Consider the following 144,179-nt stretch of genomic DNA (forward strand, 5'->3'; position numbering starts at 1 on the left):
TGTGTTGCAAGTGACTCAAACATGCTTACTGATATAGAAGACTTGTCTTGTGTTGAGAATAATAAGATGGGACCACAAAGAAAAATACACACAAAGATCGATGGGATAAGTGATGCAATGACAAGAATTGATGATATTAGTGACAATGATCATGATGTTACCACTCGAACACAAGGCAAAAGGGCCAGAGAATCTGAGACTTGTCATGTTGTTTGTAATATTGTTGCTAGCATGCCAGAGAATATAGATGGGAGAATCTTGAGTTACAAAGGAGAAATAGTTCAACCACAAAATTCAAGAGGCATTGGCAACAAATTGACATCAATGAACATGTCTAGCAGATTGCCATTTCCAAGACATTGTAAGGTATCAAATAATTCTCAAGCCCACATAGCATTTGATTATAAAGATGAAGATTCAAGGGAAAGGGATTCGAGGTTTTATGGTCTTACAACTAGAAAACGCAAGACACTATTTACAAAAAGAAAGTATGTAAGTGTGAAGAGGCGAAGAATCATGGCATCAATTCCAGAACCAAAGAGACATGTAATGCTATCCGAGGAGAATATGGAAAGCATGCTTATGCGAGTTTGTTGCAAGAGACTTTGCATTAGAAAAGTTGGAAACATCATCGGACGAGCTTCCACTCGTCCCTTCCATCTACACTTATAAAATCACAACATAAGTTGCAAGAAGAGATATTAAGAGTTATAAAGTAGCATCTATGAGCTTCCCTTCATGTTAGAACAAAAAGTGACTTAAAGCATCGCAATATAGCGACGTTTTTAATTAAAAATGTCACTATATAGTGATAGAAAAGCATCACTATATAGCGACGCTATGGGTTGAAACCCGAAACTCGCATCGCACGATGCTTTCTTTAGCAATCTCTCTAATCTTTCAAGTAACCAAGGCAATCTCTCCTCCCACCTATTTTTGATGACCTCCCACCTATTTCTGACAACCTCCCACTCTATTCTCCACTCCTCACCATTCTCCAAGCTCTTGTACTCCCTCTCTACCCTTTTCCCTCTTTGGTTTCTTGAAAGGAAGCTCTTCAAGAGGTGAGTTTGTTTCAACAATGTAGGTTATTTGTTTGTCAGCTTTAGTTAAGGTGAAGGAAAAAGTGGTTCATACAATTCATGGAAATACCTACAAGCTTAAATGCCATGGAAGCACTATAAATGCAACCGCAAGATTAAAGCAAGTTCTCGAAGACCATGCATTACCGTAGCCTCATCTTCAACAAACAATGCTAGATGGACGTGTCGAATGCCAACATCTTGCTTTGGGAATGACAAAGAAGGTCGTCCTAGAAACTATCAATAAAACTTTACAAGATAGAGATGAGAGCATGATTTCATGATCAACCTTGTACAAAATTTGGCGTAGAGATTTTTGCCATGTCAAGACACCATCAAAGCAAAGGATGTCAAAATGTAAGACATGTGATGAATTAAAAAATGCCATTGAACATAGTAAATGTGAGCAGTAGTGAGGAAGATATATTAAATGGCGATCAATCCATTTGCATCATGTGCAAGATGCTCGAAAGTTGTATGCTTCTTGGAGAGAGGAAGCTATTTCACATGTCTATAAGTCCATGTGCATCACCATTGATGGCATGGACCAGAATACAACCACCTTGCCATGATATAGATGTATCCCACCGGCATTGGAGGGAAAACATGGACTAAAAACACACTTGTGTGGAGTATTAGTACATGGATACCGAATCTTTTGTGATGTATGGATTGATAGCTTGCATGACCATGATAGTAACCAAGTTGTTACATCAATCATGAAAGCAATAAGAAAGGTCAGAAATGCTCATGGATGTTTACCTAACACATTGCGAATACAAGAAGCTGATAATTGTTCGAGAGCGAACAAGAATAGATATATATTTGCTTTACGCTCTACGCTGGTTGGTTTGAAAATATTTGAAGAAGTGGAAGTTGCCTTTCTTCTTGTCGACCGTACACATGAAGACATAGATCAAATCTTCAGTGTTATCTCTGGTGAGTTGAAGGCAATGGATGTTTTGACAATGGAGATATGCTATTTCAAATTGGGAAAAAATTTGGAGGTTCTTGCAAGGAAGAATTAAAAGTGGCTATCTTAGAGAGGATGGTAGATTGGAGAGCATTCATAGAGCCACATTTACAAACAGGAGATGATGCCCTAATAGGACACACAAATCCACACTACTTTCGGTTTCACATGCATAAAAATATTCTAATGATGCAATGGAAGCACTACTCAGTAGATGGAGATCATTTATGGAGTGAGTCATATGCTTTATTACAACGAATAATTCCATTGAAGGAAACTAGATTTGTTCTTGCAAAAAACAAATTAGTTGACATAGATGAAATGAAAGGCTTGAAAGCCTTCATTAAACATCTTCAAAGTATGATGCAAAAATATCCTAAGCAATCAACTAAGAATTTGGAGACAATTAAATCAACTGAAGCACTTATCCAATCTTTAGAAAGACAAGAAAACTTAATGAGCATTGAATATTGTGAATCCTTTTGGTCGGAACAAGCTAGGTCACCAAGTTTTCCTTTGGATATAAATATGTTAGTAGATATGGAGGAAGCAGAGGAATGCCTTTTACCTCGAAAATATTGTGGCAGGAAGTTTATACCATCTAAGAGATTGACGAGGGTCTATTTGTTGTAGTTTGGGCATCTGATCCAGGTTCAAAGTTGGATGACCAAGGTGGCCCAATTTGGGTTGCAAAGGTTGCTAAGATAGAAAGGGATGATAAGGGAACTCCTATAACATTTACAGCTTTATGGTATGAACCAAAGGCATTGAAAAATATCCCAAGAAGATATACAATAAAACAACTCTATGAGGGATGCTTGCAAAAGAAACGTGAATGGGTTCCAAATAATGAGGGATTAACAGAGGTGGAAATCAGTAGCATTATTCATTGCTGGAAATCGAGGACACAAAGTTTTAAAAAGAAGCATGGATACAATGTTGAAAAATGTATCACAATCCCTGATCCAAGTCGTGTCCATATTAAACATCATTTGGCAAGACTTGACCCATCAAGCACAAATATAGTACATGAATCTGATGACTCTGAACGAGATTCAGATGCATAAGATAATGTTTTGTATGCTTTTTTCCATACAATTGGTGTATCTATACACCACCAATAAGATAATTTATTGTATGGTTTGTTTTTCAAAAAAAGGGTGTATCTATACACCACTTATATATTGAATTCAACAAACTCTTTTTTTTCAAAAACATGGTGTATCTATACACCACTTATATGTTGAATTCAATAAACTCTTTTCATATGGTGTCATATTTTCACTTCGTAGTGTTAAAATTGAACTAAAGTTAGGAGACTACTATTATTATTATTATAGTTATTGGATGGGGGCACCATGCATGAGTTTGGGAATTATAGCTTCACTGAGCCATTTTTTTAAAAATTGGAGGTCACATACTTGACTTTTTAGCTTAGTAAGGCCATATTTGTATATAAGTGACACATTTAGTGCTCTAAAAAACCCAATTTTTGAGCTCACTAAGTGAAGTTGAGTGGAGAAGATATGCTCTAGAAAAAAATCCAAACCAGGAGAGAAAGTCCAAAAATTTTGAATAGTGTGTTGTGTGCCTTTGATGTATTTCAGCACCTGCATCCCTACCCTCCAATGGTTCTCCCGGGGCTTATTGGAAAACCTGCTTAGTACACCAGTTGCAAAATTGATGTCCGACCGTGTGTTGCATAGGTAAATCAAGCTGCCCACAAGTCTTCTAGAAGTACTTGGTGGTGATGAATCCTCGTTTGAGAGCTTCATGTCAACCTCCATAGGGGTACCAACTATCTTGCACTCAGCCATGCCAAATGCCTTCTCTCCAGCATACTTTAGCTATGAAATGAAGATCTGTTTCGGCTCCTACCAAACTTCAATCCCCAAACAGAAATGCATCAGTCCGAGGTCTATCATTTCAAACTCTCTTCCTAGTAAATGCTTCGTCTATGATATCTTCTCTTCATGGTTCCGTGTTATGACAAGGTCGTCCACATAAAGGACCACGATCATACACCTGCCTCCTTCTCTGAAGTTATATAAATTTGCATCAGATGGGCTCCTCCTGAACCCGTTTTTCAAAAAGTAGGCATCAATTCACTGGTACCATGCTCGTGGGGCCTGTTTCAGCCTGTAAAGTGCCTTCTTCAGTTTGCAGACTTTACCTTCTGAACTGGGGATCTCAAAACCTGGTGGTTGTTCCACGTATATCTCCTCCTTGAGATCTCCATTCAAAAAGGTGGATCTCACATCCATTTAAAACACGGGCCAACTTTCCTAGGCAGCTAAAGCCAAAACACTACGAATTGTGGTTAGTTGAGCTGTGGGAGAAAAAGTATCTTGATAATCAAAACCATGTACCTGTGCAAATCCTTTTGCCACAAGCTGAGCCTTGTACTTATCCAACGTGTCGTATGACTTATACTTGGTCTTGTACACCCACTTGGTTCCAATTACCTTGTGTTTTGGTGGTTGATCCACAAGGTCCCAAGTGTTGTTCTTCATTATGGAGCCATACTCCGACTGCATAGCCTCCATCCACCTATCATCGCCCTATGCCTCTTCAAGACACTTGGGTTCATCAGCACGAATCACTTCTGTCATCAAAGCATAGTTGACCGAGTGTTCCTACGCCCTTCTTTGCTCCTCTAATCTCTTGGAACGGCGGTGTTCGGATGGTTCCTCCTCAATGGCTGGAGGTTCTCTACCATCCAAAGGCTACTTTACCCACTTCGGGAATGGTCGTTGCCATTGTGGTTCTGCAGGCTCTTCTTCATCTTCTTTCTCTTGAATCCTCCCAAGCACCATTGGGGGAGTTCGGTCTGTTATTGGTGGCGGTATTGGATGGATATCCTGGTCCTGGTTGTCTAGGAAGGAAGCATCCTCCATTTAATGCGGCTGTTCTGAGAAGACCACATCGCGATGTACAATTACCTTCTTGGTAATAGGGTTATAGAGATGGTAACCCTTCGCCTCTTCACTGTAGCCCAAGAAAATACACTTCCGGTGCTTCGGTTCCCATTTGGTCCTGGTAGCATCAGGGACATGCACAAAACAGTCACATCCAAAAACTCTGAAATGTGCAGCTAAAGGTTTCTTACCAGAAAAGTGGAGTAATCCCTTCCCTTTCATCATACTCCGGCCCATTTTGCAAATGACGTGCATCTTGCATTCTTCTACTCCATTTTGCTGTGATGTATGTGGCGAGGGTTTCTACCTCTTGATTCCATGACTTTTGCAGTAACTTTTGATTTCAGTTAATGTCGGCCCATTTTGCAAATGACGTGCATCTTGCATTCTTCTACTCCATTTTGCTGTGATGTATGTGGCGAGGGTTTCTACCTCTTGATTCCATGACTTTTGCAGTAACTTTTGAATTCAGTTGATGTGAACTCTCCACCTCTGTCTGATCTCAATTTCTTCACCTTCTTCCCCATTTCTTTCTCGACCATTACATGCCATTCCTTGAACCTACTGAAAGCCTCGTCTTTAGTCTTCAGGAAGTATATCCATATCCTTCTATTGTAGTCATCGATCAGTGTCATGAATTAGTAGGAACCACCCAAAGCTTCCATCTCCATCTTTCTGCAGAGGTCCATGTGAACGAGCTGTAGAGGAGCCTTTGCCCTGCTGGTCTCTTTAGGAAAGGGATGCCGATGCTGCTTGCCCATGATATAAGCTTCACATACATCGGGCAGATCTAAAATTTCTGGTAGGTCTGCAATCATTCCACTTTTATGCATTTCCTTCAAAGAAATAAGGTTTAGATGGCCAAACCTCTCATGCCACAGCTTAGTGTTCTTCACATCTGCTCCAGCACTGAAAGTTGAGAGTTCATAAATGTTGTTGCACCGTGTACCTTTACCAATGACCTTTCCTTGAAGATCCAGGATCTGTGCACCATTCTTATCGAATTGAACTTTGAGGTCCCAATCTGTGATCGCAGAAATGGACAACAAGTTCCTCTTGATATCTGGCACATAAAGAACATCGGACAACTGTTTTACAACTCCATCTTACTTGAGAGCAATCGTACCTTTTCCTTTTGCTGGACATTTTGCATCATTGCGAGTGCTACTAGGATGTCATTCCCTATCCACTATAAAGAGGTATACCAATCCTTCCGACTAGTCATGTGGTGCGATGCACCACTGTCAATGATCCAAGGTTCATCCACAGGTACATGAACTTCCTCCATGCAAATCTCCTCAATTGCGATGAACAGCTCTATTGGTACTACTTGCGCTCTGTTGCTAGACTCTTTCTTTACTCCGTTCTTCTCATCTGCAATCTTCTTTCGGCACTCATTCTACTTATGCCGTGCCTTGTTGCAATAGAAGCACCTGATCGTCTTCTTTCTCTTTTTATCATCAGAAGAAGATGGGTTACTAGAGTCCTTACCCTTATCTTTCTTTGATCCGGTCCAAAAAGCCAAATTTTCTCCAATCCTCATCTTTTGATGCATCTCCTCCTCCAGAAGCATCACGCTGAAATCCTCAAAGTTGAGGGGCGGATTTCTATTTTGCATATTCAGCACCATAACAAGACCGTCGTACTTTGGTGGGAGAATCCGTATGCACCTTCGTGCTAGATTCTCGCTGTGATGGTGATGCCAATCGCAGTCATCTAATCACGCAGATTCTTCACCCTGGTGATGAACTTCTCTGCCGCTTCAGACTTAACAACTTCTCATTCGCGAGTTGAGTCTCCAGATTTTGAATCCGCATCAGATTCCTGGTCTCGTACTGATTTTTCAAGACTGTCCATGCCTCCTCCGCTGTGGTGACATGTTGAATTAATGCCATGATGGAATCACTAACACTGCAAACAATAGAACACAACGCATTTGCATTTCTTCTTGTCCACGTGAGAATCTCATCCGCAATTGGTACTATCTCTTGTCCTGCATTGGCTAGATCCGGTCTTGCAATCAGCCTCATGTCCACCCCAGTAGCAGTGTCCCAAAGCTCGTATGCACTTAGGATGGTCTTTATCTTGAACTTCTAGAGTGGATAGTTAGAGCTGTCCAACTTTCCGCTTTCATCGAACGGTGGGATTCGCAATCTTGCGGGCTGTGGGCCATCTCTCACAATCTGCTCGCAAACAGAAACACACTACCAAATCTTCTTGCTAGAGTCCAAGCTCTGATACCATGCAAGAAAATAATACAATGTCTGTGCACAACAGATAACAGGATCTCTACACAAGAGAGAAAACAAGATAGTATGGAGAATCAAAAATTTGATTACTATACAACTGATATAATAGATGGCACTACCTCCCAATCATGCACTCCCATGAAAGAAGCTTCGATGGCATGCTAGAAACAGTAGAAGACGGAGGCTGGATGCTAAGGAATCAGGGTTGCTATAGCCAGTGATGAAATGGGCTTCACGAGCTTGCTCTTATATAGCCACCAGTCGTAGTCGGTTAGGCTCAATTGGGTGATCGACTCAGTCTGCCCAAAATGGTCGATTGGGGGTCGGTCTTAAAACAGGCCACCAACCATACAATAGATCCGGTGTGCAAAATAGAGCAACTACCCTACAGTCTCCATTCGGCCTAGAGCCATTCGAGATCATCTGAGGCTCCAAACGGGCCCCGCAACCCGAAAGTGGGCTGCCCGAGAAATGCTCTGTCTACCCTCAGTGCGGTCAATCAAGGGATGCCTTCCTGCAGTTGTATGTAGCCTAGTTGGCAGTGTGCCAACTCTATCTGAAGCCGTCTAGCAATCAAGCCAAACAATGCCCCCGATCTGGTGTCCAAACCAGGACCTACCAGATAACCGAGCTACTCAAATGCCTTCTCCTCATATGGGGGGCTTACAAGTAGAGTTAGCTAGGGTTCCTGCATAGTTACGTGGAGCTGATATCTAACACTTACATATGCTCGAAGCATATATTCAATGATCTAATTGACCCTTTCAGTTTGACCATCACTTTGTGGATGATCCGCGGTGATCATATTCAATGAAGTTTCCAACCTCTTAAACACAGCCCCAAAAATGGCTGTTAAATTTGCTATCCCAGTCACTAACAATATCGGTTGTTAGCCCATACAATCTATAGATATGCTCCACAAATAGCCTGGCTAATTCTAGAGTTTTAACATCTTCACTGACAGGAATAAAATGATCCATCTTGGTTAACCGATCCACAATTACCCACACAAAGTTATGCCCCCTCTGTGTCCTAGGTAATCCTACTATGAAATCTATAGAGATGCTTTTCCATTTGCCAGATGGAATCTCCAATGGGTGTAGGAGGCCTCCTACCTTAAGGCATTCAGCCTTATTGACCTAGCATTTTTGGCACTTCAATACATAATCTTGGACGTCCTTACCTATTCTAGGCTAAAAGAATTGTCTTTTCAAAAGCACATATGTCTCCTGAATTCCCAGGTGTCTAGCACTCGGACTATCATGACATTCAAAAAGGATTTGATGCCTAATGTCATTATCATCTGGGACACATACTCTACCCTTGTAGAGTAGGTAGCCATCTTCAATAGCATATTTTTTCCACTTGAGTCCTTTATCACCAACCTGTGGTGTGTCACCATTTCCATGCGACTCCTTAGTGAAAGACTCTCGATTAGTTGGATCCCTATTTTTAATTGCTTTCCATATTTCAGAGAAGTGAGGATCAAACTCACATTTCCCCTTTAAGGACTCTAGGAAATCATTCTGAAATTGAGTAAAACCCAATTCATTAACAATTGGCATTTGACTAAGAGAATCTGCTACCACATTGAACTTCCCTTTCCTATATGTCAATTGTATATCAAACTCTTGCATTATCTTAGGCCATATAGCTTTTCTACCTTTAAGCTCTAGCTGATTACAAATCCACTTAATGCTCTCTTGATCAAAGATGATCTCAAATTTTGCACCATATAATTAGTGCCTCCACTTTTTTAAAGCATAGACTATAGCATATAGTTCCTTCTCATATGCCGAGTAATTTTGTTGGGCACGATCTAACTTTTTGCTTTCAAAAGCCACTGGTCGTCCTTTTTGTATAAGTACCACCCCAACAACAAAATCATTGGCATCTGTCTCAACCACGAATGGTTCATTGGGATCCACTATTTTTCAAAACTTCTCTTTTGAGGTTCATCCCATATGAAGGTGCTTCCCTTCCCCTTAAGCTGGTCCATCATCAAAACAACAATCCTAGTGTAATCTTAGATGAATCTCCTATAAAATCCTGATAAACCTAAGAATATCTGTAATGCTTTTAGGTTTGTAGGATGTGGCCATTCCAATATTGCCCTTACTTTATCAGGGTCCATACGAACCCCTTCTTGGGATATTATATGTCCCAAGTATTTCACTTTCTTTTGCAAAGAATTCACATTTGAATTCTTTAGCAAAGAGTGAATTATCCCTACGCAGCTGGAACACTTTCCACAAATGTTCCAAATGCTTTTTTTTTGTTTTACTATAAATAAGGATATTGTCTAGAAATACTAAAATTTCCCTAAATATGGCCTTAAGATAGTATTCATAAGTGTCATGAAAGTTGCTGGAGCATTTGTTATGATTAAAACATTAAATCATTAAAGAAGATTAATACTTTTTAACATTATCAAAAACAGAAGACATAAAATCACCAATAAAAGTAAGTTCACAAAGATATACCTTGCATTCTTCTTGGTGTAGTAGTCATTCCAATTCCATCAAACAAATAAGAGGAGACTTAGGCACATCATGTTCTCCTTGAATCTGGAAGACTCTATCCTCTTTTTTAAACATAATGGAGTTATTAAGATAACTCCTCTATAAGCTACGCCCAAGACTATACAGCCATTCTCAACCAAGTACTACATTTGTTCGGTCGAGATGCATGATTTAGAAATCCAAGGCATCCTGATAGCCTTGAATATCCACCTCTACACCATATATCATGGTGTCCCAAGCTTTTTTATCAATGCCCTTCGCCAAAGAGACCACATATTTATGGGCACTAGGGCTCTCATGCAATTTTAATTTCTTAACTAACGAGTAGTTCAAGAAATTATGTGTTGCACTATCATCGACCATCACTCTTACTCTTTGCCCCTTAATTTTTCCATGCATCCTCATTAAATCATGAGTACCAAAGGTGGGCTGCCACGTTGCCGATGATAGACAGCACATGTGGGTGCTATCCTCATGATAGACCTCTACCTCAGTGTACTTTTCAGTACTATTAAGCGGCAACACTTGCACCGTATGCACTTGTCTTTGTGGAGGTCTATTGGGGGCTTTAGCTCCCACTGGTTTATTTTTAGGGCAGTTCCAAGAAGCATGGTCTTTGCCCAAACATTTGAAGCAAAGATTTTCTTGCATGGACCTTTCATAATCCTCTTTCTTCAGGAGAGGATAATTTTGTGTTTGAGGTTTTTTAGGTGGTGCCTGAGGAAACTCCTTCTTAAAGTGCCCCTTCCTTTTCAAATTGGAAAATTTATTGAACTTTGGAACAAAACCTATTTGCTCTGAAGTTCCAACTCTGGATTTCCTCATCATATCATCATATATTTGGGCATACTTAATGGCTTCCTCAAAGGTCTTTGGAGAATTTCTTTTCACCTCAACCTTATAAGTGTCTTTGAGACCTCTCATGAAACCCCTTATCTTTTGGAATTCATCAATTCCCTTCAGCTTAAGGACTGCCTCCCTATAGTTTGCTATGTACTGAACTAGAGTGTTTTTACCCATAGTGCAATTGTCCCAAGCCGCCCATGCTCTTTCTAATTCATTTTCTGGTAAAAACTCTTTTAGGAAGGCTTGTTCAAACTCAGTCCAATACCTAGGAATTCTATCACTCTCCCTAAGGCTCATCCACCATTTATAGGCTTTATTTCCAAGGGAAAGACTTGCTTCCATGACTTGATTTTCAGGTTTTGTATTCCTAAGTCGGTGGAAGTCTTGCCATTTTTGCAAGAACGTATTAATCGCATCTTTATTACACTCCTTTTCTTCCCCATTAAAAATTGGCGGTTTTAAGTCCTTAAGGATGTTTGAGGTTCCTCTAAGTCGAGAGGTAGACCTCTTAACTTGATTAGGAGGAATTGATGACTTTTCAGTAATAGATACCGATTGAGAATCGACTGTCTTAGTTATAGCTTCAGCTAGGGTTTTTAATGTTTCACTGATAACCCATAACCGTGTTTCTATATTTTGCATTCGAGTTTCAAGTTTAGTGAATTACGTATATGGAATTCCATAATCACCGTAATCAGTATCCTCCATTTCCACATTATCCTCTTGCATTTCAGTTTGTACCTCCTCATGTGTTTCCTCTCCAACTATTGCTTTTCCCTTTCTAGCCTTTTCCTCAGCCTCCCTAATCACACCATCCTGTGGTCATTATAAAGATGTATATTTTCCAAAAATTATAAAGGAAAGGGCTATATTGTAGAAACACGTGGGATAGAATAGATGCATCTTGGAAGAGGAGTGAGAGCACAAGATGTAACCAAAAATGTTGTTCTCTATTGATTGTGAGAGAGGTGACTCTCTCTTATAGAAATGGGGAGAAGGTGTCCTAGATCAAAGGCACCTTCCCTACATCAGTGGCAATCAGCCCCTACATTAGTGGGACTGGACTAAATCAAAGGAACCTCCCATGTGGGGGCCTTTGGCTTACATCATCACTTAGGTCACACACTAGACACATCATAGCACTAGATGTGTCTCTATAACACACACACACGTACACATGTGACTCCCCTAGATGCACACATGCACCATAGAGCAAGCCCTTGATCACACATATCCCAACATACCCCCCCTCAAGGGTTTGCCTTTTGCAATGTCAAGGATAGATCTAGTCTTATAATTTCTCATGCCATCTCATGGTGGTCAAGGATAAATCTATGGCTAGGATCTCATGCTAGCAAGGGTTCCAAGGGTGTGAGGTTCACAAAAATGGGATAGACAAAACACATATCACATGGTCTACATCATATGGTGACTAGAGGTGATTTACAAAAGACAAAACATATGACATTCTTTTTGGAGTACTACTCCAGGTAGAGAACCTCAAAATTTGACCAAGTGATGATAAACAAAAATTCAAAAGACAAAGTGCTCAAAAAGCATAGTCTTTATCTTCTACTACCACCCCAACCCTAAACTCCTCCCACCTCCATTCTTATAAAAACCCTCTCCACCCCCTCACACTCTCTCTCTCTCTCTCCTTAGGGCATTCCGTGTCTATTGAGTCATTTAATAGCCTGAGTATAACTCTTGAAATTCGTTCAAAAAGCTCCAATTTGGAGCCTGGACCTTTGAATATCCTTTCTAAAATATATGTATTTTTTCAATGTTTCATAGTCTTCTTGAAAAAAGCGTTTTTTATAAGGAAAAAGGAGTTTGTGGAGCTTAAGGCGAATTGTAAAGCTCGAAATCTTTTGCACATATTTCTAATCTCACAGTAGTCCCTTCATCAAGTACTTTGCTTAGCTCCTAAGCTCCCTTACATGATTGTCAACTACTTCAAATGGATAAAGTACTCCTTAATAATTGCTACATTTACAAGCCTACGCGGCTTCCACAACCACTAATGGCTGGTCATCTAGTATGTACCCGTACACAGCTCTCATACGTTGTCTCTAGCATGGCAGAATGAAGTCCATCCTTTAGGGCGGTACCATAGAGGACAGTCTCACAGTGCCGACCATCCTTTGTGCCACACACAGGATCTACTGGTGCCTTTGTTGCACCTGTACTTTGATGCATGTATGAGGACTGGGACAGGAACTGGATTCCCTACATTGATGCTGCTGCCTTCCAGTACCCCCTAGCCAGTGTGAAGAGCTCAACCAGTGAGCAGTTGGCAGATAGGGTGCTGACAGACGGAGAGGTTTAGGCCTCTCCCAAAGCCACTGAAGACTTCATTGAGAGGAGCAGTTTGTGGGGGCCTCAGTTCCAGCACTAGTGGGCAGCACCCCGTTGTCCACATAGTCGCTTTTGATGTATAGAAGATCTTGGGTCCTCTCGTTGGCCATTCTTATTTAGGTATTGGTTTAGGTATTGGTTGCCATAACTTGTTGTTTATTCCAGGACTGGGTGTGGTTTACATTTTCTATGCATGTATGCACATCTGGAGTAGAGTTCTCAAGTGTTGTGATCCCATGGATAATTCATTTTTGCTGCATGTTCTAAATGTCCCACAAGCTACAAACTTAAGCTAGAAATACATGTTCAGGTATTTTCCAACATAGCCCATACAAGCCCACTAGGGATGATATACCGACATGAAAGAAATCACAGCCCAAAACGTGTCCATGCAAGATTGAAGCCTTGCCTACAATACCGAGGCTCGACACTTCTAAGCTAGAAACCGTTAAAAGAGTAACCAGTCGTTGGATTTCATAAAAATACCTTATATTTCTAAAGAGTAAACATTGTTCTGCCCATGAATGCAACAATCAAAAGAATTAAAATTGCTGGCCTGCCATCCTGAGCTTCAACTTAGCTAGAGGTAGCTGCTCCTGAGCCAAACTAGGGAGCTAAAGACTTACATAATTCATACAATGCCTTTGCTCATGACCATACCAGATCCTTTGTCGTTCATCTCATTCAGATTGTCCCAAGGTGCTTGCACCATCTGGAAGGACCAGTATGTGATGATATATCCAACAAGGATCTAGATGCAACTCACTCTCGAGCAAGGAAGACACAGCAGCATTCCAAGATCACGAGGATATTTGTGCCAAACTAATAACGATTTGAGAGTGAGTCTCAACACAATGGCGCTTTACTTCTTCGACTTTCTTCTTCTTGAGGTCCCCAACTTCAGAGAAGTCTTGCCACATTCATCAGCGGTCCATGGTAAAATCCAAAGGTGGCAGGTCCTTCCAAATGCCTGATGTTGGCATTTGGCCTACACCAAAGGCTTTGATCTATAAGTCTCAAAGTAATTAAATAAAATCAGTATCAGCACACAGTGCATTTTGTCACAGGACCATCAAACTCTTTCCAAAGCTTTCAAGCTACAAGGAAACTTTTGACCTTCATGTTCCACTAGTACAATCCAATTTGCAATGCCTCTTCAAAAGTAGGAGACGAGCTTTACAAAATGGAATCAGCCAATGTTGAGTCCACATTTCAAAAGCTGACTCATAGGGATGATATGCAAAGAACAGACTGAATGGACAGTCAAGTGAGTATGGGTTTGTATAGTGCAACAAGTAACTTGACACTCCTACCACAACTACACTGACATTCAATCAAGAAATTAGACTCTACCCATTATTGTGATCACAGGAACAGTCTCAAAAAGTTGGAGGCTTGTCTACACTAAAATCCAATAGCAATCCAATTCAACAAACAAGCAGAACAAAGATGGGAAAATATGGAGCTTCCCTACTCTGCATGAGCTCTCAAAACCGACTAGATCAGTAAAAGCAAGCGGAAATGTTGAAATTTGTTGTAGACACCTCATACAAGCAATGGATGCTTACTCCAAGCTTCCTAGAACCCAAGAACTTGCAAGTGTCTTGCTAAATCAGAGTCACTGAAGATAGACATGGCTCAAAGAGTGACTGGATGCTTGCTCCAACCTTCCACTACCACAGAAGCCAAGAACTTGTAAGAGTCATCCCACGGATCCTCCACTCTTCATGCAAGATAAACATGGCTCAAAGATTGGTAGGATCTTGTAAGTGCACCATCGCTGGACCTTCTCCAAAGAACAACAATCAGAACAAGGTGAAAATCTCACTAGGCATGCCAAAGGCCATGGGACAACCTCACCCTTAGATTAGGAAAACCTTTAAATCCCCTCTCACGTTATTCCATGATAGCATTAAGGACAACCTCACCCTTGCACAATCCCCATAGAGAGAGAAAGGAAAACAAACGCTTAGGCATTGCCTTTGGCATGCCAAAAAAGTGATGAAAATAAATGCCAAATGTACTTCATATACCCAAGAGGGAATGCCTCACAATCTGCCAGTAGCTGCCCAACATGATGGTGGCCGAATAGGGTGGCTGGATTAGTTGACTAGACAACCCAACACATCAGACTGCTGCTGGGCCGACCTAAGCAGGACAGTTTACCAGGCCAACCAGGCCAATGCCTGTTCACTTGACTGACCAGGCAAAGTCATTGTTGGGTCAAAATAGGCTTCCAAATGGTATATGGCCAGTAGATTCCTGCCCTAACCTACTCTAGCTATTAACCAATCCTGCCTCATAGGTAAATTGTAATGTAGAGACCACAACAACCCTTACTATGGAAACTTCATGCCCCAGGTCAGCCTCTCAAGTAGAGGGAAGAAGGTTTTTGTGGTCATTCTGCTTGACCTTAAGAAGGCATATGACAGCATGGACTGAAGTTTCTCTACGACTCGCGGTCACAGGACGAACAAATTTGTTAGGTTCTGCTCTACTATAGGAAATCCAGAATGTAACAAATAGGGTACATGTGTGTCATTAAACATTAAGTAGGGAAAAGACACAACGAGAGAGCTAGATAGATAGATAGATATTAACGTCTCTAAAAGGCCAAACCGCCTGTGAGACTAAAACAGTTGACACATCTGCTAGTGTTGTCTCATCAAAGAGAACAACAAAATAAATAAGCTGAAGGCTGAGAGCTACTAAAGGTACTTACAGTCAGAGGGACTGCAAGTGACCCAAAACTAATGAAATACCAAGTAAGTATTTACTAAAAGTACCAATTGATCAGCATAGGCAGAAAGCTAATCAATAAAAAGGTTGCACTCTTCTTATGTCAAAAATCCCAATCATGGGCAGCTCTAGGATCTCATAACTCGGTGCCACACGTTTCCAGTGTTTGGCAATGATGGCACGGATCCGATGAAGATATGGGTGCCGGGCACGGGGTCTTGGGGGCCTGGGCCTCCGTGACTTGGATATGGCGATGGCTCGGTCCAAAATCACACCACTAGAGTGTGGCAATCTGCCTGTGTGTGATAAGGTGGTGGTGGCGCCAGGGGTTTCTGATGGCGGGGAGGGCATAAAACTAGTTGAGGTGCTGGCAGTGAAGAAGTCTCTGAGTGTACTTTGCTTGGGTGGGGCTGGTCTCGGCTGTCTGTCTCCCAACAAAGTCTCTCTATGTCGCTTGAGCTCTGATAAAAACAAACCCAAGCATTTTTTATCTTCGTACTCCATCACCCTACGGAGTGGGCCAAATCCCTTTCTGAATAGACAGTGGTATCTTCCTCGGATTTCATAATATACCGTGCATCTACATACGTAATGCTCCTCTATCTCCTCCTGCTGCTGGCATAACTGACATACCCGATCCTGAGGGGCTGTGTGGGTGTATCTCCCTGTCTCTATTCTCAACTGATGTGATGAGGTTCGAATTTGGCCAATAATACTACGTAGCCCGTGTGTGTGTCCATGTATGCTAGCCTGGCTATAAGTTCATCTGAGATAAATGAAGAAAATGGCTCTGGTAGTGTGCCATCTTCTTCCCTAAGGGCTCATGTGGTCTAGTCCAGGTTCTCTCAGTCTCCAACTTGACAATATCAGCTCTAATGATCTTGTTTCAGTCATGGCGAGACAGGTCTAACTTGGGACAATCCAAACTGTATTGAAAGGGTGGGAGTGCATCCATTGTCAACTCATGCTCTACAAACCATCTCTGTAGCTGAGCATACCAGCACCATGTTCGACCCTCCTCTGCTAGCTGCTTGGATGATATCATAGCCAACCAAGCATATCTGGAGCCAGGCAGCTAGCAGAGGAGGGAGAGAGACAGAGAGAGAGAGATTCCATATCTTCCACATTTATGCAAAAATGTTTATAATTTATTGTACAAATCTTGCTCTTGATTCTAAAAATGAGAGCATCATTCGCCAAGGTTGCAGCATTGGCTTGGCTAGCCAGGCAGCCAAAACCTTAGACACAGACCTATTAGCTGCCATTCAGGATCCAGCAACTTATATTACCCTTCTGCAACTTCAACTAACAAATAATAAAAGACAATGGTTAATTCATATACACAGAGTGCCTCTCAGAAGAGGACTGGCTGCTGGGTAAACTTTGCCTTTATGAACCAATTGACCGCTCCTTCCCAATTAGGGCTCCCTCCAATCTGCATTCAAAGAATGTACAATTATGGGAGAGCCATACCAACCCTGCATGCATGAAGCCAACTTAGTTGGGTGTACTCTCTCTATCTCTCTCTAACAGAGACAGCAGCAAGAGACGACAGAGCCGCAAGAGGCTGAGGTTGAACACGCACAGGGATATGTCACAGATTTCTATGCATTTGAGTCAGCTCCAGGACATAGTGAGGTGGAGAAGGAGCTAGCTGACATGAGGGCAGTGTGGACCAGAGGGGCGAAACAACATGACGCTGCCGAGCCAGAGACACAAAGACCACACAACATAGAGAGTGATGAAAGCACACACGATGAAGGTCTGCTCTATCTCAGCTCTCCTCAGAGGAGACCGCCAGAGATGAGGTGTCACGCTTGACATAGCCTATTGGATACAGAGGTCGCGAGACAACGTCCTCCGCCACAGGAAGAGACGACAAACGCAGATCTGGGACACCTTTGCAGCCTGCTGGAGAGCCATCACAGCACCGGGTTTTGGATTTTGAATCTCAGTTTTCAGTTTTTGAGTTTTGAGTTTTGAGTTTGAGCTCTCGAGCACTTTAGCTTAGCATAGCACTCAGCAAGGGCCCTAGCATGCCCTTTGCTTGAAAGTTCAGCCCACACAGGCTTGTATGAGTTTCTTCTCTTGATATACTTTGTCCCATAGGCCCGTGAGGCCTTCCAAGGACGTTAATCTCTCTCTCTCTCTCTCTCTCTCTCTCCCCCCCCCCCCCCCCCGCATGTTGGCATGCACACACACACGCCATGTTACTGGAAATTTTGAAGGAAGAATCCATTCACATATGCTTAGCAACACATTACATCCTGAAATGGACAGGTGAAGTCATGATAATACGTGAAATCAATGTTATTGAGCAGCAGTAACTCCATAGGCAAGGATCCCAAGTGGACTGAGGACATGAAGGTGAAGGATGGTATAGTGGAAAAGATCTTCCCAGGGCAGCAAAGATACCGCTAAGGGTAGCACAACCTCCAGCTGAATGAAGAAGCATGTTTTGATAGGACAGATAAGTGCATCTGCAAAACAGCTCTAGCAAAGAGTATGGTTCCTTGTATACCAGAAGTCGCTATTCCTGATACACCTGGTTGAGAATCGGATCGATATGCACTAACATTAAGAAATGGATGTTCCAAAAGTTAGCAACTGAAGGGCGCAAACGATCTTCCCTCATCTGACAAGAACTCGGGAATACCAGGAACCTCCCTACTATTGGCGATTTTAAACATAGCTGCTATCTGCTCAGCATAAGGAGCCTTATTAGCCAACTGAAAACTTGAAAAAGGGTAATGAAAGGCTAGATGTGAAAGAAATAAAAGAAGAACAGGTAACAATTTGCATCTAGATGGAAATCAATGCCGAACTGTTGAGAACACAACTGAGCTGTCCATGGTCAGACGATTGTCAAAAGATAGAAAAGACAAAGAACCTCACCCCTTCAAACTGACTCCATGGCGGTTTACCAGTGGCCATTTTAATCACTGTACAACCAAGACTCCAGATGTCCACAGCAAAATCGTAGCCGTTTGAGTTTCTAATAACCTATAATACAGCAACTTTTCCACCTTCAACAGAGCTGCTTCAAATATTACAGAGTTTACTCACACAAAAAGTCTTGTTCTGAGCATAAATGATAACTGAAGTAAAAGATTTACACCAAATACCTCTGGGGCCATCCAGTAGGGACTCCCCTTGAATGAAAGAGGGGACCACTGAGCAGAAATCTGGAAAATGCATTTGGCAGAGGCGTTCAGTGTCCATTAGTGAGCACTGAGTGATAATGAACTAGCTTTCTCTTCAAAGCTATAACAATTAGTCATTTCATAATCCACTTCGCATGACAGTCAAAATTTTAAATACAGTTGCAAATGAACAACAATCAACTCCAAAAACAAAAGTAACATTTCAATCAACAAGGACCTACACGTGGTAAACATAGCCAACAAAAAGATGGTCACACTTAAATCAAAATCAAGCTTACGCTTCCTGTGACTTGCACTCTTAAAGTACATATAGATTCAGTTAAATCATAAAATGGATAAACAAATAAATGTTGCCCCTGCAGTCAAAATTCAGAATCACAGGCGCAGACCTAGACTAAGGCATCTGCAAAACCTAGAAGTACCAAGAAGTACTATGCTAAAAGTATTGGAATGCTTCCAATATGTAACCAGCTGAGGTATTATATTTTAATATTATTCTAACCGACTCTGGCAAAGTCCCAACCCATACTGAGAGACGATCGCAGGAAGACATCGAGAGAAAAAGGTTAGGTAAATGCACAAGAACACACGCAATTTCCCACCAATAATGTGCATGCTATCTTCTGCCCTGCAACTACAATCCTTCAAAATCAGTTTCCAAAGAGCTCGACACAACGACAAAGTACATAACAAATTACTGGAACTTTCAACTATTGAAAACAATTATATAACATTGTACAAATTCAGATTTTTGTTGTTCTAAAGTCCTAGATTCAACAATGAAAATAAAAGAGAAACCAAAAGAGAAAAAACTGAGCTAACCAAAAAAAAAGAATTTGAAAAACAAAAGATAGACATACCTAGCAACCAAAGCAAAGCTTATGTCGTCATCGTGCCCAATCATAAGCAGCTATACTGGGTTTCTAAAGACCTGCAGAGTCTCTTGGGCAAGCCCAGTGCTTACTAAAATGCATCAAAAAAACAAAAGGGAAAGAGAGATATAACAATAAATAAAGAATAAAGAAAGAAAACCATTATATGCTTGACCACCATCCAAAGCCATACATACCTTTGATTGATGCTTCATTTGCACCGGCACATTCTCACTCAATCCTAGGCACATTTTCTAGCACAAAATTCCCCAAATTACTAACACATCTCTAACCCTTGTAACACTCACAATGCAACTTCCGGACCAAAGGAGGATGCACTGAACCCAACACTTGGGAAGTGTGCATGAAACTATGATCCAGGCGGCATTAACAACAACCCTCGCCACCAAATCCACCTCCTCCGATTAATCAAAACCCTCATTCTCATCCAATCTGCAACATGATAGATTGTCATCGTGGTGATGATGACCTTGACTTGGACAATGATTGGCAACAACTTCAACAACCATGGAAGAAGACGCCCGAGAAAGCTTGAACTTTCAAAGTTAAATGGCCAGGATGATCCAGAGAGGTTCCTTCAACTCTTTGATGCCGCATGTAGAGTAGTAAAGTAGGAGGTGATCAATCTAATGAGACCCAAGCCGCGTGGTTCCCAATGGCATTGGAACAAATTAAGACTAAGCCTAATGTTCCAATAGGCATGATGGGGTTGATCAACAAACTAAATGTCATCATGCGGCAACAAAAAGAGGCATCCAAGTAATCAACTCCTATCCAAGCAAAAAAGCTACTCCAAAAGAAAGCACAAGCACCAATTCTTTTGCCAAGCAAAGAAGCATCGAGTACTTCAACCTTCGATTCAAATCCACTTGTCGAAAATGCTCCGTATTCTGATGGTGAATTGGAGATGACTTGACTTCGAGCACATCAACAATGGGTGGAGAAGGAACAAGCCCAATTTGAAGCTGCTAAGCAAGCGCAAGGTCCAATCCTTGACTTGGCTCCACCAAGTCTCGACACCATAATCGAGCCTCTATTCTATCAACCATGGCCACACCACAATACTCCGCAACACCAACTAGAAGATGCAACCCTCTCAAGCATCTTGAGCTACCCTATCTTTATCCCCATTAGAGTTCTCTTATAGAATTGTCCCAACCTTTGGGATAGTTTCAAGGGATGGGTTGAATCAGCAAATCTCCCCCGACCTATGGAAGAAACATAGACATCCCAGTACGATTGGGTGAGTGAGATGACATAAGCAATATCACCATTTTTGACCCATAAAGTATAGAAATACGACGCAGCAGAGTGATCATTTAACAACAACAATAGTATAATAACCAAAGAATAGACACAATAGAGCAGAATAAAAATTTCATATCATAAGATCCAACTGATGGTGTTGTCCACCCGTGCGCTCTCCAGTAGAGCTTCGATGGCGATCTAGATAGATTTTGGATGGAGACGCGAACTTGAGGTAGGAGTATCGGCATTCGATTTTCAGGTTTAAGAAGTGGCCTCCTTATATAGCCCTTCATAGTAGACTGATTCCACCACACTGGTGGGTTGGCGGTGGCACATGCATATTGACTTAGCACATTGCATGACTAAGTGTGAGGACTATGGCACATGTTTGCTTGAATTTTGCCACTAAGCAAAGACCATTGACCACTAACCATCGACCATGCGTGTGTAAGCAAATTCACATGTGAATTCTCACGCACATGCAACGGAGGGCATATTATCATAGGCCAGGGCCTACCGGTAGACCCCGGACCCCACCATTGGGGGCATTGAGCCCAAACCCCCAAGATCGGGGGCGTTGTCCTCAAACCCCCAAGGAGTACGTTGTTCCTTCTACCATCTCCTAACCATCAAACAGTCACCATGAGACCTCATCTAGTGCCAAAACTAGAATCCTACCAATGTCCAATGCTCACACCATGGCTTCTCCTCATAATGGGGGCCTAACAAAAGGGCACTATGGAACATTAGTGGTTACATACGAGAGGTGGGCATTGCACAGATACCAGCATAAAGCACATGATGAGGTCCAAGACATTGTGGATGGCGATGCATGTGTGAATATTCTATGAAAGGTCCTCTATGGTGCACAAACCGCATGTGAGAATGAAGAGCGATCCTAACACTACACCCAAAAAATGCCTCAAGGTTCTAAAAGTATTGATGGTGATACTTCCCAGTGATGATACCATGCATTAAACCAATTAGAGGTGGATATTTGTGAAGTACCAGATTACTTCAAGAACTATATAGATGGTAGTGCCCCCATAGCAATGCCAAGGCCACTACGGGAGTAAGAAGTACAAGAAAGTGATATATGAGGGACCAGTCAAAACTAGAACAATCAACCTCACCCTCGAAGGAGAGGAAGAAAATTAGTATTCATTGGGAAACAACTCACCCAAGAAGAAGAAACAAAACTCAGGGCACTCTGAATGGAATACCGGGACTACCTAGCATGGTCATACAAAGATATGAAAGGAGTTTCACCAGAAGTGGCCATACACACCATACCTATTAGGGAAGGTGCCCGCCCTAAGGTATGTGGATCATATTCAAAAAATATTAAATATGGCACCATGGTGTATGATGAGCTAGAGAAGCTCTTAGATGCAAGATTCATCTATGAGATAGAGCACACCAATTGGGTTTCCCCTATCATGATTGTGCCTAAATGTAACAAGAAGTTGTGGATATGTGTAAAATTAAAGAATGTGAATGCTACCACCATCAACGATCACTATCCCTTGCCCTAATAGATACAATAATAGAAAAGGTGGCAGGGTCAAAAATCTAAAGCTTCTTAGATGGATTTAGTGGCTACAATCAAGTGCAAATGGATCCTAAAGATCAATCTAAAATAGCATTTGCAAAACAGAATGGGGAAATTTTCCTACAAAGTTATGCCGTTGGATTATGCAATGCCCCTACCACATTCCAAAGAGTCATGTTTACTACCTTCAAGTATTTGCTCCTTTTTTAAAATTTTTTAAAGTGTTTGCTCAATAAGTTCCTACAGGTCTTCTTGGATGACTTGTGCATCCATTCCAACAAGCAAGGCCACCTACAGTGCCTTGAATTAGTTCTCCTCAAATGCATGGAATATGGCATCTCCCTAAATGTGAGTTCATGGTCACCCATAGGATTTTTTTGAGACATGTTGTCTCTCAACATGGAATTGCAACCGACGTGGACAAAATCAAAATCATCATGGAATAACCAGCTCTATAGAATTGAAAAGGAGTAGAGGTATTTATGGGTCATGTTCGCTACTAGATAAGATTCATCATGCGATATGCCATGATAGCTGCCCTCTATACAAGTTTTTGGTGGAATTATTTTGGATGGACGAGTGTGACCAAGCCTTTGAGCTTCTGAAGAGGGGCCTAATCACAACACTGATCCTCATAGCTCGCAATTGGGATATTTATTTTCATGTCCACATTGATGGCTCCAAGTCTGCAATTGGAAGTGTACTATGCCAACTTGGGGATCACAACAAGGATTACCCAATTTACTTTGCCAATTGCCAACTCAATGGTGATGAGATCAACTACACAACCACCGAAAGAGAAGCACTAGAAATGGTTTATAGTGTCAAGAAATTTTGATACAATTCATTGGCAAATGATTTTGTATTCTACACTAACCATCAAGCACTGCTATATCGTGTGAATCATCTGTGTACAATAGGAAGAATAACCAGTGGCTTCTATTGCTTCAAGAATTCAATTTCAAAATAGTGGTCTACAAAGATGCTCAACACTTGTCCAGATGACTTGCCTGATGCAACATTGTTCCAAATTGAGGATGTACCAGACTGGTGTACTAACATCATTGGATATTTAATGATGGGAGTATAGCCACCAGAGTTGCAACTAGTGGAAGCCCATAAACTCATAATCAAAGTTGCCCCATATGAACTCCACAAAGCACATGAAGGCATTGTAGGAGGACAATTTGCTGGAGAACCCACAGCTCAAAAATTTCTTTTAGCTCGCTATTGGTGGCCCACATTGTGGAATGATGCCTATGAGTTTGTAAAAAATGTGATGTATGCCAAAGAACTGCAAAACCCCAATGGAAAGACTACAATCCCCTAACCATAGTCATGGTGCAACAACCCTTTGAAAAATGGGGAATTGACTTTGTAGGACCCATACATCTTGCTACTAAAGGAACGCAAGCCTGGCACATCATTGGGGCAACATGTCATTTCACTAAATGGGCTGAGGCAAAAGCAGTATGCAAAGCTAATGCCAAAAGTACTACCAAGTTCCTTTATGAAAATGTGATCACATGCTACGATTGCCCCTTGGAAATAGTCTCTGACTAAGGAACACACTTTGTTAATGAAGTGATCCAGGAACTTTTCTTAGGAATCATGGTTGTACACCAGAAAAGCACTCACTACTATCCTCAAGGGAATGGGCAAGAAAAATCTAACAATAAAACCCTATGCATTATTCTCACAAAGGTAGCAGAACCCAAATTCTTTGACTAGGCAAAAAAGCTCAACTCTGCCTTATGGGCCCACAAAATCACTTTTAAGGTTAGCATAAGTTCTATGCCATTCAAAGTACTATATGGTTTGGAGGTAGTAGTCCCATTAAAATTCATTATCCCCAGTCTACGAGCCGCAGTACCGGAGCACCTTGAATCCCTAGACACATGACTACTCCAACTTGAGAAACATACTAAAATGAGATTAAGAGCCTACCATGCAATGCTAGTAGAAAAAAGATGAAGGCATGGTTGGATAGGATTCTCAACGATGTGGATATTAATGAAGGTAACCTTGTTTTGCTCTACGATGCCAAAGTCCACAAGGGCAAATTAAAGTATCAAGGTCAAGGACCTTATAAAGTCAAGAAGATCAACCCCATTGCACTATTCTCCTATAAAGTTTGGATGGAGTGCCATTCAAATTAATAATCAATGGTAGAAGACTCAAGCACTGCTACGACAACTTGCAACTCATCCATGATACCTCGCAAGCCAACACTGACAAAATAAATGATTTGGGAACCCTATATCTCCCTTAGTTAGGACTAGATTGTTACATGCACACTCACTGGCAAATGTTCATGTACACACATATAGGTAGACCAATTGACTTCAACCTAGTTACCCTATGGAATTCCAACAAAATAAGTATATAGTTACTTCCTATGTAGTTATTAGGTCATGTGCACTCACACGATTTTGCATAGGCACATAGTAAATTGCATCAATAAAAAAAACTATATCAAGCACTTACATTCCTCACTAATCTACACTTACATTTCCATACTTGCATCCTAACTAATCTACAAGTTTAGTGACCAAGGGCACACCCTATCCAAAATGGATGTAGGACCGGAAGTAATGCCAAAGCTAAAGAAGATTTGGCGAAAGAGTCCACAGGCTCAGCACAACAAGACCCCTACCAAAGTTCTTAGTTGTCTACCTCTTCTCAATCAAAGCAACCATAGGAAATGGTGGTTCAGAGTGATAGCTCTGAGGAGGATTTAGTGCATGAAATGGAAGAAAAAGAGGTACTAATGCAGTTGCAGTCACCATCTGCCTGCACGACCATTGATGAGGCCGAGTCCTTAGAGTTTGTGTGGGCACCTCCATTGACGTATGCAATTTCCAATGATGCAAAAGCTTTCCTAGAGAAAAGGGGACTTGGATTTTTGTTTGAGCACCCACAATCCTTGAAAGAAACTCCTATAATGACCACATACATCCAAGCATTTCTCCACTCTTATCACTCCAGGGATCCACAAGCACCATCACTGTAAATCAGAGTCCAAATCAGAGTCCACTCAATATTATACTCGATAGTAGAGTGATCCAAAGGACATTCTCACCCCCAACTATAGGTACAAAATATCCCTCATGCCAAATTTCATGAAAATTAGCCTCTCCTCACTAAGGGCACCAAGTTCCATAGGAATGGAGTACTAATTCGCACAATCATTGACCCTAGACTCAAGGAAGCAGCTAAATTTCTATCCATAATCTTGGGAGCCAAGTGTGGCAAGAATCTCTCCCTTCCATTCCACACATTTGTTTTGCTCAGTAAGAGGTAGCTAAAACAAGACTAGATCCAAAATTTGGTCATCTTCTTCACAAAGAAACTCGATGGTTCATTTGGCCGAAAATGTGAAATTTCCCACTTCTTGGTAATAATCATCAGTAAAGAGGTGCAAGAAAAGGAAATGACTCTACCCTTGCTACCAAAGGATCTGGACATCCTCCTGTCACGTGTGTGGGATCCATCACAATCATCTCCTCATGACACATTGCCCAATGAGGATGCCCCAAAAGAACTACCTATGATGGAGGTAAAAAATGAGGAATTTCCCCAAGAGATGCTATAGCTCGGTGCACACTTGCAACCAATAGATCTCCATCAATAGCAGTAGAGCAAGAGAAAGAGGCTACATCGATAAAAGTCCCACCCAACAACAACATGCTAGTAAATGATCCACAAGAGGTTCTACTGCAAGATCAACAATACGACTACTGCACTCAAGTATCAAACCTACCAACAGAGCAACCCCACACCAATAATACATGGTCATAGGAGGCACCAGTTGTATCAACAATTTTTCCAATCCTCATCACTATCCTCCATCCTCCATCATCAAGCCAACCAAATGCTTCGAATGTCAGAATTATTAACTATCTTGTCCAAGGAGGCCCATGCCCAAGAATCAGAATGGCAAATTTGTTTTGAGTAAAAGATAGACTATCTACTCGAGCTATTGAGTAGAGAAATCTATGTCTAGCACCAACATTAATATAAATTTTTAAAACTTCAAGGGCACTGATGACAAAGAACCATATAGTCATTTGCAAAGTTTCTTCCAAGTTTGCCACATCAATGGTGCCACAACAAACGACGAATACATGGACTATTTCTCATGTACCTTAATAAAAAATTCTCAGAGATGGTTCAACTAATTCCCAATTGGATACTTTCTTGATTGTCATACAATGTTTGACGCATCATTCTGGGAAGGTTTAGGCAAGAGATCAATGAAGAAGATGTTTGAATAAAGCTAAGTGAGCTGAAGAAAAACAAAGGAGAGTCTGTCCAAGAATTTATACTAAGGATGTGTGCTCTTATCAATCGGTTGAGCACTTTCTCAGATGATAAGTCTATGCAAGCCTAGTTGATCATAGGCTGCACTCAAGTAGATTTGCACAAGCCAGAGATAGTCAATCTGACTAAGAATTATGAAGAATTACTAGATCGAGATGTTGCTTTGGAGAAGAGTGAAGGATTAAAGAGCAAGACAAAGAAGAAAGATGCTGACAGAGACACCGAGGAGATGCCAGCAAAGAAACATAAGCTCAAAGCCGAGATGAAGAAGGCCTTGAAAGAACTAGACATTCAAGGGAAACCAAGCAACAATGAGAAGTGGTATAATAAGTGTTCTAGGGGTGTACATTTAGAAGAATAATGCAAAACTAAGTATTGCAATACTTATGCCGATGTTGTCACTCTATAGGTGGAATCTATCATATAGTCAGTTTTATTGTGATTGCTATGGAGCAGCATGCCTATCCAACACTATTGGGATGACCTTGGCTTAAAAGTGCAAAAGTACTCCATGATTGGGGTTCTAAAGAGATGACCATTAAAACAAATATTGTAATGCCTTATATTCTTGTAGAATTTTTAAAATCTTTGGTGGTACTTCTAATGGCAACAATGACACATGACCAACTTACAGTAACTCTTCCCCAAAACTTGATGCATAATTATTCTTGTCTCTTTCTTTCATAGTTGAGCATTGCCAAAAATACATATCTAATTCATAGATCCAAGTTAGTGAAGAGTAGGAACTATCAAGACCAATGGTGGATATAGAGATGGGCGCCCTATATGACCTCTTAATAGAAATCAATGTAGAATAAAAAGGCTTCCCTCGCACCTTAAACCACATGACAATGCATTATCATGCTCTTGAATGTCTAGAAGACCTACTTGTAGCCACTTAAATCCTTGTACTTACTACTAGACTATCTATTGTGTTTCTTTTCCCAATAACATATTGATGCACATTAGGTGCACCATCAGTGCAAAAAGTATATTCTCTTCATCCTACATGGTAAGAATCCTTGCTTGCATGCAACTGCACTTTCACACTTCTAACTATAGTATATAGAACGTTCCATTCTCCATACTCGAATATCTCAAAAAATTACAAGTTCTTTTAAGTTTCCATTTCTAGTTTATTCCATAGTCATTCATGTGTGGAGGTTGCTTCATTATACACTATCTCAAGTTTCAGTTTCAAGTGAAAAGTTTTTTTTTTTTAAGTTTATTTTGAGTGTATGGACAAGCTTCACTCCAATCCTTAAAGGTGTAGCTGAGACTTAACATAATCGTGTGTTTGGAAGAGAGGGCAAAGAGACGGGGAGAGACTAAGAGAATCCCATAGTGCAATAACCTCGACAAGGAAGACTAATAGTTTCCTTCTATGAGATGAGAGAGAGAGAGAGAGTTTCATAGCACAATAACAATGATAAGAAAACTAATTTATTTAAATGGGAATGTGACAAAGGGACACACACACACACACACACACACACACACACACACACACACACACACACACACACACACACACACACACACACACACACACACACATGCATGCACACACGTATGCACAATGTCATAGTGCAATAAAAATGACAAGAAAAACTCATCATGCAAACATATTTACTTTGTATTTTTAAGACCACTTACCCATAAGCATGGGGTGATTGCAATGTAAACTCTTTATTTCAATGGGAATGTGATAGAGAGAGAGAGAGAGAGAGAGAGAGAGAGAGAGAATATGCTCACCATTTTTGCACATGCTTGCCAAAAATATGCACCCCCTAAAGAGGACTTAGCACATGATGGCAAGAACACTAAGCAGTCTCCCAAGGTGTAGGGAGAGTTCATCTTGGTAGACGCTTCCCCCTTCCACCTTATTTTGTTGAGGATGTGCTTGGAAAAGTGTCTGACTATGGCAACGTAGACCATTGTCTATGGGCTAATCTTGCTTCGATTGTAGGCATCGGAGGGCTATCTGCAATTTCCTCTAGCGTAGTCTACTGAAGCTTCATCAATCCCTTACTTTCCTCCAATCCTCATCCTGATGTGTGGCAGCAACAACTTGGGAAATGGGAGGATTGATTTGTGGGTGAAAATACATAAGCTAAGATAGGGCAACCCAGTTGCAAGCATGGGTGCATATCCAGCTACATAGTTGGCAGAGGTTGTATAATGTCGGATTTTGCACTAGGTGTTGAATGGCTAGGCAAGACTTAATCCAAGATCTATCATTGGAAGATTGCCATGCACTGTGTGTCGGTGACTTGTACGTGTTGCATATCAATGACTTGTCACTGTAGGGCATTGTGGACACATTTCAGTTTATGTGTTGATGCAAAGGTCTTCCATTTCACTGTGTAGCTTATGTACACTCATCCTTGGTGAGATACATGCACTTCTGCATTTGTAGGGATCCAAGATGGCCATAGGCATAGCTGAAGCTGCTCTAGTCAAAGGTGGCATGGTTGCCAATGTTTAAGGGGAGAGTGGAGACTCCTATGGAAGGTTGGCCACATTGCCACATGCCTTGGGCTAGCCCTTTGTTGGGTAATCCTACTTCTTGAGGTTGGCTATCTTAATGTACAACTCTTCCTTGACCTACTTCCATTCTTTTGCCTCCTCTTTGTAGTGGAGGTCGGCCACCTTCATTTGCTCATGATCAAGGTCATAGTTGGCCTGCAACACAAGGATTTGCTCCTTGTAAACCTCTAATTTGAGGCATTTTTTTATGGTGGATCTCTAAGCTAAGTTGGCCACAAGTCTCAAATGCCATACCAGAACAAAGATTAATGATAGTTGACAAGAAAAGGGCATTACGTTCTACACTAAGCATGAGGATGGTAGAGGTGCTACTGCTTTGGATGTACTTTCTCACTATAAGGAAGGCGCCTATTTCTAATAGTTATATAGATAGAGAAGGTAGGTGGGTTGTAGTTAGAAGTAAAATTAATAATGGATCTCTCAAAGTATCTTTAGTATATCCCCCTATTAGAACATAGTCAAGAAGGACTACTTGGGAATCTCTAAATGGTCTAGGATTCAATACTATCTTGCTTGGGGACTTTAATATGGTTGGATCAATTGAGGACAGATGGTTAAAAAGGGTCCCTACTTGAGTGGCACTGAGCTCCACTCTTGGGAAAATGTCAGCCCGTCATGCCCACTTTGCAAGTTGACGCAAGACATGCATGATGACACTTCAAGGTCATGCACAAATGGCAAGCGGTGCTGTTGGGCAACACAGAAGGCTTGCCTCCATGCTGGCAGCATGCTAGCCCTTCATCAGAGCAGCTGTGTGCCTAGCTACTTGGGGACGGAGAAACCAGTTGGCTTTCGGAAAGGGAGGCACCTAGTCCGGATCTGGCACAATCCTGGTCGCTGACGCGGCTGTACAACTCCAAGACATGGCATCGGCCGTCCTACTCTTAGAGCATAGTATTTTGTGTGAAGGGGATGAACAAGTGAAGTGGGACTCAAATAATCTCATTATAGGTTGAAGTGCCATTTCTCTTTTAATCCCTTAGAAAATGGGAAAGCATGCTACATACTTCGGCTTTTAGCGATCAAACATAGTGCAAGCAATTTTGAGTGTTCGAATCTTTGGATTGTATTCCTGATCGCCTTGCTCCCCTTTTAGCGAGTAAACAACGCTGAAAACGATCCTGCCCTCGAAACTTTTCGACAATTCTCCCCACTGCCGGCTCCTTGTTTGTTGGTTTGTTCTTGCTGTTTGTTTTCCACAGCTCCACTCGAACCGCAAATATTACGTCTCTCTAGTCTCTGTCACTTCTTAAAAGAATCATCTCTCCACGCCGCTAAAACCAACAAGAAGTTCCACGAGACAGCATCTGTTCTTCACGAAGGCCACGTTTGTCGTTGCGACGTCGCTTAATTGTGGTACAGGAAGTGCCAATTCGCGACACTACACAACGTGTGCCACGCAATTCCCGAATGCAAATGACTGAATTGTGATTGGTTGTAGCGAAACGTCATGGAAGAATTACTAGCTTGGATGTCTATGTCATGCTTTCAAAGGAATTGCATCCATGATTCCATTGGTTGATGCTCAATTTACTATGTTCATTCCCACTTATCTTGCGAGACCTCTCTCTCTCTCTCAGTCCCTACCTCCATGCCCACATCTTTTGTGATGCATCTTCGAAAATTCCTCCACTAACCTTTTGGGCAGCCACCACGAGTACACCCTGCCACAGCATTCTACTTGATGCCCGTATTCTTACATTTGGAGTGTCTTGCATGCAATTTTGTGGTCGACAAGCCTATTGAATGTACATTCATTTTGTTGTGTGGGTGTGTGCACCCAAGTGTGTTACCCATTCCTTGTACCACATCCAATAACCAAGAACCACGAAAGCTTTCCTGGAGGTTCACTAGTGTAAGATGACTAAGGCCTCTTTCTGTAAACCCCTATGTGACCACTTTATGGGGTAACAATTATTTCCCCTCTATAAATTTTTATGAAATTATAAATTCCATTTCTGTAAATGTAAATTTTCAGGAGGAACTTTAAAAATATCATTGTGTAAGAGGCAAATACACTTCAAGAATTTAGGCAATGTTATCAGAGCTTCATAGGAAAATTGAGTTTAGTAGACGCAACTTGGCCCTTGTTAAAATTTTATTATCACTTGCATAAGCCACAATACCCATGTTACTTTTCATGCTTTTGCAAGTGGTAGACAAACCCTCCCTCCCCTCCTTTTTCGTGAATTTAATGCACATACTGCTATAAGAAGATAGAAATTAAAAAAAAGGAAAGATGTAGGATGAGGCTTACACACAAGCACTATAGAAGGGCCATAGAATGCACTCCCCTCAAAAAATACTAGAAGTAATGTGCTTTTCAATTTTAGAGTTGGAGGCCGAATGTTGATAGTTATTGTAAACCTAGATACACAAAATAAATTGACTAGTATGCATAAGTAGCCTATGAGTAATTCAAGAAGATCAATAGTGTCTCATTTGTTTGTATTTAAGGTAATGCAAGAAGACCGATATTGCTTCATTTATTTGAGTTTAAGATAATTGATAGATAGTTTAAGTTCTTTTTATTATAATTTCTAGTCTTAAACTTTGAGCATAATTTATACCGTATGTATCTTTAGCATTTTCATTGATATGGAGCATCGACAGGAGGCACAACATGGTGTCTATGAGCACCCAATCCCCTTGGAAGTATCAACATTTTACTTTTACTAATGAGTTGAAAAGGCCAAATGTTGGCCCTTTTTTAAAGCCTAGGGGTACATCTTGCTTCGTTTCATTGGATTGTTGAGGTTTTGCTATCAGTGAGCACCTATGCAGGCACGCCAAACTCCAGATGTCTTGCAAATAGTCTAGAATGTTTGAAACACTTTACACCACATCATCTAGCCCAATTTCGTTTTGTTGTTCTAGTTCATCAAGTTGAATTTGTTATACTAGGACCATTGTTGCAGCTAGATTTGGGGCTTGAGGGTGCTAAGGAGAGGTAGGATTTCTCAACAACTAGGGGGATTTGTCCTTATGGGATGGGATTCATCCTAAAGGATTGCATGGCTTATGCAAATGTAAGTTAGTTGTCCACCATAATCAATGCATATCAATATTGTTTGATATCAATATTGTTATGCATATCATGCATATCAATATTGTTCAATATCAAAGTTGGGTTACCTTATGTTATAAAGACTTATACTGACATTATGTGCATGCACATTGTATATTGGGCACCACAAATTTGGTGGTTGAATCCTTTGAAAATTGAGTCTAGATCTTAGTACTAGACACTCATTTGCCATAGGGTTGGCCATACATGCATTTTCCCTTCTTGGATAAGTTGGCACAATGCATTATCCCTTCTTGGTGGATAAGTTGGCATTGATGGTTGGGACATACATAGCTTCTACTTGATGGCCTATATCATCTCTTCCTTTACCTTTGCTAACGTGGATTCTTCTCTATGCTTGCTTGTTTGGTACTTGTGGTAATCATTTCTCCTTTCTTTGATTGTCTCCATGCTGAGTGACTTTGCAATCATCATTGCCAATGTCAAATTCAATCGTGGCATTTTTTATGCCTACTAGTGCTTCATGGCCATCGCTATGGTGCTTGTAACTACTTGTCTTCTTTATATCTTTCTATAGAGTTTCTACATGGGCTTCTCCAATCTAGATTTGAGTCAATTTAATAGATGTTTATCATCAAGACAAGTGTAATGTTTGCCTATTAGCTACTTCATCCTATGTTCTTACTTTCTCCTCTCTACCTTGCTTGATCTCCCCAAGTTATAGAGTAGGGTGATCTTGCCGCATTTATTTTTTAATCATTTTGTTGAATTGATCAAAAAGTAGGTTCTAGGTGGTCTTTCTTCTACTAGTAAGTCCAGATACATACCACTTGGAAGCTTCGTCAACTAGGGCCATGCGAAACCCTATTGCCTTATTTCCTTCGATTGCTCTCCCCTACCTTGGCAAGCTATGTCAAAAACCTATAGAAATATTTCCATATCACCTCTTCCATTATATTTTATTATTCTAGTTTGCCAACTGCCTTCCTCTTTTGTTGTGATTGTTGTTGTTACCATGATGTGGTGATCTTAATAAGATTTCCATCCTATTATCCTCATAAACTTCATGTTCATGTCATCTTCATTCAGTTGTGATTTTCTCACAAAGCATCTATCTTTGGAAATCTTTTGCAATATCTCAATGATGTCTCAACTTCCCTTTGGTTGATTTCATAAGGTTCTATTAATTTGTGGACATTATAAATGGTTAGCATTCACTACTATGATCTTAGAGTTTCTATGAGTGATTGAATAAGTTAGGATAGTAGGGAGGTGGTGAAGTTCAAGAGGAAATGGGAAGGAAAGTATAGGGAAGTCCTAGTCAAAAGTGGCACGCGCGCGCGCACACACACACACACACATGCGTGCGTGCATGCACACACACCCACGCACATGCGCACACTTTTGAAGGTGAAACACACACACACATAGGCGTGCACGCACATGCATGCACACACACACACTCACTCACACATGCATGCACACACACACACAACATGCACACATGCACACAGACACTTTTTTTACGTGAAACACACACAAAAAAAAACGTGCGTGCACACACGCACATGCAAACACACACTTTTTTTTGTGCAACACACACACGTGCATGCATGCACACTCACTCACACACACACGTACACACACACATGCACACACACACACACACACACACACACACACACACACACACACACACACACACACACACACACACATGCATATGCACATTATAATGCCCTAAATCGCAGGCATTATAGAAAGTAGATAATGTGCATACTCACACACAAGAGATACAGAGTATGCAGAAAAAGAAGTATGAAAACACAGTGTATCTAAAGCCGTGAAATGCATAGTGATCAAGAGACACTTGGGCCCAAAGGATATATAACGTATGTAGTTATAACCACTGACTAAAGGGTTGCAACCCTTGGGATCTGTGCTAACCCTGCAGATTGTTAATGCCTTAACATATGGCACTCATGGTGGGCTGTGCAAATCCACTCCAACAACTACACCTGCTAGAAGTCAGATTAGTGCAGTGCAAATAGTGCATGACAATCATTTTTGGCTAAGCCAAGCAGAGAAGCCATGCAAGTAGGCATCCGTTGAATCCATAGACCATAGTTGATCCATCTCAAATAAAAAAGTGCATTCATTTAATCTGGAGCCAAACAAGAAAGTATGTTCATTTGATGACTGCATCAGGATTGACACTCTCTGTTGCTTAGACCCCCACTGCAACCAACAAAACGTGGTTGTACTGTTTCTGCTCGTTGGCTTCTCAGAAACACCATTGGTCTCGCTTAGTTCCACACCAATAGAAACTTGCACCCCTGCTTGTCGAGCGCATCATCACTAGCATCGCTCCCTTAGGCTCGGCTCTTCCATATCCATCAACCACACTACATCTAGTTCCTTTGCGTTGGTTCCACCTGCATTGGAACCCATCCACTGCTCACGCGAAAGCTGCTCCCAAATGACCGCTCCAAGTGGCAGATTGAGGTCCTGCCTCTCTTGAAACAATGCTAGGTGCTCAAACTCCTACTGCCAGAGAGAGGGTGCATCTAGAATTGTGGGAAAAGGTGTATGTCACTCCGCATATTGCACATCCAAAAAATGATCAGTCACCTTCCACCACGGTGGTCGGGGTGGAAGGCTCAGGGAGAAAGAGTGTGCGGTGCACTCTAGCCAAAAGCATAGTCCAGCGCATTTTCTCCTTAAGGTGCATGACTTGGGTTGTCCTTGTTCTGAGTGCACGAGCTCCTAACTCCACAAGGGCATTGTAGCAGGCTTCCCATGACTATGCATTATCCTCTGCTATCGCCTTGCCTTTGTCATGAGTGCAGCTACTGCTTGTTGTGGTTCCCTACTGCGATCTGATAGCAGTAAGCGTTGAACCTATGAAAAGGCCCCAAAGGAATTACACTGGCTACATCTGCATGTGGTCCCAGTCTGAAGGCTGTCCCAGCCGTTGACATAGATCGCACTGCAACACGAATCGACGGGCATCCTTTTGTAGTGTTGGCCACCACAACCCTGCTTGCAGCACCTTGTTAGCTATAATAGCTCCTGCAAAGTGACCACCTACCACTCTACAATGCGCCTCAATGAGGACCGCTGCTTGCTCTTGCGGAAGTATACACTGGAGCAGAACATCTATCACGTGCTTGCGGTAGAGTTGACCAACCACCACCTCAAATTCATGGCTTCTGAGTGCTAACCTCTTCCATTGATTCCTATTTGAGATAGTCTAGCATCTATTCGGACATCATGAAGTGCATCATCTCATCATACCACGACCATGGCAGTAAGAGCATCCATCTGGCTAGTCCCCTGTCAAGATTTGTTGGGTTGACCAAGTCTAGCAACACTGAATAATGTACATGAAAAGTGAAATGTCGCCCCAATAAGTAGTGGTGGAACTTTTTCATAGAGAATACCATCCCCATGTCTTGACATTAAGTTACCGAGTAGTTTCGATCTGATGGTGAGAATCTGCGACTTGCATAGTATACTGTTCAAAGCCACCCTACCTCATCTTGCTGCATCAGAATGCTTCTGATTGCTCGATCCGAGGCATCTATGAACACATGAAAGGTCTTCTCCCAATATGAAGGGATCAAGATGTGTGCCCTAGAAAGTTGCACCTTCAATTGCCTATATGCCTTCTCACATTCTACAGACATACAAATGTTTTGGGCTCCATATGTGCCAGCACATTTGGGGGTATCGCCATGTGAGCCAAGAAACGAAGTTGATGACCATGCCATCGTATCTGTCCCAAAAACCATAGGCATTCTTTTGGGTTTGCTGGTGCTGGCGCCTGCATGATTGCTGCCACATTATCCAGGTCCACTTCTATTCCTTAAGTGCTAATCGCATGCCCTTGCAAGTGGCCAGTCCGGACCGCAAATGTACACTTCATTGGATTCTGCTGAACAACACTTCTCTGTAGCATTGAAATCATAGCCGCAAGTGATCCAAGTGATTTGCTTTGGTTCTGAACACGCTGAGTCATCAACCAAGATTCTCATGAAATCTGTTCCCCTAAAAATCTCTTGCATAGCGTGCTGGAACGTCGATGATGCATTTCGCAATCCAAACCACATGACTGTGCACACATATACCCCCCAAGCAGTAATGAAAGCGGCTGGTCTTCTGGTGCCATTCAAATCTGATTGTATCCATTGTACTCATCCAAAAATGAATAGACCTCGTGCCCTGCCACTTTGTCTAGAATGGAATCCATATATGGGAGTGGAAATGGGTCTAGCACTGTAGCTGCATTTACTTTGTAGTAATCCACACAAATTCGCAGCTTCTTGTTTTTCTTAGGCACAATCACAATTGAAGAAATCCACTCTAGATCCTTTATTGGTGAAATGAAACCCACCTACAATAGCCTCTCTAGTTTTGTCTTGACCTGCTTAGCCACATGCGGATTCATGCGTGGTAACGGTGCATTTTGGTGGGCATGGTGTCCTTCTTCAGGTTAACCCAGTGTTGGTAAAACTTTGGGTCTAGTCCCTGCACATTAGAATAGTCCCACGCGAACACGTCTGCAAACTTGGTCAGCAGTGACACCAGTTCCTTCCTGAATTCCTCTTCTAGAAGGGTGTTGATCTTCCATCAGCGCCTAGGAACATCGTCTCTAGGGCATCTTCTTGCATCTGTGTTACCCATGTCATTCTCTCCTCCAATTCACTCTCTTTTTCCACGACATCTTTCATATCTAGATCCACAAACAATAGGTCCTCCACAGGTTGCAGCTGCGGTTGCGATGATACCACCGGTCCATGTTTTGGCTAGCAGTATTGTGCTAAAATTTCCATGACATCAACTATAAATAGTGGCACCAAGTCCATCTTGTTGCTTAGAAGCTCGTCCTCTACGTCCTCCTCGAGGCCATCCTCCATGTTCACTGTTTTGGCCATGATTGGTTGCACTACTCCCTCGAGTGCATTGACCACTCCCATTGGCATGTAGACATTGTGTCTACCTCATTGCACTAATAGCGTAGTGAGGGCCCATTCTATTTCACCTTTGCCTACTGTAACCAGGGTTGTCCCAAGAGGAAACTGTACTCTAGCCACGGTGCCTCCATGCTGAGTAGGATGAAAGAAGCAATGAAGTTGATTCCGGCAACCTCCATGCACACATCTCACAGCAGCCCAAAGGACATACTCTCTGCTGATTAGCTTTTCATACAAAAAATGGCGCCAGATCCAAGCCATTCTAGCCTAATTCTTTGCATGTCTGCAAGGTAATGATGTTCACCCCAGATCCACCATCAACCAGTACCTGTGAAAAGATTTGTCCATTGGTGCTCACCGGAGATAACTAGTATCCGCATGTCAATGAGGGCTACGACCAAAAGTAGAACTGATGTGGCATGAAAGACATGGGTACCGGTGACACTCCGATCAGTGCTGCAAGAGTCTTTTATGAAATTGCAGCATCAACTACAGCAATTGTACCAATAAGAACTGAATGGGTGCCTTGAGAAGGTCTTCCACACCGTCTTCGTTCATTTAGATCAAAACACTGACTGCATGGTTGCCTTCATCGTTCCTCTAGAGCTCGGTTTCAGAATCACCTTGGGACTTTTGGTGCGGCCTAGATTGAGTGGCATGATTCATGCATGACCATCGGATACGGCACCTCTTCAAACTAGACTTTGCAAACTTTTCCTGCTCTCAGGGTAGCTGCGAGCTTATCTTCTATTAGGGCCACTTCTTGGACCCACTCGAGCACCTGCTGATGCAATGCCTCTTGCACAAGTGACTGAAGTAACACGCGCTTCTTCTTGACTTTGGTTCGCATCACTCTACTTGATCGAGTTACCCCATTTACCTCTGGTGCAAAGGCTGGGCCGTCCTCCACGATTTGTACCATTGATGTGCTAGGCATCTTCCCTGCCATCTTTTGATGATCTTGCTTCTGGCGATCCCATTCTTGAGCTTCAAGGCACTCATTATGTCAGTGACCTTCACCTAGGCAAAAGAAGCCATCTTTGCTTATGGACCACTTCATCCCCCGCCACCTCATCCACAATCGCGACCTCCACCATCGCCTTGAGGTTGTTCCTGAACTTTCATGGTACTAGCTTGCTACACATATGCTGCTGTAGGCTCCATAACTGGTGGTTGTGGCCATTGATATTGTCCCAGTGCATGTGGGCTATGTCCATTGTAGTTGCATTGCTCCGTTATGTGTGTATTAGCCTGCTAGATTGCACACCACTACTGATTCATTGTGCACTGCCTCGGATTCCTATAGTGTACACACCAAAGATCCACATTCGGACTCCGTGCTGAGTGACTTGTGGGCATTGTGGAGTTCCCCTTCCCTCCTTTTGAGGTCTTTTTGGGCTTCTTAACCTCCTTCGCCTCTGGCTCATTCACTGCTTTCTTCCGATGAGCTTTCTGTCGAACTATCATCGTTCAAATCTTCATCACTATCCCTTTGTTTTTTCCTTGAGGATAGCTTCTTGGATTTGCCCTTACTCTAAATGATCGTTTGTGCTTTGCCATTTCCCCTAGCAGGGCTTCACTCGCTCAGATTTCCTGACTGATCAGGTCGTTCAAGGGTAACGTGGCCTTGTCCACCATCACCACTATTTTGCTGAAGTGGTTCACACATTTACAATTGGCATCATTTTGATACTTATCATATAGATCCAATTTTATTTACTTATTATTAGTTGGTGGGGAGTAAGTTCCACGTGGTGGTCTTACTCCCCACCATGTGGTCTTACCCTCTGGGTTAGGGGTGGGACACACACACACACACACACCTTTTTTGTTCTTTGTAAAAATTGAGTTGCTTTATATTAGCATGTTAAGTGAGCCATATTCATTGACCATAGGAGGCATTTCATCGATGGTTTGTGGGCTATTCTTCACTCCGCAAGCAACAATGGCAGTTGGGGGAGCAGTGTTGCAAGCCCCGATTACCCAAGTCACTCATTCCAACCAATCCAGTCGCAATGGCGGTGGCTAATGTGAAGTATACAAAATTCTAAGAGAAGACTCATGATGATATGGATGCACACATTCACCAGTTTGATAAAATTTGCACTCTTGACATGCCTAGTGTGGTGGATCTAGTGCAGAAGGGGGCACTCTTTGAGTCCATTTGGAGGCTAAAGCATCACGTTGGTTGGTGGAGTATGTCTCGGACCATTTCCAAAATTATGGTGAAATCAATGTCACTTTTCTATGGTGTAAGGAGAAAATGATTCCGCAGATGCTAGAGGGGCTGAGGATCTTGAGACAAGGTGATCAGGGAATGGAAGACTCTGCAGCTTAGTACCGCCAACTTTTGCAAAGGGTTCTAGTGACTCAACGATCGACAGTGGAGGTGTTGAACAATTAAAAGTTAGTACAAAATGAGGCAGATTGCAAAATGACTAGGGATTTCCATGCTAAAGAATTATCCAATGGATGTGAATTAACTATATGGCACTAGCCTGATTAAAAGCTAGTTGGGAAATCAAAGTGTGTGTTTAGATTAAAAAGTCCCATCAATAATTGAACCATACAGTTAATTCCATCAATTGGATAAAAAGTAAAAAAAGAGAACCATATATTAAAGATCTGCGATGTTTAAGTTGAAAGATGCAACAACTAGAGTTTACAAAAATTTTGACCAAAATTAAGAATTTTTAATAATATTAAGTTTGATAAACATATTATTGAAACAAAAAAGTCAAATCTTAGGCAATCCAAGTTTCGAGGTGAGGGTTCACTTACCTGCCACCATCCAAACAAACTAGGTGTTAGAACATCATAGTTACATTTGGGAAGACAGGTGATGCCTATTTTCCTAGGCTTGTTATTGCTTTACCTCGAAATATAGACAACCATATGGATTCTTAGATAATTAAGAAAAGTTTAGCTCACAAGTGCTCGCATGTTGTGGGGATCTTGAAGAAATACCGATGGAGCCTCCACTCCAAGCTACTCCTTGTGAGAATAATGCAAAGCACGAGCCATTCGATGATGTCACTCAAGTGGCTCCTGGATTGTTGCAATGTGTTTACATGAGAGAAAGAGGGAAAGTGGAGATGAGAGAAGAGAGGGAGAAGGGGAGGAGAATTAATGGGGATGGAGGGCAAAAACATGGAAATAAGAGAACATCCAAAAACACTCTTGAAGAGAAGAGGGAGCTTGTATTCCAAACTTTTGCATACAACAATGAAGACCAAAGTCAACCAGTTAGCCTTTTATACATGTCACCTTTTGAAGGGAGGGCCAACCCTAATCTCTTTATACCACTCTCTCTTCTCATTCTTGTACCATCCTCTTGGGCCCATCTAGCTCCAAGACACAATCTTGGCTCTATGGACTTGCCATTGTCTATCAAATCACATCACTAGCCAGTGGTGGCATATTGTTAACCAATTGGTTAACTCTGTGTGTGTGTGTGTGGCCGACCCTTAACCCAGAGGGTAAGACCACATGGTGGGGAGTAAGTCCGCCATGTGGAGCTTACTCCCCACCTACTAATAATAAGTAAATAAAGTGGATCTATATGATAAGTGTCAATATGAAAAAATGGTGCCAGTTGTAAATGCATGAATCACTTCTACAAAATAGATATAAAATTTAGTAAAAAATGAGGCAGATCACAAAATGACTACAGATTAGATCCATGCCAAATAATTATACAATGGATGTGAATTAACTGTATGGCACTAGCTCGATCAAAGTCTAGTTGGGAAATCAAAGTGTGTGTTAAGATTCAAAATTTCTATCAATAATTGAGCCATACAATTAATTCCATCAATTGGATAAAAGAGAAACATATAAGAAAAAAAAGATTTAAGGTAGACTAAGTTGAGAAATGCAACAACTAGAGTTTGTAAAAATTTCAACCAAAATTAAGAATTTTAATAATATTAAGTTTGACAAACACAATATTGAAAAAAAATGTCAAATCCTCAGGCAATCCAGGTTTTGAGGTCGGGTCCACTTATTTGCCACCATCCAAACAAACTAGGTATTGGAACATCATAGTTACGTTTGGGTAGACAAGTAGTGACTATTTCCTCCCTATTTATTGCTTTACCTAGGAATATAGACAACCAAATGGATTCTTAGATAATTAGAAAAAGTTTAAGTCATAAGTGAAGTTTACGTCCCATGTGGAGTAAGGAGTGAATGAGTGCATGGGTTGAGAAGGGATTAGAAGAGGTGTGGGGTGGTTAAAAATAGCGTAAAGAGGAGATTTCATGAGGGGTACATGAAAGAATAATTCTTATTGGAAAAGTATACATGTGTGTGTATGTGTGATGTGTAAAGAAATAAGTGTCTATGTATGTGAGATATATTTACTAATCAATGTGTGTGTGTGTGTGTGCGCATGCGCATGCGCATGCACACATGTGTACATATCTACATGCATACATATACATACATACATATTATATACATACATACATACGTACGTACATACATACATACATACATACACTCTACACACACACACACACACACACACACACACACACACACACACATAGCTTTGACAAGTTTGCATGAATTTTAGTTATAATTTTATACTATGGAAGTCTAAAGTTATTTGTTTTTATACCTAGTTTCAAATTTTGGTGAATGTACCAAGATTTCATTCCATTAAAGAAGAGTTTGGTGTGTTAACAAAATTAATGCAAAAAATTCATACATGAGCCAATGGTTAGGGAGATGCCCATTGTTTGAGGTGTCAGTATGAATTTGATTAATTATTCTCATGGAGGAAGTGAAGCATGCACAAAAGAGAGTAGACCTTTGTTGCACCTTGATGCATGGAATTTGTGCATGCATGTGCATGTGCATCTATGTGTGCATGCACATTGGGTGTGGTTGCATGCATGTGTTGTTGTGGGGGTAATGTTATAACCTATTTAGCACTTACAAGGGTCTTTTCTTTTGACAACTTCTTGTTCTATACAGTCAATATATTTATAGTGGGCCTAGAAGTCCTTGTCAAAAGAAAGTTTCCCTTGTGAGCCCTCTATAAGTATTAAGAGGAAAAAAGATAGAATCACATAATGTAATTCATGACAAAATACAAACTCTAGAATCACAATATGTAGCACTCTAGAGTCATACCAAGAGACTTCCCTTAAATATAAGCATTAGGCCCAGGGACACCCTTCAACCCATGAATTTTATAGTTATCATTACATTTGCCTCAATTCAATGATTCAATGTAACCACATAGGAAACCTTAATCCAAATATTTTCTTGCGAAGTAGATGACTGTCACATTTGAAAAGAGAATCCCTACACACTATTCTCATTTACCTCATGCCAAAGTCTCATATCTATGTAAGGAAACATTTTTGAGCCCCTATGATAATCAAACCCCCCTGTCCATGAGAATTAAACATGGCCAATGAGTTATGCATGGACCTAAAGCCTACAAGCATGTACAAAGCCAAGCATGGTGGTGGATGTAAAACTATACCAACAAGGCTACTTGGTTCAATATTGCTTCTTTCTTAAAGGGAAGTAGTTATGAATTCTATACAAACATGGATCATTCTACCAATTGCATAGTTTCCTCTGAGTATGCACCATCAACAGGTACACCATAAAGGAAGACTTTAGTAACTATTTCACATGCCCACTAAGCAAGATATCTAGGTAGTGGTTTCATTAATTTTTATTTTTTAGATTGGGAAAATTTGGAGGCCTTCCTAGGTCTTTCCTACTAGGAAGAAAACAAGGAGAATGTCAAGACCAAGATTAAATCCTCAAGAAGTAGGAGAAGAACGAATTTATTCAATACCTTGTATTTAATATGCCAACCTTGATGAATCAAATGAATAGCCCTCTAATGAGAGAAGAAAATGAAAATTGGCAACTCAACATAATGATGGTAAACCTCAAGTCCATAGAGATTCCAACTAGAACCTACAATGAGTTGCTCAACCAAGCAATTGTCTTGGGAAAAATCAACATGGCCAAACCATAAGCCAAGAAGAAAAATGAGAAGAGCAACAACAAAGAAGAACATAGCTCATCTCCAAAAAGAAATAACAATGCCTTGGCGGAACAATGAAGAAATCTCTATAGGAGCTAGGCACCCAAAGAGCCAAATCCAATAAAAAGTAATGTAATAAATGCTTCTCTGGAAAAATGCGTCAATAAGAGCTTGAAGGCCAATCAAAGGTTGAGGAGTAGCTACAATGAAAAGAACGAGGATGCAACTAGAATCATTGCAAAGACCCAATTGAGTGAAATCAAGCCCCCAAAATAAATTCCCAAGACTGAGAAAAAGCTAGAGTCAAATGTTTCTTCTACAATGGGGAAGGACAAATGAAGAGTGAGTCTAATCAATAGAGAGAACATTTCAAGCTTATTTTCAAATATTGTGAAATGTGCAAGGTCAACCCCAATGTGCAATGTTGCATTGTGCAGATTAGGTTTCTGAGGTGATGCTAGCACAAGTCCATGTGGTGACATGCTTGTAAGAAAATGAGGGCATAGTCTTGAGCCATGGGTACCAATTGGAAGGAAAAAATTGAGGCAGTAGTGTAAATCACCAAGGAATTGAAGGATTTTGTTAGCTATTAAGGATGTATTGATGAGGGGAAAAAGAGAATGTAGGGGGAGAAAAAAGAGAAAGGGAGGTTTTAGATAGAGAATGAAGGGGGTGGTGAAGAGGGTGAGGGAAGAGGGTGAAAAGAAACTGAGAGAGTATGTGAGGAGTGGGGGATGAAAGGCAAAAAGGAGAGGGGGGGAATTGAATGAGGGAGAGGGGTTTATAGATAGAAGGGGAGGAAAGTAAGAACACTAAATGAAAATAAACAAAGGGCTTCATACATGCACATGGAAAATAACATCCCAGCTTGGTTCTCTGAGAATTGGAGTAGCCATTTCTTAGTTTTCCAAATCATTGAAAACTTTAGCATGATCCAGAAGAATACAACTCGAACACAAAACACACTCTTAGTAGGATTCAAAGAGATACCCACTTATTTGCATCTCAGACTATATACATTTTGATTTTTTTGTCATCAGAATATTGGCGTGCTTTAAAATGCAAAATTATCAAACAATAGTCCCTTTTGGAAGAAATCTATATGAAAGAGTTGTAGACTTTCTAGTAGGGTATAATCTTGATACATTGTACATTACATGGTTCAATTGTTTAGATGGTGAGATGATCGTCTAAAGATCACGGTGGAAAAGCACTTTCAATTGTATTTTTGTTTGGAAAATGCATATTTGAGGTTTAAAATGGTGGATTTCAACACAAAGGGATGAACACCAAAGTTGTAAGGAATCAAGAGACAGTTAAAAGTTATCTTATTGATTATTTTCAAATTATGCATGTTTGTGGAGATATGGGGCTCCCAAAATAGTTGTTTTTCGACTATAGAAAACAAAGAAAACGATTTTTCTAAATCAAGGTGATGCTAGAAAGTAGGGCTAGCTCTCAATAAGGATAGAATCCTTTGAAGAATAGTTCTTTACACAAGATTTTCAAAGAAGCTTCATGTGTGTGGAATTTCAGGCGAATCGAAAGAGAGACAGATATCGAGATATCGAGTTCAAGGTTCTAGGTGTAGATTTTGAGATCGAGATAGCGAATGAGATTGGGAATGAGACTTATTTTCTACCTCCATCTATGATTGAGATTGAGGTTATGATTAAGATACTAGAGGTAGAGCATAGGGGTGGAGGTGGTTCATCTCTCTCTCATCTCTCTTCCTGTAGAGGAAGCCTTTATTTTTGTAAAGGATTGATTTTAAAATGAAGAAAGTCCACTCGTTCCAATTTCAAATTTGGTATTTATATGAAATCGTGACTTTTGTAATTGGGTGCCTCACACACTTTGATGGCTCTAAGCTCTATGAAGGAGTATACCTATTCTAGATGTGCTCCCATCTACAAGGCTTATGCAAGATAAACCTTACAACTTTGTTTGATACCCTTTCTTTTTTCTTCGTCACAGACTCCTTCCATTCCTCACCTTGACTTGTTTATGCAAAGCATACTGCTATGAACATATTGTGTGCACACTACATAACATCAATGGAGGCAGAAGTGGAAGACACATTCAAGATCCAAATAAGGTGATTGTATTTCAGAGATAGTTTAATAAAATGGAATTTCACCCACATCAGAGGGAGAGCCTCTCCTGAGACTAAAGCTACTACAAAATCATGCCCCTATCTCTTTGGTTCTCTTAGTCTTGATTCCTCCTAGTTCCACCTAGGTTTCATGTCTTCTCGGCCTTCACTAATATTTCTCTTGTGTGGCAATTACTTCTTGCCTTCCTACTTGCCTTCGATCTTGGATCTTCTGTCATCGCTCAAGTTGAGGTCCTTTGATTGATTGCCACACACTTTGTCTTCAAGGGTCAACAAAGCACATTTTAAATTGACTAAAAAGGTTAATTTAAAAGGTTGAAACCCCTTTTTTGTATCCACATGTTAATTTTAAAGGTTAAAATGCCTAAAAAGGTTAATTTTAAAGCTTGAAACCCCTTTTTCTTACCCCACATGTTATTGCAAGGTAAATCTATGCTAGTTCCTTCCTGAATGGGTTTGGCTTTTTTCTTATACTACTCGTTATTGTAAACAGTAGCTATTTTCTGAATTAATTTCCCTTTTCTTACCAACTTACATACTTTCTTATACATACTTTCTTGTAGTTTTCATCTCTTTCTCAAGGGTGTGAGGTCTTATGGTTTTGCTAGTGTGTATTCTTGCAATCTCAAGCAAAGGAGTGATCTAATGTCATGAGTGACCATGAAAGAATCTGAACTTGCCTTTAACCTCTTGTAATAGCCAACAAGACCTTGATGCCTACTCTCCTACAAGATACTATAGAGTGGTTTTTTCAATGAAGTGCGATGGCATGAAATATCCATTCTTTTTTAGCTTGCTTCCTCAATAGCTCTCAAGTCTCTTTCTAATATCCTTTCCTTCTCAATAGCTCTTGACCTTGTTCTAGTACCCTTTTTCTTCCTATCAATATGTGAAACAAACTTTCCTTTTCTTTAATTGCTTAGACTTGTATAACACAAGGGTGTTTTATTTCCCTCCTCCATCAAAGCTATGATTTGAGTTTTTTCAAGATTACAGAAAGCACTATGAAAATGTGCATTTGCATGTGAGATATTGCTCTAATAAGGGGATCCTATAGAGGTAGATAGAAGTTTCTTAGTGAGGAAGACTTGGAGGATTTTAAAAAGCTAAGTAGCATATCAAAGAAAGGTAGCATATTAAAGACCCATTGTTCAAAACGCTCTCCTTCTCTTCGAGAGAGAATCTGATATATTACATGTTAACGACATGGGAACTACCCTATGGAGTTTCTCCCACTTTGAAGCTTTTACTTTGACATGTTTTGATTTTCAACTTTGCAAAAAGAAGATGCTCCCTTGAGTGGATACACTTTAAGATAAAATTGCCTAATGCAAGCGCTTATTCCTAGGTTCTCTTGACCCTTTCTTTACTCTTCCTTTCCTTTCCAATTTGTCCATAATGTCCAATCACAACTTTGAGAGAGGCCTTTTAATTAACAACATTGTAAGGAAAACGTGTGCCATACCAGACATTTATGGAAGCTTAAACAAAGAACTACAAAATTTTGTTCTCTATCCCCATCTAACCTATGCTCATGGGTACATTGGTAAAAATACCTCATAAAGGCAAATTTTGCTTCACTCGAATTTTGAAAAAAAGTAAAATACATATATCCCTTCTTTTTGGCAATTCACCTAAAAGGAATACAATCATTATCCTTTAATGAAAGTACATATGAATACCCTTCCACTATTATACTTTTAGAAGTAAAGGTTTTTGTGTAGCTCTCATATAGTTCATAACTTGGCTTTGTCCGCTACTCTTGCAAATATACCCCTTTTGACAAGAAACCTACACAATTATACTAAAGCCTCCAAGTACAAGAACTTGAACTATTTTTTAAAGTTTTTATTTTTTAAAAACTTGGGACATTTTGTGGGAACTGATTGGACATTTTTTTATTCTAACTAATTCAAATGTTTTTCCTTATCACCAGATCCATCCATGATCGCACCCACCTTCCATTAGGTAATTGAGATTGAATTTCAAATTTATACTTAATCAAAACCCTATAAAGCCATTGACTCTCAAGCCATGTCTTGAAGCCTCTTGTTGCATAATTTTTGGCTATTTCTACTTTTTCATGATTTTTTTTGCCTATTTCCATTTATTAAGTGAGAGATCTTACAATTAACCTTAAGTCAACATTGACAGATCTTATGATTGACCTTAAGTCAAGATTGAGAGATCTTATGATAAACCTTATGTCAACATTAAAAGCTCTCTCTCTAATTTCAACCTATGGCCGCATGGTTATACACTTGGAGAGATACTTTCACAAAAGTTGACTATCACAAGTGAACAACATTTCTTTGAGCTTATGTGTTTAAGCTTGTTTTCATGTCAAGCATCTGGTACAAACGTCACTGAAGATCATAGTGCTAGACAGACACCTAGGGAACAAGTCTTATGGGGGGATAGAGTTTGGCAGTTGAGAGAGAGAGAGAGAGAGAGAGAGAGAGAGAGAGAGAGAGAGAGAGAGAGAAGGGGGGACAATACCTTTACTACCCCTCACATCCCTTTTATATTTGAAAGAATAAAACTAGCACAAGGGTTTGGAGGACTTTGTGTTATGGGTTTTGGGTGGTCATCATGAGCATCCAAGGAAGAGTGCTTTGTAAACTTCCTCTAGAAAGGGGGTTGGGGGAGGTTACACTTGCCTGTGCTTTAGGTGACTGAGGGCCCAATAAGTTGGCAAGGACTGATGAGGAGAGTCTGTACGTGTAAATCTCCGATACAAGGGGATGAGGGAGGCACCTTTGCTTAAGGTTGGTGTTGGCTTGGTGTAGGGTCTCTGTGAGGCGTAAGTTGAGTGGGAAAAAGAGCGGTGAAGGCTTGGGAGACGTAAAGAGGAGAAAAATGGCCTTTTGGGGAGAATAAAGGGAAAATAAAAAAGGGAACCAATGGGGGAAGGGCAAGTGGAAAAAAGAATCTGAATAGGATATTCTGTTGGAAGGGTGTCCTTACACGCGGACTTGAAAAATTTTGCATCTTCTTCTTCTTCATGCACGCAGCTCGGAGTTGCTGCTGGCTATGGCGGATTGAAGCTCTCCTCCTGCTGGCTATGGCGTATTGAGCATCTCTTTCCTCCCTTCTTCTTCCTCTCTTTTCCCCTCTCCCCTTCCCTTTCCCCTCCTCCCCCCAATGGCCTTGCTCCATCGCCTCTCCTCCCCCTTCCGTCGCGCCTGGCAGTCCACCCTTGGCCGCCTCTTCCGCCGCAGTCAGGGTACTCATCCACTCCCTCTCTCGATGGAAAATTTTGAGCTTTTCATTCCCCGGCTCGTCGCTCTGTTTTTCCACCTTCCATCCTCCTCCATCGGCCCTCGCAAATTGGGGCTTCATAGCCTCAGAGCAGATCGGTTTCCTCTCCGATTGCAGCAGCATTGCCTGGATTGAGCATCCTTGCTTGTTTTTTTAGCTCAACTATTCAGATTGGACATGCTCAAGCAACATGGCTATCCGCACAGAGTTGTTCCGTTTTATTTAAGAACGCCTGGTTGATTTCCATCCTTCTACTTTTCCAATTTTCGTATATTGAAGAGTAATTCACTGAAGATAGAAAGGATTATGGAATCGAAGAAGCACTGTTTTGCGCGATCCCGTTACCCGTTAAGTGGTCATAGATCACACACAAGGGTGTTTCAAGCTAGCTCTTAAACTTCTTTGTTTTTTGCACTCGCGATGCATGTCCCTTGATATCTGGTTTTATAATTGGCATTACTTACCTTTTTGGAACAGGTCGAGGCTTTGGAAAGTTATACCACGATGTGCAGTCTTGTGGCTACGAGGATGTTCATGTGATGTGGTCGATGATTCATAAATCTAAGCCCGTGGGTTCTACAAATTCGGGCCGTTCCCTTCTCGTGTGAGTGGAGCAAGGGTATCAGCGCTCCAATCCTCAGAATGTGAGTACAAGCAATCGTGCAGCTCACCCTCGTCGAGCAAGTGGGACGCTGCACTAGTTAGAGATCCTATCTACGGTATTGTGGGTGAGTAAAGCCAGCATTGCTTGGCCTTCTTGTATGTCAATATTGGTTTGTGATACATATCGACGTCTTACGATGTGCCGGAGGCAACCCGATTAGGCTTTGAGATCTATAGTTTCCCTCTGGAAGAGTGTTAAACAATACATTGTAACTTATAAGCTTTGCGCAACACAGTAGCAATCTTTGTAGCAGAACAGTGTTTAAAATTGAATCCTGACTTGGCATTCTTCAATCTCTGAACCCAGCTTTACTGCTTCTGCCCTGCAGAAAACAAGTTTCTCCACTCCTGTTGACATGTTGAGTACGATCCTAATGTGCATACATGTCTGGAATGCTCGGCTTGCAAATGCCATCTTGTATGTAAATATTGGTTTGTGATACATATCGACGTCTTACGATATGCCGTAGGCGACCCGACTAGGCTTTGAGATGCATAGTTTCCCTTTGAAAGAGCGTGACGTTACCTTTAGCAATACACTTAAGCTTTGCGCAACGCAATAGTTATCTTTGTAGCGGAACACTGTCTTTTGAATCCTGATTGGGCATTCTTCACTCTCTTAAACCAGCTTCTGCCCTGCTGCCCTGCAGAAAACAAGTTTCTCCACTCATATTGAGATGTTGAGTTTGGTGCCTTCCCACACAAAGCTTCTAAACACAATTAATTCTCTAGAAACAAACCATTAAAATAAAAAAGACAATAATTATTTAAAATAAAGCCCACACAAGTAAAACAAATGATAATGGCTTTCCAAAGAGTAGGTGAGTGCATATCTCACTAGAGGCAAACCATGAGCTTTGAGATCTAGAGTATTCCTTCTAAGACAAGAAAGAGAGATTGCTTTGAGCAGTAAGTTTTAGGCAACACAATGTCCACCACCTTCTAAGAGAACAAAGAGAGATTGCTTTGGTGATAAGTTTTAGGCAACACAATGTCCACCACTGTGAAAACTTAGTTTTAAAATCTCTTGTACCAACTTTAATGTCTGCTAATAAATTGCTTGATTGAATATTAATGGCTCTCAGCTACTTCTTCCATTGTTTGCTAATCTATGCTTCCCATCAACCTATCGTGATATCTTAACAAATTTTTCCATACATAGACCAACTTAGTGTGTTTTTTTCCATGCAAATTTCTCAATTTTTCCATACATAGACCAACTTAGTGTGTTTTTTTCCATGCAAATTTCTCAATGCTTGGAATTGAGGTTGTCTTAAATTGATTTGCCATTTTGAAAACTTAGCTTTAAAATCACTTTGCTTATCAAAGAATAAATTTCTTGATTTTCCCCTAATTCAGCTATTAGTTTGTTGACCTATGCTTCCCATGTACCTATCCTGAAATCTCAAAAAATATTTCATCCACTAGTTTGTTGATCTATGCTTCCCATCTACCTATTGTAAATGGGATTAAAAGTTAAGGAGGGGCAAGAAATCTAACCTAATTGAAAAGGACTTTTATTTCTCAATGGAGAAATTCTATTAATTTCTCAACAAAATTTCCATACAAATTTCTCAATGCTTGGAATTGAGGTTGTGTCTTAAACTAATTTGCCATCATGAAAACTTAGCTTTAAAATCACTTATACGAACGTTGATGTGTTTTGCTTATCAAATAATATATTTCTTAATTAGGTATGGATTCCCATTTAATTCCTCTATTAGTTTGTTGATCTATGCTTCCCATCTACCTATTGTGAATTAGACTAAGAGTTAAGTAGGGGCAAGAAACTAACCTAATTGAAAATGACTTTTATTTCTCAATGGAGAATTTCTATTAATTTCTTAGGCAAGCATGTGGAGATAGCCCAATTAAGCAAAGACTAAGAGGGCATTCCCACATGAGTTGTGAAGTATGATCCTTTCACGACTGATAAACTCAAGACAACAGGGGACATAAGCTCGCCATCACTGTCCAATCTTGTAGTGGTTGTCACACTACTCTGGAACTCCCCTCAAAACTTCCCATTTGATGAAAATGTCCGAAACATTAGCCTCCCCTATTTCTATGCTCTCAAAATCTATGAATTTTACAATGTTAGTAGGGAGCTTCTCCAGCTTGTATAGCAAGTCGCTTTTTTTTCCAACAGCCTATTTTTTGGCCCTCTAGAATTTTTGGATGGAGAACCTTCGTGGGAATTCCCTTGAAGAGGGAAAGGGGACTACCCCCTATCCATGGGGCCCTGTCATCTTCTGGCCTTTACAACCCCTCTCCTACTCCCATTTTTACTAATTAGAGTGACCCTCCTCTTTACACCTCCCTTTTATTTTACCACCGCTCCCCTACTCCCTTATCCAATCATTAATACAAGATTGAATTCTTTTCACTTTGGGGACCTATTATTGGCATCAGATCTGGTACAATTTGCGATAGGGCGACTTAACTAGAGTTTCAAAGGAACGTGAGTGTGATGGATCATTGATCCTCATTTAATCCTCTTGAATCCACAAATCAATAGCTCCACACACAAGAGTCATTGCAACCTCCACCCCTATTACTTGTCCACAATTGGATAAGAATGCGCATCTTGTGGTGTGACACATCAAATCCATAGAAGGGTTGCTTGTGCCAAGTCCGACTCAGAATACAAACAAGGAGCATTTTAGCAACTACATTCAAGGTTAGTATTGGCTCCATAAAAGTCCCAGTCGTGCCAAGTCTGGTGCTTAAGCTACATTTGAGGAGTGGTTTTAAAATGACGTGATCCTATAATCCAAGTCAAGGGGTAGGTCCAAGCCACCCAATCATACAGGAGTCATACATGCACCCCGACATAAAAAATCAAAGGTGTCATTCCGTTCTAGCCCTTCTTAGACCCAGCTCATACTGTAGTTTAGGCTTACCCAAACTACCCCTTGAAACACCTTGTCTTGTTGCACCACGATACCACAAGCTTCCACGACCACATTATCCAGCTCTCCTTGTAGGCCCTTGAAATGTTATGAAAAAGTCATCGAAAGCCCCTCTACGTCAGGACTCTTAGCTCCGAGCCCAACCCAAGTACCTCTGATAGTCTTGCCTCAAGAATAAGAAGCAATGAGGAAAAAAAGGACACCATAACTTGCACAATCCGAGAGCGGTACTATTATAACCTTACAAGAACCAAGTAATTGTCGAGTGCTGTAAATTGCATGATCCAGATTAAGGGGTAAGCATGCAGATAATTCAGTTTCTTTGGAATACAGCATAGCATAGACTTACATTGTATCAGAGCCTTAGGTCCTTTATCACTCATTCTTGCTCGAGAACGATCTTTGCAATGTGAAAGGGTGAAAAGGGGTAAGCATGCATATATTTCAATTTCTTTGGAATACAGCATAGCGTAGATTTACATTGCATCAGAGCCTTAGGTACACTATCACTCATTCCTACTCGAGAATGATCTCTGCAAGGTGAAAAGGGTGGAATCATCAAGGTTATGACAATGATAGTTGAGGTTAGCAACATAGGTGCTGTAGCTTCAAGCAACAACAAAGATCTAGTTTTAAAGGCTCAAACCTCCATCTAGATGTGGTGCCCGTGCCTCGAGACCATGCATAAGACACAGTGAATGCTTCATAAGGTGTCATACCCTATATCGGTTAGATAGGAAGCCGATTAAGCAAATAGTTTGTAGTGGCTATTGCTTCTGCCCAATACTGATTCGGAAGATGCTTCTCACTAAGCATTGCTCTAGCACTGTCTGCTAAAGTACCATTCTTCCTTTCAGCTCTTGCATTCTCATGCTAGTTAATTTTCTATTACTAGAGGTAGTCATTCAGATAATGTGTGTAGAATTGACTATGGGCCATCCCCACAAGTGTCTAGAAAAAGTCCAAAACAATGATTTCTTTTGGTTTTTTCATGAGCCGCTACTTGGAAGGAGGGTTCATCGGGCAAATGATATTTTTGGCTTGCAACCAAGATGTCAAAATTTTCTCCACATGAGCCTTTTGATTGTAAATCATAGGTTTCATTTTGCAGACCATGCCACTCGCATAAACAAGGTCTTAGGAATGGGGGCTTGAGGGAAGCTAGTGAAATCTATGCATCTGTGGGCCCATTTTGACACGTAAATCAAAACGGCATGCTTGTCTACACATTCAAGAGAGCCCGAGTGCACCAAGATTAATATAGTGAAAATAAATGGGTAACTCAATTGCAGGCTCTTTATTTGAGTCGATAGAAAGGTTAGAATGCCACCATGCCATGAATGTTTTTATCGAAGGTATACTTATATATTAATATAAAATCCTAGTGAATTTAATTTTGCATTTTGAAGTGAAAGATGTAAATCTAGCGAAACTTTTAAAAATTTCACATTAAAGTTTCAAATCTTGGCAAATGTTTCAGACACTTTACAAACTTTCAAGGCCAATATAAAAGTTTCGCTTCTCAACAAAACTAACATGAAAAAATGTTCACTTCGATTATAAAACAAAGTAGTCTTACCTATTCTTTAGGAACATAGATGTAGTTGGGGTCCTATTCTATGCTTTGCCAATGCCATATATGCTTTTTGAAAATGGCTTTCCAAAGAGTAGGTGAGTGCATATCTAATTTGCATACATGCATGGATTGCTTGGCTTGCCAATGCCGTAAATATTGGTTTGTGATACATCGCGATGTCTTACGATATGTCAAAAGCAGCCCAATTATGCTTTGAGATCCATAGTTTCCCTTTGGAAGAGCGTGATGTTATCTTTGCAATACACTTAAGCTTTACGCAACACAATAGTTATCTTGGTAGATGAAGAGTGTCTTTTGAATCTTGATTGGGAATTCTTCAATCTCTTAAACTAGCTTCCGCATTATAGAATACAAGCTTCTCCACTCATATTGAGCTATTGAGTATAGTTCATACCTACACAAAGCTCTAAAACACAATTAATTATCCAAAAAGAATCCATTAAAATAAAGACTAAGAAGGCCTTATTAATCACATAAGTAAAATAAATGATGGTGGCTTTCCAAAGAGAAGGTGAGTTTAAATCTACAACACATTAGAGGAAAACCAATCTGGCTTTGAGATCTAGAGTTTCCCTTTTGAAAAAAAAAGAGACATTTCTTTGAGTAGTAAGTTTTAGGCAACACGATGTCCTCTCCTACAATTTTAATGCTTGGAATTGAGGCTATTTCTTAAATGGGTCCGCCACTATGGAAACTTAGTTTTATACTAACTTTAATGTGTTTTTCTATCAAAGAATAAATTGCTTGATAGAATATTAATGGCTCTCACTTGATTCTTCCATTAGTTTGTTGATCTAGTGGCTTCCCATCTACTTGTTGTATAATCTCAACAAATTTTCCCATACATAGACCAACTTAGTGTGTTTTCCATACATTTTCCTATTGTGAAATCTCAAAAAAAAATCCATAAAATCTTTTTAGAATTGAGGTTATTTCTCAATGATTTGCCCTTGTGAAAACTTAGCTTTAAAATCACTTGTACCAATTTTGACATGTCTGCCTTCAAAGAATAAATTTCTTGATTAGATATTGATTTCCCACTAATTTCTCACCTAGTTACGCCATTAGTTTGTTGATCTATGCATCCCCATCTACCTATTGTGAAATCTCAACAAAGTTTTCATCCATTCATTTGTTTATCTATGCTTCCCATCTACCTATTGTGAATTGGACTAAAAGTTGAATTGTCAAGGCAAGAAACCTAAACCTTATTGAAAAGGCCTTTAGTTCTCAATGGAAAAATTCTATTAATTTCTTAGGCGAAAAAGTGAAGATAGCCCAATTAAGAAAAGATACAACTAAAGTTTCTTACAAAGGTGAGATTAAAACTCAAGACATCCTTTAGGGTATTTCTACTAAGTTAAATGAGATGTGAAATTTTCTATATAAAAGAGTTTTAAATTCTTAACCTCATAACTAAGAGGGCATTCCCATGTATAAGCTACAAAGTAGGATCCTTTCATGGCGGGGTTGACAAAACTCAAGGCAATAGGGAACATAAGCTCACTGCCGTCATCTAATCTTGCAACAGTGACTATCACACTAGTCTGGATCTCCCTTCAAAACTTCCCATTCAATGAAATAGTCCAAAATATCAGCCTTCCCAATTTTTGTAATTAACATCAACGAATTTTGCAATGTTAGTAAGGAGCTTCTGCATCCCTAGAGCAAGCCAAATTTTTTTCCAGTAGCCTATGTTTCGGTTGTCCAAAAAATTTGAATAGAGAATGGTCCTTTGTGGGAATGTGCTTGAAGAGGGAAAGGGGCCTACCCCCTTCCCCTATCCGCAAGGCACTCTTATCTTTTGGTGTTTATAACCCCTCTCCTACTCCCATTTCTACTAATTAGAATGACTCTCTTCTTTACACCCCCCCTTTTATTTTACCGCCAACCCCCTACTCCCTTTTCCCCTCATTTATACAATTTTGAGAGCTATAATGGCATCAAATTTGGACCAATTTGCTATAGTGAGACTTAACTAGAGTTTTTGAGGAATGTGAGTCTGATGGATCATTCACGATCCTCATTCAAACCTCTCGAATTTGCAAATCAATAGCTCCACACAAGATTCATTGCAACCTCCCCCCTTATTACTTATCCACATTTGGATAAGAATGCCTATCATGTGGTGCGACACATCGACTCGATAGAAGGATTGCTTGTGCCAAGTCTGACTTAGACTACACACAAGGAATGGTTTTGTGACTACATTTAAGAGCTGTTTTGGCTCCATAAAAGGGCTAGTTGTGCCAAAAGTTTGGTGCTTAGGCTACATTCGAGGAGTGTTTTTTACAGTTAATCGATCTCTACTCTTGAATGACTCTTAATTCATAGCATATATTACTCAATTTTTTCCATTTTTAAAGCATTTCAACTTTTTTTCAATACACAAAATAATTCATGTATGAACTAATATTAATTCATGCTTTTAAAAACGTCAGGTTTTTAGTGACATATAACTCCATTTATAACAATTCCAAAAAAAACTAATTTTAAGTATACTAGATAAAATTTCAAGTATTGTTAGTCTTATAATAATATTGTAGTGTATTTCAAATATTTCTACTATTATAGTGCTCTTCTTGATATCATAATTAATACTTCTCAAATTGCAAATTTACATAAATCTATGTTATAAATTCACTTTAAAAATTAAGTGAAAATGGAAAATATTATTAAAAATTTCTAGTAAATAGCACTAGATTCATTTATAAATATTCTAGCTCAATACAGCTACCTGCTTGGATCTAGTTTTGCAAATATGTTTTGAAATTTTCTAGAGGATTATTTAGCTATCCTATTTTATTAGATTCATTAAATCTACCTTCGATCTGTTATAAGCAAAATTTTGTTGCTACTCCACACCCACAATGATCTCATTTGATAGCAAAGTGATAGAGCGAGAGAGAGGAGTACAGACAAGATTACTAGCCCCCTCTTAAATTGCACTGTGTAAGTAGAGGGTACATGTACAAGACCTTTTTGTGGATTTTGTTTGGTGCATATGATAGCATCCAAAACTAAAAAATAAAGTTGAAAAGAATGTCGTATGTGCATGTGTGACCATAGTGACTACATATCAAAAGCATGCACAGTGAGGACAACTTATGATCCTGTACATATAGTGCATTTTCCACTCTTAAGTTATGGGTTATCCTTCACCTTTGGAAGGAAACATTTAGAAACTAAAGTCCACTTGGATCAAATACTAGTCAATCAAAAGATGGTTACATCAAGAACTGCATGTATGGCTGCATGCTAAACATGTCAAGGCTTAACATATCATGTGTAGTCATGGACTATGCAGCTTTTATGTACAAGAGGCATCCAGTTGTGACGCTAGTAGATGTAGCTAGGGATATGTGATCCGTTAGGTTGTGACATACAAGAATGTCACCAACCCAAAAGAATTGGTAGCAATGGTGGAGGTATGCTGCAACAGAACTATGATCCCTATCAAATGACGTGGGGTCAAAGAAGACTGCATAGTGGGTGTGGACAGAGTGATCCAAGGGCTGAAAATTTGGGGCCGAAGGTGCAGGGTAGGTATGATACTCTGCTCTATTGATGATGAGGCTTGTATAAATGATGAGGTATAAGAGCTTGTCCAACCTATATGCTCAACTGTCATGAGCTAAAGATGATCTATTGTCTACATGGCTAAATATCCATCGGCATGGGATGTAGCATCTGTCATAGGATCAAGTTGAAGCTAACAGTATAGAGGCCTAGAAGCCTAAAATACAACTGAGAAAGCATAAGACATCTGTGAGGCATATGCAATGCCGAATGCTAATGTCGGGATCGAATCTATAATCCTGGATCCCCAACCACTAATCGCATCAAGTATGGACTATATACGACAACCATAAGTGCATGCTGAAACACTGAGGTTCCTTAGGTTACTGGCTGAATCTGATGATGTCCACTGCACTACGACATGACTACATAGATGCATAAATATCCTCATGGTAAGGAATGATCTATTGATTGAAAGAGGTGGTGATAATTGGACCCAAGGGTGGTGATGACTGAACCGATGTTGGAATGTTCTGAAGACTGATATGCTGATCTATATTGCTCATGGAAACTATGTCCAAGGATGTGATATGCTCCATATTAGTGGTGAAAGCATTAGTGTGATGGATGATGGAGTGGAATCACTTGAAGAATTGAATGCATTGGGGCATGTATCTCTGCATGCGGCTGGAGATGTGAGTCCCTCATGCTGAGGACTTACTAGCTGCTGAAAGCATGCATGATTATAACTGAACTCCTGCTCTGTATCTACATTTGATGTGATAGTAGATGGAGTCATATCCATGTATGAATATCATGAATGTGCATCATAAGAATCAGACTGTGTTGATGTAGATGAGATTGCCTCATGCTGAGGGTTGACCATCAAATATGCCTCATGCTGAGGGCCAACTGTTGAATATACATGATTAGAAAGTATGGGCTAATCCAAGCTAACATGTGAAGCATATGTATCTAATCTCTCAAGACCAATGAGGCTCGAGTCAATGTCATAAATTGGTACATATCCTGTGGTGATGAAAGGTCGAAGTAAGTTCTCTTTCCACTCACCAATCTTGTCCGAAGTCATGACTGGCGTATCATCAAATGTGTGATGTGGATAAGTCCATGCTGCCATCTAGTGCTTTGTGTGAGAGGCTTACCAGTGTACCTACAAGAGTGTCTACCCATGAGAACATGTCTATGCCAATGATCAAGCCTATAAAATAAGATAACAACTATGTGTCAAGAGTAGCCAAGAGGCTGTACAAGGCTGATGGATATGTGTGCAAGAACCAATGGCAAAAATAGTTAATGAATATGGTTGTACATGGGTGGCTATTGAGAATGGTGTGTGTAAATTGTACCATATGGGTTATGGGACAAACCCTAACCCTAAGGGGTCCATGTATATATTCGTTATATCCTTGGAATACAGTTAGTATACTGTTAGTATCTTGTGTGCACTCCTCTCTCTCTCTCTCTCTCTCTCTCTCTCTCTCTCTCTCCCTCTCTCTCTCTCTCTCTCTCTCTCATTTTCATGAACATGGTATCAGAGCCAATGGTTCTCATAACAAGGCTTCTGTTAAGGTGACCATACCTCTTGTGCCACAATGTACTAAAAAAGATGAACATGGTATAGGGGCCTCCACAATTGTACTTTCAAAAAGATGTATGTGAGGCTTGTTGCATGGGTAAGCAACACAGACAACCCTTCCAACATCTTTGACTCGAAGTACCAATGTTTTGCAGATCATTCATTCAGATCTATGGGCTTCGACTACTATACTGTCTCTTGGCAAGGCTTTGTACTTCATGACCTTCATCGATGATTACTCATGGAAGACTTGGATCTACTTCCTAAAATAGGAGTCTGATGCATTCAACACCTTCAAGACTTGGATCTACTTCCTAAAATAGAACTCTGATGCATTCAACACTTTCAAAGACTTCAAAGCCTTGGTAGAGAAGGAGACTAACAAGTACCTAAAGGTCCTCCGTTGTGACAATGGAGCTAAATACAAGTCCACAGAGTTCAATGCCTAAATTTTCAGAAATCATGGCATCACACATCAGCTCACATGCAGGTATACCCCTCAACAAAATGGGGTTGGTGAACAAAAGAATAGGGTGATTGTAGAGTCATCTAGCTCGATGAGAAGAATGTTCCAAGATAGTATTGGGCTAAGACATGTGACACAGCTATGTACGTGATGAATAAGATTCCCATTGCTTCATTGCCCGACATAACACCAAAAGAGGCATTCATAGGAACTAAGACCTCTATTGGTCACTTGAGAGTATTTGGCTCTCTTTCCTATGCTCATGTTCCTGATGTAGTTAGGACTAAACTTGATGTCAAATCAATCAAGTTTTTTAACCTTGGATATGCTGTAGAGTCGAAGGGATACAGATTCTATAATCCAGTCAAGCAGAAGTTGATTATATCCAGGGATGTTATCATAATTTGATAGTTTGACTATAGTTTCTACTCTGCCTTAGCCAGCAATGCCAGTTATACATCATATTTCTTTTCCTGTAGAGTCAAATAGTATGCAGTCCACAGTGACTAATCAGAGTAAAGGCAAAGAAAAGATTCTTGACATAGTGGATACAACAACTACCACTATCATCACCGAGATTCCTGAAAGTTACAATTCCAGATCTGTGCTCATGATTGCAAGACACCTGAGAGGTGGACCTACAAGAGCAACTATGCATTCATGTCCAAAGTGATGGAATTTGATGAGATAACCTCCTTCAAAGATGCAGTGCAAGTCCTTGAGTGGCAACATGCAATGGATGAAGAGTACAATGCTCTTCTAAAAAACTAGACCTGGACCTTCAGATCTTCCTACACAAAAGAAACCCATAGGATACAAATGGGCTTACAAACTCAAAGTCAAACTCAACTCAAATGGAGAGGTTGATAGATACAACATGTGAAGCAATTTGGTTCAGAAGGCTTCTTTAAGAGATTGAGATACTTTCTGGAGACTCTACTATCTCTATTCAGATAATATGAGCAACATTCAAATGACAAAGAACCTAGTGTTTCATGCCAGAACAAAACACATTGAAGTGCATTATCACTTCATTTGTGAGAAAGTTCTTAATGAAGAAATCAACTTGATACATTGTTCACCAACACATGAACAAGTCGCAAATATCTTCACCAAGCCACTTTAGGCTTGATAAGTTTGCACACTTTTGACATCATCTTGGTCTTTCCAATTGCAACTTAAGAGGGGGAAGTAAAGGTTAAGTTCTACACCTTTGTACATACTTTTTCCGCTGTGTTCTTTTTGCACTCTTTTGCATCTTTTTTTATCTTTATTTCTGTTGGCTATGCAGCATTCAAAAAATCCAAAAATTGAGTTTTATAAAACACCCTCTTGTTATGTAGTGCAATTTAAGAGGGGGTGTTGAGAATGGTGGGTAAATTGCACCATAAGGGTTATGGGACAAACCCTAACCCTAACCCTAAGGGGTCCATGTATATGTTCCTATTTTCCTTGGAATACAGGTAGTGTACAGTTAGTATCTTGTGTGCACTCCTCTCTCTCCCTCTCTCATTTCCGTCAATAGTGGCTTCTATGCATGTAAGAAGAATGCAACAATCCTAATTCTGAGAAGCAAAACTCTACCAAGTGTTAAACTAAAATGTTGAACTGCCAAATGCCAAGAGTACTAGACCAGTGTCAAATGTGTGAATGTGTATATTGATGATAGAATCGAATGGACTGATGCCGTTGGGAACTAATCAAGTAATATGGCAATGGATTACTTGGCTTGGTGGAGTTGAATCTCCTCTAGGAGGGTGCTACTCTATAGCTAGACTACACGTCAAAGTGTAAAGTGCAACAAATGAGTTTTTATTTGTTCATTTTATGTGCTAGATGGCTGCAATGGATCAAGAGGTGGTTTGGATGATGAGGATTCAATGATTCTGACCTGTGGAAAAGTCAAAAGTCATATATGAGGTGCTCATCACGTAGATCATGATGTGGCAATCATGATGAGGTGCTCATCATGTAGATCATGATCTGGCAATCATTTTTGCTTTTCGGAGCGCATCCAAACTCCACTAGGATCAAAAGATACGGCGCTCGAAAAAAGGCCAAATTTTGATCACAAGAGGGCCAAAAAATGATGATGGAGGCACTAATGATGTGGCAGTGGGTGGTCACATGTAGTGTGCCTATGAGCTTGTGAAGAGGTTAATGTGCCTGTGTGGCATTATGCAACGTGACATGCTGAGATGGAGTGGTGAGGTTGTAGTGAGCTGGCAATGCCATGTGGGCTATTGATGTGGCTAACCAAGAATGACATGGTAGTGCTGCACAATCACAGTGTTGATGTGGCAATAGGATGGTGACATGGTAGGGTTGTCATATGGCACAAATTTGGTGATTACCCAAACCTAGGGTCAGCTGGACTTAGCCTAGGTACTGCTACGTGGTAGATAAGGCAGGCTCTGCTGACAAGGTGGAGGTGCCATGTGGTTGAATGAAAATTAGCCCTGACTAAACCTCTTAACTCAAGGTAGGTGGAAATTGACCCTAGTTCAAGTCTACCTGGCACATGTCAATTTCCAAGGTCAGAGAGCGTTGGAGGAAGAAAGAAGACTTAGTGGAGATGCGCTCAGGATGGATTTACGATGGGCAATTCGATGTTGTGTTGCTGTGAGTTGGTGTGATGGCATTGGAGTTATCGATTGGCATTGTTGCTACAACTCTGTAGAAGATCGGCATTGAAGTTACACGGTCCTTGTAGGTAGTCGAGGAATAGCTGATGGCATTTCCTGTGAGCTTGGAGGTGCTCCACGTCCATTGGAGGTTTCAACACTAGAGGTGTTGGTCGCTTGGACATTGTGGAGATGGCTTAGCTTACTATGTAAAGGCACTGTAGGGTCATGAGCATCGAGAGCGTGGCTTGCTGTGCACCTTACTATGGCTTGCTGGAGGGAGAGCTTCTATACTCAAGTCGTCTAGGCTTGTCAATGTCCATTGAAGGCAGAAGGATTTGTAGGAGCCTTGGCCTCGCTAGCTGCCTTAGCCGCTGGGAGGATGTGTAGCTACTGATTGGTGTTCCCGTAGAAGGTGGGTTGCAGAGGCATTGGACTCGTGAGGGCTTATGGGGGTTAAAGGCCACTCTACCTTAACCCCAATTATGTACAATACTTAAAACACATATATATATGGATGACATAAAAGGTTAGGGTGTTCTACACTCACCAAAACTTGTGTAGCTCTTCCTCTCTCTCACCCTATTCCATTCTGCTTCCGTTGAGAGCACTCTCAACTGGTATCAAAACCCAGGTGGTCTATCTGACTCTTGTGGGTGGTCTAGTTGAGCCCGTGAGGTCATTCTATATCCATACAATTGTGTAAGTGGAATTTGCAGCTTTGCGAAAGCCTCTAGGTGCTTGTTCAAGCTATCCAAGTGGTATGTGAACCTTGTGGGAGCCTATTGATGGTTTTGGAAGTCTATGGAATGTTTTTTTCAAGCTTTGAGTGGTTTTTGAAGAAAAAAAATGAAAATTTGTGTCGTTTTGGAGCTTGTGACGTTTTTTGAGCCTAAGGGAACTGATTTCTCTCGGAATCATCTCGTGGGTGCTGTCATTCCCTGGCTTTGGACTCTGTTGCTCATTTCATGAGCTCTGTGAAAGACTTGAGCAAAGAAGCAGCCCATTTTTGTTTTCATGACTTGTGAGCTCGAGTTTAAGTTCCACTATCAAAGCAATTCCAGACCTCCATTCAACTTCCAACTAGCCCAGGAGAAGGAGCAGAAGTAGTAATAAGTTACTGAATCAAACATTTCATCTTCTTTGATCCTCTTATACATTTCAATGCTCATCTACTAGACCGATTCATAGAGAGCATCATTTCTGGTTTCGTTAGTTCTGGTGACTCGGAAATAGGCCAAAACTGCTACCTGCAAAGTCTTGCATTCATGGAGATATAGAACTCTGTGTTGCCATTTCATCTCTCTATTCTATATTTTCTCCAAAGTTCTACACAGGTGCCATGTGGCATTTTGGCTAAAGTCTAAGTTACCTAAGGTCTTGATTGCTAGTAAACTGCAAGGGTTGACTCTCGATTTCACATCTGTTAGTTGGGACTTTGGAGTTTTGGTAGAAGAGAGATATTTGTAGATTTCCTTGCTAAGTTTGATTATGCAATGATACCCATGTTTTGAGGAATCTCAGGCTCTCACTAGTAATCATTGCCATAGGGTCGTGATCTTTTAGATATACCTTATGCAGATCACTCTAGTTGTAGTTTGAGCCATGTGCACTCATTTGTGATTTGCAGTGGGTTGCAACAAATTCTTTACATGACATTTAAATGCATTGCGATCCTTGGATGCACTGATAGGCCTAGATTGCCTTGTGGATGCTTTATTGATGGACATTTAGCACATAGATGCTATTGTATGCTGAAGGATAGATTTGACATATTGCAGTGGATGCACAGATTGCGCTATGATCTCTTGGATGAGATTTTGTTGATGCATATGCTCATGGACAACATTTATGCTTGAGGCATTTTGGCATGTTTTGGCATTGGGATTGCCATTGTTTTGCCATTGTAGTTGGCATTTTGTTTTGGGCCAGATTTTCTCATATGGATGCATAGTATATGCACATGAGTTAGATGCATTTTGATGCTTTGATCCTTGAGTTTTGGTGACACTATCCTTCATTAAGACAGATATATTCGGGTGCACTTGGTATTTGTTATTATTTCTCTTGTGCAGGTACTAGCATTTGGGATTTTATTTCATTTGCATCATGGCATCCTCTTCCATGTCTGAAAAGGAGTTTTTAAGCTTTAAAAAGTTTGATGGGACAAAATTCTATCTGTGGAAAGAACAGATAAGGGATGTGCTTATTCAAAAGAAGTAGATTAAACCCTTGGCAAGGATTGGAGCTAAGCCTGAAGAGGGGAAGTCAAAACATCGAGCAACTGCATTCGAGCGAGCCCAGAGTTCGAGCGATGCTTGTGATGAACTTTTTATGAACCTATAGTAGCAATAGTTTTTTACTAGAAATGGTTGAATCTACATGACTGGCAACATATAAAGATAAAACCTACTATTGGGGATAAGTGATAAGTCCATACAAGTTAGCAATGATTCACTAAATAACAAATGAAAACTTATTGGCAACATACAAAGAGAAAACCTATTATTTGATAAATAATAAATCCATGCAAGTTAGAAAGCATTCAATAGATACAAAAGGGAAAATGTTGCAGTGTCTACACTTCGAGGTAGTCACTCAAAATTATGTAAGGTAGCATGTGAGTTGAATGGGTTTCTTTGTTTTGTGGACTTACATACAAACAAAAATACTCCCATCCATGATATAGAGGCTCCTCCAATAGAAATCCTTCACAAAAAACTATTTGTAGCAGGGATGTTTTTATTGAAGCTATGCTTATATATTAATATAAAATCTTGGCAAAACTTTTCAAGCTCCTTTTTTTTTGTTTCACAATATCAATCGATTTTAGTACCTTTTAATATATTTTCTTTTAAACTTTGAAGAAAAAATGTAAATCCTGTTGGTGAAACTTTACTTTTTTTTACATAAAAGTTTCAAATCCTGGCGAATGTTTCCAATATTTATTTTTATTAGGGCATATATACTTTCAATGCCAATATAAAATTTTAGATTCATAACGAAACTAACTTCAAAAAATCATCCATGATTTGTAGCTCATCGATTTTCATACTACCCATATGATATGATCCATTTTGTACACAAAATGATAACATGAATAAAATGTTTAAACTATGGAGCTAATAAATTATTGATCACCTTATGACCATGATGCTAACAAAATATGGATCACCTTCATATGTCCATGACCATGTATATACTTGTGGGAGAGAACCAAGGACCCGAACTCTATATGAGAAAAATTTAAGAAAATATAAGAGTTTGATAAGGTTTAGCTCTGATGAAACAAAGAATTTAGACACTCTAACATGATAAATGGATTCACTCATATCATTTCAATCATTTTGACTACAAACATGACCATATGTGGAGTTTGATTGACCAGGTTATGGCCCAAATAAAATTGGCAGAAGGAGCCTCCCAAGAGGCCGCAATATCGTGGCCTCTTGGGAGGCTCCTCCTCCCATTATCTTTCGCCTTGAAAATGGAAATTTCACAAGAAAAACACATACTCTAACCCCTTTCTTCGACCCCTCCTTCTTCCTTGACCCTTGCAAAAACATTTTTCAAAAATTGTTGTTTGTATGTTAGGCAATTCATTCCTCACAATATCATGGGTAGTACAATAATTGTAAAAGTAAGTAATGCATGCTACTTTTTGAACATAAATCATCACACTAGAATGTCAATTTTATGAAAGTCCTCGCTCGAACTGTCACCTCACTCGAATGCAGTCGCTCGAATTCTGGTAATCCTTGCCTGAAGATATGTCTGAGGATGATTGGAATGAGTTGGATGCATTAGCAAAGTCTACTGCTAGACTTCATCTTGTAGAGTCAGTTTATTTCACAATAGTAAATGAGCAGACTATGGAAGATTTGTGGAAGAAATTATGTGCCACTTATGAGAAGGAAACTGCTTCTAATAAATTTTACCTCATGAAGAGGTTGCTTGAGGTGCAAATGAAGGAAGGGATCTCCATTTCTTCTCACTTGAATGAATTCAATATTATTTTCAACCAACTTTAAGTTCAAAATATGAATTTTGATGCAGAGACTAAGGAAATATTTCTCTTGTGTTCATTGCCATCCTCATGGGATACCTTCCGACAGCTGTCAGTAACTCTGCACCTAGTGGAGTATTGAAGTTTTATGATGTTGTGGGTAGCTTGTTGGCCGATGAAATTAGACAGAAGTCTATGTATGGCAACAAGAAGGATGCAGCTTAAATGTGCAAAGTGGCATATCACAGTTCAGGGGGAAGTCCCAAGAAAGAGGGAAGTCTCGTAGCAAATCCGTGGGCATAGAACATTGAGTGTTACCATTGTGGCAAGAAGGGCCACATGAAAAAGTATTGCTACAAGATGAAAAGAGAGAAAAAGAGATAAGAAAAGGAATGCAAATTGGGGTGCAAATAAGAATGAAGAGAGTCCCAGGTAGGACAAAGGAAGAATGAATATTGAGGAGATTAATGCAATCACACTGATAATAGTGACAATGACATTCTCTTCATGTCTAGTCCACTTGCAGACTTGCTTACGACTTCAGATGATGCATATTCCCACCATTGGATTTTTGATGTGGTGCTTCATTCCATGTTACTCCTCATAGGAAATGGTTCTCCACTTATGATAGTGGAAGGACAAGTTGTGTGCATCTTGGAAATAACTATGCATGTGACATAGTGGGAGTAGGTGACATAAAGTTTACTTTTGCGAATGGGCCTGCATTTGTTTTGAAAAATGTGAGACATGTGCCTAAGATGACCAAGAGTCTTATTTTAATGAGTCAGCTAGATGACATTGGTTTTCATACCACTTTTGGCTTTTAGAGTTGGAAACTTCAGAAGGGATCTATGGTTTTGGCAAGGGGTGCCAAGTGTGGGACATTGTATCCCTTATATGTATCAGGGGTGTCTCATCATGTTGTTGCAATAACCGAGCAACCAAGTACTTCTTTGTGGCATTGCAGGTTGGGGCACATGAGCTAGAATGGAATGAAACTCTTATGTACCGCATTTAAGTTTTTTTGATTTTGAATTTTGTGGGCACTGTCTTTATGGGAAGCATACTAAATCAGCCCATAAAAGAAGGGGAAAGAAAGAGCTTGAAAAGCCTGATCTAGTGGATTCAAATGTATGTGGTCTCATGCCTACATGGTCATTATGTGGGGTTGTTTGAATGCTATGTGATAATCATTGATGATGCAACTAGGAAAGTGTGGGCTTATGCTATATCTCGGAAGAGCAATATGTTCAAGGTATCTCAAAAATGGCTGGCTTTGGCTAAAAATCAGTCAGGTAGAATGCCTAAATGACTATGGACTGACAATGGTGGAGACTATCTCTCTCACGACTTTCAGCATTTCTGTAATACACATGGGATCAAGAGGGAGTTCACGTCCCCTCATACTCAAGAGCAAAATCCAGTTGCAGAACATATGAACCACACCATTCAAGAAAGGTTGCAATGTATGCTTTCCAATGCAAGTCTTTCTGGTGGTTTTTGGCCTGAGGCAATGAAGACTACAGTGATGAATAGATCAACTACTAAGAGTTTGGATGGTGGTAATCCTGAAGAGGCATGGAGTGGCAAGAAGCCTTCTTGCTCTCATTTGCACATATTTGGGTGTGAGGCATATGCACATGTGCTAAAAGAGCTTTGGAAGAAGCTAGATCCTAAGTCTAAGAAATGCATCTTTTTGGGTTATGGTGAAAGTGGATAGATGGCTATCATCTTTGGGATCCAAAAGCAAAGAAGATCATACGAAGGCATGATGTGGTCTTCAATGAAAAGAAGATGCATAAGACACACATGAGGGATGTGGAAATGAAGAGAATCACTTTCCAAGATGTGAATCCACCTGAATATGTTGAAGATAGCAAGATGTCCATGCACCAAATGTGCAAGAAATGGTGCCACCAGGTACTCCCATAGATACACAATCAAGGGCAAATGATGGATCATCTATTGGTGGAAATGATGAGCCAAATGTGGCTAATATGCATGTGGGATAGCAAGCTGAAATACCATTGAGAAGATCATCTAGAGTGTCTAGACCACCTGAGAGATTTGTTCCAGGGGCAGACTATGTGATGCTTATTGATTGTAGGGAGCCTTCTTACCTACACAAAGGCTATTACATGTGAGGATCAGCGCAATTGGGAGTGTGCTATGCAATCAGAGATGAATTCACTTATGAAAAATAAGACTTGGGACTCTTTGCCACATGGAAAGAAAGCATTGCCATGTAAATGGGTCTATAAGATGAAGGCTAAAGATGATGATGTGCCTAAGTACAAGGCCTATTTGGTTACTAAAGGGTTCAAGCAAGAGAAGGGTGTGGAATTCGATGAGATCTTCTCTCCGGTTGTGAAGATAGCCACACTTAGATGTGTACTTGGACTTGTGGTAGAAGAGGATAAGGAGCTTATGCAGATGGATGTCAAGACAACTTTCTTGCATGGGGATTTGCATGAGGAAATTTACATGGTACAGCCGGAAGGCTTTGAAGAAAAGGGCAAAGAGCATTTGGTTTGCAAGCTAAAAAAGAGTCTCTATGGCCTTAAGAAGCACATAGAGAATGGTATCAGAATTTTGATGCTTTCATTCGGTCCCAGGGTTTTAGAAGAAGTGAGATTGATCACTAGCTCTACACTAAAAGGGCTAAGGCTAATAGCCTGATACTCCTAACACTTTATGTGGACAATATTGGGACATGCAGGTCATATTCTTGGTATGTGCATAATGCGTGATCGGAGTACGAAACTCTGGCTTTCACAAAAGGAGTCTGTTAAAAAAGTATTGCAACATTTCAATATGGAGGGGGGGAAGGCATTAAGTACTCCATTTCCTCCATATGTGAAACTGAGTTAGGCAGATAGTCCAAAATTAGACGAGGAGAGGGCCATGATGGCCAAGGTTCCTTACGCATGAGTGGTTGGGAGTTGCTATGATAGCTACTAGACTAGACATTTCATTTTCAGTGGGAGGTATTAGCCAGTACATGGCTAATCCAGGAAAGAGGCATTGGGAGGTAGTTAAGTGCATCATAAGGTACATGAAGGGTACCAAGGAGATGTGTATCTTCTTTGGAAGAGGAGAGATGCGTGTACTTGGGTACACAGATTCAGACTATGCAGGGCATGTGGATAGCAGGAGATCTACTTCTAGTTATGTGTTCACCTTTGCAGGTGGTGCAGTGTCGTGGATGTCTCGCATCATTCCATTCATTTTGCACCATTAAACATGACGAGATAATGGTGTTCTTTCCTTGGAACATGGTATACTAGAATGCAACAAAGAGGGATAGGTTTATGAAAGTGTTTCTCGAGGTAGTCATGTATAGATTGGAGAATGCAACCAATCCTCTGATGCAAATCATCAGGGCCAAGTGGTGGATCCTATGTATGTGGAAGCTATGTTGTATCTCCTATCGAAAGCTGTGAGTAGTGCCCAATGACTTTGCTACCCAAAGTGGAGTCCCATGCTCGGATATTCATTGCTCACACGAAAGTCTTCCGAGGTATTCTCAAATTATGATTTGCAAAGGAGGTATTCTCAAATTATGAAATGTCTTACCCTTCCTATTGGGCATTGGTCTCATAAGCAGCAATTGTAGTGTAACCAAACATATGACCGATTTCAATGCAGCCATGAAGAAGATGAAAGGATAGAAGAAAAAACTGCAATTAGCATCTCATTGTCATTGTCAACGAGGCATGTAAAAATGGAGTGCCTCGCATATGGGTTTTCTTTAAAATTTTAAAAAGTTAGGTTTTCTCCATCTCATGTATAATGATCAGTTTGCATGTATTTGGCTTTTCTTCTTTGCAAGCTCTGCCAACTACTACTACCCCCCTTGCCCACATGTTATCTTTCACCCTTTTGGCCTTCATGCTTGCTTTGATTCTTGCTTAAATTTATGGTAGCTCTAAGAAACATTAGAATAAAGAGTCACCCATCTAATCATCATTTCTTGAGAACCACCATTCTAATCCACTGTCAATCATTAGGCACTTGGTATATGCATGTCTTTAAATCAAACTTTAAATCATATGGAACCTTTAATAAAAGTTGTTATGTAAGGGTTATGGATGGAAGAAATATCACTCGCATCTTATATTACTGATATCAATTATTGCTAATTCGCTTCGAGCCACCACTACAAGATGCTCTCTATACTATCGATCTTAGCCACAAAATAATGCTATTTAAAGCTGCTTAAAACTGCATTGCTCTAACAATGCATTCTATATTATCTATTCTCCCTCATGAAGCAACATGATTTGGTGTCTTTAGGCATTGAGTCCGAATTTTGATTTTGGTGGGTGATCAAGATGAATTTTATGAGAGAAAGATAATGATCACAATGGGATTGGACATTGCAATAGTGATAAGTATGATCTCATATGTAGAAGCACTCAATCAAAAAGAAACTTTAGCCATAAGAACAAAAAATCATCATGAGGGATGAAGGATTTGAATCTCAATACACATTAGATGAAATAGAGAGGTTGCAAAATGAAGTGTGATCACTAGGTGCCATGATCGGTAAACTTGGCAAGCACCTAGGTGAGGAGCTCTTGATGGGTCAAAACTAAGTTACACTTGAAGGAGCATAACATTTCTCATCCTCTTGCAAATCCATCTATGTCTACTATCAGTATTCCCTCAACCTAATCCCATATCTTGGATTCGAGCTTGATACTACAACATGGCCTACATAATGTTGGTCCAGCTCAAGGTAGGTCCCTCCTCCATGATCAAAGTGCAATCAATTGCATAAGTAGGATGGAGGATGTAGAATCTCAAACTCAAGAAGTTTGCCAGATTTTTGTAAAATGATAGAAACAAGAGTCACCCATGCATGTAAACAAATACACAATGTGCTCACATGCACCCACATAAAGATAACCATGGACATGCATAGAGACACATGTATAGCAACACCACATGCACACATACATAAAGATGCACTCACTCACATATGTCCCAATAATCAACACATACACATGTCTAAAGATACATTTTCAATTTTTGAGCGCTTATCCCCCTTCCCTATCGATTTTGTGTTCTTGCTTCCATTGGATGATGGCTTTGCTCAACACATGATGAATTTCTTGCATCCAATTGCATAGAAAAGTAAGCTTGAAAGCAATGGTTAAACTTGAGGCATTCAAAAGTCAGCTAGAGCATGACACATAAAACATTAATCTTCCAAGCATTTTAGAGGAATAAAGGTCGCAATAACTATTAATTTTTTCTTCCTCTATTTCCTAAGTAGCATCACAATGACATTGACACTAAATTTATGGCACAATCACAACACTAGCAACTGACAAATTGAAATTTAGAGATGGAGGAGTCTTGAAACTTGAAATTTAATTTTTTGAAAATTAAGATCCCACCTTGAGACCCAGTAGAGCGGGTCTTTAATCATCATAGATGGGTCATGCTACATATACTATATCTTAAGGAGGGAGGAGGGAGCCAGCCTTGCCACGTGTCACAAGGGGAGGGAGAGCCAAGTGCAGTGTGTCATGAGGGGAGGGACAACCAAGTGCCACATGTCACAAGGGAAGGGAGGAGTGAAAATGCTCTTGCAATGCCCTATGATGCCATGAACACCATGAAGACCATCACCATCATGCCAAAAGAATACGCAGCTGCTTGCCATGCCATTAAGGCTTCTTGGGCTGCACTTCACCATGCTCGACGCTCGTCACCCTCTCCATTCTCATTGGTGTCTAGAGTCACATCTCAACTCTCCTTTCTACGTGCTCCATTCTCCTTGGTGTCACATCTTCTGCCCTCCCCAGAGTCTTCTTCTACGACATACATCCACCCTCCTGTGTGCCAGCAAATGTACATCTAGTCTCTAGCAAAGTAGCAGTCTCACCAGAGACCTCAGCTTCCATTAAGATCTCAGTTTCCATGCAGCTTGTCTCCAATAGAGTTGCAAACGACCTCAGCTTCTGTGGCGATCTCAATTTCTGTGGAGATCGGGCTCTTAGTTTTCGTGGAGATTGGTGGAGGCTCGGGCTCTCAGTTTCCATGGAGATAGATTCATGCTCTAGAGTCCAGTTTACGTTGATCTATGTATGCACCATAGTTTCATGGACATCTTTGCTTCAAATGTTCAACTCAATGCATGAAGGGGGGGTTTAAGCATGGAATTTGCCTCTCTCTCTCTCTCTCTCCTTCCTCCCACGTATTTATCTTTCTCTTGCCTGGGCAGAAAAGTAGGGGCATTGTTTTTGTGGAAAGCACGATACGTTGCTTCAGGACTTTTGTTCCTCTATCCAAGAATTTTTTAAATTAAACATGTCTATTGCAATTTACGCACACATGTAATAGAGACGAGTAGTTTGACCTGTCTACGATGGGTTGGAGACCCGCTCTGCTAGGTCTCAAGGCTGGATCTTTAATTTCAAAAGAGAAATTCTGAAGTTCCAACACTGGAACCACTTGGCTTGCTCACTCAATGTAATTTTGTCCAACAGCATTTCTAAAACCCCCTCTCTGCTTTCATACATAAAATTTGCAAGATTATGCACTGCATCAAATTCATGAATTTGTTTGAATTAAATATGTTTGTATACATATCCCCTCTTTGCTTTCATACATGGAATTTTGCAAGATTACATGCATAATGCATTGTATGCCAATGTAGTGCTAGATTGCAACACAATCGATTTTGGTTTATGGGATACATTAGTTCTAGTGTAAATAAATAAAATTCATGAATTTATTTGAATTAAACACGTTTGTATGCATATCCTCTCTCTGCTTTCATACATGGAACTTTGCAAGATTACGTGCATAATGCATTGTATGCCAATGTAGTGCTAGATTGCAACACAATTAATCTTGGTTTATGGGATACATTAGTTTAAGTATAAATAAATAAAATTCATGAATTTTTTTGAATTAAACATGTTTGTATGCATATCCCCTCTTTGCTTTCATATATGGAATTTTGCAAGATTACGTGCATAATGCATTGTATGCCAATGTAGTGCTAGATTGTAACACAATCAATCTTGGTCTATGGGGATACATTAGTTTGAGTATAAATAAATAGAATTCATGAATTTTTTTGAAATAAACGTGTTTGAGTATAAATAAATAGAATTTATGAATTTGTTTGAGTATAAACATATATGTGCATGCTTCAATAAACACAACAAAAGAAGATTTACTTAAAATTAGCATACCTAACAAAATATATTCTCTATAAAAGAGTACTACAAAATCTTACAAATTCATATATCTACATACAGAATGTCTATATTAGCTCCCCTAAGAAAACAGACTATGTCTATGTCCCACCTCATGCACCAACACACGTGCATGGTGTCAACCTATGCAAGGCAAAAAGATCATTTAAGAATTATAATCATTAAATCAAGGAAATTTTATAATTGTGTCTTAATAATACTCAACACGTTAATTAGAATGCTTACGCTAGTGCACAGGAGTGTGTATGTGGTACATAAATGCATATACAAAGCCTCCGTTCGCCCCTCAATAAAATACATATGTTCCCATCGGCTCCAGGTACCCAATGAAGTTCACATAGATGGTCTGGGGACTATTATTCCCAGCAAGATGCTGAGAACTCACGGCAAAATATCCAAGATTGAGACGTTCCACCCCATCATATGCTGGACCGAGGAGATTCATTGCAAAACTTGAGTCGGGAACTGCCCTAAAGGAAAATAATATCATGTTTATTCACTTATATATGTAACCTAAGTAGCTTTCACCTATATGAAAAAAACAAAATAAAAAAAAATATAGGTTATCTACCCAATAAAGCTCTCCAACTCCAAGATGTCAACCAATAGCTGGGCGCACACCCCAGCTCTCCAACCATCGGGATCTATATATTCCTAAAGGTAAATGACTATACTATTAAATAAGTCAACTTAGCAACTGACTAATACACAATTATGTACCTGCTACCTGTACAATTGTCTCGGTGGTGAATGTAAATAATGCTGCCATCCTATCATATCATATTACAATAACAATACATATCATATTATAGTAACAATAGATGTGTCAACGTATATATAGAGAAGAAATTAAAAGGCTTCACCAAGCCACAAATTAAAAAGAACATTAGTTATAGTTCATTTGATAATCCATAATTTGAAGAAAAGAGAGCAATGTGTGGACCCATAAAACTCACAAAAATCATACATTGTCAAAATTCTCAATTCCCCCTTCAATGGGCATCCAATTCGGTGATTTTGGATGCACCTTGTATTGCATCATTGGTCTGTCACCTTGCATGTAAAATCGAAATTGTAATGGCTTTGCATATCCAACTAGCATTTCTTGCCCATCACATAGGTAGCCATCCACATAATCCTTGAAGTTAGGAACCCGTGTAAGAACAAATGGTGCCGGTGAAGATGATGTACATTTTTTGAATGGAATATGGAATGAGCTCATGAAAATTATACAAAAATAGTCATCACCAATTTTTAATCCACACTTCAAAGGCTTACAATTGATAGACCTTTGATCGCCTAAAAGAACACAATGATATAAAAAAGACTATGAAAATTTGTCACCCACCAAAGTCTGAAGAGGCTTTGCCTCACTCTCAAAATCAAACATTCTTTCTTCTTGCAATAGAGCATTTGTAGCTGCCAATACACATGATCTATCCAAGGTAGGCAATCCATCAAACTCTACCAACCTTCTCCCATGTTGTTGGAGAATATGCTCCAAGTGCCATAGAGCCTCCTTCCATGCCAATCCATGATGGTCAACCATACTTGATTCGAATGCATGGAAGAAATCATCCGATAGATCATCTGAGAATCTTTCCCACAAAATTCCTGGAGATGTTGGCTCACAAAAAATCAAAATTGCAACAAAAAGGTGCCTCAACTGTGTACTATTTTGATGTAAAACGGCCTCTTGCATGCAGATAAACCATTCCTCATCACTTTCCAATAACCCTCTAGCTATACATGCTGCCTTGAAAGTAGGGTAAACTTGCCCATCAAAAGTGCGCAAGTCATCAAAACACTTACAACCCTTGCAAACGTTAAGTAGAATACGCATGAAATATAATTCACCAGCGGATGGAGAAATGTTATACATCCAACCAATGCTATTGCCCTGCCTTCTTCTAGACCACTTTTTATTGGATTTGTTCCAAACCATCTCGCATGGAAAGTCACTGTAAAGCAAATTATCTGCATCATGTTGCAATCGGTTGTAAGTGAACCATTCCATGAGGCTGGTCTTTCTGTTCTATCCCCTATCCACCACATTGTGCAAATCATTATCATCTCTGAATATCACATTATTCAACATTGGAAGATGGACTTGCAACCTTTGTACATCTGGCTTTTCATCATGCATATCATACTCATAAATGCACTAGCATGCTTCTGATGTTGATACATAATGTGAATCTAGGTAATAGTCTATCTCATCAATTCCACAATCAACTGGGTTGTGTAGTTGTCCTTGTCCTTCCACACGATTTATCTGCATCCTGACGGTTGCTCTGTCATGACCCTTATACATGTATTTATATAAATACTTGATTGCAGTAATTGTGGAACAAATTTCAACGTTGATATGTGCCTTGTACTTCATAGAGAGGAAAGGATTGAATGGCACAATCCAACAATTATCTACTATATCCTCTTTCACCCGTATCTTTCTACCATCATCTTGACGCATGTAAATAGGGTAACCATCGTTACCCACCACAGTAGACTGAGAGAAGGGATGCGGATAGTGACGACTACATTTGCCATCAAACATGCAAGGAGCAGAGACATTAAGTACACCACATGGGCCATAAACATTGCATTGTGCAATAATCTCATGCAACTCAGGGAAAAGGGTTTTATCAGGAACTTCTGCACATACCAATTGATCATAGTGACCAACTTGAGTAGGTGTGAATGCACCTTCCAAAATAAATGGTATGTGTGAGTGCGGAAGACCTCTCTTTTGAAACTCAATCACACATATATACCTAGCAAATTTTCCAAACAAATAATGCTTTAGAATCGACTGCATCAGATCCTTGTGTTTTTGATAAAATACACGGGTTGTCAAATCCGGGCGATCTTGTGCTCTTTGACCTAGCAAAAATCCTTCAGATATTTCTGACCATTTTGGGTTACAGGTGAAGGTAATAAACAAATCTAGTTTACCCTTTTTTCTCACAATTGCCATTGCATTCTGGTATAACTGGCACATATACTGTGGTCCTCCTATAAAAGAGGATGGCAACACAACTCTACGCTCGATAGCGTTGCCCAGTACATTATGGACCGCATCAACTACGTTTAGCATGTACATCAATCCTTGATAAACTTCTGCACATAAAGAAGATTGATTCTTGAGTATCCACACCAATCTGGACTCTTCCATACTACTATATGCATTAACAATATATTGTTGCAATAATCTCCCCCCTTGTAGAAGGCATGCACTTGTATCAGGCCTTACCTACAGACGGTACGCATAATACTGTCTCTGTGTCACACAAATTTTCCTTTGTACATCATGTAATGATACGTGAATAGGAACATCTCTATAAGGAATATATAAATCCCATCCATCCTCCCCTCGGGGAAATAGAAGAACATACATGAGAGACATGTATGATCGATGCAAATTTGATATTCTGGTTATCAATCCATTGCGTCTTAAAAACTGGATGTCTCGATTCCCGACATCAGAATCATCCCCTTGCCCTGGCATGATAGCGGCAACCTCGCTAGCTATTGGGACCAAGTACTATCTTGAGGTTGACCGGCTCTCACAAATTACCATCTTCAAGTTTGCATGTGGATTTCTTCTCAATACTTCCCCCACAGAAACCAGTGCACTGGCATATGGATTGCATTCATGCATCATCCTTTGCAACAATTCCAAAATGCCAAGATTCAAACCACGCATCCCATCCAAACGGTTTTGCAACTCATATCTGTATCATGGACATATGATTGTGAAAACTGTGGAAGCTCCTATCTAGACTCATCAGGTAGCAAACTCCTGACACGATGGTACACTGTGCCGTGAGTCCAAAAATGATGGATACCCCTATTCCCAGAAAACATTTGATCAACTTGGGTTCCCAATGAGGCAAACGCCATGACACTATTATAGGCTCTTATATTATCCTTAAATGATCTGCTTCTAGCGTCACTTCCATGAAGTAGGACTTTATTTCCAACACTATAGAAGTGGGGGTTTTTGGTGACTATTCATGAACCTACCATGAGCAAGCTTCACGAAGAAGTTTTTCAAAGGGAGGTTTGGAGGGAGGCACGGAGGTGTAGAGAGAGGAACCTCAAGACTTCGCCATGTGGCACAACAATGCGAGACAAAGCAGACACTGTGTGGGATGCAAGGAGGCCAGTAGTAAATGTGAGGAGGAGGAAGTAATTGTGCCATGTGTTCGAATTGACACATGTCATAGTGCGATTGCTCCCCGCGCTTTGAAGCAGAGACTAGCAACTAGCATGCAGAGATTGAAGCAAACACATGGCATGCATGCAGTGAGGTGATAGCGGGCATAGCAGTGGTGGTGTGGACACATGGTGAGACATGTGGCGAGTGAGCATCACAATGACATGTATATTCATGGTGCCCAGAGTCCCATAGTTGCATAGGGCAAGCGGGTCCCGAAGTAACGAGCACGTGGGTCCTGTGCAATAGTTGCCACATGTCATTGAGCACAAGACGTCATGCAGAGAGAAGCGCGAGCCACGTACAACAAATGGGAGGGGGTGCCCATAACAACGGCCACTGTGCAAATGCACCACGTGGCATGATCAGCATGGGGCATGGGATAGCGGGCAGACAGCCTGGGAGAGGAGAGAAGAGAGAGATGTAGAGAGAGAGAGAGAGGAGAGAGGAGTAATAGAGAGAGAGATAAGAGAGAGGGAGGGAGGAGAGAAAAAAGTCGAAGAGAGAGAGAGAGAGAGAGAGAGGGAGGGATGGAGGGATGGAGAGAGAGAGAGAGAGAGAGAGAGAGAGAGAGAGAGAGAGAGAGAGAGAGAGAGAGAGAGAGAGAGAGAGAGAGTGGAGAGCATAATATATTGTATACATAAATTATATTAAATTATATATATATATATATATATACATACGATCGAGAGCGAGATAAGAGAGAGGGAGGAAGGAGAGAGAGAAGACAAAGAGATAGGAGAGGAGGAGATAGATAGATAAATAGATATATATTAACATCTCTAAAAGGCCAAACGGCCTATGAGACTAAAATAGTTGATACATCTGCTAGTGATGTCTCATCAAAGAGAACAACAAAATAAACAAGCTGAAAGTTGAGAGCTACTAAAGGTTCTTATAGTCAGAGGGACTGCAAGTGACCCAAAACTAATGAAATACCGAGCAAGTATTACTAAAAAGTACCAATTGATCAGCATAGGTAGAAAGCTTATCACTAGAAAGGTTGCACTCTTCTCATGACAAAAATCCTAACCATGGGTCTTGGGGGCCTGGGCCTCCGTGACTTGGATATGGCAATGGCTCGGTCCAAAATCACACCACTAGATTGTGGCAATCTGCCTGTGTGTGATAAGGTGGTGGTGGCACCAAGGGTTTTTGATGGAGGGGAGGGCATAAAACTAGCTGAGGTGCTGGCAGTGAAGAAGCCTCTGAGTGTACTTTGTCTGGATGGGGCTACTCTCAGCTATCTGTCTCCCAACAAAGTCTCTCTATGTCGCTTGAGCTCTGATAAAAACAAACCTAAGCATTTTTTATCTTCGTAATCCATCACCCTACGGAGTGGGCCAAATCCCTCTCTACATAGACATTGGTATCTTCCTCAGATTTCATAATATACCGTGCATCTACATACATAATGCTCCTCTGTCTCCTCCTCCTGCTGGCATAACTGACATATCTGATCTTGAGGGGTTGTGTGGGTGTATCGCCTTATCTCTATCCTCAACTGATGTGATGGCATTCGAATCTGGCGAATAATACTACGTAGCCCGTGAGATAGGTGTGTGTCCATGTATGCTGGCTTGGCTATAAGTTCATCTAGAGATAAATGAAGAAAATGGCTCTGGAGTGTGCCATCTTCTCCCCTAGGGGCTCATGTGGTCTAGTCCAAGTCCTCTCAGTCTCCAACTTGACAATATCAACTCTAATGATCTTGTTTCGATCATGGCGAAACAAGTCTAACTTGGGACAATCCAAACTGTATTGAAAGGATGGGAGTGCATCCATTATCAACTCACGCTCTACAAACCATCTCTATAGAGCTGAGCATACCAGCACATGTTTGACCCTCCTTTGCTAGCTGCTTGGATGATATCATAGCCAACCATGCATATCTGGAGCTAGGTAGATCCCACAATCTATGTATGCAAGTTACTACCTAGAACAGAGCCTCAGTCACTAGTGGAGCAGCTGCTAATTTAGCTCGTATTATCGGATGTGGTACAGATGACTTGCTCCAGATCATGCGGGCAATCAATGTCACTAATGGCCTCTCCAATCTCCTCCACTCAGTTGCACCCCCTACACTGGGACCCCATATAGATGCACCATAAAATAGTGCGGGCACCACCAATGTCTCAAACAACCATAATTTTGTGCATGGCTATTGGAACTGTACATGTGTACACTGTCTCTCTAGTGCCCCCAAAGCTGCATAGCCTCTATCCAATTTGGCATCAATCGTGGCTCTCAGCAAAAATTATGGACCATAAAAGGTCACCCCAAGGTACACATAAGATTGTACCTGCCCTACTGTCTCACCTTTGAAAGTGAACTATTGTGCTAAGCACATCACCCAAGCCTGTGTAGTATTAAATACTATAACCTTGGTTTTCCCAAGGTTTATTGTTAGATCCCTGTCCTCGCAAAAAGCTTGTAGCGCATCTAAATGTCTTTGTAATCCTTTCGGAGAATCTACAATCAAAACTACATCATCTGCATAGAGTAGTATGGGTATCAACATTCCTACTAGGCTGGCTCCGGGTCCTCCTATCCTATCGATATACTCTGAGAGCTCATCAATGTATATGCCAAATAGTGTGGGAGAGAGAGGGCACCCCTACTTCATGCCAATAGTACTCATAACTGCATCTAACAGCCCTCTAGGTGCTGTAACTTGGCCCATCACCGTCTCATACAAGGCATATATCCCCCACTGCATCTCATGTGGTACTCCAATATCCTATAGACTTTGCATCAAGCTGGTCCGTGGGATTGTGTCAAAGGCTTTGCAGAAGTCTATGAAGCAACAATATATCCTTTTATGATGATGTTTGCCTTTCTCTATGAGTGCCTGGAGAGTCAGGATGTGATCCAAAGTGGTATAACCTCGCCTGTCCTACCACTTTGTGTCCATGCATTGCTACCCATTAACTCCTTTTCCAAGATGGATCCATATATCTTGGCCAGGCAATGGCCAATCATGATAGTCCTGTAATTGTTGGGCATCATTAGATCTCCACTCTTAAAGAGCGGTACAATGGTATGCTCTATCCAACTAGGGGGGAATCCTTCACAAACTGCTCTATTAAACACATACACAAGAAGCGGTGCCACAATGTCCCGTGCATACATAAAGTGCTCTCTCGCTAATCCATCATGATCCAAAGCCTTTCCATGTCCCAATCTATCAATGGCATCATTGACCATAGGCAATTTGAAGAAAGAGCAATATGTAGGCCTCGTATCCTATGGGTACAGAATCGATGGCTGTCCTGGTATATCATATAATGACTGTGCATAGTTGGCCCAAGCTTCTGGTGCTATAATCGGTGTACCAGGCTATCTCTCCTAAAACATCCTCTATGCCTTCTTGCTGTTCTGTACCAAGAATAACTGGTAGATCTCTGCCTCCAATCTAGCTAAGTAGGCCCGTTTCTTCTTTCGTATTAGGTGTGAGAAGATGGCCTTGGCTTGCTTGTGTGTCTGAGTGTTTGCAGCAACCTCCTGCTATAATTGTTTACACATCATATGACACTCATCTCCATACCAGCTATTTTGTGGGGCAGTGCTGCAAGGAGGGGTGGATGATATTGTTGTGTGTGGGAATGCATACTATGCTGACACATGTAATACCTCTGTTAAACCATAGGTGATCTCCTCCAGGGGGCCATGAGGGTCTAGCACCATAATTTTGTCCCACACTGCATCTCCATACACTGTAGCAGTCTCCTCCATGAATTGATATCTAGGTTGTCTCTGAAACGAAGGCCTGATTTCCCCCCTCAAGCATCCTCCTAGAGAGAAGGTGAGAGCTCTCTCTCTCTCTCTCTCTCTCTCTCTCTCTCTCAGGCACATGCACATTCATGCTCATGCTTTGCTCACAATTCTCCTTCATGCTCTTCTTCCTTGAAACTTCCTAGCTCCCACCCTCTCTTGCTCCCTTTTCCTTTGCTCTGTGCCAGCTTTGCTATCTCTCCTTTGGGAAATTTCAAATATGAGGGCTGAATTGAGACCGGTTTAAATTCCTTAAAACTATGTGAGGCATAGAAGTAAAACCTCATTAGGAATGCAAAAATGTGAAAGCTAATTAATTGGGCCCTCCTCTACCCTTTGAATTCTAGAAATAACCTTGGTAATAAGGATCATCTAAGAATGAAGTACGTAGGGCTTGAGGAGGTGCTAAGGATGCACAATCCTTCGTAAGAGCCATCATTCCATTCATTTTGCACCATTAAACATGACGAGATAATGGTGTTCTTTCCTTGGAACATGGTATACTAGAATGCAACAAAGAGGGATAGGTTTATGAAAGTGTTTCTCGAGGTAGTCATGTATAGATTGGAGAATGCAACCAATCCTCTGATGCAAATCATTAGGGCCAAGTGGTGGATCCTATGTATGTGGAAGCTATGTTGTATCTCCTATCGAAAGCTGTGAGTAGTGCCCAATGACTTTGCTACCCAAAGTGGAGTCCCATGCTCGGATATTCATTGCTCACACGAAAGTCTTCCGAGGTGGAAAGTATAATAGCACTGGAGTAAAGGTCGGAAGCATGATTTGCAAAGGAGGTATTCACAAATTATCAAATGTCTTACCCTTCCTATTGGGCATTGGTCTCATAAGGAGCATGTAAGAAAATAGTACGCAGCGGAAGATAACAACAAAACGCAAGTACACGATGGAAAGCTGGAGAGAATACAAAAATTCTGATATACCAAACTGCTGATACAACTGATGGTTGGCTGTCCACCCGTGCGCTCTACAGACAGAGCTTCGATGGTGATCTAGACAGATGCTCGGGGGGGTCACTATGTATAAACCCTCTATATCACGTGCGTTCAAGGCCTATTTCTAAAATCCCTTATCTGTAAATTTTTCATTAATAAAATGTACCCCTTTTCTATACAAATCTGTAAATTTTTTCCAAAACTATTTTAAATAGTCCCTTATGTATATTTATTTCTGTAAATTTTAGAAATAGAAAATATCCTTCTGTTGAACTCACGTGATAGGGTTACATATTATGAGTGACCCCCCCGAGGACAGATGCTGAACGGAGGACTATGAGCGTGAAGAATTGGTGATCTGATGATAGGGGGTGGCCACTTATATAGTGTAAGTGGTTGACGGTCGGCCCTGTAATAGGCAGTCGGCCTAATAGACAGTCGGCCTGGAAGACCACCGACCCTTCAGAAAACATGCCGGCGGGCAGATGAAGGATCGCGCATAGGTCATACCGTCGGACCCTGCCCCCGGACCCTGCCGCTGGGGGCTTTGCCCCCAGACCCCCACCGGGGGCCTGCGCCCCCCGGACCCCTGCTATCGGGGGGGCTATCGCCCCCCCGAACCCCCCCTTTGTGCAGACGGGTATCTACTCTTGGCTCCTAAGCCGTCTCATAACCATCTGGTCTACTCTAAGACCCCTTCCAGTGTCTAAACTGGGGATCCCTCCCAATATCTGATACCCATCATGGCTTCTCCTCATATGGGGGCCTTACAACATTGGGTACACAGAATATTGGTGGGTTACATGAGAGGTGGACATTTGAGCTAACTCTAACAGAGCAATTGTACTGTAACCAAACATATGACCAATTTCAATGCAACCATGAAGAAGATGAAAGTATAGAAGGAAAAACTACAATTAGCATCTCATTGTCATTGTCAATGAGGCATGTAAAAATGGAGTGCCTCGCATATCGGTTTTCTTTAAAATTTTATAAAGTTAGGTTTTCTCCATCTCATGTAAAAATGGAGTGCCTCGCATATGGGTTTTCTTTAAAATTTTAAAAAGTTAGGTTTTCTCCATCTCATGTATAATGATCAGTTTGCATGTATTTGGCTTTTCTTCTTTGCAAGCTCTGCCAACTACTACTACCCCCCTTGCCCACATGTTATCTTTCACCTTTCATGCCTGCTTTGATTCTTGCTTAAATTTATGGTAGCTCTAAGAAACATTAGAATAAAGAGTCACCCATAAAATCATCATTTCTTGAGAACCACCATTCTAATCCACTGTCAATCATTAGGCACTTGGTATATGCATGTCTTTAAATCAAACTTTAGATCATATGGAACCTTTAATAAAAGTTGTTATGTACGGGTTATGGATGGAAAAAATATCACTCGCATCTTATATTACTAATATCAATTATTGCTAATTCGCTTCAAGCCACCACTGCAAGATGCTCTCTGTACCATCGATCTTAGCCACAAAATAATGCTATTTAAAGCTGCTTAAAACTGCATTGCTCTAACAATGCATTCTATATTATCTATTCTCCCTCATGAAGCAACATGATTTGGTGTCTTTAGGCATTGAGTCTGAATTTTGATTTTGGTGGGCGATCAAGATGAATTTTATGAGAGAAAGACAATGATCACAATGGGATTGGACATTGCAATAGTGATAAGTATGATCTCATATGTAGAAGCACTCAATCAAAAAGAAACTTTAGCCATAAGAACAAAAAATCATCATGAGGGATGAAGGATTTGAATCTCAATACACATTAGATGAAATAGAGAGGTTGTAGAGTGAAGGGTGATCACTAGGTTGCCATGATCGGTAAACTTGGCAAGCACCTAGGTGAGGAGCTCTTGATGGGTCAGAACTAAGTTACACTTGAACTAGCATAACATTTCTCATCCTCTTGCAAATCCATCTATGTCTACTATCAGCATTCCCTCAACCTAATCCCATATCTTGGATCCGAGCTTGATACTACAACATGGCCTGCATAATGTTGGTCCAGCTCAAGGTAGGTCCCTCCTCCATGATCAAAGTGCAATCAATTGCATAAGTAGGATGGAGGATGTAGAATCTCAAACTCAAGAAGTTTGCCACATTTTTGTAAAATGATAGAAACAAGAGTCACCCATGCATGTAAACAAATACACAATGTGCTCACATGCACCCACATAAAGATAATCGTGCACATGCATAGAGACACATGTATATCAACACCACATGCACACATACATAAAGATGCACTCACTCACATATGTCCCAATAATCAACACATACACATGTCTAAAGATACACATGGGTCTTTAACCATCATAGATGGGTCATGCTACACATACTATATCTTAAGGAGGGAGGAGGGAGCCAGCCTTGCCCCGTGTCGCAAGGGGATGGAAAGCCAAGTGTAGTGTGTCATGAGGGGAGGGACAACCAAGTGCCACATGTCAGAAGGGAAGGGAGGAGTGAAAACGCTCCTGCGATGCCCTGTGATGCCATGAACACCATGAAGACCATCACCATTATGCCAAAAGAATACGCAGTCGCCTGCCATGCCATTAAGGCTTCTTGGGCTGCACTCCACCATGCTCGACACTCGTCACCCTTTCCATTCTTGTTGGTGCCTAGAGTCACGTCTAAACTCTCCATTCTACGTGCTCCATTCTCCTCGGTGTCACATCTTCTGCCCTCCCCAGAGTCTTCTTCTACGACATACATCCACCCTCCTGTGTGCCAGCAGACGTATAGCTAGTCTCTAGTAGAGTCTCTAGTAGAGTAGCAGTCTCACTAGAGACCTTAGCTTCCATTAAGATCGCAGTTTCCATGCAGCCAGTCTCCAATAGAGTCGCAAACGACCTTAGCTTCTGTCGAGATCTCAATTTCTGTGGAGATCGGGCTCTTAGTTTTCGTGGAGATTGGTGGAGGCTTGGGCTCTCAGTTTCGATGGAGATAGATTCGGGCTCTAGAGTCCAGTTTACGTTGATCTAGGTATGCACCACAATTTCATGGACATCGTCGCTTCAAATGTTCAACTCAATGCATGAAGGGGGGGTTTAAGCATGGAATTTTCCTCTCTCTCTCTCTCTCTCTCTCTCTCTCTCTCTCTCTCTCTCTCTCCTTCCTTCCACGTATTTATCTTTCTCTTGCCTGGGCAGAAAAGCAGGGGCATTATGTGCATAAAATTCATGAATTTGTTTGAATTAAATATGTTTGTATACATATCCCCTCTCTGCTTCCATACATGGAATTTTGCAAGATTACATGCATAATGCATTGTATGCCAATGTAGTGCTAGATTGCAACACAATCGATTTTGGTTTATGGGATACATTAGTTTCAGTGTAAATAAATAAAATTCATGAATTTATTTGAATTAAACACGTTTGTATGCATATCCTCTCTTTGCTTTCATACATGTAACTTTGCAAGATTACGTGCGTAATGCATTGTATGCCAATGTAGTGCTAGATAACTAGACATTAATTAAGAGGTGCAAAGGAGAGCCCTTGAGGGGGCTGGAAAGGTAAGGTCCCTTGTGGGACACATGGAGGAGGAAAATTTGCAAGCATTGGGCTTGGGGGAGGTTTCCAGAGAGTGATCTTCAGCATGATGAAAAAAGAAAGACAAGTTACGAAAGGGGGATCACTGCAAAACTGAGGCAAGGAGGAAATGAGCAGAAGCCCTGTGAATCAGGGAATGTTTCACATATGAACTAGTTGCCTACCCACCTGACATCGTGAAAAATTTGAGTCTCCACAACAAGATGATCCACGACCATGATCTTCACACCAAGGAGAAGGAAATAAATTACAAGCGTGCTACTAAGAAGAAAGACAAGTGAGAATGTAGAAGACCTTGATCTTCTTACTCCACCAACGTTCTTTCCCACACTCACCAAGGCACTCTTGGTGCATCTACACCTCATTTTTGTAGACAGATAGTGGAGAATTGAATCAAAATCCATGTAGTACAAGTTTTTCCACTTGGGCACTATAGATGGATAGGTGGTGCATGCCATTGAGAGATGGAAAAAGAGTGGAGGATCTATCTAGATTGAGTCTTGGTGGGAATCTATTCAATATGCTCTAGCCACCCAATGTGACATCCATGGATTAGAACTGATTGCTCCCTATAGCCTCCATGGCCCTAACATGGTCATTGGAGACTCTGTAACTCAATCACACCACTAAGATACAACACCAACAACTATCCTCACCACTCTTTCTAGCTTCTACTTGACCACTCCACTTCACCAATTGCATATATTGTACTCACTAGTATTGGTCATGGCTACATTCTTGAAGTTTTTGCTCCAAGTCCCACCAAACATAGAGGTTGCTAGAGTCTCATAGCTAGCTCATAGCCCCATTATTTTAGTGTGTAAATCCACCTTAGCGTTAAGCTCATTTTCCCTATGTATGGCTTGGAGTGTCTATAGGGTGACCATAGTATCTTTTCAATTTACTCCTGTTAAGGTAACCATCCATTTCCATTCCATCCAGGGTAACTATTCAGCATGCGCCTTGTGGAGTAATGTCCACTACCTGGTAGGGACCCATGCCTCTATATTTAAGGTCAATTTTGGTGTTGTGGACACTATAGAGGAGTGCGAGGTCTCCTTCCTTGAGGTCCTTGTTTTTTAGGTTGTGGTCAAACCATTTTTTGCATCATGCCTTCTCCAATCAGAGTCAGTAGGCTGCATGCAATCTTGTTTCATCTAGCCATTAGATTGATTAAGTGCTCCACCAATGCATTTTTTATGAGCCTTTCATTTATCGTGATGCGGAGGCTAGGCACTACATATTCCATTGGCATAAGTATTTCCACCCCAAAGGCTAGGTTGAAGGGGGTGCAATTTGTGGCCGCTTTGTAAGATGTTTGGTAAGCCCACAATGCGACGATGAGCTTATGTTCCCAATCTCAGTATGACTGGCTTCCATTGTGTAAGGTATAATCTTGCAGGATGTCTTGTTCGAGTTGTCGACTAGGCAGTTTGCCCTAGGGTTAGTATGGCATTGACTTCCAATGTATGATCATGAATTCACAAGTCAGGATCGTTATATTTTCATTGAGGAAATGAGTTCCTTGGTCACTGACCAATTCCAAGGGGCACCCAAACCATATGATGACTCGCGCATCATCTTTTCTTGTGGCTCGCCCCTCCACCCATTTGGTGAAATAATCTATGGCCACGATAATGTATCTGGACTCTATTCCTGTAGTGATTAGTCCTATTGGGCGAATAAATTCTATGCCCCATTTCTCAAAGGTTGATATTCGTGTTAGGGACATCATGTCCGCTTTTTGTGGATTTTGTAATCTTTGTCAGGCATTACAATGCTTGATAAACTTAGTTGCATCTCCAAAGAAAGTTGGCCATCATAGGCCTTCTTGCACCACTTTATGTGCTGTAATGTTAGCAAGGGCAAAAAAGTGATCGCCTACTATCCCAAAATGAGTAGTTGATGTATTCATGCATGCACACACATCTGCTCATGATGTCATCCTTGCCCATGTGGTATAGTTGGCTTGTAATTAGCTAATATGGTGCTGTGTCCTTGATGAGTTTGTGGCCTCTATCCCTCTTGAGGACTTTGTCTAGAGAAAACCCATTTGCCAGGTAGTGGCCTTTTTCAGCAACCAACTCTGAAATTATGTCAATGAGGAATAGGGGAGCATCTGGGAGGTCATCTCATCAACTCCCATTGTGGAGCCTCCCCATTGGGAGCCCTTGAGAGGTGGTCGGCTAGGATGTGTTTCTTCCCTTTATGTACCGCAATTGTGAAGTCAAACTCCAAAAGGATTAGCATCCACCTTGTGATGTGTCCCATCATGTAGGGCTTGTTAACTAAATACAATAACGTTTGATGATCTACAAAAAGGAAGAACTTATTAGCTAGCACGTTCATGAACTTCTTATCGGTGTAGACCATGGCCAGTCTATTGTTGGTGTAATTAACCTCAGCATTGTTTAATTGTCGACTAGCAAAGTACACTTGCTAGTCTAGGTTGTACTCCCTTGGTTGTGCTAACACACATCCAATGGCAATGTTTGAGGCATCTAAGTGGACATGGAATATTAGATTCTATGCAATACCGGTGCTGTGTCCAAAGCTAGCTTGAGGGTCTCAAAGGATTTATGACATTCCTCGGTCCACTCAAAGACTAATAACTTATACAATGGCCGGGCTATGTCTGCATAAAATAGGATAAACCTTTGATAGTAGCCCATATGGCCCATAAACCACCACACTCCCTTGGCATTGGTGGGGGGAGGTAAGTCTAGAATGAGTTTGATCTTGTTGTAATCTGTGGAGATGCCATTCTTCAACACCATAATCACCTTGTGTTTGACCCAAGTTTGGCAATTGAGGGGATTCAAGGACATCTAATACAACTTGCACCTTTCCAAGACTAGTTTCAAGTATCTCAGGTGATCATGCCCCATCTTGAGTTCACATACACGTCATCAAGGAAGACTTCTATGAAGTCCCTTAGGTACTCCTTGAATACAGTGATCACCAACCACTGCTGGGATGTTGTGGATGCATAGGTAAGCCCAAATATCATTACTTTGGCCACATACACACCCCACTTGGCTATGAATCTAGTTTTATGTTGACCCTGTGGGGAGAGAGATACCTAATTATATCCCGAGAATCCATCTAGGAAGTTGTAAGCTTCCTTTCTTGTGCTACTCTTTCTATAACACGTTTCGTGAAAAGCAAGGGATAGTGGTCGCACCTTGTGGTAGCATTGACTTTATTTATATCCATCCATACTCGAACCTTTCCATTCTTTTTCAAGACTATCACGATGGGTGACACCCAGTCTAAATGCTCTATCTCATAGATGAATCCCGCATCTATGAGTTTTTGGGTCCGTCCCTCACTATAAGCATGTATTTGGTATTCATAGGGTGGGGACGTTGGCAAACTGGCTTGGCATATTCTAGCATGGGTATCATTTGATGCACAACTTTAGCAGGCACACCCTTCATATTTGTGTACTTCCAGGCCATGCAGTCATTGTACTCTCGAAGGAGGGAAATTAAATCACTCTCCTTTTTGGGGGTGAGTTCATTTGCTATGAATACTAGTTGTGGGTTTTCCCCTTTCGACACTAGTTTTACCTCCTTAACCTTAGCTGGTCCATTGTATTCTTGGAAGTGTTAGATATCAATGCTCCACTCTTGTGTAACTACGCGGGAACCAGCTAACTCTACTTGTAAGCCCCCATATGAGGAGAAGGAATTTGAGTAGCTCGGTTATTCGGTAGGTCCTAGTTTGGACACCAGATGGGGGCCATGTGTGGCCTGATGGCTAGATGGCTTCAGATAGAGTTGGCACACTGCCAACTAGGCTACATGCAAGCACAGGAAGGCATCCCTTGACTGACTGCACTGAGGGTGGACAGAGCATCAGACTTTAGAAGAATGAAATACTAAATATCTATGATTGGATATATTCTAGACTTACAAATATATGTATATGCGTACCAATTTTAGATATTGAAAGTACTTGGATTTAACTTTTTTTTGAAGTGCCTGCTGATGTAGGGGGATCAAACTTTGAATCTTACCCTTGCATTTATCAAGGATATGTGTTTCATCTTAAACACTTATGTTGTTGTATGTCTAGTAAAAATCCTTCTTTGTGCCTTGACTATCAATTGGATTGGCTGCTAGAATGCACAAGGTTGCATATATATAATAGATCAAGTCTCAAGAGAGTTGCTTCATGTGAACTATATATTCGAAGATGTTAAATGTTAAGGGCTCCTTTTCCCTGTCAAGTCGCTAACTGAGAAGGAGTTAGCCAATAGTGAGCAATTGAAAAATGATCTATTGGGTCTAGGTACAACGCTATTTATGGAATGCATTTACTAATCCAAAGGATGTATTGATATATTGTGAGAATGCTATCTTAGCAAACCGGCTACCTGTTAAGAAAGAGTCAGTCAATCACTAGTTATTTGAAATTAAAAAGAGATGGACATTAGCTTCATAGATAATTTCACATTTTTTGCAAAGAAATGGACCTTTCTACCTTCCTTTGCTTGCAATTGATCAACTTGTAAACCGGGTATTATATGATGCAAGATGAAAAACTTTGATTGATTTCTGTAGTTAATCAAGTTCACAAAGGCATTGGGTGCAGAGAAGCTGTGCAAGTTCAGAGACTTGCTTGGTGTGCACGAATTGGGATTGAGCTCGAGGGGGAGTGTTGAGATATTGAGCTCGACTCGTGATATGCCAGGGTGACCGTTGTGCATTTATGTCACCGACTTGTTAGCTGCAGATGCAGTTGGTACACCACCCATGAATAATAGCTAGATGACAGCTATCCTTATGTACTCTAGTTCGTGGCTCAGTTAGTATGCCATCTTAGTTAGCTGAGTTTGGTTTGAGACCCACCTAAAGGGTTCTTCTATTTCTTTGTACTAGAGTTCTTTTGGCTTTTACAACTAAGAAGAGGAAAACTGTTTTTAGCCTCCACATTTGTGTGTATTCCCCCATTGTGTATGTGAGAAAGCCATAAGTGAGACTCCTTCCTTCTCTCCCACTATCTTCACAACTCGGTGGGCAGAGGCCAAGGCCACATTGAGAGATCCGTAGTGAGTGAGGCATATGAAGCTCAGTGTACCCCGGTGGTGTGATGAATCCCTCCTCCGAAATACCAAGACAGTAATCTCTATAGAAACTCAGCTTCACTGGGAGCTCCCTCGGATCCACTAAAGGTGTGTAGCTGTAGGAGATCCTCTCGAATGACCTAGTTGGCCAATCGGGATGGTGGGTGGGAGTACCGGAGGGGCATCTAAACTGTATTGAAAAGGAGGTATCCTATCGATGTGGAACCCTAGTCTCACAAACCATCTGTGAGTTCGTGCATACCAGCATCGCTTGTCTCCCTCTGCTACCAACCTCATGGAGGAATCGAGAGCCAACCATGGCATCATCACACTGCCTCCGCATAGAGAGCGACAGAGTAGAGGGGATTCCTAGGGAGCATCGCTTATGCATATTGTGCGACTATTAGGAGGTTGACTCGAACGAGCATTTTATTTTCAGGTTCCCAGTGTACTATGAGATCTGAGGTCTCTACCACTGCCTCTTTAGAGATGGCTCCGGGCTCCTTTCCAGACTCCTCATCTACTCAGATCAGAGATGCCTCGTGGCCTACATTCATGAGGGGTTCCGACACAGAGAGTACTTACTTAGGTGACGAGGCTTGGCCACATCATCAGACACCTCTCAGAGTAGGATCACAGAGTTCTTCCCATCGAGTGACATTGATCGTCTAGTCTCTAACCACAGACGTGACACCGATGATTGTAGCATGACACATGAGACACCGAGGGGGGACATAGATCACTCTAGGGGACCTCCCATCATTGTTTAACATCCCATGGGAGTCATGGTGGCTCTGGTCTTGTGTCAAGCCTTGTCCAAGAGACCGAGACACATGGCACACCTTGACGGGCACTAGCGCCCCATCACTGGCTATGCACCACAGCCAAGGCGACATGACATATGGAGGATTTCGCTCCACTCCAGTTCTTTTCTTTTCTTTTCATTGTTACATCTAGATGTATTTGATTATGTATGATCAGACTTAGGGTTCAACATGGGTGATGATGCTCGTTTTAGTAGCTCCACCCTTATTGTGATTTGTATCAGGTTTTCTTTTAGTCTCATAGACCCATCGGTCTTCCGAAGACTCTAATAAATTTTCTTTTCTTTTTCTTTCTACTTTATGTCTCAAGGCTCTATATTTTCTATCTAGCTTTACATTAAATCCTAAATCTCTCATGGATTTGTCAAATTTATATAGCATTAGAAGCTTAATAATATGGGCATCTAAAAGTTTCATCATTATATTGTGTATGTCAATTTCTCGTATGGGCATCTATAACTTCTATCATTATATTGTGTTTCTCAATCTCTGAACCTCCTTTTCCATTCTCAACCTTCTAGGGTGCTTGTACTCTTTTCTTACATCTGAGCCTTTTAAGCCTAGGGAAATGAGTGAGATAGCTTATTTGATGTATCTAGTCCACATATTAGTTTTTTTTCCTAAGAGCTTCAAAAAGGAAGAAGCTCTAAAACACTACTTTAGAAACTGAGGCTGTCCTCGTCTTTGGCCAAAAAGGATTACAAAGTTGCCCTAAAGCATGATTGGGTACATAGACATTTTGGGCACAACCATTTATAAGGTCACAATTTGAAGCTAGGAGTATTAAATATAATTAGGTTAACTTAAATGGTTGATATACTACCTTTATCTTTAAGCTAGTGCATGGAACTCATAGCTTAAGCTAGTGCACTACTTAAAATTTTAAGCATGTGTGGAACCCATAACTTAAGCAGAGTATGTTTAGTGCATTTCATTATAGGTTGTACCTTTTTTGTGATTATTTCTATGATTTCCTACACCCAATTGTAATTTTTTCCAATTAAAAATATTTTGCACTCACTTTACATTTGAATATTTTTCTTTATCTTGGGGACATTTCAGTCATTCATGTTTGAAAGAATCACAAGGAGAATTCAAACTTAACTAACTCATTGCATAAAGCTGCACATCACATTAAAAAATTAAATTTATGAGAAATCCTATCTCCTCTATGAAGTCCTTAAGAGAACTAGGCCATGGATGTAATAAAATTTTACAAGTTAATTACATTAGCATTTATCAAGTGAGGATTGTTTCATGTTGCTCACTTTATAGAGTCCTTTCAAAAGTCTCGTTGGTTTGGCAAGTGTCAAGACATGCTACGAGATTATGATGTTGATGAGGAGGAGGAAGATGAGCTTCAGGATGTGGTGAGAGATGAGCCACCAAGCAAAAGTATGAGGAGGCATTATAGATCAAAGTCACCGAAGATGTCAGACTCATCTTTGGAGACTTATAGATGATGCCAATGTCATGACCCAAAATGAAAGATCAAGTTGGGAGGGAAGCATTTGTGGATGTCCCAGTATGATGGCAATCATAAGGCCAAAGTTCTACTTGGATGGATCAGGAGTTTGGATACCTACTTTGCACATGAGGAGACCACGGAGAAGGACAAACTGAATTTTGCTACTTTGTTACTGAACTCTTTGGCATGAGGCCTTGCAATCATAAGGTATAATGCCAAAGATTTAGGAGGATTTCAAAAAGAAATTAAAGGCACACTTCTTGTCTCTTGAGTTTGAGACAGAGATACTCTTGGATTGGAATATCTTTAGACAAAGAGGAGAAGAAACGGTATAAAGATAGATTCTGGACAACACTTCTAAACGTGCAGACCATAGAAAAAAAGACACCACAAGAGCAAGCACGTAAGTATGCCACTGGTTTATATGGTACTCTCCAAGCTGAAATAACATATATCAATTGAAAGACTTCAAAGGACATTATTCCCTTGGCTCCGAGAGTCGAGAAGAAGAGAGGTGATGCCAAAAGATTCTAGATCGGAGTTTAGAAAGAAGAGGGATAGGTTCCAAGTAAATAAACCAAGGTCTTCCACTAGAATAGGAAGCTTTAGGCCATCGTGGAGAATGCATTGTTCAAATCAGCCACAAAACATAGCATGTGGAAGGAAGCAGTTACATCAGCAAACTATCAATAGGTACAATAAAGAAGGCTTATGTATTATATGTGATGGTGCTTATATGTTTTTGGATTGTCCTTTCAGGAAAGGGAAGGAACAAAAGTCAGGACAGCCCATGAGAGGAAAGGAAGAAGCAAAGGTAAGAACTATTATGGAAGAAGAAAAGAAGGAAGATGGGTTAGAGACTCAAATCTTGAAGGCATGGAGTCATGTGGGAGACAAGCTAGCTTTATTCTTGTTTGATGCCAATTGTACCCTTAACATTATCACTCTGGAGTTGGCATCATCTTTGGGATTTGTTCTAGGCCTTGATCATGGGAGAAAAGCTTTTGCCACTTTCCATGACTCACGTGTGAACTAGCACCAGTGGGTAGCACACTTAGAGTGGGTGCATATTCAAGAATACTTAGACCATTTGAGTGTATGATACAACTAACGGGCATCAGTTTATTGTCCTGCTCGATATGGGGAGTTCAGAAGATGCCGTCTCCCCTCAGCTTGCCAAGACATTGGGGTGCACCTTGGTGCCTGACGAGCTTGCAGTGGATGGGTTCACACCCAGCTTGTGCACACACATCACGCATAAGGCCATCCATTTCAATTTTTTAGTTCAAAAGGCCATGTTTATGCGGGATTTTATTTTGACTCCTTTGATGGGGTGCGACATGATCCTTGGGATTCAGTGGTTCCGTGAGCATGTATCAACACCTGATTGGCGAGAGGACACCTTCACTATTGTGGAAGGTTTACTTGATCCCACTGTGATACGTAGTGATCGAAGCATACTAGGGATCTCATTAATCTCGCATATTGAAGTAGGTCGCGCCGCCCACAAGGGTGCCATGTGTGCACTTGTCTACATCCAGTGCCAAATCACTGTATCTCAAACTACTTCTCCGATGGGGCAAGCAATGGTGGATCTACTCCAAGAGTTCCAAGACATCATGCTCTGGGATAATTTTCCACCTTGGCTTCCTCCCAACTGACCAAAAGACCATCATATTGATCTACTTTCGGACTCGACACCTCCAAGTAAGTTCTTGGATCGACTTCCCAAGTCTATGGAGGGGAAGTGAGAGCAGCAACTATCTCAATTACTGTGCACTGGGTTTATTAGACCTTCTTCTTTGCCTTTTCTACACCCATTCTATTTGTGGAAAAGAAGGATAAGTCTACATGACTATGTGTTGACTACAAAGCACTCAAAAAGCTTACAATAAGCAACAAGTTTCCTATGCCCCGCATTGAGTACATCTTGGAACACCTCAATGGTACAAAATTTTTCTCAAAGATTGACCTCAAGAGTGGCTACCATCAAGTCCGGATGTTTGAAGCCAACAAAACCACCGAATCAATGGCAGAGATTACAGAGTCCGTGAAAAGCCGCATCGCCGAAGTGCTACCGATATATTGACCAAGTGGGGGAGGGGGGGGACTAGGGGGGGTGCTGTGAGTAGAGGGGTGAGGAAGGGATTTCTATGAGTGGATATCATAGGAGGGGCAAAGGGTGAAGGGGCATGATGTAGGAGAGTAGAGCAGGGGAGGCACTAGGTAAGCGGGCACATGAGAGGTAGAAGGAATGGGAGTGTTGCACTAGTTGGGGGTGGTAGGAGGCAAGCGAGTTGACGATGGAGGGGACTTGTGCCACTAGGTAGTATAGGCAACCAAAATCACCATTGTCTCTATAGGAACATCATTGATGGTGAGACACCAGCATTGTAGATAGTTCCACCACATGCAAGCAATGCATGGGTAGCTCCACCACATGGGCCACCACCTTAGGCGAGGGAGGACGGGGACCGAGAGGTGAGGGGGGTTTAAGGAGAGGAAGGGGGGGGGAGAGAGAGAGATGGGGGGGGCGGGAAAGGGTGGTCAAAGGGAGGGGAAGGGTGGTGGTGGAGAGGGGTGGAGAGGGAGGGGGTGGTGATGGTGATGGTGGAAAGGGAGGGGTGGTGGCAATGGGGGAGCTTTAAATGACAAAAACTTGAAGGATGGAAAACTTGATTGAATTCTGGTGGAGAGGGGTGGAGAGGGAGGGGGTGGTGGTGGTAATGGTGATGGTGGAGAGGGATGTGTGGTGGCTTCAAATGATGGAACACTTTACAAATAGAAAACTTGATGGAATTCAAAAGGGAGGGGGAGATGATCACCTACAATGCTTTTCCAAATCTTTGTTGATCTAATAGGATTGTTGAGGATGACAATGGATGGTGGGAGGATGGCTAGCTCATTGCTACGAGAAGGGATCAAAGCAAATTTGATGATGAAAATGGGAGTAGGGTGGCTTTTGATGGAGAGGGAGGAGGGTTTTGTGTGGGGCTCGAAATTTGGAAGAGGATGGAGGCTAGATGTGGAGGCAGAAGAATGAGGGGGTTGAAAGGCTTTTTAGAAGAAAAGAGGTGGGAGGGGTGGATCTAGTCAACATCTGTGCACCTCCAAAATTTTCCATGTTTGGATAATTAGACTAATTTGATGTTGAAATTCCTTTTTTGTGGATGAGGGTTAGATGCAATTTTACCCTTTAACTTTTCGTTGCCCATAAATTGTCATGGGTATCTCAGATCAGTTTTTTCTCAAAAGGAGAAATGTTCAAAATTTTGAGATGCTAGTCTCCCCAACTGCAGTACCAAATGTTGTAACTTTTGCGCAAATGTCACAGGATGTGCAGGGTTCCGATGCTTTTTGTCACTTATAGATATATTAGTTTTGTCATTGTTGTAATATATGTGTGGCTTAGGACTTTGGATCATATTTTGGAGAGAGACATAGACTCAAGTATGGGAAGCAAACATTGTGCTTGCTTGCATGGAAGGGACACCCATCAACATGGTTGGGGTAATGAAGGCTTTCACCTCCATTGGAGGTAAGGTTGAAAAGAAGTTCTGGGTTTAGAAGGAGGCTCTAGATTAGAAGTGGGATCTAGGTTTTAGAATGGAGTACAACTTGGAGAATTGATCTCTCTCATAAATCTTGGAGGTCAAGGGTTTAAGAACTATTCTAGTAGGGTAAGGGTTTAGGGGAAGCATAGGAGTGGGTGAGAAATAAGGTGTACGATAAAAAGGGGAAGAGAGGAGAAGCGAGTAGGAGAGGGGGAGGAGTGGTTGCAAGGTTGGAGGAGGGGGGAGTGGGAGACAAGGGTAGGACATGCTTTGGGAAGTGAGAGTGCAAGGGAGCATGGATACTTGGAGACATCTGCATAGAATAAAAAATTATAGATCCACACAATACAGATGGTCCATAGGAAGAAATATCATGTGCTTATCATATACCACCTTGCTTAGATCTCAGCTACACAAACTATCTCCACAATTATTACACAGAAAAAATCCGAACACTTGGAGACCTGTTACAATGCAAGGATACAAGTTACATTTTCTAGAAGAGAAAGACCACTGAGACAAAGAGCATCAGTAGAAGTTACATCTTAAAATTTAATATGAAAAAGAGAATTAGAGGAATAGAAATTTGGTATCTGAGCAAGCATGCAACCCAAGACAATCATGCATGGTCCATATTAGAAAGCATTTCACTTGAAAATGGCATTGACCTAAAGGCTTTCAAATGTCATAAACTTGCATGCCATTCAATACATTTGCAACTCATCCAACAAAGAGGCTAGATACACATCCATTGTTTTCACCTTGTGCTTTCCCAGCACAAATGAGTGCCAATATCAAATGCCCCTTCTTTATGGTGATCCAAGGAGGAATATTTTAAATTGCAACTACTACTAGCCACATGGACCATGATGTGTACTGATGTCCAAATGGATCAACCCCATCCATAGCTGCTCAAAATTCCATCTATCGAGCGGTTGCAAGAATGCCAATCCATAAGTTCAATTAATGATCCACAATGAAACAAGTGTACGATGCATGTTAGGATTGGCATGTGTGACAATACCTTTCTTGAAACCTTGTCTCCTTGTGTGTCTCATTGATATCGAGATGCACCACATTTGGGACAACTTATACAATGCTCCTATGTTCCTCTATAAAGGATGCAATCATTTGGACATGCATGAATTGACTTGTAATTCATTCCTAATGATGCCAACATCTTCTTTGCATCCTTTCTTGAGTCAGGCATTGTAATTCCTTTTGGAAGTAGTGACAATTTTTTTGGCCTGGAATAGATAAGGACATCCAAGATTATGTATTGAAGTGCCAAAAATGCCAAGTTAATAAGGCTGAACGCCTTAAGGTAGGAGGTCTCCTACACCCATTGGAGATTTCATTTGGCAAATGGGAAAGCATCTCCATGGATTTCATTGTGGGACTACCTAGGACAGAGGGGGCACAAGTCTGTGTGGGTAGTTGTAGATCGGTTGACCAAGATGACTCATTTTATTCCTATCAGTGAAGATGTTAAAACTCTAGAATTAGCTAGGCTATTTGTGGAGCATATCTATAGATTGTATGGGTTACCAGCTGGTATTGTTAGTGATCGGGATAGCAAATTTAACAGCCATTTTTGGAGGGCTGTGTTTAAAATACTAGAAACTTCATTGAATATGAGCACCGCGGATCATCCACAGAGTGATGGTCAAACTAAAAAGGTCAATCAGATCATTGAGGATATGCTTCGAGCATATGTAAGTAAATGGCAAACTAATTGGGAACAATATTTGCCCATATTAGAATTTGCATATAACAATGCCAAACATTCAGCTACAGGTTTCAGTCCATTCATGATGATGTATGGATTTCAACCTAGAGCCCCAATGACAGTGGGACTCGAAAAAGAGAAGGTTCAAGCGGCCAAAAGACTTTCTTGAGGATATGAATCAAATACTTAAATTAGCTAAAGATAGCTGAAGAAGAGCTCAAGATAGAGCATGAAGTTATGCAAACCCCCACCGTAGAAAGCTGGAGTTTGAAGTAAATGAGAAAGTCTACCTTAAGGTACCTGAATCTTCAGAATCTCTAAAAATAGGTAAATGCCCGAAGTTGTCTCCTAGGTATTGTGGACCATTCACAATACTTAAGAGGATTGGAGAACTTGCTTACAAATTAGCCTTACTTGAGGGATGTAGAGTACATCCAGCTTTTCATGTTAGTAGGCTAAAAAGAAAATTAGGAGATGATGATAATCTCATTGGAAATGAAGTCCTAGTTGAACTTATTGAACCCGCATCTTTACCACATGAACCAGAAACTATAATACTGTGACATCGGAATGTTATGTCAACTATAATACCGTTACATCAGCATAATGGGGAAACCATGAGGGCTTGAAAATACTTACCTATGTGGCTAATAGGGTCTAGGGGGAAATCCTAGGCCTAGGTAGTTAATGGAAGGGTGCATTTGTTAAACCTAAAGAGAGGTTTAAAGGTAAGGTCCACTTGGACACATGGCACCATGAGGGTTGGCCACTTGGGAGGTATTGATCTGTGTGGGAGAATCTAGATGGAAGCTGGCTAGAAGGGGTTTGAGAAGGAAAACCCACGCACTACTATTTTGGGGTGAGATAGCATACAGCTGAGAGTCTAGACCGTGGCTGGGTGGAAAAAACACTATGGAAGCCCTCGAGGTTGGAGGTATCTTAACACGTCCAATCCAGCTTTATCTCCACATGATAACAACAATTGCCTTGCCCATCTATTTTTCTAGAGTTGTCATGTAGATCTTGCCCCTTCCCCATTTAATAAATCCCTTTGCATAAACTAGATGCCCTTCTAGCAGCCATCTTGCTCCTTGCCCCTAAATTTGAGCAATCTTTAGCCAAGAAATCGTGCATATTAAGTACTAAATAGTAGAGATGAAGATAGGGATGTCATCACCTGCACATATTGTTACATCAGCCATAATCCCAAAAAAGCTCTACTCCATCTGTTGTCACAGCACCAGCAACGGGATCTACATCGGGATCTACATCTACACAAACAGTTTCCGCACCAGTAGCAGATCCTGCCATTGACCGAGCTCAAGCAGAATGGGATAAGAAAGACAAGTATGCCTATCACCTGATCAAGTAGAATGTGCAAGATGTCATGCTAGGACAGCTCAACACAGTCAAGACATCAAAAGAAGCATGGGATATGTTCGCAGCTCTCTACGAGTCCAAGAACACATCCAGGATTCTCACCCTGAGAAACCAGATCAACCAGAGTTTCCGCAATAGCAATGAAACCGGTCATGCTTATGTACTCCGCATCAAAGACTACAACAATCAACTTGCAGCAGCAGGAGAGACTATGAATCATGCAGAAATGGTTCAAGTAATCCTGAATGGACTAGGAGAAGGATATGAGAATCTAGTCCAGAGTATAGCCATCCAACGGCAAATTCCAACACTGGAAGAACTTCAGTCAGTTCTACTTGGTGAAGAACTCAGGACTCAGGCCCATGCTTTGCGAACCATAATAAAGGAGCTACAGTCAACATTGGACTCTGTAGTAGCTTGTGGGAATTTGTAGGAGTCGTGCGGGACTTGTGCGGGTGTTTGGCTGCAATAGCATAACCTTTGATTACTTTCAAAGCCACTGTACTATACTCGGGAGTACCTTATACGTGCACAATGGCTTCATAGAGATTTAAAAGCTTTCGACTCATGTGCACATTGATTTGTGTACACAGGTGATAGAGAAACACAAACTATCTGAGGCCATCGCCGCATCATGAAAGGTTTGAAAAACCTTTATTTTATAAAAAAAGTAACCACGTTATCCAAAGGTTGATAAACCTTTGAAAAAAAAAGGCACCTCATTAGAGCATTTCTACCCCCTCTTTAGTCATAAGCTCCCCCCTCTATTTTGAAAGTCTTTTCACCCCATTCTTCTTTCCAAACTCAGCCTCACCAAATTGAAAGAAGAAGAAGGTGTCGAGGAGTTCGAAGTTCTACATCAAGGGAAACAGAAGAAGCAGGATCGAAGGATTGTAAGGCGCAAATTAAAGAAAGTGAGATGACTTTCAAGACGAATCCAATGCCTTGAACAAATACCAAGGAAGTGGGTATCACATTTCTCTCTCTGACAAAAATGTTGGGCTAAGTGTGGTCAAGGGCTTTCTCTATGGTGCATGTGTGCATCTAGGGGAGTCACATGTGTATGTGTGTGTGTGTTGTATAGGCACATCTAGTGCTATGATGTGTCTAGTGTGTGACCTAAGTGATGATGTAAGCCAAAGGCCCCCACATGGGAGGTTCCTTTGATTTAGGCCAGTCCCACTGATGTAGGGGCTGATTGCCACTGATGTAGGGAAGGTGTCTTTGATCTAGGACACCTTCTCCCCATTTCTATAAGAGAGAGTCACCTCTCTCACAATCAATAGAGAACAACATTTTTTGTTACATCTTGTGCTCTCACTCCTCTTCCAAGATGCATCTATTCTATCCCACATGTTTCTACGTTTGGTATCAGAGCTTTAGGTTCTAGATCTAGCCTAGCCTAGCATTAGATGCTCCCTAGTAGGAATTCTTAGACTTTTTCAAGCTTCTACCATCTTCACCATTTCTTCCCCAAATTTGTGAGAGCTTGTTCTCCCTCGTTGTTTCACCATTCTCCAAGCCCTTTGTGCTATAGAACAATCTCTGTAGGGCACACCTTTAGCTCGAAGCTTGTCACAAAATTGTGCCTCCATCACTTGTGCCAACAAGAAAATAGTCCGCAGATGTATCGCGTAATGCTGCCTCTGTGGTCACTCATTTCCAAATTCCTCTGAGCACGAGTTGGCCGACATTACAAGCAAGCTGCTGATGAAGTTTTAGCTCATTTGGTTAAGCGTTTGAGGAGAAACATGTTAGATATCAATGCTCAACTCTCATGTAACTATGCAGAACCAGCTAACTCTACTTGTAAGCCCCCCATATGAGGAGAAGGCATTTGAGTAGCTCAGTTATTCAGTAGGTCCTGGTTTGGACACCAGATGGGGGCCATGTGTGGCCTGATGGCTAGACGGAGTTGGCACATTGCCAAATGGCTACATGCAAGTGTGGGAAGGCATCCCATGACTGACCGCATTGAGGGTAGATGGAGCATTTCCTAGGGCAACAACCCACTCTCGGGTTGCGGGGCCATTTGGAGTCCCAGATGATCCCAGATGGCTCTATTTTGCACACTGGTTCTATCGTGTGGTCGGTGGCCTACGACCCCCAGTCGACCGTTTTAGGCGGACTGGGTCAGTCACCCAATTGAGCCCAATCGACTACAACTGGTGGCTATATAAGAGCAAGCCCGTGAAGCCCATTTCATCACTGGCTACAACAACCTTGATTCCTTAACATCCAGCCTCCGTCCTCTACTGTTTCTAGCTTGCCATCGAAGCTTCTTTCATAGGAGCGCACGGTTAGGAGGCAGCGCCATCTATTGTATTAGTTCTATAGTAATCAAATTTTTGATTCTCCATACTATCTATTTTCTCTCTTGCGTATGAGATCCTGTTATCTGTTGAGCATAGACGTTGTATTATTTTCTTACAAAATAGACAAAGGACCAGTCAATTTTGCTAAGCTTCTATATGGCGACCTGGCACAACATTGTGCCTCTTCTTGTTGGTAGCCTTGGTCTGGTATACTAGTGTTATTTTTGCATAAAAATCCCCTTGAAAAGAGCTACGAGCTATGGAATTGTGGCCTCCAATCTACCTTGGTCTCTGCTGATAGAATTCTGCATATTTTGGTCAAAGGGTGTTGAGCAATCACCATAAGTTTGGGGCTTCTATTATTTACTGCAAACATTCATTGTTTTGCTTGTACTTGAGTAGTAGAACTCGGTCATGGAGCTCATGAGTGTCCTTATACTTTGCATTTATAATGATGACTATGTGATTCTCATGATTAACGAGTACTTGAATTGTAAACATGACTAAGCCCGAGCAAGTAGAGAAGTTTGATGGAACTGGTTTCCATACTTGGCAAACAAAAGCTAAGTTTGTGCTTATGAAAAAGGGGATATGGAATGTTGTGAATGGAAAGGAAAAGAAGTCTAAAAAAGAAGAAGCTAATTGGTTGATCAAAGACAAGAAGGCTCTTGCTATCATTGCTTTAGGATTAAGTGACTCATACATTCACCACATTGATGGCTTTGAAACTTCACATGAAGCTTGGGATCATCTTCACACAGCATTTGGTGCACAAGGGAAATGCTTCAAATATATCTTGCTTATTAAGTTATTTTGGCTACAGTTGGAAAAGGGAATATGTTATTCCATGAAGAACAACAACTCCAAAGAGAATGAAGCATTTCTTGTGAAGAAGGGCTACTTCAACAACAAAGCAAATCTGGCTGAAGGAAGAACTCCATCAGCAAATGAAGAATCAAACTTGGTAGTAGAAGATAAAGACTGTGCTTTTTGAGCACTTTGTCTTTTGAATTTTTGTTTATCATCACTTGGTCAAATTTTGAGGTTCTCTACCTGGAGTAGTACTCCAAAAAGAATGTCATATGTTTTGTCTTTTGTAAATCACCTCTAGTCACCATATGATGTAGACCATGTGATATGTGTTTTGTCTATCCCATTTTTGTGAACCTCACACCCTTGGAACCCTTGCTAGCATGAGATCCTAGCCATAGATTTATCCTTGACCACCATGAGATGGCATGAGAAATTATAAGACTAGATCTATCCTTGACATTGTAAAAGGCAAACCCTTGAGGGGGGGTATGTTGGGATATGTGTGATCAAGGGCTTGCTCTATGGTGCATGTGTGCATCTAGGGGAGTCACATGTGTATGTGTGTGTGTGTTATAGAGACACATCTAGTGCTATGATGTGTCTAGTGTGTGACCTAAGTGATGATGTAAGCCAAAGGCCCCCACATGGGAGGTTCCTTTGATTTAGTCCAGTCCCACTGATGTAGGGGCTGATTGCCATTGATGTAGGGAAGGTGCCTTTGATCTAGGACACCTTCTCCCCATTTCTATAAGAGAGAGTCACCTCTCTCACAATCAATAGAGAACAACATTTTTGGTTACATCTTGTGCTCTCACTCCTCGTCCAAGATGCATCTATTCTATCCCACGTGTTTCTACACCCGTGTTTCTACAATATAGCCCTTTCCTTTATAATTTTTGGAAAATATACATCTTTATAATGACCACGGGATGGTGTGATTAGGGAGGCTGAGGAAAAGGCTAGAAAGGGAAAAGCAATAGTTGGAGAGGAAACACATGAGGAGGTACAAGCTGAAATGCAAGAGGATAATGTGGAAATGGAGGATACTGATTACGGTGATTATGGAATTCCATATACGTAATTCACTAAACTTGAAACTCGAATGCAAAATATAGAAACACGGTTATGGGTTATCAGTGAAACATTAAAAACCCTAGCTGAAGCTATAACTAAGACAATCGATTCTCAATCGGTATCTATTACTGAAAAGTCATCAATTCCTCCTAATCAAGTTGAGAGGTCTACCTCTTGACTTAGAGGAACCTCGAACATCCTTAAGGACTTGAAACCGCCAATTTTCAATGGAGAAGAAAAGGAGTGTAATAAAGATGCGATTAATATGTTCTTGCAAAAATGGCAAGACTTCCACCGACTCAGGAATACAAAACCTGAAAATCAAGTCATGGAAGCAAGTCTTTCCCTTGGAAATAAAGCCTATAAATGGTGGATGAGCCTTAGGGAGAGTGATAGAATTCCTAGGTATTAGACTGAGTTTGAACAAGCCTTCTTAAAAGAGTTTTTACCAGAAAATGAATTAAAAAGAGCATGGGCGGCTTGGGACAATTGCACTATGGGTAAAAACACTCTAGTCCAGTACATAGCAAACTATAGGGAGGCAGTCCTTAAGCTGAAGGGAATTGATGAATTCCAAAAGATAAGGGGTTTCATGAGAGGTCTCAAAGACACTTATAAGGTTGAGGTGAAAAGAAATTCTCCAAAGACCTTTGAGGAAGCCATTAAGTATGCCCAAATATATGATGATATGATGAGGAAATCCAGAGTTGGAACTTCAGAGCAAATAGGTTTTGTTCCAAAGTTCAATAAATTTTCCAATTTGAAAAGGAAGGGGCACTTTAAGAAGGAGTTTCCTCAGGCACCACCTAAAAAACCTCAAACACAAAATTATCCTCTCTTGAAGAAAGAGGATTATGAAAGGTCCATGCAAGAAAATCTTTGCTTCAAATGTTTGGGCAAAGACCATGCTTCTTGGAACTGCCCTAAAAATAAACCAGTGGGAGCTAAAGCCCCCAATAGACCTCCACAAAGACAAGTGCATACGGTGCAAGTGTTGCCGCTTAATGGTACTGAAAAGTACATTGAGGTAGAGGTCTATCATGAGGATAGCACCCACATGTGCTGTCTATCATTGGTAACGTGGCAGCCCACCTTTGGTACTCATGATTTAATGAGGATGCATGGAAAAATTAAGGGGCAAAGAGTAAGAGTGATGGTTGATGATAGTGCAACACATAATTTCTTGAACTACTCGTTAGTTAAGAAATTAAAATTGCCTGAGAGCCCTAGTGCCCATAAATATGTGGTCTCTTTGGCGAAGGGCATTGATACAAAAGCTTGGGACACCATGATATATGGTGTAGAGGTGGATATTCAAGGCTATCAGGATGCCTTGGATTTCTAAATCATGCATCTCGACCGAACAAATGTAGTGCTTGGTTGAGAATGGCTATATAGTCTTGGGCATAGCTTATAGAGGAGTTATCTTAATAACTCCATTATGTTTAAAAAAGAGGATAGAGTCTTCCAGATTCAAGGAGAACATGATGTGCCTAACTCTCCTCTTATTTGTTCGATGGAATTGGAATGACTACTACACCAAGAAGAATGCAAGGTATATCTTTGTGAACTTACTTTTATTGGTGATTTTATGTCTTCTGTTTTTGATAATGTTAAAAAGTATTAATCTTCTTTCAATGATTTAATGTTTTAATCATAACAAATGCTCCACCAACTTTCATGACACTTATGAATACTATCTTAAGGCCATATCTAGGGAAATTTGCCGTAGTATTTCTAGACAATATCCTTATTTATAGTAAAATAAAAAAAAAGCATTTGGAACATTTGTGGAAAGTGTTCCAGCTGCTTAGGGATAATTCACTCTTTGCTAAAGAATCCAAATGTGAATTCTTTGCAAAAGAAAGTGAAATACTTGGGACATATAATATCCCAAGAAGGGGTTCATATGGACCCTGATAAAGTAAGGGCAATATTGGAATGGCCACATCCTACAAACCTAAAAGCATTACAGATATTCTTAGGTTTATCAGGATTTTATAGGAGATTCATCTAACATTACACTAGGATTGCTGTTTTGATGATGGACCAGCTTAATGGGAAGGGAAGCACCTACATATGGGATGAATCTCAAAAGAGAAGTTTTGAAAAATAGTGGATCCCAATGAACCATTCGTGGTTGAGATAGATGCCAGTGATTTTGTTGTTGGGGCGGTACTTATACAAAAAGGACGACCAGTGGCTTTTGAAAGCAAAAAGTTAGATCGTGCCCAACAAAATTACTCGGCATATGACAAGGAACTATATGCTATAGTCTATGCTTTAAAAAAGTGGAGGCACTAATTATATGGTGCAAAATTTGAGATCATCTTTGATCAGGAGAGCATTAAGTGGATTTGTAATCAGCTAGAGCTTAAAGGTAGAAAAGCTATATGGCCTAAGATAATGCAAGAGTTTGATATACAATTGACATATAGGAAAGGGAAGTTCAATGTGGTAGCAGATTCTCTTAGTCAAATGCCAATTGTTAATGAATTGAGTTTTACTCAATTTCAGAATGATTTCCTAGAGTCCTTAAAGGGGAAATGTGAGTTTGATCCTCACTTCTTTGAAATATGGAAAGCAATTAAAAATAGGGATCCAACTAATCGAGAGTCTTTCACTAAGGAGTCGTATGGAAATGGTGACACACCACAGGTTGGTGATAAAGGACTCAAGTGGAAAAAATATACTATTGAAGATGGCTACCTACTCTACAAGGGTAGAGTATGTGTCCCAGATGATAATGACATTAGGCATCAAATCCTTTTTGAATGTCATGATAGTCCGAGTGCTAGACACCTGGGAATTCAAGAGACATATGTGCTTTTGAAAAGACAATTCTTTTAGCCTAGAATAGGTAAGGACGTCCAAGATTATGTATTGAAGTGCCAAAAATGCTAGGTCAATAAGGCTGAATGCCTTAAGGTAGGAGGTCTCCTACACCCATTGGAGATTCCATCTGGCAAATGGAAAAGCATCTCTATGGATTTCATAGTAGGATTACCTAGGACACAGAGGGGGCATAACTTTGTGTGGGTAATTGTGGATCGGTTAACCAAGATGGATCATTTTATTCCTGTCAGTGAAGATGTTAAAACTCCAGAATTACAGTTAACCAAGATTGTATAGGCTAACAACCGATATTGTTAGTGACTGGGATAGCAAATTTAACAGCCATTTTTGGGGCTGTGTTTAAGAGGTTGGAAACTTCATTGAATATGAGCACCGCGGATCATCCACAAAGTGATGGTCAAACTGAAAGGGTCAATTAGATCATTGAATATATGCTTCGAGCATATGTAAGTGTTAGATATCAGCTCCACTCTTGATGTGTAACTATGCAGGAACCAGCAAACTCTACTTGTAAGCCCCCCATATGAGGAGAAGGCATTTGAGTAGCTCGGTTATCTGGTAGGTCCTGGTTTGGACACCAGATGGGGGCCATGTATGGCTTGATTGCTAGACGGCTTTAGATAGAGTTGGCACACCGCCAACTAGGCTACATACAAGTGCAGAAAGGCATCCCTTGATTGACTACACTCAGGGTAGACAGAGCATTTCTCGGGCATCCCACTTTCGGGTTGCGGGGCCTGTTTGGAGCCTCAGATGATCTCGAATGGCTCTGGGCCGAATGGAGACTGTAGGGTAGTTGCTCTATTTTGCGCACCGGATCTATTGTATGGTTGGTGGCCTGTTTCAAGACCGACCCCCAATCGACCATTTTGGACAGACTGAGTCGATCACCCAATTGAGCCTAACCAACTATGACTGGTGGCTATATAAGAGCAAGCTCGTGAAGCCCATTTCATCATTGGCTATAGCAACCCTGATTCCTTAGCATCCAGCCTCCGTATTCTACTGTTTCTAGCATGCCATCGAAGCTTCTTTCATGGGAGTGCATGATTGGGAGGTAGTGCCATCTATTGTATCAGTTGTACAGTAATCAAAATTTTGATTCTCCATACTATCTTGTTTTCTCTCTTGTGTAGAGATCCTGTTATCTGTTGTGCATAGACATTGTATTATTTTCTTGCATGGTATCAGAGCTTGGACTCTAGCAAGAAGATTTGGTAGTGTGTTTGTGTTTGCGAGCAGATTGTGAGAGATGGCCCAGCCCACAAGATTGCGAATCCCACCGTTCGATGAAAAACACTTATTTCATTAATTTTGGACTTGTCAATGTACAAATTCATTTTTACATATACTTTTGGACTAGTTTTCAGATAAAATTTAAGAAAAACCCAATCTTCAAAGCACATATAAAAACATAAAAACAAGCATTTTTTTATATATTTTTTAAGGACATGAAACTAAAATTATAAAATTTAACGCAGTCTAGATAAGTTACATGAAAAAATAAGATTAGGTTGTTGTAAACTCTCTTAATATTTAATGGTGTTAATAAACACCTTCAAAAGTTAAGCCTGAGATAAGTTACACAAAAAAGAGTGGTCCATTAATTGTAAACTCTCTTTATATTTATAATAGTGTTTAGGAAACACTTTCAAAAGTTACAAGTGGAAGTAGCAAACTCTCACAATATTTATAATTTAGGTGTTGAAAAACACCAAAAGTTACAATAAGACTCTCATTGGAAGGCAAATTACACCAAAAGTTACAATAAGACTCTCACTGAAGGCAAATTTATTTTCAAGACTACAGCCATTTAATTTGATGAATTTTCTATTTTCAAGTCCTTAGCCTAAATTCAACCCATTCAAGAGCTGAGCTCATCTCATCCTCATCGATGTAGTTAAAATTATAGAAGAGAAGTAAGGATTGATGAATTTTCTCCTGCATAACACTTTGTTTATTCCGAATGGCTTGTGCTTCCTCGGGGGAAAATCTTCCATAACGAGCCACACGCGAAGATATCTCACTTTGAAAGTCTATCAACTCTCTCCTATATGACTGCAATTTATCTATTTCAGTAGTAGCCATACTTATTTTTCTTTCCTCTTCCTTCTCTAAGCCCTTCTAACAAGCAAAGTCATCCTTCTCGTACTGGGTTAATGGAGCTGGATTTTGCTTTCTCTCCTCTCTCTTTCCTTGGTTCTCGGCAATCCATTCTTTGAGGCTGCTAATGGCTTGCTCGACAGAATCGATTACCTTAAAAAGATCCATAATGGCTGCAAGATGAAAGGAGTATGCTTGAGAAGAGGAGGTAAGGCTGCGGGCAAGATGGAAGGAGCAAGCTTGAGGAGAGGAGTAAGGTAAGAAGAGTAAAGTGGAAGAAGTGTGGAGAGGAGTAAGGTAAGAAGAGTAAAGTGGAAGAAGTTTTTGCTGCGGGTGAGATATAGAAGATGAACGAGGTGAGGAAGGTAACGAGAGTGAGGAAAGATAAAGAAGACTAACGAGGTGAGGAAGGTAACGAGAGTGAGGAAGAGAGTGATGCGGGTGAGATATAGAAGATGAACGAGGTGAGGAAGGTAACGAGAGTGAGGAAAGATATAGAAGACTAACGAGGTGAGGAAGGTAACGAGAGTGAGGAAAGATATAGAAGACGAACGAGGTGAGGAAGGTAACGAGAGTGAGGAAGGTAACTAGAGGAGATAAGGCAAGATGAAAGGAGTATGCTTGAGAAGAGGAGGCAAGGCTGCGGGCAAGATGGAAGGAGCAAGCTTGAGGAGAGGAAGGAGCAAGCTTGAGGAGAGGAGTAAGGTAAGAAGAGCAAAGTGGAAGAAGTGTCTGCTGCGGGTGAGATATAGAAGATGAACGACTACTAGGGAATTTATAGAACTACAGATGCAAGACCGTAATGCGAGATGACTAGATGCAAGATCATAATGCGAGACATTATAAAATAAAATGATGGGATGCAACACCGTAATGGGAGACATTTGAGACATATAAGATAGTGATAGTACATTGAAATCTATAAAGTAAAATGATGGAACACAGGAATGATATAATTAATAGAATCTCATCATGAAGAGCAAAGTGCAAGAAGTGTCTGCTGCGGGTGAGATATAGAAGATGAACGACTACTAGGGAATTTATAGAACTACAGATGCAAGACCGTAATGCGAGATGACTAGATGCAAGATTGTAATGCGAGACATTATAAAATAAAATGATGGGATGCAAGACCGTAATGGGAGTCATTTGAGACATATAAGATAGTGATAGTACATTGAAATCTATAAAGTAAAATGATGGAACACAAGAATGATATAATTAATAGAATCTCATCATGAGATACTTGCTGTACATAATAAATGATAGATTTTGAGTACATTGAAATCTATAAAATAAAGTGATGAAACATAAGAATGATATGATTATTAGATTCTCATCATAAGATATTTATTGTACATAATAAATTAGACTTTCAAAAAAGTAAAACCTAATGTATTGTAATGAAAAAATATCATAAAATATCCTAATGTATTGCAACATTTAACATAAGTTTTAAAAACACTATCATTAATCAATATAAACAAGATAAAAATCTTCAAGGACTCATGTTTCTTTCTACATGTTTTACAATTGAATAGAGTCTGATGAGTCCTCTTGAGGCTGTGATTCTCTAAGAGTACATTGAGTCTCTACTTGTGTGGATGGTGTACATTGAGATTCTACTTCTGGTGCAATCGGGATAGACTTAATCTCTTCCTCCTTTACAAGATGTGATGTTGTAGATGCACATTGAGTCTCCACTTCTTGTGTAGGAAGAATGCATTGAGTCTCTAATTCAAGTGTAGACTGTAATGCTTCTACTTGAGGCTGTGATACAGAAGGAGACTGAATTGTCTCTTCTTTTTCTTTGGCTCCCTCAGGTTCTTCATTGAGTCCATCATGTTGTTTCCCAATGATAGCAGTTAGATAGTGAACAGTCTTAGCCACAAAATCTTGTAGCTCGAGCTTGGTATATGCTTCTATGGAGACATGTTCAAAAATTTCATTGAGATACAACATGAAGTTGTAGGCAATTCTCCACCCACTACTAAACATGTCCTTTTGGTCCACTGCGAGGCGTGTCTGGAAATTTGGTTGGTCTTGATGCTCCCTGATTTTCATAATCGCAGAAACTAACTTGTTTGCAGACCTGTCCATCATGACATATGACAAAGTGAATTTGTGTAGTAAATAGTAACTTGATGCATGTTCATAATGATATGATAAAAGAACACTTACTTGAACACCCCGTGAAAGCCTGTAATTGAGTTGACAAACCAACAATGGTTGTCATCAAGGTCCCATACTATCAGGCTCCAATGTGAACTACATCACCAATAAAGAGCGATAAGATTTATCACAATATTAAGTATTAATTGACACAATATTATAAATAAGAGAGTAAAAGAAAGATTGAGACCATACTTACTTTTCATAGTATGGCATAAAGACAAGTAGTATGCCATCCAAGTCTAAAGGTTGTAGAATTGAACAAACATCATCTACTGTCTTCTTGGTATCACTAAGTACAGCTGAAAGAAGAGAATCGAGCATACAGACGCGATTCTGTACTGATCTAGGAAAATGAGATATAACCGTACTGCAGCAATAAATAAACAAATGTTAGAAGTAGATTGAATCAAATGATTGAAGTATCAAGTCAAGAGATGTTCATATCAAACCTGAGGATGGCCATCATGACTTTGTCATTAGCCTCTTTCAAAGGGTCGGAGAGGATTGTGACTTCCTCGCTGCCAAAAGTCAAAACACGAGGTTGCTTGCTAATGATGACCTTAACCTTAGAAGAGCTCCCCATTTCGTCCAATACAGCGGTTACATCAGGACAACTTATGGGCGTAGCAACCAATGTTTCCTCTGGATGCTCCACCACGTTATCAATAAATGCCTTAATGATAGATGACATAAATGCATATAGATGCAAGTCTGTATATGTGGACAATGAGGTTTCACCGCCTCTCAAATCAAAAATTTGAGCAAGGAGCAAGAAGCAGTTATATCCAACTCTCCACCCACAACTGTGGTCATCATTCTGCTTCGCTGCAGGGCATGTTACATACTCTATTTGATCTTCCAAGTCACCCTCCATTTGCATAAGTGCATCTATAGCACTTACCAACTTTCGAGCAGATCTACACATCAAAATAGAAAACATAAATGAATGTGCGCATTGCATAGGATGCATCTCATTGACATAATTATGACACAAGTAGGTTATACTTACTCTGACACATTGCCATGGATAGATGCTATTGAATTGACAAAGAAGCATTGCTTGGCTAAGATGTCCACAATTACCAAGCTCCAATGCAAGCTGCATTATCAATTAAGAATAATTATTATTTGATATAATCCTCCACAATGTAAGAGATAAGCTAGGTAGGGATTGATACTCACTCCTCGTGATATGCGGTAAAGATAACTCGCGCCGCAGTCAAATCAATAGGTTGCAACCACTTAAAAATGTCATCTATGGTCTTCTCCTTATTGCTAAGTACACTAGAAACAAGAGGATCGACCATATATGCACATCTTTGTATATATAGCGAAAGCTGTTGTAAAACCATACTGCAATAAAAAGAAAAGAATATTAGTTCATTTGATCCAATGGAAATACAAAAGCATAAAGTCAGTAAAAAGTTTGTGTCAAACCTGAGGATGGCTATTATAACCTTGTCATTGACCTCTTTCTTGAAGTTTATGAGGATTGAAATATCCTCTTCATCGAATATAAAAGTAAGAGGTTGTTCTCGAACTTGAAACCTAACTTGAAATGACTTCTCCATTTGCTGCAATGTATGATTATTTTCTAGAGTCATCCGATGGATAGCCAAAGCAGCTTTGCTTTCTTGAGATGAGCTTTCATGATTCTCTGCTCCAACTATGTCCTCCTCATCCTCCTCCTCTCCCTTCTCCTATAAAAGGATAAAATAATTATGAGATTCAAAATTTTAAATTAATTATAAATTTAAAAAGACCTTTAAATGAATAAAGAAAATTAAACATAAGTCTTCATACCTCTACATATCTTCGTGGTCTTTTTATGTAACCTTCAGAGGCAAGGTCAGTGTCATATCCATCTTCCTCTGCTTCCTTGCTATCGCTGGTATCCTCACTATTATATCCAGGGCTTTGATCATTTTCATCATCTTTCTTGCTCTCATCGTACATGATCTGCTCTATGTCATCCTCTTCATGTGAGATCGGACCTTTCTTATCAAACTTTATTGTGAGAGAAGCCACAGTATCAAGGTATTCCAAGCAAGCAGGGCTCTCAATAATATTTACATTGTGTCCTTTTCTGATAAGAGCTTCAAACAGATGTCCCATTCGGCACAATGTGACTTCCCATCCAGACGGTAGCAAAAATTCCATCATACTAATTAAAAGATCAGCACTTTTTGCTGGCCTTTCATAGTGATTTGCATTGCGATGGAGGGGACTTGGAGCTTCATGCTCTTCCAGCAGTAGTTGCAATCTCTTTGCATTTCCTCTTATATTGTTTTGTAAGGAGTGATCATTATAAGGGCTCTTCATGCACAAGAAAAAGGTTTCTAGACTCTGTATCTTGAGACCGCATTCTCTCTTGTCCCTTTTTCTTGAGTATATCCCATTGTAAATCTTGAGCTCATTGCCATATTGTTTTTCTAGGGTAGCAGACATTTGTTCCTTGTCATCTTTATCAGCAAATATGACTATATTACATTGTCCCACTCTACCAATGGTGGTATGTAATATTCTGTCAAGGAGTGGACGGATGTCATCCGCTGATATTTCATAGACAAAGAAAAGCTGAGGTCTCTCCCAAGCAGTGTCGTCGGACAAAAAATCACTCAATGAAACTCCCTTGCACTCAACACTCTTTCCAGACTCTGAAATGATTTCATGTATGAAATAAAAGCCCTTGTTCAAAGTCTTTTCTTTTCTGAGAGTGTGGTTATTGATGACTTTTTGTGCATATGCATACACATTTTCCGGAATGTCACTTCTCATAGAGGGAGTAATTTCAGATCCATCATCTTCTACCTTCACCCATTTATGCGCCCAAGCCTTCTGTTTAGCTGACGGTAAAGCTGATGCCATCTGCCTCACAATGTTATGATCAATTTTACATTGGCTGATTGGAATATTTTTTTCTCCCAATAAATATTCAATTGCACTCTTTACTGCATCACGCTTCACCTGTTGGATGATGTTATCTTCCATGCAATGATCTTTATCCTTTTTGCCAAAAAACCATTCTTTTGACATTAATTTCTCTGCAGCAAGACTTGCGTATTTATCTGGTAGGTTTCTTAAAGGCCTCCACATCCGAGCTGTCATCTCTTTTTTCTCAATCTTCTTTGCCTTCTCTTTAATCAATGATGGAGCCTCATATGTAACATCTCCTTTCTCACATGCAAGACACACGTCTTTGATCTGATGAAAAACTTCATCACTACGGAAAAGTATGCTTGTGTAGTCTTGATACCTATCCCTTACTGTCTTGAAGCTTCTAATCACCTCAGCTCTTTCCTGCTTTCCCCTTGGTACAATGGCACTCAAGCATGTGTAGAAGTCAACAAGATTATCCGCTTCCACTTTAGTTGCAGTTCTTTTGAGAGTGGTCAAAGGAGAATTAAAAGTTTTCCATATGGTCCTAGCTTTGAGCAACATCTCTGAAGTGGAGGTGATTTTTCGTAGTGCATAAATGTCATGATTAAGTCTTTCCGACTCAATCAAATATTTCTTCTCGTTCTTGAAGATACAGATGCATGCAGAATAGTAGTGAAATTGAGGCACACTCGCGAAAGTTTGATAAGTAATTTCTCCTTTCTTGTATGCATCTCTAGAGCGCTCATTACAAGCATAGGCATAGTGCTGACCATCTATTGCCTCAAATGTACAATGAGCTAAGAAATTTCTCTTGGCATCCCTTATATGTCGTTCTGGATCATTCACTGAACTCTGTCCTTCTTGAAGTGAGGGAACTTGTTTTTCGAGGAACTTAGTGAATTGCATCTCAAAATCTATAGGCTGAGAGAAATTGATGGATTGACTATAATCTCCCATGACTGGCCAAAATGTTCTTGGACGGAGTACCAAATTAGAAACAACTGGTTTTTTTCCATCAATCAAAGCCTGAAAAATCTTTTCAGCATAGGCTGTATCTAAGGTCCTGCTGTTGGTGAAGACACTTGCTTTGACCACTGTTGAAGCATGTATAACTTGAGTCTTCTGGCCCCATATATATCCTGGATCCTCATCTGTCACAGCCGCATTCAAGCGAAGATTTAGGTTCTTCATTGATAACATTTCTACTTCTAGATCTGACTCCATTTCAAGACCCTCCGCATCCTCTTCATGTTCTTCCTCTTCTCTTCTTTGCCCTTTCTTTGTATATGAACGACCTCTTTTTCCAGTTATAGGACTTGGAACTGTAGCTCGTGAAGTACTTGCCTTTTGCATTTGACGTCGAGGTTTATTTTTTAGAGGCTCAATGTGAACTGCTTTAGATCACCCTACTTCTTCTTCTATTGCCTCAACTTCAGGTATACTTAAGGGCTTCACTTGTTCTGTTATTCCATCAACTTCATGAGTTACACCATCTAAGTGAGTAATACCATGAACAAGAGATGTGTGTGCATGTCCTGTCTTATCTGATGCATGTCGTGTCTCACTCAATTCAATTTCTGTCTGAGATGCATGTGCATGTCCGGTCTCCACCAATTCAATTCCTGTCTCAGATGTAGATCCCTTGTAAGCATCCACGTGTACAAGACCCTCATCCATTGCTACAATGTGTTCTGTCTCATCCACTCCACTTCCTCTCTCATTTGTATTACCATGAACCAAATCTACATGGCGTGTCTCATCACTTCCTTTCTCATGTGTGGATTCTTGCACCTTAGGTCCCTCCAATGAAGTTGAACCTTGTTGGATGACACCCTGAAAGTATTCAAGGATAATCTTTGACTGCATTTTTCTTGCTTCCTCAATGGGAAATTCCTCCCACACATGTTGAAGGATCTCCAATGCAGGAACCAATTCAGGAAATCTAGGTGCTTTTGGCGGCGGCATCACAAAGTGCATTGCATCTTTCTTAGAAAGAAGAAACGATCTGTTGCTCATTCTTGACTTTGTGTAAATCATCATTGTAGTGCTGTCTTTTTCAATTTTTATTCCTACTAAGGTGCCCCCTTGAATCAAATTGCTCTTGGAGAAAGATACATTTGATGCACACTCATCTTTCTTCAACTCTCTCTTTGTCATCACTAGAATGAGATTTCCTTTACTTAAGACCAAGAACCATGCTTTCTTTGTTGTGTCAACAACTGTCCAGTTTGTGAAGTCCTTTGGGGCATAAATTCTTCCATTGTATTTCAGTGTCATACCATTGACAAATGCTGTAGCCTCAAGATCCATCCTGTATTCAAGCACAACACAAATTTTAAGTACTTTGACAAACTACAATTACTTTGAAAAATCAAAAGTACAATGAGTCCCATTAATACACCTCAAGTTTGTATTCTTCCCAATCATATAAGTATCAATTTCATGCTTTGGGAATAGCCTAAAAGGCTTTACAAGGCTTACAGCATAAATGCTTTGGGAATAGCCTAAAAGGCTTTACAAGGCTTAGAGCATAAATGCTTTGGGAATAGCCTAAAAGGCTTTACAAGGCTTAGAGCATAAATGTGAAAAAAAATAAGGATTTACAATGATCTCTGAATACAAATTTGAAGTCTGTCATATATAAGTACAAAATGCTCTGTCAACTCCCGCAACTGATATAAGTGTAAAATGCTCTGTCAACTTCCACAACTGTAATCTGTCATGTCCACTGATACAACTTTCAATCATCTTGAAAGTTTAAAAACCTTAATCGTTGCTTAAATGGTAGGGTTGTTGTGACTGTGAAACCGAATGTGAACGAATGGACTGACTCCGATTAGGAACTAGTCGGGAAATTTTGAGCATGGCTTTGATTGGTTTTTTTGGAGTTCTCTCCTCTAAGGACAAACTAATCTATGCTAATCTAGACTACACCAACCGTCGAAGCGAAGAAAAGCAAGAAATAATTTCTTTTCCATTGTTCTTTTTAATATCCTTAGGTTGCGAATTAAAAGCAAAAAATAATCTTTCCATTATTCTTTTTAATACACTAAGGTTGTGAGTTTAAAAAAGATAAAATTTATATTTTATCTTTTTTAAACTCACACCCCTTTCTCTCTCTCTCTCCCCCCCTTCTCTCCCCCCCCTTCTCTCTCGCTGCCGCCCCCATCCTCCCACCCCACCTTCCCCATTCTCACTCCCACGCCCACGTCCATTCTTTCACCTTCCCCATTCCCACTCCCTCTCCCACTCCCATCCTCCCACCCCTTTCTCTCTCTCTCCCCCCCCATTCTCTCTCGCTGCCGCGGCAGCGGCCCCCCCCTTCTCTCTCTCTCTCTTCTCCTTCTCATTTTAAAAAAGATAAAATTTATATTTTCAAAAACTAATTTACTTACAACTCATAAGAATTGAACATTCACATTAATAAGAAGTTAAAATCTTAATAAATTTGAATTTATATAATAAAAACTATAAAGTAGTTTAACTTAAAGTTTATGAAAAAATAACGTAAAATAAAGAAAACAAGACTTTAAATTAAAAATTTAATATTTACCTAGAAGAATATATTAATTCTCCCTAAAAAGAAATAAATTAAAGTAATAATAACGAATATTCTCCCTAAAAAGAAATAAATTAAAGTAATAATAACGAATGTAAGTTAAACTACTTTTAAAATTTTAATTTAAAATGTAATAAAATCAAAATTATACTCTTTATATTCCAAAACAAAATGCATTATAGTGTAAATTAAACTAGTAAATTAAAAATGAAAGTGAAACTCATTTTAAATTCAAAAACAAAGAAAAATTTAAAATTCAAGTTTCTACAAGTTTTGCTTTTAGCATACATTTGTCTTTTCACATCCACGGGTTTGTCTTTTGAAACACAAGGTTGTCTTTTATCACAATTTTCACATCCACGCGTTTGTCTTTTGAAACACAAGGTTGTCTTTTATCACAATTTTCAAGTTTTCACACGTTTGTCTTTTCAAACACAAGGATTCATAGTTTAAAAAAAGGCGAGAAATTTTGAAATTCTAGTTTCCACACGTTTCTCTTTTCAAACACCAAGGTTTGTCTTTTCAAACACAAGGATTCATAGTTTAAAAAAAGGCGGGAAATTTTGAAATTCTAGTTTCCACACGTTTCTCTTTTCAAACACCAAGGTTTATAGTTTTGTTTGTTTAAGTTTCGACTAAATCACACACCAATCTCCTCTAATATGCCTCATTGATCGTAGCTCCCAAATTCTTCCATCAAAACATCTCTCCTTTATCTCTTCTTGATCGTCGCCCACTCATTTTTTCTCCTCATTGGTAAGATTTTTTATCTCGATCGTACTTTCTCTTGTGCCCTTCCTCTCTAAATTTTCATCAAACACCAAGGTTTATAGTTTTGCTTGTTTAAGTTTAGACTAAATCACATACCAATCTCCTCTCATATGCCTCATTGATCGTAGCTTCTTCATCTTGTCTCGATCATCGCCCACTCATTTCTCCTCTTCATTGGTAAGATTTTCTATCTCGATCGTACTTTCTCGTGTCCTCCCTCTCTAAATTTTCATCTCTCTCACTCTTCTCTCTCTCTCTTTCCTCTCCGCTCTAGTCTACGTTTCCTCTCATCTTAGTCTACTCTCTCCCCTCCTCTTCATTTTCCCTCTCTCTCTCTCTCTCTCCCTTTCTCCTCACCTTTTTCCTCTCTCTCACTTGCGCTCCCCACTCTCCTCTCCACTCTCTCTCTCACTTGCCACGATCTCCCCCCCCCTCCCCTCTCTCTCTCTCCTCCCCCTCTCTCTCGCTCTCTCTCCACCCCTCCCTCTCTTTCGCTGCCGCGACAGCGGCCCCTCCCCTCCTCTCTCTCTCTCCCTCCCCCTCTCTCTCGCTCTCGCATCTCCCCCCTACTCTCTCTCCCCCCCTACTCTCTCGCTACCGCGGTAGCGGCTCCCCCTTTCTCTTCCCTCTCCCCACCCCTTCCCTCTCCCCCTCTCCCCCTCTCTCTCTCCCTCCCCTCTCTCTCGCTACCCCCCCTTCTCTCTCTCCCCCCCCTCCCTCTCTCGCTGCCGCGGCAGCGGCCGCGGCCCCCCCCCTTCTCTCTCTCTCCCCCTCCCCTCTCTCTCGCTCCCTCCGCCCCCTCCCCCCTTCCCTCTCCCCCCCCTCCCCCTCTCTCGCTGCCGCGGCAGCGGCCGCGGGCCCCCCCCTTCTCTCTCTCTCCCCCTCCCCTCTCTCTCGCTGCCCTCGGCCCCTCCCCCCTTCCCTCTCCCCCCCCTCCCCCTCTCTCGCTGCCGCGGCAGCGGCCGCGGCCCCTCCCCCTTCCCTCTCCCCCCTCTCTCGCTCCCCCCTCCCTCTCGCTCCCCCCTTCCCTCTCCCCCCCCTCCCCCTCTCTTGCTGCCGCGGCAACAGCCGCGGCCCCCCCCCTTACCTCTCCCCCCTCTCTCGCTCCCCCCTTCCCTCTCTCTCCCCCCTTCCCTCTCCCCCCCCTCCCCCTCTCTCGCTGCCGCGGCAGCGGCCGCGGCCCCCCCCCCTTTCTCTCTCTCCTCCCCTCCCTTTCCCCCCCCCTTCTCTCTCCCCTCCCCTCCCTCTCTCGCTGCCGCTGCCGCGGCAGCTGCCCCCCCTCTCTCTCTCTTCCCCCCCTTCCCTCTCTCCTCCCCTCCCTTTCCCCCTCCCCCCTCCCTCTCGCTCCCCCCTTCCCTCTCCCCCCCCTCCCCCTCTCTCGCTGCCGCGGCAGCGGCCGTGGCCCCCCCCCCTTCCCTCTCCCCCCTCTCTCGCTCCCCCCTTCCCTCTCTCTCCCCTTTTCCCTCTCCCCCCCCTCCCCCTCTCTCGTTGCCGTGGCCGCGGCCGCGGCCCCCCCCCCTTTCTCTCTCTCCTCCCCTCCCTTTCCCCCCCCCCCTTCTCTCTCCCCTCCCCTCCCTCTCTCGCTGCCGCTGCCATGGCAGCGGCCCCCCCCTCTCTCTCTCTTCCCCCCCCTTCCCTCTCTCCTCCCCTCCCTTTCCCCCCCCCCTTCTCTCTCCCCTCCCCTCCCTCTCTCGCTGCCGCTGCTGCAGCAGCGGCCCCCCCCCTCTCTCTCTCTTCCCCCCCCTTCCCTCTCGCTGCCCCCTCTCTCCCCCCTTCACTCTCCCCCCCCTCCCCCTCTCTCGCTGCCGCTGCCGCGGCAGCGGCCCCCTCCCTCCCCTCTCCCCCCTCCCCTCTCCCCCCTCCCCCTCTCTCGCTGCCGCGGCAGCGGCAGCGGCCCCCTCCCCTCCCTCTCCCTCCTCCCTCTCACCGCCCCCCCTTCTCTCTCCCCCCCCCTTGCCCCCCCCCCCCCCTTTCCCTCTCCCCCCCCTCCCCCTCTCTCGCTGCCGCTGCAGTGGCCCCCTCCCCTCCCTCTCCCCCCTCCCCTCCCCGCCCCCTCCCCCCTCCCCCTCTCTCGCTGTCGCTGCCGCGGCAGCGGCTCCCTGCCCTCCCTCTCCCCCCTCCCTCTCACCGCCCCCCCTCCCTCTCTCGCCGCGGCCCCCATCCCTCCCTCTCCCCTCTCCCTCTCACCGCCCCCCCTTCCCTCTCCCCCCCTCCCCCTCTCTCGTTGCCGCGGCAGCGGCAGCGGCCCCCTCCCCTCCCTCTCCCCCCTCGCCTCCCCTCCCTCTTCCCCCTCTCTATCCCCGCCCCCCCTCCCTCTCTCGCCGCCCCCCCTCCCTCTCCCCTCCCCTCTCCCTCCCCTCCCTTCCCCCCTCTGCGCTGCCGCGGCAGCGGCCTCCCCCTCCCCTCTCTCTCTCCCCCCCCTCGCTGCTTCTCCTCTCTTTCCCCCCTCCCCCTTCTCTCCCCCCTCCCTTTCTCTCCCCTCTCTTTCCCCCCCCTTCTCTCGTCTCTCTCCCTCTCTCTTTCTTTCTCTCTTTTGCTGTCGAGGCAGCAAGACTCTCTCTCTTCTTTTCTCTCTCTAAAAATCTTTCCTTCACTTTTCTCTCTCTATAATAAAATTTCAAAGAATACAAATTTTAAAAACAGTACCTGGAAAAAAGTTGAAATCGATGCTTGTGCTTGCTTGTGCTTGCTTTTGCTCTTCCTCCTCTTTTTGCTTCTCCTCTTGCTCTTCCTTGTTGAAATGAGAGAAACAATGAGAGAAGGAGAGTATATATAAGAAAAACTAGGGTTTTAAGTGCTTCTCTCTCATTGGTCCTTCTATAACATTATCTCCTCTCCCATTGGCCTCTCTATTAGATTATCTTCTCTCTCTCTCCCACCCACTCCCATCCTCCCACCCCATTCCCACTCCCACTCCCACTCCCACCCCCATGCTCCCACCCCACCTCCCCCATTCTCACTCCCACGCCCACGCCCATTCTTTCACCTTCCCCATTTCCACTCCCTCTCCCACTCCCATCCTCCCACCCCACCCCTCCCACTCCCACCCTCACTCCACCCCCACCTCCCCCATTCCCACTCCCACTCCCACTCCCACTCCCATTCTCCCACCCACTCACATCCTCCCACCTACACCTCTCACTCCCACTCCCATCCTCCCACCCCCACCCCTCCCCCCCCATTCCCACTCCCACTCCCATTCTCCCACCCTTATCCTCCCACCTCACCCCTCCCACTCCCATCCTCCCACTCCCTCTCCCACTCTCACTCCCACTCCCATTTTCCTACCCCCCCACCTCCCTCATTCCCACTCCCACTCCCATTTTCCCACCCCCCCCACCTCCCCCACTCCCACTCCCTCCCCCATCCTCCCACCCCACCCCTCCCACTTCCACCCCCACCTCCCCCATTCCCACTCCCATCCTCCCACCTCACCCCTCCCACTTCCACCCCCACCTCCCCCATTCCCACTCCCTCTCCCACTCCCATCCTCCCACTCCCACTCCCCACCCCACCCCTCCCACTCCCACTCCCATCCTCCCATCCTCCCACCCTCACCCCACCCCCACCTCCCCCATTCCCACTCCCTCTCCCACTCCCACTCCCATTCTCCCACCCCCACCTCCCCCATTCCCACTCCCTCTCCCACTCCCACTCCCATCCTCCCACCCCCACCCCCACCGCCCCCATTCCCACTCCCTCTCCCACTCTCCCTATCTCCCACTACCACCCTCCCACACTCCCTTTCTCCACTTTCCCACTCTCCCTTTCTCCCACTACCACCCTCCCAACTATCAATTCCATTATTACTTATGAATTCTAATTAAAACTATTACTTAAATAAATGATATTACTTGAAAACACTCATAGGATTTAAGGTTTAGGATTTCGTGGTTTGGGTTTAGGATTTGGGGTTTGGTGAGTTAGGGTTTAGGGTTTAGGGTTCAAGGTTTGAGGGTTAGGGTTTGGGGGTTAGGGTTTAGAGTTTGGTGGTTTAGGGTTTAGGGTTTAGGGGTTAGGGTTTAGGATTTAGGGTTTAGGGTTTAGGGTTTGGAGGTTAGGGTTTAGGGTTTAGGGTTTGGGGGTTAGGGTTTAGGGTTTAGGGTTTGGGGGTAGGGTTTAGGGTTTGGGAGTTAGAGTTTAAGGTTTAGGGTTTAGGGTTTGGGGTTTAGGGTTTAGGGCTTGGGGTTTAGGGTTTGGGAGTTAGGGTTTAGGGTTTGGGAGTCAGGGTTTGGGGTTTAGGGTTCAGGGTTTGGGGTTTAGGGTTTGGGGTTTGGGAGTTAGGGTTTAGGGTTTAGGGTTTGGGATTTAGGGTTTAGGGTTTAGAGTTTGGGAGTTAGGGTTTAGGGTTTAGGATTTAGGGTTTAGGAGTTAGGGTTTAGGGTTTGGGGGTTAGGGTTAAGGGCTTAGGGTTTAGGATCTAGGGTTTAGGAGTTAGGGTTTAGAGTTTAGGGTTTGGGGTTTAGGGTCTAGGGTTTAGGGTTTCGGGTTTCGGGTTTGGGAGTTAGGGTTTAGGGTTTGGGGTTTGGGAGTTAGGGTTTAGGGTTTAGGGTTTGGGGGTTAGGGTTTAGGGTTTAGGGTTTGGGAGTTAGGGTTTAGGGTTTAGGAGTTAGGGTTTAGGGTTTGGGGTTTAGGGTTTAGGGTTTGGGAGTTAGGGTTTGGGGTTTGGGGGTTAGGGTTTAGGGTTTAGGGTTTAGGGTTTAGGGTTGTTATTAGTTAGGGTTTAGGGTTGTTTTGGTTTACGGTTTAGGGTTTAGGGTTTAGGGTTGTTATTGGTTAGTGTCTAATTAAATTTTCAAACACGTTCTGGATTTTTAAATCATTAATAAAGTAGATTATTGAGAAGAGACTAATGTTCTTTATAATGGTTGTTACAGCTTGTTTGCAGAGGAAACTCACAAAGGAGATGGCTATAAAATTTATTCCGGGGATGGAGGTGATTTTATGTTGCAAAAGAGAAGTAGTTGCATTTGCTACAATCCATGAAAGTGATCCAAATTCTATTTGTCACTTTAGAAGACTTGGTGAAGATAAGGTAGCGGTTATCGTATCAAGGATTCTTAGTGCACATGTTGAGCTAAAGCATAAGTGTGGGGATATGGAAATCCTTGGAGATGTTATGCCCTATAATACTTCCAACAAAGCATTTATTGCATGGGACAGAGATGAGACTTATCCAACACATGTCATCAGGAATACAAAGTGCATATCTTTGGATTTTAGAGTGGGAGATATTTTACAAATGTTATCATTTACAAATAAGTATGTAGCAGAAGGTCAAGTCTTGGGATTTGAACAAGTTGAACACTGGACATTTGCGCAGATGAGAATTCAAAAAGTTACTGATGATGGTATGGATGATAACTCAATGTCATGGGATGGTCCCTACTATGAGGTAGGTAAGGATTTGAGATGGAGCATGCAATTTTTAAAGATTGGAAAGACTCGGCATGTGGTTTTTAATGATAAACATAATGTATACTACAACATCAAAGAATTGAAAGAATATGCCAATGTACCAAGCTCTATTCCTTCAGAGATGGATGATTCCAATGCACTCAACTATAGCACTGACGTCTTATCAGAAGTCGATGAGTTCATTGGTACCGAGAAAGAAAAATATTTCACAAGTGATGCCTTATCCGGGGTGGATGAGTTCATGCACATTGAGAACTTGGGCAAAGATGTGAAACGTGTTATATCTTCAAGCATGGATGGCTTCATGGATACTGATAAAGTTCTTGGAGTCAAAGCAGGTAACTATGGAATTATGGAAATCATGCACGATAGTATAATGAGTGATGTTCTCTCTGGAGTAGAGGAGTTTCAAGACTATGGAGTTATGAAATCCATAGAAAGTGCATCAATGAGCGATGTTCTCTCAGGAATAGATGAGTTTGAAGATCATTCTGGACACTCTATCACCACTGACTATGGAGTTATGAAATCCATAGAAAGTGCATCAATGAGTGATGTTCTCTCAAGAATAGATGAGTTTGAACATCATTCGGGACACTCTAATGCCATTGTGACAAGTGGTTCTACGATTGTATCAAAAGTAGGGATGAGATCAACAAAGGACTATTCGGTGTTTGACTTTGATTGTGAACTTGTAAATGTTACAAATGGTTTGACGAATGTATCAAAAGCAAGGATGACATCAACAAAGGAATATTCAGTATTTGACTGTCAGAGTGATAAGATCAAGGATGCAACATCTCATGAAAACAACGTGACAAATAAATCTTACAAGGAGAACTACACAAATCCAAATCAGAATGAACAGAAGGTCCCAAAACGGACATACAGATGCATGAAAAGACAACGAGTGCAGGCAGATCCAGAAAAGCAACCAAAGAGAATAAGAGTAATGAATGAAGATGTTATGCTAAAAGCAATGCGATCTACATGCTGTAAGCATACATGTATGCGATCCATTAACTTACATGACATCAAGGGTTGTAGAGAACATGTCTGGCAAAGGAAAGGAAGCAGAAGAAATGAATACCTACTCACGAGATTGTCTTGCTTTCTTGTAAATGATAAGAGAAGGCGAAGTTCAGGACATCAAATAAGGCCTCTTATAAATGGAAAAAGTATATGCAATAATGCATATCGCATTATTACAGGATTATCACATGGCACATATTGGAATTTGGCTAATAAAGCAAAGTATGGAGTTAAATTTAACATTCATGGAAACATAGGAAGGCCCAAAACAAGAGCCTCAACGGTTGCGGCAACAGCAATTTTGTTTGACCAAGAAGTATTTAACTCTATTGGAGAAACACAGAGGCAAAGAGGGCATGCACCGGCATCTTTTCATACTTTCTATACTCTTTGGAAAAAAAGCTTTGGACATGTTAAAATCCCAAAGAGGCAAAAAATGTCAAAGTGCAACGACTGTGATGATCTAAAGCGAGCACTTGAGAGTGCAACATCTCCAGAACAAAAAGAAGCTTACAAAAGAAAGAGAGAATTTCATCATGGACTTGTTCGACATTCTAGAATAAAATATGCATTTTGGAAGGAGCAAGCTATTTCTCACCCAAATGAGTACATGTGCATTATTGTAGATGGTATGGATCAAAATACAACAACATTACCTCGATTTGTTAACACTCCACCTAAGCTACAAGGCAAATACTTTTTAAAGACACATCTATGTGGAGTGTTAGTGCACGGATTTAAGTTTTTTGCAGACATATGGATTGATTCCTTGCATCTACACGATAGCAATCAAGTTGTAACATCCGTTATGAAGGCAATTCACAATGTACATGCAGAAAAAGGTCGCCTACCAGCAACTTTGAGAATACAAGCAGACAATTGCAGACGAGAGAATAAGAATGTACTCTTCTTTGCATTTTGCTCAATGCTAATCGCTCATAGAATCTTCAATGAGATTGAAGTTGGGTTTTTGTTGGTTGGGCACACACATGAGGATATCGATCAGGTATTTAGCACAGTTTCAAGAGAACTAAAACACAAGGACATGGAGACAATGGATGACTTGATAAAAAAATGCGGGAGGCAAGTTGGTGGCCGTAAGGAAGGAACAATATGCTCAATGGTTGAGAGGATGTATGATTGGAAGAGCTTTATTCTACCTTTCATACAAAAAGGTGGTGATGCCCTGATTGGTCATAGCGCTCCACACTATTTTCGATTTTTCTTAAAGGATGAAAAACCAGTGATGCAATGGCAACACTATTCTCTTGATACAAAATGGGAACCTGAAGAACCTTACTCTCTCTTAACTTCAATCCCGAGCAAAGAAATGCATCCAACATGGGCTCCTATAAAAGAATTCAGCGAGAAATCCAAAGGTGAAATAGAAGGCTTAAAAGCTTTTATTGCATACAAAGAGGAAATGCTCCGGAGATTTCCTGATTGGAAGCCCTCTTGGAAGGAACACACTACTGTTGTAATTAGCAAGACCTACCAATTGATAAAGGACCTTGCAAAAATGCGAGAAGATGATATTAAGGCAGAACGGCCTTTATTTTGGCCAAATGTTGGTAATGACTTGCGTCCAGCATGTGGTCTCTTTGAAAATGAGTTTGAATCGTTGCTCCCACGTCCATATTGTGGACCCAAGAAGAGAGAGTTTATGCCACAAATAGACATAGATATCCATTGTTTTGTTGCAGTTCGACCATCGGATGATGAACATGAGAACGTGAAGTTTTGGGTTGCAAAAGTAGTTGATGTGAGCATGGATGACCGGGGGAGAGCTACAACATTTACAGCGGTATGGTATGAGCCAAGGGGCAGGAAGGAGAACCAAGATAACAGTACATTGTATAGTAGTTGTTTGAAAAAGGAATGGGTCCCAAACCATGAAGCAATTTCAAGACTTTCCACAGTGACAGTCATAGTATCCTGGAAATCAAGGTCAAAGAAAACAAAGAAGCACATGGGGTATGATGTAGAAGACAAAATAAAATTACCGCAACCAATTATTACGCACATTACAGAGTTCACAAAGATGCTCGCCTGGGAGGAAGTAGAAGGAGATAGCGCAAATGAAGAATGCCAATGATAACACCATTCAAATATCGAGAAAGAGTGAAGGTGGTGGTGGTTGTCAGATGAGAGTGAATGAAGATGGCACCCAAGCGACAAGTGACGACAGAAAGGACATTCTGAACAAGCAAATGTTTGGATCGCTCATTTCTGTGATCATGATAGAAAAGGACATTCAAACAAGCAAATGTTTGGATCGCCCATTTGTACTAAACTCATTGTAAAGGAAAAATTAAATTATTGAAAAGGCCACAGGAGATCCTTTGTACAAAGACTCATCCAGAGCAATATTTGTTGTAAAACTTATGACATGATAATGTAAAATTGCAAGCATAGCTATTGCTATTTTTTGGAGTACAAAAGAGGCTTCCATCATGTCTCATGTGTATATAAACCTTTTAATTTCTTGAATATTCAAGAGTGTTATAGTTTTCTGCATTGAAAGTAAAAAGAGTCTTACAGGTCTCTTATGTATACATTTTTAAAATGTTGTGAATCCTCAATAGCATGGTTTTTCATGGATTTAAACTAATAACTCAGATTTTTTATTTTAAGAATATGATTCTTATAAACAAGAAATAGAAATTTAGGATTTAATAGTAGTTTTTGCATTATTTGTACAACATTGTAGAGAGATATTTTGAAATGTCTTATGTGAAAATGATAGTGCCAGAAAGTAAACTTTTGATTCTCGAATGACAGTTTCATAAAGTAAACTTTTCAGTTGGGAAGAATTTTAAGGAATAGTCCAAAAGTAGACATATGAGTCCAAAATTAATGAAATAAGTGTTGAAAGTGGAAAGTTAGACAGCTCTAACTATCCACTCTGGAAGTTCAAGATAAAGACCATCCTAAGTGCATACGAGCTTTGGGACACTACTACTGGGGTGGACATGAGGCTGATTGCAAGATCGGATCCAGCCAATGCAGGACAAGAGATAGTACCAATTGCGGATGAGATTCTCGCGTGGACAAGAAGAAATGCAGATGCGTTGTAACATGTCACCACAGCGGAGGAGGCATGGACAGTCTTGAAAAATCAGTACGAGACCAGGAATCAGATGCGGATTCAGAATCTGGAGACTCAACTCGCGAATGAGAAGTTGTATAAGTCTGAAGTGGCAGAGAAGTTCATCACCAGGGTGAAGAATCTGCGTGATCAGATGACTACGATTGGCATCACCATCACAGCGAGAATCTAGCACGAAGGTGCATACGGATTCTCCCACCAAAGTACGACGGTCTTGTTATGGTGCTGAATATGCAAAATAGAAATCCGCCCCTCAACTTTGAGGATTTCAGCGTGATGCTTCTGGAGGAGGAGATGCATCAAAAGATGAGGATTTGAGAAAATTTGGCTTTTTGGACCGGATCAAAGAAAGATAAGGGTAAGGACTCTAGTAACCCATCTTCTTCTGATGATAAAAAGAGAAAGAAGAAGATCAAGTGCCTCTATTGCAACAAGGCACGGCATAAGTAGAATGAGTGCCGAAAGAAGATTGCAGATGAGAAGAACGGAGTAAAGAAAGAGTCTAGCAATAGAGCGCAAGTAGTACCAATAGAGCTGTTCGTCGCAATTGAGGAGATTTGCATGGAGGAAGTTCATGTACCTGTGGATGAACCTTGGATCATTGACAGTGGTGCATCGCGCCACATGACTAGTCGGAAGGATTGGTATACCTCTCTATAGCGGATAGGGAATGACATCCTAGTAGCACTCGGCAATGATGCAAAATGTCCAGCAAAAGGAAAAGGTACGATTGCTCTCAAGTCAGATGGAGTTGTTAAACAGTTGTCTGATGTTCTTTATGTGCCAGGTATCAAGAGGAACTGTTGTCCGTTTCTGCGATCACAGATCGGGACCTCAAAGTTCAATTCGATAAGAATGGTGCACAGATCCTGGATCTTCAAGGAAAGGTCATTGGTAAAGGTACACGGTGCAACAACATTTATGAACTCTCAACTTTCAGTGCTGGAGCAGATGTGAAGAACACTAAGCTGTGGCATGAGAGGTTTGGCCATCTAAACCTTATTTCTTTGAAGGAAATGCATAAAAGTGGAATGATTGCAGACCTACCAGAAATTTTAGATCTGCCCGATGTATGTGAAGCTTGTATCATGGGCAAGCAGCATCGGCATCCCTTTCCTAAAGAGACCAGCAGGGCAAAGGCTCCTCTACAGCTCGTTCACACGGACCTCTGCAGAAAGATGGAGATGGAAGCTTTGGGTGGTTCCTACTACTTCATGACACTGATCGACGACTACAGTAGAAGGATATGGATATACTTCCTGAAGACTAAAGACGAGGCTTTCAGTAGGTTCAAGGAATGGCATGTAATGGTCGAGAAAGAAATGGGGAAGAAGGTGAAGAAATTGAGATCAGACAGAGGTGGAGAGTTCACATCAACTAAATTCAAAAGTTACTGCAAAAGTCATGGAATCAAGAGGTAGAAACCCCCGCCACATACATCACAGCAAAATGGAGTAGAAGAATGCAAGATGCACGTCATTTGCAAAATGGGCCAGAGTATGATGAAAGGGAAGGGATTACTCCCCTGCAAGCCTTTTCTGGTAAGAAACCTTTAGCTGCACAATTCGGAGTTTTTGGATGTGACTGTTTTGTGCATGTCCCTGATGCTACCAGGACCAAATGGGAACCGAAGCGCCGGAAGTGTATTTTCTTGGGCTATAGTGAAGAGGCGAAGGGTTACCATCTCTATAACCCTATTACCAAGAAGGTAATTGTACATCGCGATGTGGTCTTCTCAGAATAGCCGCATTAAATGGAGGAGGATGCTTCCTTCCCAAACAACCAGGACCAGGATATCCATCCAGTACCGCCACCAATAACAGACCGAACTCCCCCAATGGTGCTTGGGAGGATTCAAGAGAAAGAAGATGAAGAAGAGCCTGCAGAACCACAATGGCAACGACCATTCCCGAAGTGGGTAAAGTAGCCTTTGGATGGTAGAGAACCTCCAGCCATTGAGGAGGAACCATCCGAACACCATCGTTCCAAGAGATTAGAGGAGCAAAGAAGGGCATAGGAACACTCGGTCAACTATGCTTTGATGACAGAAGTGATCCGTGCTGATGAACCCAAGTGTCTTGAAGAGGCATAGGGCGATGATAGGTGGATGGAGGCTATGCAGTCGGAGTATGGCTCCATAATGAAGAACAACACTTGGGACCTTGTGGATCAACCACCAAAACACAAGGTAATTGGAACCAAGTGGGTGTACAAGACCAAGTATAAGTCATACGGCATGTTGGATAAGTACAAGGCTCAGCTCATGGCAAAAGGATTTGCACAGGTACATGGTTTTGATTATCAAGATACTTTTTCTCCCACAGTTCAACTAACCACAATTCGCAGTGTTTTGGCTTTAGCTGCCTAGGAAAGTTGGCCCGTGTTTCAGATGGATGTGAGATCCACCTTTTTGAATGGAGATCTCAAGGAGGAGGTATACGCGGAACAACCACCAGGTTTTGAGATCCCCAGTTCAGAAGGTAAAGTCTGCAAACTAAAGAAGGCACTTTACAGGCTGAAACAGGCCCCACGAGCATGGTACCAGTGAATTGATGCCTACTTTTTGAAAAATGGGTTCAGGAGGAGCCCATCTGATGCAAATTTATATAACTTCAGAGAAGGAGGCAGGTGTATGATCGTGGTCCTTTATGTGGACGACCTTGTCATAACAGGGAACCATGAAGAGAAGATATCACAGACGAAGCATTTACTAGGAAGAGAGTTTGAAATGATAGACCTTGGACTGATGCATTTCTGTTTGGGGATTGAAGTTTGGTAGGAGCTGAAACAGATCTTCATTTCATAGCTAAAGTATGCTGGAGAGATACTGAAGGCATTTGGCATGGCTGAGTGCAAGATAGTTGGTACCCCTATGGAGGTTGACACGAAGCTCTCAAACGAGGATTCATCACCACGAAGTACAGAATACTTGTGGGCAGCTTGATTTACCTATGCAACACACGGTCGGACATCAATTTTGCGACTGGTGTACTAAGCAGGTTTTCTAATAAGCCCCGGGAGAACCATTGGAGGGTAGGGATGCAGGTGCTGAAATACATCAAAGGCACACAACACACTATTCAAAATTTTTGGACTTTCTCTCCTGGTTTGGATTTTTTTCAGGAGCATATCTTCTCCACACAACTTCACTTAGTGAGCTCAAAAATTGGGTTTTTTAGAGCACTAAATGTGTCACTTATATACAAATATGGCCTTACCAAGCTAAAAAGTCAAGTGGTGACCTCCAATTTAAAAAAAAAAGGCTCAGTGAAGCTATAATTCCCAAACTCATGCATGGTGCCCCCATCCAATAACTATAATAATAATAATAGTAGTCTCCTAACTTTAGTTCAATTTTAACACTACGAAGTGAAAATATGACACCATATGAAAAGAGTTTATTGAATTCAACATATAAGTGGTGTATAGATACACCATGTTTTTGAAAAAAAAGAGTTTGTTGAATTCAATATATAAGTGGTGTATAGATACACCCTTTTTTTGAAAAACAAACCATACAATAAATTATCTTATTGGTGGTGTATAGATACACCAATTGTATGGAAAAAAGCATACAAAACATTATCTTATGCATTTGAATCTCGTTCAGAGTCATCAGATTCATGTACTATATTTGTGCTTGATGAGTCAAGTCTTGCCAAATGATGTTTAATATGGACACGACTTGGATTAGGGATTGTGATACATTTTTCAACATTGTATCCATGCTTCTTTTTAAAACTTTGTGTCCTCGATTTCCAGCAATGAATAATGCTACTGATTTCCACCTCTGTTAATCCCTCATTATTTGGAACCCATTCACGTTTCTTTTGCAAGCATCCCTCATAGAGTTGTTTTATTGTATATCTTCTTGGGATATTTTTCAATGCCTTTGGTTCATACCATAAAGCTGTAAATGTTATAGGAGTTCCCTTATCATCCCTTTCTATCTTAGCAACCTTTGCAACCCGAATTGGGCCACCTTGGTCATCCAACTCTGAACCTGGATCAGATGCCCAAACTGCAACAATCGTCAATCTCATTAGATGGTATAAACTCTGGTAAGGGTTTGTCTCCCTTCCTGCCACAATATTTTCGAGGTAAAAGGCATTCCTCTGCTTCCTCCATATCTACTAACATATTTATATCCAAAGGAAAACTTGGTGACCTAGCTTGTTCCGACCAAAAGGATTCATAGTATTCAATGCTCATTAAGTTTTCTTGTCTTTCTAAAGATTGGATAAGTGCTTCAGTTGATTTAATTGTCTCCAAATTCTTAGTCGATTGCTTAGGATATTTTTGCATCATACTTTGAAGATGTTTAATGAAGGCTTTCAAGCCTTTCATTTCATCTATGTCAACTGATTTGTAACAAATCTAGTTTCCTCCAATGGAATTATTCGTTGTAATAAAGCATATGACTCACTCCATAAATGATCTCCATCTACTGAGTAGTGCTTCCATTGCATCACTAGAATATTGTTATGCATGTGAAACCGAAAGTAGTGTGGATTTGTGTGTCCTATTAGGGCATCATCTCCTGTTTGTAAATGTGGCTCTATGAATGCTCTCCAATCTACCATCCTCTCTAAGATAGCCACTTTTGATTATTCCTTGCAAGAACCTCCAAATTTTTTCCCAATTTGAAATAGCATATCTCCATTGTCAAAACATCCATTGCCTTCAACTCACTAGAGATAACACTGAAGATTTGATCTATGTCTTCATGTGTACGGTCGACAAGAAGAAAGGCAACTTCCACTTCTTCAAATATTTTCAAACCAACCAGTGTAGAGCATAAAGCAAATATATATCTATTCTTGTTCACTCTCGAACAATTATCAGCTTGTATTCGCAATGTGTTAGGTAAACATCCATGAGCATTTCTGACCTTTCTTATTGCTTTCATGATTGATGTAACAACTTGGTTACTATCATGGTCATGCAAGCTATCAATCCATACATCACAAAAGATTCGGTATCCATGTACTAATACTCCACACAAGTGTGTTTTTAGTCTATGTTTTCCCTCCAATGCCGGTGGGATACATCTATATCATGGCAAAGTGGTTGTATTCTGGTCCATGCCATCAATGGTGATGCACATGGACTTATAGACATGTGAAATAGCTTCCTCTCTCCAAGAAGCATACAACTTTCGAGCATCTTGCACATGACGCAAATGGATTGATCGCCATTTAATATATCTTCCTCACTACTGCTCACATTTACTATGTTCAATGGCATTTTTTAATTCATCACATGTCTTACATTTTGACATCCTTTGCTTTGATGGTGTTTTGACATGGCAAAAATCTCTACGCCAAATTTTGTACAAGGTTGATCATGAAATCATGCTCTCGTCTCTATCTTGTAAAGTTTTATTGATAGTTTCTAGGATGACCTTCTTTGTCATTCCCAAAGGAAGATGTTGTTGGCATCTCGACACGTCCATCTAGCATTGTTTGTTGAAGATGAGGCTACGGTAATGCATGGTCTTCGAGAACTTGCTTTAATCTTGCGGTTGCATTTATAGTGCTTCCATGGCATTTAAGCTTGTAGGTATTTCCATGAATTGTAAGAACCACTTTTTCCTTCCTTAACTAAAGCTGACAAACAAATAACCTACATTGTTGAAATAGACTCACCTCTTGAAGAGCTTCCTTTCAAGAAACCAAAGAGGGAAAAGGGTAGAGAGGGAGTACAAGAGCTAGGAGAATGGTGAGGAGTGGAGAATAGAGTGGGAGGTTGTCAGAAATAGGTGGGAGGTCATCAAAAATAGGTGGGAGGAGAGATTGCCTTGGTTACTTGAAAGATTAGAGAGATTGCTAAAGAAAGCATCCTGCGATGCGAGTTTCGGGTTTTAACCCATAGCGTCGCTATATAGTGATGCTTTTCCATCACTATATAGTGACGTTTTTAATTAAAAACGTCGCTATATTGCGATGCTTTAAGTCACTTTTTGTTCTAACATGAAGGGAAGCTCATAGATGCTACTTTATAACTGTTAATATCTCTTCTTGCAACTTATGTTGTGATTTTATAAGTGTAGATGGAAGGGATGAGTGGAAGCTCGTCCGATGATGTTTCCAACTTTTCTAATGCAAAGTCTCTTGCAACAAACTCGCATAAGCATCCTTTCCATATTCTCCTCGGATAGCATTACATGTCTCTTTGGTTCTGGAATTGATGCCATGATTCTTCGCCTCTTCACACTTACATACTTTCTTTTTGTAAATAGTGTCTTGCGTTTTCTAGTTGTATGACCATAAAACCTCGAATCCCTTTCCCTTGAATCTTCATCTTTATAATCAAATGCTATGTGGGCTTGAGAATTATTTGATACCTTACAATGTCTTGGAAATGGCAATCTGGTAGACATGTTCATTGATGTCAATTTGTTGCCAATGCCTCTTGAATTTTGTGGTTGAACTATTTCTCCTTTGTAACTCAAGATTATCCCATCTATATTCTCTGGCATGCTAGCAACAATATTACAAACAACATGACAAGTCTCAGATTCTCTAGCCCTTTTGCCTTGTGTTCGAGTGGTAACGTCATGATCATTGTCACTAATATCATCAATTCTTGTTATTGCATCACTTATCCCATCGATCTTTGTGTGTATTTTTCTTTGTGGTCCCATCTTATTATTCTCAACACAAGACAAGTCTTCTATATCAGTAAGCATGTTTGAGTCACTTGCAACACAAGACAAGTCTTCTATACCAATGAGCCTATTCGAGTCACTTGCAACACATGACAAGTCTTCTATACCAGTGAGTCTGTTTGAGTCACTTGTAACACATGACAAGTCTTCTATACCAGTGAGCCTATTCGAGTCACTTGCAACACAAGACAAGTCTTCTATACCAGTGAGTATATTTGAGTCACTTCCAATACAAGAAACCTTTTCTACATCAACATCTGTTACTATAAATGTCCTCAATACCTGTGAGCATGCCATTATGATACTCTTGATCACTACTATAGCTTCTTATCAATTTGGATCCCATTTGTGTTATAGTCTTTTTCTTTTGATAATATTATGTTGTGTCTTCCATGACATTGAAGGAAACTGTCTTGGGCAAACTTGATTTCAAGAAAGCTAACCCCCATTTACAAGTACTATGAACTTGTAGTTGAGACATAGTATTATGGACGTCTAAATGTGAAGTACTATTCATTGCATTTTGAATGACACTTGCACTAGTCAACTTAATTATATCCACTATACAGGAAAACTCTGAGCATAGCCCTTAAAGTTGCCAATTGCTAAAACTTCTCTGGCACAAGATAACATCTCTACTTTTTCCCCCTCAAAATAAGTTTTCTTGATATCTTGAAAGTATGTCTTTGGAACAATTTTGTCTTGGTCCCAGAGTGTTCTATGTGCTTGCATATCAAATATGTCACATTGTAAGATATCTCCCAATGTTTCAAAGTCTCCATGTGGATATTTTAAATGTACTTCAGGATTTACAACGTTGGTGATTATCACTACACATCTTCTCTCACCACAACATTGGAAATGACACACATTCATAGGATCAAGACTATGAATTCGTCCAAAAGCCACCACTTCGTTCTTCTTATATAACACCACATCCATACCCTCTGTTAGGGTGAATACCTGTTTTATGTACAAAAATAGATTAGCAACTCAAAATAAACATCATAAATAATCATTGAGCTTATTATTACTTAATAACTTCTATATCAAAACTAGTAGAGAAGGCATTAAACCTAAACCCTACATCCTAAACTTTAAATAATTAATACCAAAACATCTTAACCACCGTAAATCCTAAACTTTAAACATTTAATTCCTAAACCCTAAACCCTAAATCCTAAACTCCTAAATAATAAATCCTAAACCTTAAACCCTAAACTCTAAATCCTAAACCCTAAATCTTAAATCCTAAACCCTAAGCCCTAAACCCTAAACCCTAACGCTAAAATACAACCAAAATTTAATGAATTTTTTTAATTTGTGCAACATGTTGGATATATCCCTCAACCTGTTGCTTGAGCAACAGGTTGGGGGATATATCCAACCTGTTGTACAAATCAAGAATTTTTCTTATTTGTGCAACAATTTGATATATAGTTGGGGAATATATCCGATCTGTTGCACAACTCAAGAATTTTTTGGATTTGTGCAAGGTTCAAACCTATTGCTCGAGCAACAGGTTGGGGGGTATATCCAACCTGTTGCACAAGTCAAGAATTTTCTTGACCTGTTGCTCGACCAATAGGTTGGGGGGCATATCCAACCTGTTGCTTGACCCCAACTTATTGCTCAAGCAACAGGTTGGGGGATATATCCAACAACAGGCCTCGGTTGGGGTGACCCCAACCTATTGAGGTCACCCGAACCGAGGCCTGTTGTTGGTTGGGGTCACCCGAACCGAGGCCTGTTGTTGGATATATCCCCCAACCTGTTGCTTGAGCAACAAGTTGGGGGGTATATCCAATCTGTTGCACAAATCAAGAAAATTCTCGATTTGTGCAACAGGTTGGATATACCCCCCAACCTGTTGCTTAAGCAACAAGTTAGGGGGGTATATCCAACCTATTGCACAAATCAAGAAAATTCCCTGATTTTTGTAATAGGTTGAGTGCATCATTAACCTATTCCACTTGCAACAGTTTGGGGGATATATCAAACCTATTGCACAAATTGAAAAAAATCATTAAATTTTGACGGCATTTTAGGGTTAGGGTTTAGGGTTTAGTATTTAGGGTTAAGGATTTAGGGCTTAGGATTTAAGATTTAGTGTTTAGGGTTTCGGGTTTATGATTATGTTTTTAGGGTTTAAGGTTTAGGATTTAGGGCTTAGGGTTTAGGGTTTAGGGTTTAGAATCTAGGAATTAGGGTTTAGGATTTAGCATTTAGGGTTTATGATTATTGTTTTAGGGTTTAGGATTTAGGATTTAGGTTTTAGGTTTTAGGGTTTAGGGTTTACTATATAAGATCATGAGCTTAGAGTCTAGAATCTAGGGTTTAGAATTGAAAATTAGGTTTTAGAATTTAAGTTATAGGGGTTAAGGTTTAAGGTTTAGGGTTTAGGGATTATAACTGTTATATAAGTTTAAGAGCTTAGATTGTATAACCTAAGATTTAGGGAACTTTAGGATTTAAGATTTAGGGTGTAAGATTTAAGGTATATAGAGACTATAAAATATGTATTCCAAAGTATTTAGTTTAGATATATATAGACTATATGTTATATGCTTTCCAAAGTGTTTTGTTTATAGGTATGATCCTTTGCAAAGGCTTTACTTTAAGTAAGTATAAGTCTACCTAGTCAAAGTATCCTACTGATTAGGGACAAGCACATAGGCTAAAAGCACACCGATTCATATTTTCTTACATTCATGCTGCATGGTGTATCAGAAGGTACGATCCTTCGTAAAGGCTTTACTTTAAGTAATTATAAGTCTACCTAGTCAAAGTATCCTACTGATTAGGGATAAGTACATAGGCTAAAAGCACACCGATTCATATTTTCTTACATTCATGCTGCATGGTGTATCAGAAGAAATGAAAAAGTATGTGATAAGAAATATTCAGAAGAAATATGTATTCCATATCATGGATACCATGGATATCTGGTGGTTGCTAAAGTAAAAAAATGATATGGATGCAATGATACTGTAGTTTTGTGCAAAGCCTTAAACAAAGTTTAAGGCTTTTGCAAAGTATTACACATAGTAACAAAGATAAGTAAGTATGCTAAACCTCTTCTAGATTTTATGGTTTTAAATACCTACCTTACAAATACATTATCTAACTTTTCATTCTTCGACTAACTAACAAATTAACCCCTCCACCTGTTGCCCATGCAACAGGTGGGGTGGGGGGGCGAGGCGGGGAAGGGGGAGGGGAGGCGAGAGGGCAGGGGGATGAGAGGAGGGAGGGGGAGGGTTAAACCCCCCTATTGCACATGGAACAAGTGGGGTGGGGGTAATAATACCCCCACCCCACCTGTTGCAGGGGTAAACCCCCCCTCCCTCCTCTCCTCCCGCCCTCTCGCCCCCTCCCTGCCCTTCTTTCCCTACCTCCCCTCTCCCTTCCCGGCCGTTAACCCCCCTCCCTCCTCTCCTCCTGCCCTCCTGTCACCCCCCCTTCCCCGCCTCTCCTCCCGTTGGCCCCCTCCCTTCCTCCCTCTACTCCCTTCCCCTCTCCTCTCGCTTCTCCCCCTCTTCTCCCTCTTTTTTAAGGCAGGGAGCGGTGAGGAGGACGGGAGGGGAGGGAGGAGGGAGAGGAGAGGGTAGTCGAGAGGGAGGAGGTAGGTGGGGAGGCGAGAGAGGAGGAGAGGAGGTAGGCGGGGAGGCGGGAGGGAGGAGGGAGAGGAGGTAGGCAAGGAGGCGAGAGGGCAGGGAGGGCACAGACAGGAGGGGGAGGCGGGAGGGAGGGGAGGGCACAGACAGGAGGAGGAGGCAAAGAAAGAGGAAGGAAGAGGCAGACGGGAGGAGGAGGCAAAGAAAGAGGAAGGAAGAGGCGGGATGGAGGAGGCGGGAGGAGAGGAGGGTGTTAAACCCCAACCTATTGCGCATGTAATAGGTTGGGGTTAATCCCTCCCCTACCCTAAGCCCCCAAAGGGCTTTAAATTTTTATTTTATTTTTAAAGACAAAAAAATTAATTCAATTTAAATTAAAGAAGGAAAAAAAAGACAAAAAAAATTAATTAACTTAATTTATTTTAAAAAAATAAAAAAAGTTAAAATAAATAAAACTTAAAATTTTTTAAAAAATTAAATTAAATTTTAGATATAAAAATAAATTAATTAATCAAAATAAAACAAAATCAAATAATTAAAAAAAGATGAAAAAAATAAATTAATCTAATTTATTTTAAAAATTAAAAATAAATAAAACTTAAAATAATATTTAATTAGAAATTTATTTAATATTTTGAGTTTGAAAATCATTGTACTTCTCATTTTTTATTTTTGATTGTTTTTCAGAAAACTATGGCTTCCAGTTTTGGTTCCAAGATGTCTTTCAAATACCTTGAACATGCTTGGTATTTTATGGACTACAAATCAAAGTATTTTTTGGTGATCACTGCAAAGAATGTGTCAAACATGAAATATTCTCCAGAGGCAGTAAGGAATGGTGGCATGTTCTCAAACATCAACATTAAACAAAACAATTTGATAGAAGTTGTGTGCAAGGGAAAAATGACGAGGTGGTTTACAAGTTACGAGTTATGCACAAGTACTTCTTGAAGCCCTTACCAGATTCAATTGAGGGATCCCAAGAATTACTTAGTGCCTTAGAAGCATTGAAGAAAATGTGGGATGCATTTCCAAGTGGTGGTGTTGTAGCTTCAGCAGTAGTAAGTGCAGCAGTAAGTACGCCATCTATAACATGTAACCCTCAAGTTGTACTACTAATATCTGTGGCGATAACTATGGTAACTCCGATAAGACTAACTACAATATCTGCGGCAGTAACTATAGTATCTCCAACTATACCTACACCATCGACTGCTGTAACTATAGGAACAAGAAGGAGTGATCGTGGAGTAGATTCAAGTTCTACAGCTATTGCCAGAAAGAGAGCAAAAATAACTCCTACTCCACGTGCAGATCGTTCAAGTGCAGGTTATTTAAAACCAGGTAAAAAATTAGATAGCGATGAACAGGAGGATCCACAAAAAGAAGATACAAGTCTCAAAGACTTTTCTATAAGTGTGGCAAACTTACATCCTCCAGAGGATGAGGGGTACATTTGGGGATTTTCACAATTTAGCATGGCCATAATGCTTATTGATCGAGCTTCATTGTTCACAAATCAAAGAAAGCTAGATAAGACATTTGCATGCAAATTGTATGAAGATACGAGGAAAACAAGAACTCCAGTTGCCACTAATATCACTCTTTGTCCTATGGCATTTAAGAGACTTCAAGAAGATGGTCCTACATTGCCTGATGTCACATTTCAAAAGCGCGTGGACTTTCTGGATGCTTTTGAGAACTTTAAAAGGAGTGACTTTGTTCATGGAGAGGCTTTGTACCAAACCCGATATGGGACTGACATCGAGAAGAGATACATGCTGGTAGAATAGATTCTTGGAAAGATGCAGGTTTGAGCCCATTGATGGGCAACACTTTTGTGAAGCTTGCAAGATCGCCCTTGATGAGGGAAGAAAAGGAAACTTGCCACAGATTGAGTGGATGGAAAAGTTTCAACGGGTCATTTGTCATATATGCATATTTAACGATGAGGGTTGAAAAAAGGCTCTTCTCTTTCTGAGATCTTGATAAAGGCAGGGGAGTTATGGATGGGCTGTGGAAAGCCACAAACAGTCAAGGGTAGGAGATGACAAAATATGAAGAGGGGAGAGGAGAAGAGTGGAGATGAGGAGAGAGGGCACAGCTAGAGAGCACACCACAAATAACTAACTGTACACTAGAATTAGTTGAAAAAATAGAATATATACAAACCCTTTTAGGGTTAGGGTTAGGGGATCTAACCCTTTCCTTTATAGCACTCTATGAGGTTAGTGCTATGCACATATGATCACGTGATAGTGCTATGCACACATGATCACATGATGTTGAGCATGAACTCTCAACACCTTCCCTCAAGATCAACATCATGAAGTAGGCCTTCCCTCAAGATGATGATTCTGGGGAATCGAAGAAGGACTGAGCATTACATTCCATCACACCCCTTTAATGGGAATGTCCTTCCTCTGCATCAAACCAAGAGCTAGTCGGTGTTTCTCGAATAGCTCTTTACCGAGTGGTTTGGTAAAGATGTTTGCAACATTTTCTTTGCTATCACAATGCTGCAGTGTGATGTCACCAAGTAACACTCTTTCTCTGATGAAGTGCTCTCTGACATCAATGTGCTTTGTTCTGGAGTGATATACTGGATTTTTGGCCAATGCTTGAGCCGATTGATTATCACAGTATATTGTTGTTGGCTTTGATTCATCAAAGTAATCTATTTCTGACAATAGTCTTCTGAGCCATATAGCCTCACATGCACCTGTAGTGAGTGCCCTATATTCTGCTTCAGTCGCGAAGACAAAGAAACAATTGGCTGTTTGTTTGACAACCATGATATAGCACCTTGACCAAGGAAAAATGCATATCCCTGTGTCGATCTCCTGGTCTCATGATCTCCAGCATAGTCACTGTCACAGTATCCATGCAACCGTGGATGACTTCCTCTGTATTCTATCCCAAATTGTCTTGTACCTCTGATGTATCTCAAGACTCTTTTGGCTGCTTTCCAGTGAGACTGTTTTGGATTTGCCATAAACTGTGCTAGTGAGCTTACTGCATAACAAATATCTGGCCGTGTGATTGTCAGATATATAAGAGATCCAATGAGTTGCCTGTAGTATCTGTCATTGACTGTAGGCTTTTCTGAATCTTTAGTAAGTTTCAAACTCTGTTCCATGGGAGTGGCTGCAATCTTGCAATCTGCCATATGAAACTTCTTCAGGAGACTGTCAACATACTTGAGCTGACTCATGAATGTGCTATCTGAATCTCTCCAGAACTCAATTCCAAGACAATAGTGCATAAGTCCAAGATCTTTCATGTCAAACTCTGCAGATAAGTCTTGTTTTAGCTTTTTGATGAAGCTATCCTTGCTTCCTGTCACAATCAGATCATCTACGTACAAAAGTGCAATAGTAATATCTTCCCCTTGAACTTTGTAGTAGAGAGTATGATCTGCATTGGACTTCATGTATCCCAGATCAGCAAAATACTTGTCAATTCTGCTGTACCAACTTCTGGGGGCTTGCTTTAAGCCGTAGAGACTTTTCTTGAGATGGCAAACCTTGTTCTCTTGTCCTGGTTCAACATAACCGGCTGGTTGTTGCATGTAGACTTCCTCGTCTAGATAACCATTGAGAAATGCATTCTTGACATCGAGCTGATACACATTCCATTTACTGAGTGTCGCTAGTGATATCAAGAACCGTATGGAATCCATCTTTGCTACTGGAGCATAAGTCTCATCATAATCTTGACCATATTGTTGTGCAAATCCTTTTGCAACTAATCTGGCTTTATATCTCTGAATACTGCCATCTGGATTGTACTTCACTTTGTATACCCATTTGTTGGCTATGGCCTTCTTTCCTGGTGGAAGGTCGCATAATTCCCAAGTGTTATTTTTATACAAAGCATCCATTTCTTCATTCATAGCAGTTTGCCATTCTGGCTTATCTACTGCGTCTTCGAAGTACACTGGCTCTTCTGTAGCCATGATGGTAGTCATAAGAGCATAGTTGGTGGTTTCCACCTGAATTGCTTTGCCTTTCTGAGCATATGTCAATCTGGCTGGTGGTCTGCTTTCCCTAGTAGACCGTCTGAGCTGCTATGGCACTACTTGGGGTGTTGCTGGCAATTCTTGCTCTTCTTCATCAACTTGTGCTGTAGATGACTGTGAAGTCGATGCTTCTATCTCCTGTGTAGGTGAGGTTTTCCATTCTGATTCCTCATCAAAGATTACATCTCTGGAGATAATGACTTTGCGGTTGATGGGATCATACAATTTGTATGCTTTACTTTCTTCACTGTAGCCAACCATGATGCATTTGCGTGACTTCGCATCCAATTTCCTGCGATGATCATCATGTATGTGGGCATATGCTATGCAACCAAATATGCGGAGATGCCCAATGCGTGGCTTGTGTCCCAGTGAATGCTTCATAAGGAGTCATACCTTGTATCGGTTCGGTAGGAAGCCGATTAAGCAAGTAGTTAGCTATAGCTATTGCTTCTGCCCAATACTGATTCGGAAGATGCTTTTCACTAAGCATTGCTCTAGCACTGTCTGCTAAAGTCCCATTCTTCCTTTCAGCTATTGCATTTTGCTGAGGAGTATCTGCACATGTGAATTGTCTTCGAATACCGTGATTTTTGCAAAAATTGATGAAGGCTGAAGACATGTATTCACCTCCTCTGTCTGATCTCATGACCTTGATCTTTCTGCCTGTTTGGTTTTCTACCATGGCTTTGAATTCTTGAAATCTGGCAAACACTTCAGATTTCTCTTTCAGAAAGTAGACCCAACAATATCTACTGTAGTCGTCGATGAAGGTAATAAAGTGAACCATTGATGCTGCGGGTCTGGGCATAACCCCATACATCTGTATGAATCAAATCAAGAATACCTCGTGCACGAGAGGTACTTCTGACAAAGTTGGTTCGCTTTTGTTTGTCGAAGCAGCATGCTTCACAAACCTTTCCAAGAAACTGTAGCTTCGGAATCCCAATTCCATATTTTGATTCCGGAGATCTAACAAGTACTTGAAGTTGACATGACCATATCTCTTGTGCCATTTTGCAAATAGTGGCATCTGTTGCATTTGAGCTGACATGGCATGCTTATCTGGTACTGTAGCTAGCATCCTGTATAAGCGTCCTTCCTTGACACCTTTTGCTACTAGCTGACCTCTTTTGGATTTGTCTCTGATAGTGCATTCATCACCGTCGAAGATGACTTTGTAGTTGTGTTCCGTCATTTGACCTACTGACAAAAGGTTCTTGCTGAGCTTCGGAACATAGAGCACATCTTTGACTAATCCTTTTGTACCAGTGAAATTGTTCATAGGGATAACACCTGTCCCTTGAACCGGATTCGGTGTATTGTCTGCTGTGTAGATGACATTCTTTTGACCTTCTAATGGCTTCATTTCTGTGAACCATTCCTGATGATTTGTCATATGAGATGATGCACCGCTGTCAATGTACCAAGGATCCTGTTCCACTTGGTCGACTTGATAGCTGAAATCCTCTTTGGGATTGAAATCAGTGTCTTGGTGCATTGTACCAGTCTGATGCAATTCCTCATTTGCAAGAAACATATTTCCATGTTCATTTGCAAAATGACTGTGACTAGAATGTCCACCACGATGATTTCCTCTTCCTCGGGAATTCCCTCGATTATTGCTGGATTGACCGCCTTGGTCATACTGCTTCTTGCGACAATCTCTTTCATAGTGTCCAAACTTGTGACAATAGTTGCATTGAATGTTTGACACATTGGTGGATGCATTCCCTCGTCCTTGGAATCTTCCTCGGTTGGAATGATTTCCTCTTTGC

The 144,179-nt window shown here is 41.1% G+C and overlaps 2 protein-coding genes and 1 pseudogene across 5 annotated transcripts; 1 reads left to right on the forward strand and 2 right to left on the reverse strand.

Moving 5' to 3' along the window:
- Positions 1-15,762: 15,762 nt before the first annotated feature.
- Positions 15,763-80,413, reverse strand: LOC147904972 (uncharacterized; annotated as a pseudogene).
- On the reverse strand, positions 18,204-19,583 carry LOC147904973 (mitogen-activated protein kinase kinase kinase 3-like). Of its 4 annotated transcripts, none has more exons than XM_087397542.1 (4): positions 19,454-19,583; positions 18,813-18,872; positions 18,583-18,690; positions 18,204-18,386 (listed from the first exon to the last, which is right to left on the reverse strand). In XM_087397542.1, exons 2-4 carry the CDS (start codon positions 18,822-18,824, stop codon positions 18,288-18,290), a joined length of 219 nt encoding a protein of 72 aa, XP_087253668.1. In that variant the 5' UTR covers positions 18,825-18,872; positions 19,454-19,583; the 3' UTR covers positions 18,204-18,287. The 4 variants fall into 4 exon arrangements, with proteins under 4 accessions (XP_087253668.1, XP_087253643.1, XP_087253659.1 ...); XM_087397517.1 differs by having other exon boundaries at positions 19,381-19,583; XM_087397533.1 differs by having other exon boundaries at positions 19,241-19,583.
- On the forward strand, positions 48,570-49,729 carry LOC147904974 (uncharacterized). Its single transcript, XM_087397984.1, has 2 exons — positions 48,570-48,782; positions 49,295-49,729. The coding sequence occupies exons 1-2, from the start codon at positions 48,701-48,703 to the stop codon at positions 49,423-49,425; spliced, it is 213 nt and encodes a 70-aa protein (XP_087254110.1). The 5' UTR covers positions 48,570-48,700; the 3' UTR covers positions 49,426-49,729.
- Positions 80,414-144,179: the final 63,766 nt, after the last annotated feature.

This window comes from Dipteris shenzhenensis, chromosome 2 (genome assembly GCF_047967505.1).
Source record: "Dipteris shenzhenensis isolate YYH24624 ecotype China chromosome 2, Dip_SZ_1.0, whole genome shotgun sequence".
NCBI lineage: Eukaryota > Viridiplantae > Streptophyta > Polypodiopsida > Gleicheniales > Dipteridaceae > Dipteris > Dipteris shenzhenensis.

Bases quoted from the DNA above. Each gene is read 5' to 3' on its own strand.
- LOC147904973 (XM_087397517.1), bottom strand. From the start codon at position 19,404: ATGTCTTCCTGCGATCGTCTCTCA. The intron at 18,873-19,380 runs GTATGGGTTGGG...TGCATTTTCCAG, and splicing joins CTTCCTGCGATCGTCTCTCA to ATTTCTGCTCAGTGGTCCCC. The intron at 18,691-18,812 runs GTATTTGGTGTA...GCTGTATTATAG, and splicing joins CCTACTGGATGGCCCCAGAG to GTTATTAGAAACTCAAACGG.
- LOC147904974 (XM_087397984.1), top strand. From the start codon at position 48,701: ATGGCCTTGCTCCATCGCCTCTCCTCCCCCTTCCGTCGCGCCTGGCAG. The intron at 48,783-49,294 runs GTACTCATCCAC...TTTTTGGAACAG, and splicing joins CCTCTTCCGCCGCAGTCAGG to GTCGAGGCTTTGGAAAGTTA.